This window comes from Typopeltis vanoorti, chromosome 14 (genome assembly GCF_054136105.1).
Source record: "Typopeltis vanoorti isolate ZY-2024b chromosome 14, IOZ_Tvanoo_1.0, whole genome shotgun sequence".
Lineage (NCBI taxonomy): Eukaryota > Metazoa > Arthropoda > Arachnida > Uropygi > Thelyphonidae > Typopeltis > Typopeltis vanoorti.
This window is the reverse complement of record NC_143562.1, coordinates 99,877,616-100,021,794: the sequence shown is the minus strand read 5'-3', so window position 1 is coordinate 100,021,794 and position 144,179 is coordinate 99,877,616.

Sequence of the window (144,179 nt, the reverse complement as noted above, 5' to 3'; positions counted from 1 at the left end):
ACGTGTCAAATCCCAACTAATTTGTCTCTCACCAGTTAAATTTCGTATACCCACAAATGTAAAATTTGAATAAAGTGAAGAATATCTCGATGCTCAGTACATGTACAATTTATGTAGTGAATTTTAATTCTTATTCCCCAGACTTCGCAACGAATTCAGTTAAAGGCATGAAACGAATTTCTGTCTTTTTTTCCCCTAATATGAGGCTGTGTTAGTTGGTCTCAGATGAATAAGATATCATGCTTTCTGTTAATGGATATTGTTGTTTTCCATCAGTAGTTGAACAAATAATGCACCTGTTTGCAGATGATGCAAAGTTGGGAAGAACTATGTTGAATTACTGGGTGAGTGGACAAATGAGAGGGGTACGTACGATGTTGTAATGTAAGGTTTTAAAATTCAAGAAGCAAAGATGGTATGCAGAGTGTACTGTATTGGTGGGAATATCTTAGAGGAGGTAGAATAGATAATATATCTTGTTGTAATGGTGGATAAGGACCTAAAATTTAGGCGACAGTGTTAAACGTTTGAGTACAGCAGAGCGAATTATGATAATGATGCAGAGGCACTGACGGGTATAAGTAAGAATATTATGGTTCCATTGTATAAGACTTTTGTATATGAATAAGGTATCATTCCGAGACCAACTAACACAGACTCGGTCATAAAAGACTTAGAAAACATTCATGCCCTTTATTGGATTCATTCGAAGTATAGGAAATAAGAATTAATAAGAAATAATCTATGTAGTGAATTACGAAATTCACTACATAAAACACACTTTATCAGTATGATTAGTGCGCAAAGATTTGATCACCTGGTTTTCAGAAAGATGAGGGAAATATTGCTAAGGATCCCGAGAGTATTGACTGAAGTGGCTTTCTCCTGAATGTTGAATATGTAGAAAAATCGAGGAAATTCAATTTGCAGAGTGTCTACTGAGTAAATGGTGAGAAGGAGAAGAGGTATATGACGGAAATATATGTTGGTAAGAATTTATTACCAGTTTAAAATGGGAAATAGGTTTTTCATATAATGGAGAACTAGAGACTATTCCTGGAGGGTGTATAAGATGAGTGGGAGTAGGAGGGTTAGGAGGTTTTGTGCATGGAGAGTGGTGGGTGATTGAAATGCTTGGTCCGAGAGTGTGTTGAGTGCGGAAATTATTAATGCATTTAAGGCATGGAATGATAAGCTATGTGTGTGGAACAGTGGGACCTTCCATGATGAATCTTACTGATCCCATGAAGGTCTGATGATGATGATGATTATAAATAAGTAAATAATTGGAAAAATATATTAACATCATTATTAATTCTTCACGGATTAGCTATCAATTTTACCCCATTCCAATAATTATTTGCCGACATAAACGTGTAGAGAAATATGTCGCTAAGTTAAATTCATAATAAGCATTAGCAGAATAGCATTGCTCTGAACACCGCTCGTGGCAATAACATATTTTCGTATTCATAATACTTAAAGCTGTTTATATAATACAAAATATAACTTTTTACAATAATATTTAACAATTGTGAAAGGGTCATAAATGAAAGGAAATGTTCCAAAGAACAGAATAATGAAAGAAGAGGATGACAAGGGAGCTAGATCAAAACAGTTGTCCCACACATTTTGTTTGATTGCCACTAATTTTATAAACAGCATTAAAATAAAGATACTGAATGAGACTAATTTTAATGAACGATGATAATTAAACTATCTGAAGAAAATGCATTCAGTATGAAACCAGGTATAATGGACTGAATTCACGAGAAAGAAAGGGATCGTGGATTTATGTTATTTTTCTTCTTCATGGAGTTAAGAATTTTGGAGAAGCTTTCACTAGAATTGTCTAACGCATGAGAAACCGTTCTATAACTTGGGATTAGAAGTTGTGGGTGATTGGAATAGCAAGGCATAGTTAAATAAAACGAATGCAGTATACGTACGTTATGTAAATCACTACTGTAGTCTTAATTTGTCTCCTTGGAGACAAACCCTGCTAGTTTTTCTCTTTGTAAGAGAAAACTGAGAACAACTCTCGCATTGACTGCAATAAGAAACAAGTTCCTCATAGTCTTTGATAGAACCAACCTCAACGAGGGTGGAGTCGGTCCTTCCAATGGCACTAAACAGTTTTTTTTTTGTGTGTGTGTGTGTGTGTGTGTGTGTGTGTGTGTGTGTGTGTGTGTGTGTGTGTGTGTGTGTGTGTGTGTGTGTGTGTTGATCTGGGAGTTCTAAAGCGCAAATTAATCGTTCAGTAATAAAATGATGTGCGGAAGTAATACAAAGAAGTTTTTGAAACCCTTTTGTAGTTTTGTTGAGGAAATTATAGAGAAGATATGTTTACGCCCAGAAAGATGGAATGGAAAAGGTTAGAAGTCGATGTTATTTCACAAATGGAAATTTTCAAGGAAAGATAAGAATGGAATCTTAGAAATTCTTTCGTATATAAAATGAGAAAGCATTTTACGCCAAAAAATTAATATAAAGTTATACTCCATTAAAAAACCTTTGAAAATCGGCATTTAACGGCTGTTTGTGCACGAACAAAACGAAATTTACAGAGAATTAGTGAGCAATAGGGAATACTGTTATTCACAAATTATAGCCTATATAATTATAGCTTTCGTAAAAAAAATGACATAAAGATAAAAACGAAAAAAATGATAATAAATAATTATCTTCAGTAATTCTTTATTATCCAAAAACAAGTAAAACAAGCTGCCCAATAGACCCACAAAAAATAAATATCACCTGGACGATTATTAAATGCTTTTCGCATTATTTCCTCTATATACTTGCCTTTATATGGATGATATCAATAAGAAACTTTCCTGGACATTGGCATAGTACGAAATTTGCTAATTTCTAGTACGAAATTCGTACTAGAAATTAGCAAATGAGTAGGAATTTTCAAGGTATCTTAGCTGCTGTTAGCTACTCTGAACTGATCTTGCATATGGCTGCGCAGATACATGATATCTCCGAAACAACATTCATTTGCACTTATTTTCTGTTATCATCAAACTACTTTCCCATTGTCACGACATTCAGTACAAAATTCACTAGTGATTTACCAAAACCCAACGATTCAGAAACCAAAGGTTATTAAGACCATTTCAAGAACTATATAGTAAACAAATAATTTAATTAAAACTAATGAAATTTACAACTAAACAATTTGTCATTAAACAGTGTGACAAAAAAAAGTTATTTATTTGAACATAGACCTGTACAATCATAAAGCCTTTCAAGGTAAAGAATACCGTTTAAAATAGGCTCTGGTCAATGTCCACTTTTATTTCTATATTTAATCTAAGGTACCAGGAAATCGACTACGTTTTCAGTAAAGGAGTTGGCACATCGCCCACGGTCATTAATCTCAAAGTATAGCGTTTATTCGGACCGACATTTCTACGCAGACAGAGAACAGAAAACTGTTGAATGTGTGGACATTGTTAAAGGGCAACGTCCGTGAGATTAGCCACTGTTACGAAACTGAAATATTCTTCCGAATTTCTTTCCACACAGATAAAATGTTTCGCCTAACACGCAAAAGCAATTAGGAGTAATAGACAAGCAAGGTATATTGCATTATTTTTATTTTTTTATTTTTGAAACATATTTGCAATATATTTGATTCAATTATTATACTTTAATAATTCCAGCCCCTTATCGCATAAAAATTGATTTCTGAAAGACTGTACTCTTTATAAGGCTCAGAGGGTTTTGCTAGTGGCACTGTGTTCATGGGGAGGGGATAGATCCATATTCCGTTCAGGAAAAGTTATATTCTATACTTTTTGAAGCAAGGGTGAATTATTCAATCTCAGATAGTACGCTACTGGATTTTTATTCTTACGAAAATCTGATATTTTAAAAATTTTTGTATATTTTAATTTGGTTCTTAGTGCAAAGCACATAAAAAGATAAAAATATTTGTGAGTGAGCAGTAACAAGTATAAATGTATTATAAATCAGAATTAAGAAATCTTATTTATCATAAAAATTTCCGTATCGCTTAACAAAATGAAAAGCATGAAGAGAATGAAATGCAATGTAAATCGTAGAAGCAAACGAGCGTTAGTACAAATCACTTAATTTTTGCTTTAGGACATAAAACATGATTTTCCACATCTGGGACATAAGAAAGGATTTTTGTCCAACAAATCCAAGTAATAAGAAGAATGAATTATTTTTGTGCTATAATAAATCGACATTTAAATAATACGCACACACAAAATTGAATCTATTGCCAGAAGATATTATATTAGAACACAATTTAATCAGAGCTTCCGTAGCTTAGTCGATTTCGATGATACTGTTTGGCGGGAGAGACATGGGTTCGAATCCCATCTATGAGTAGGACGTACCTTTATCACAGCTTTGCTACTGAAGGCGCATTCGCCACTTTCATAAGGGAGTGGAGGGTTCTTCCTCCCACAGCCACGCAAAGTAAGAAGGGAGAACCCAAAAATAGATATTTAAAAATATAACTAAACAACCTTATCCTAAACACCTATGAAAGCCAAGGATTCTTGGTAAATCACAGGAGCCTTCAAGTACTGTAATTTATGAGGATTATAATTGCATGCTTTTAAATAAAACGCAAATACTGATCTAAGGAATTCATTAAAGTAAAAAAAAAAAAAAGATAACAAAAATACAGGCGATTAACGAAAGTAATCAATGGGCAAAAGGAACAATTTCAAAGTAAGAAAAATTAAATAGATTAAGGCAAGTCGGTCGCCGAAGACTGGGAATTAAAGCGCTATCTCATAGTTTAGTTTAAGGCGATTTATTATCGTTTATATGACTTAAATCGCTTATTTTTATGTGTGTACCTGTGGGTTTGGTGGGTTTTGAAAATGTTAATGTAGTCAAGAGATTTATATAAGAAAATCTAAACTTCCACAGAAAGTAATATTTAAAACATGTTTATAAGCCATATTTTCATGAATGCAATAACTATATTAAAACCTTAAAGCAGCATACTCCTCAAAACCAAAATGCTAATTCGTATAGCTATAAAGATTTTAATTTGATAAAATCGCTGTGATAAAATCCTTTTTTGAACAGAAAATTGTAATTCTTAATTTGTTTTACAGTGGTCATAGTGACACAAGTTGCACCAGACGAAACGCTCTCGAATAATCGTAAGCATTAAGAGTGCTCATCCCTTGGGTCAACAATCGGATCTATACGATGAAAGAGGGAAATGAAGAAGAAAAAAAGATCGAAATGAAACAAAACAAAAAAAAGATGAGAAATTAAAATTATGCCCATTTTCGAAAAACAAAATCATTATTGACACATCACTGAAAATTAAATCTATAATAAAGTTTTCACTTTTCATAATAGCTTTCGTTTTCTTTTATCAGTATTTAAATTTAACATAAATCTCAAAGATTAATACAGAACATCGGTCCAATATAAAAGTTAATTTTCATTAACCAGGGGAAAAAAGGGGGAAGGGTAGTATTCAACCATTAACTGACTCATTTCGACTGTCTTGCAAACTTGGTAGGCAAAAAACAAACGTTTGTTAACTTTCTAAGAAAACATAATATAATTTTTATAATAAAATTCACCTTGAGCTTTCTTCTACTATCGTCTATATCACCGAGTTCTCGATGTATATCAGATGGTTTCTTCAGTTTAAAAACGAGGCCAACTGCTTTTGCTATAAATTTTGCAAGCGTTTTATATACTAGGCAATGAAAGAAGTCATTTAGCATGCTGTTGAACTTGCCTTTTATTATTCTCAAGAGATAGTTCAGAGTGGAAATATTGCCTAAAGCTCAAGAATCCGACAGATGCAACGGCTATGAATTACTTTTGCTCAACCCAACCACATTATATCACGTCTGTTTTATGAATTAACAATATAAATGTGCCAGCGAGTGTTGGGAATGGAGTGTTCTTAAGCCGAAGCCTAGAAGACAAACTGGAATCACCATAGAGACAACCACTACGATAAATAATTTGAAAATCACATCAATTTGATCGAATCGGAAGACAGTGAATTAAAATTTTATACAACTCAGGAAGAAGGCACCAAAGAAAACTGTCGAATTTCTAAATTCTATTAGAAAGATAGCAATAAAGCGAAAGGAGTGACAGAGAAAGAATTTTCGAGAACTGCAGTTACACGCGTCTTCTTTTGATCTTCTATTTGCTCTTGATCTCAGCGCGTGAGCGAGAGAAACTCCGAGGATTACAGAACCGTAAAGAAATCGATACTCTTAGTAAAACCAGTAAACAAAACTATGAAATCTTTTTAAATTCCTTTACAGACTTCGAGAAACAGAGGTCAATAAATGGACGCCACTGCCTTTTTTTTTTTGAATGAAAGATCATTTCTGGAACATTCTCGCAATTCGAGTAAATGCGACTAACTTCGAAAAAGTCTAGTAAAAGTACCCACTTTGACTTTCTAGCAAATGATATCCATTCTTCCATAGAAAGAACTGGCCAGTTTTAGCACTCTCTAGCGATTAGAAGTAGCAGACTTGTTGACTATGATTCTTGGCAAGTTTTCAAATTGCGGTAGTTCGATAAAAAAAAAAAAAGACAAATCAAAACAAATCAGGTGACATTACAGGCCACGGAAAGCTTTATCTAAATTAATTGTGATGAATTCTATTAAATTCAAACATCTTGAAACGCTGGTATTTCTGTTAATAAATAACAGAACTTCAAAGGGAAAAACTAATACACGAGTTTGATCTGTATATTTAAAATTCTACACGTGGAATACTAGAACAGAACTCACCTAAGTATTGTCGGTTTTACGACAGACGAAAGCGAGAAATTACAGTAACCAAAATATACGTCTTTTCTGGAAGTATCCTAGAGCACGAACAACAATCATTCCAGTTTATTTCTTATTTTTTTCTCTTTCTCTAAATTCAGTATCTACTTAGTCATGACGAGAAGTATAAATTTAGGATTTGCAGTGTTTTAAACTTTTCTAAACTATTTTCTTGTTATAAATCCTCTTCCTATTACACATTTGATCTTAGGATGGGATTCTGAATCTTTTTACTTGACTTTCTGGAATTATTCTTGAATACCAATACTTCTAGCGATCACTGCAAAGGATGGAGATATTCAGGAAACTATTCTGCCTCTGTCGTTCGTCGACACATTCTCCATTCCGCCATGTTGGCACGGTGCCCTACGTTTGGTGAGACGAAGCGTTAGAGAAGAAGATTCTGACGGGACTGCGAATGCACAGGTGGTTTTTAACTTTCGAAATGATCCAGAGAATCGCAGTTCGCTAAGAATGAAGAGCAAGCTTGTGAAGCATTACTTCACAGTCGATGTCTTTTCTCGACTTTAGATCTCTGAACGAACGGAGAAGCAAGATAACGATGCGCAGGTTCCGTCCTCCATTACATCGACCTCTGCCTTCCCTTTTCTCTGACACTATCGGAACGTCGCACTTGGAAAAACAGTTGTGAATCCGTAAATGGTGAACGGAGACGGGTAACTAGAAGGGAAAAAAGAGGAGTGCACGAGATTCGAAGAAATACTCGCACAGTTCACTACCACTGTTTAGGTGATCTCCTAGTCCAGTTCTTGGATCAATTTATAGAGAGCTCTGAAACGACCGCAACTCTGACCGTTCAATGGCAGTCAGGGGACAATAGAGAGAGAGAGAGAGGAGGGAAAAGTATCGATCCGGGCGGAACCCACTTCAAGTCCGCCTGCGCGGGGGAGGATGACCGCACTCAGAAAACAGCCAACTTTCCACTGCTGTTCGGATAGGGCAGCTTTTAGAGCTAGAATGTAGAATAATGCTGGTGTCCGATTTGTAACACTAAACAGCGACCAAGTTACAATATTCTCTCCTTGTTTCTATGGTAACGTCATATTACTAACATGTCTTCTGTTTTATACGTCATGGGATGTGACGTAACAGACGTGCGTGGAAGGAGGGAGATGTATAACAGGGAGGAGTTGGATGCAAAGAGTGCATTTTTTTATTCTTTAGAAACGAGTCTTCCATGCTATCTACTGTCTTGAGGGACGTATGGATCCAAACAGTTTTTCTTTTCTTTACGAACTTGCAGCATTAACCTGTTGAAATTTTAAGCGTGTCGATCAATACTGTACTTCAACAAGAAAAGCAAACGAAACCGAGATTCGTAGTATGCATGAAATTAAGGAGCGTAATTGATGCAGATGAATATAAACAAAACCTGAATATGAAAATTTCTTTATACCCCAAGCAAAAATAATTATTTCAGAGGTTTGATATTTGTCATAGTATTCATAAATAATAAATATAAAATAGTACCAAATAAATATAAAAATCTGACTCTAGCAAAGATCAGCTAGGTAACATATCGCTAATAAAACTATTTTATCTTCCTGTCTTCTCTCATAATGGCTAACGAATGCAGTTTAGCCAACACAATACCTAAATTAGGTTTTACTGCTTCTTTCACTGAACATATTTATATATTGGAAATCGCTAATTGTTCAAAATGTAATAACTGATAACAAAAGCATGTGAGGTTAATAAAGTACAAAAATACACTAGGCGATTCGATAAAGCACAAATAATAATAATATCCCTATTAGCTCTCTTAATTTTACGGTAATTAACTACTGCAGTTCTTGCAGTAGTTAATTACGTCTAAATTGTATTTAATTTTTTTTAATCTTTAAGTTCATAATATTTTTGTGACAATGAAATTCTCTTATTCCAATAAATTATGTCTAAAATTAATATCAACTGTACTCGCAGATTCATCAATAATCATAAAATAACCTTTCTTATTCTGTGTATAATAAAGTAACACGTGTTAAGGACAAGCTATAGTGTTCAGACTGCCACACCCAGTATAGATCAGCTATGTGTAATAGAGAAGTAATGAGCTCCAAACTTTCCCTCAATTTAATTATGTTCTAATCTTGTCTACTGCACTGCCGTAAATAGGATGCATTTGGAAGAGGCCAAAGAAGAAACAATACGAAATATTGCGAATTGAATCATTACAAGAGACATTATCTGTTATTCAGATATCATTACTTTCTCCATTTAGTTTCCTAAAAAATTAGTACAAAAAGACTATGATAACTGTATTGCTAATGAAAATGATATCACCAACAAGAGGCCTGCGCATGCTTGTGTGCATGTTCATGAAAACATGCCCTCAAGCTTTATTTGTGTTCTAGGTATGTTCTAGTGCGCTACTTATTCTAGATATATTCTAGTACTCTATTTGTGTTATGGGTATGTTCTAGTGCTCCGCCTATGACGAACGATTTTGATATGTTCCTTCTAGTATCATTAATCCAGCTGAAATACAGACGTAATCAAGGAGAGTATATTCTTAGGAACTCAATCTCTCGATATATCCAAATCACGTATCTAAATCTGACTCAACTATCATTTCCTCTTTGCTGGTTTTGTGCAAGTTAAATGTACAGCCAGAATTCCGTGAAAAACATTATCATTTTACAGTTTCTTAACTTTCAATTCTGATCACCGTGTCTCTTGTGATTCACTGCATTAATCAGCATTTTCATTTTAAACAAAGTAGTAGTCCGCGCAGTTAGCCTAGTGGCTTTGCGCTTCGCAACCATATGCCTGGGGAAGGAGTGTCCTAGGCTCGATTCTCGTCAGAGACATGAGGAGCTGAAGGATCTTCCTCAGCTATAGCCAAGTTGGCCGGTCTTGTGCGTGGACAGCAGGGTTTTTTCCGCCAGTTTATCTTGGGTTTTTCATCCCGCAAACCGGCCTGGTGAACTTCGAGGCATAGGAGTGACCTTTCTATCCTCGTATTTCGGATTAGGAAATCCAAACATGCTTGCAAGGTTGTGGGCCTTAAAGGCATTTGTTAAAGCCATTGGGATAGATAGTAGCTATATAGATGTATCATTAACTACGTACTAGTTTTTACGAATACTGTTATAAGTAAATCAAAATGGTTTTCTATATTATACAAAAACCGGTATTTTCTTTATCTGAAATCATCACTAATTAAAAACTCTTCTAATGTACTTTTATTTTCCAAATATGAAGTGGCTGGAATGTTTTAGTGCTAACTTTTGCAGATCGGTAGCCAGCCAGGATTCACCTTTCTTAATCTTGACAGCTATGTAAGTAATTTCTACCAGAGTTATATAGACAGACTATTACTCATCTAACTAGTACAGCGTATGTCTATCGTGTGTTACATTTGTCGATTTTTCTTAGTCGTAGAATTAAAATCTCAGTTTCTCCGAAAAACTCTTTATCTATATTAAAGATCAAAGAAAGGTAATATACCCATCCAAGCTTGCTTTTGTACATGATGTATGCTTCGTACATTTCTATTAACTGATTTTGATTTCTGTCCGGGTGGTAGTAGTAGTACAAGCAACATGTAGAAATCGTATCACACATTGTATTCCTACTTATAACCATATTTCCAGTCGTCCTGCACTGTTCGATTGATGGCGTAGTTGAATACAATGTCCATGTGATATGAGGAAATGGGCGGCGATGAAAATGCTCTCTTCATCTATTGAATCCACACCCATCAAATGATATATTTTCACATACAAAGCATCGTTAACTATTTTCTGAAAAACATGATGTCATGTCTCCGTCTGCTGTTTCACATTAATAAATAAACATACCAATTGCAGTTTTCGTACTATAATTATGACTACACCGTAAAATAATACACGGCCTTCAATCGTTTATTCCGAGAAGTTTTTTTAAGAGTACAGTAAACTCTGCTGCTCTGTTTACAGGGAGTAAGGTAGTTCCATAAGCAAGGAATATATTATTAACCAGCAGCCTTCCATGTGCTCAGTGTTTCCAACTTGGGCATTTAGTTCTTTTTGAAATATATAGTGCCATTCAGATAGAACAAAGTTTTGAATGGAAAGTATCTAGAAATGAACTCACTGCACAATTAAATTTGCATGATTGGAATTGCAGGACTAATAGTGATGTCCAGGGCGGGACCTGGTTCCTGTTAGGTGGAGATCAAATACTCTATTTACCAAGCTGACCAGACAGGACAAGGGTAGAAGATTTTTTCCAGAGATCATTCTACTTATGAACGTCTGCACATCATCTCCTTATCTTCTTTCAATTTCATGGAATTTCTATTTGATCTTCACTATTCTCTCTCTCTACATATACTCTATTAGTAATTCCAGAAAACATTTTAAATACCTGGTTTTCAAGTGTTCCTCGCTTTGGTAGAGCCGCACATTTAATCAAGTTCAAATAATCGTTATTTTATGTTCTTTTTAACTGTATCCTTAATATCCATGCTCCTGCTTTAGAAGGTATTGTTTATCTAATTAGTCAAGAACCTGCTTAATTCTCGTGAGTTTTCGCGTCATTATCAAACATCTTTGTCAAGCATTACTAAACAATGAGTCCACATAAACATTCATTATCAAGCAATATGATATTTTTGCGGTCCGATCTCTCGCTTTACACTAATGTTTTCACTTTTTGCATTTCTCTTTTTCATCTGTCCTTCAAATTTATGGTGCTTTCCACCATTCCAATATTCTTCTCTATTATTATTCTGCAGGCTTTCATGCATATTACATAATCACCATATAATTGATCACTGCATAATTTCCAGACTGTACCATAAGATGCACATATAATTTGTTTCGTCTTTTATTACTATGCAAATTATTATGAATAAAAATTCAACCGAAGATTTCTAGCATTCGCCAGTAGTTGGGTAGGTACATCTATGTATACTACTGACATCCTGATATATGAAATACTCCTTTAAGTGCAGGTTTTGCGATGTTATCTTTTCTGTAGTATCGTTCTCGCGATTGTGTTTTGGATGTGCTTGATAACATCGCAAAACCTGGAAATAAATATCACTAAGGTTGGAAATGTTTCACCAAAAGTGTACTCAGCTGTCATCCACCCTACAGCATGGAAGAAAGTCCACATACAACAAGTTTCCAAAAAAAGGTGATAAATATTTAGCATCAAGTTAACATGTTGCTCACAGTTTTGTGTAAATTAATAGACAAGGTTATAAACCGTCAATTTTAACACTTTCCATTCCATGGAAAGGTTTGGAGAAACTTGTGCCGTTGCTCTTGACATCTCCAAGAATTTTAATAGAGTCTGACATCGAGGTCTTTTCAACAAGTTACCATAATTTTGACTGCCTTCATCGTTATGTAAGTTGATGCCAGTTTTCTCGTATATCGATCCTTACTGTAATGGTGGATGTGTTCTCTCTTCAGGCTTAACTGTCAACGTCGGTATCCCTCATGGCTCTGTCATTTCACCCAACCTCTCCGAGATTTATATAAACGACCTGCTTTCATTGAGAACAAATCCTATTCATAGTTTTGTTGATGATAGGACACCCCACTCGTCCTACTCATGACAATGAGTAGGCGGCAGTGCTCAAAGTTCAAGATCATTTATAAAACGAACTCTGAATGCTGATCTCTACAGTATCCTTAATTGAGATGAAAACAACTCTTAGTCCACTTCAGTATTTCGAAATCAAAGTTTCGCTTATTTTCTAGCAAAAAAAGAAGATCTCAGACATTGTTCAAGTACTTTTAATAACGCTCAGCTCAACAGTCAATATCAAATCTCTCTTCTCGGACTTACTATTATTCCAAACCTTTCCTGGCATAATCATATCACTTCTATAGTATCACGAACTTGCAAAACACTTGGCATTATTTTCCGCTCAAGACGGTACTTCTCTGTTGAAAAACTACTTACTCTGTATAAATCCCAAATCCTACCAAACCTGGCATACTGCTCTCATATTTGTGTGTTGCAACTAAGAACGCCCTAAAAATTACTTATGCTGTTCAGCAAAGGGCAGTTCGGTTGATTAATGACATCTCTTAAAAACTCTCTTCAGCCATGTTCCCACAGAAGATCAGTTTCTGCACTGTGTATCTTCTGCAGATATTTCATTGGTCATTTCCAGATCTATAGGAACTCGAGCAACAGCTCCTCAATATCAATTTACATTCGAACTGCATTGCTCACCGAATCTGCTACTCCCATACACCTTTCATTCTATCCATCTCAATTATGTGGAATTGCCTCTTCCATGAAGTATTTCCAAAGGACAACAACCTTCAACAGGTCAAGAAAAATATCAACAGATTACTCTATTCCTGATCATTGCCTAAGCACGGCATTATTTGCAAATATACATAAATACATAATCATCATCAACAACCATGGGTCCATTGCCCGTACGTTTCTGATGCCATCTTGATAAGATTCTTCCACTGCATTCTATTTTGTGCAAGATGACTCAGTTTGTGTATAGTTTCTGCACCATTTGACAAGGTCATCGCCCCATTCGCTGTTTGGTCTTCCTTTTGTGTTCTTTCCTTCAATCATCCCAAACAGCAGCATTTTTATTTTCCTCTCATCGTTCATTCTACATATATGGCCAAAGAAACGTAGTTTCCTTTTGATTAAATTCTGGATCAGGTTTCCTTTTGTTTGTATTCGTCTGTAGATTTCCTCATTGTTCACTTTCTGGATCCAGCTTATTCTCAAGATTATAGCACTTCCTTTCAATGGCCAATATCCTCCTTTCAGATTCTCTCAGGGATTACCCAGGCCTCACATCCACAGAGCATGCTGCTGAAGATACAGGTTTCTACAATGCGCAGTTTAGTTGGCATCTTTATAGCTCGGCTGTTCCATATTTTGTCCATGGCTTTTAAAATACAGGGTGCCCATAAAATAACTTTCCCTCTTTGGAGGCATCTATAGTTAAAACCAATGAACGGAATGAGACCAAATTTAATATTGAGACTTTTGAAGGCATGGGGAGATGATTTCCGCGAAAAAAAAAAAAAGGTTTAGTACCAAAAGTTACCGATAGGGGAAATTTTGGCGCTGGCGGAGCCGAAAATAAGCGGATAATTACATTAAAGGCAGATTAAATGGAATAATAACGTTTCGACGGTGTAAGCGACAGTCGACTCACACCTTCCAGCTGGATATCTGACGCGTTACAATCATAATAAGAATAATAATAATTAAACTAAAACAACAACTTGCGAGAGAGACAGAAATTAATGTAGTGATGGAACTCATTGGAAATAATGTTTTTATTCATCAGAATCAAGGTCCCCTAGACCACATACACGATTTTCAATGTGCTGACCTTTCTTGTGTAAAACAAATTGCAGCCGGTGTGAGACATGCTCTACAGCTGAGCGTAAGGAGTCTGAATGAATGTTCATAAAAGCCTATTTTATGTTCTCTTTCAAGACATGCAAGTTGGGAACGTCACCAACATACACAACGGATTTCAAATACCCCGCAGCCAAAAGTCACATGGAGTGATGTCCGGAGATCGAGGTGGCCATGCGTCGGAAAGAACTAATTGATAACCCTCTCATTACTGAAATGCTGGCATAAAGCACAATTCGTCAGTCTTTTGAATAACTGCCTGAACGTTCCCAATCCCTTTTTAAGTGGAATTGGTGGCGCTGTAGATAAGTTATCTACCAAGATATGCAGGTGTTCCACATTTTCCAGTTGAAATCTGTCTATGGTAATTCTGTTCAGTAACTCCTGTTGTCCAAATATCAATTTTAGTTTTTTCAAAGTTGACATTAATCCATATCTTTTTCCTTCTGTATATAGTGTTGGCAATGTGTGTTCCAGACTTGCTGCGTCTTCTTCAATCAGGACAATGTCATCTTCATCTGCAAAGCAGAGGTAGTTTATTCTCATGCCATTTATTGAAATGCCTCCGCCTTCTTCTTTAATTCTGTCTAGTGTTCTTCCCAGATGTGTGATGAAGATGATTGGTGATATTGGATCGCCATGTCTTGTGCCTTTGACTAGTGGCAAACCAATCTCCAGTCGCACCTGCTATCCTGATTTTTGCTTGTGCTTGACTGTTTATATCTTTCAGCAGGCGGATCAATTTATTGTCTACACCATAGGATTCCAAGACATCCCATTTTATATTTTGGTCAATATTATGAAATGCGTTTTGGAAGTCCACGAAACAGCAGTATATCTTTTTGTTCTTTCTTCGAGCTTTCTCTGCTATTAGTCTTAGTGCGAGTATTTGTTGCACTGTACTTCGATCTTTTCGAAATCCGGCTTGCTCATCAGGAAGATGTGCCTCCATATGACCCTTCAGACGTTCTGTTAGTATTTTCATCAGCACTTTGTAAAAGATGACTCATTAATGCAATAGGTCTGTAACTGGTGCATTCTAAAGCACTGCCTTTCTTATGAAGAACAACCAAGACAGAATTTTTCCACTCTTCAGCGGCATACCCTGATCTCCATATTTCATTACAATATCCTATGCATTTTTTACAACTGATTCTCCCCCATATTTTAGCATCTAGTCTATTATGTTGTCATCTCCAGGACTATTGTTGTTCTTAAGATGTTTTATAGCCTTATTCACCTCCTCTTCCAAGATGTCATTTTCAAACATCTCTGCTGGTGGAGAGATTGTTTTTAGTTGTTTGATTACTTATGTTGCAGTATTATTTAGTTGATTTTTATATAGTTCGCTGCAACATCCGTACTTCAATTCATTTTTGACGGTATAACTTATCTGCTGCCTCTGAATTCTCTCTTATAAGTTTCGGTTATCTTTTCTCTTGTACCAATTTTAGGGTTTCCTGAGTTATCCATTTCTTGTTGATCTTTTCTCTTTCAGGAAGCTGTTAGCACTGTAGGCAGTCGTTCGGCTGTTGTATTTATATTTTGTTTTTCACTTGGGGTTTTAAGCTTAGTTTACAATATGTTCTGATATGCTGTTCTTAGCCTGTCTTCATTTAGTTTTGAGAAGTCTCTAGCTTTAAGAAACTTTCCTTTGTACTTCTGTTTCAGTTTTAGTCTTATATTCGCAACCAATAAGCTGTGGTCCGAATCAATATCAGCTCCTTGGAATGATCTGCACTGTTGTACTGAGGTTCTCCATTTCTGGACTATTAATATCAGGTCGATCATATTCCTGTGTTTGCCATCGAATATCCGTGGCAAATTCCAGAAGCATCTCTCCACATTTATTTATTTCTCCATATCCAAATTTTCCCATAACCTTTTCCCATCTTGTGTTATTTTTGCCAATCTTTGCATTCCAGTCTCCTCCAGATATCGTGCAGAAGCAAGATATACTCCAATGATGAGTATATCTTGCTTCGGCACCTCATCAATTTCTAGTTGTAGATCCTTATAAAATATCTCAATGTTTTCATCTGCACTCTCTGCAGTGGGCGCATATATTTGAATGGTCATGATATTAAATGGTTGGGCACTGAATCTTTCACTAACTGGTTTGCATCCTATCATTGCCTGACTGGCATTGTTACTTAGCAGGAAACCTACGCTTGATTCATGCTTACTTTTTTTAATTAAATGCATAATAAATACATAATAATACATAAAAGACAGGTGATACTGCATTTTATATATAGGAGTAATATAATAAAAATTCCGATTTGGAAGTTTAGCGGGTTTGCTGTTTTTTCGAATGGATGTTAATTTCGAAATATTTGCTTGAATTTTCCTGTTTAAGATTAAGTTAAAACTGGGAGCGACATATACATTATTTGCAAAAAAAGTAAACGGATATTCTCGTGGGAAAGGTGCATCGTACCATGAAGTGTTCGTAGCCGGTATACATTGAAGGAATATGATACTCCCAAGTCAGTGCAACTGTGTCCGGGTGAAAGGGCTGCTAGAAGCGAACTGATATAATTTTAAAGAGACATAGAATGCCATGTTCCATACCTATCTGTTCGACAAATTCGGACAACAGTGATACCATACTGAGATGGAAGCGCAGGTGAGTGAACTGCAAGTGCCACCCGCAGTGGACGCAGTGGCGCAGCTAGGGGGGGGGATGCGGAGGGGGAAGTCCGAGCCGGGCGGCACTTTCAACCTTTTTGAACTTTTGCAGTTAATTCTAAAATACAGTCTCCAGAACTCAGTTCTAAATATTATAATATTACTGCGAATTTTCCTCACAATTGCTGTAAGTGTTGCTAGTTGTAAAAGGAGTTTTTCTAAATAAAATCTGATTAAGAATTACCTACATTACTATGAAACTGACTTCGCCAATGTCATCGACGATTTTGCTAACAAGAAAGCAAGAAAAATAACATTTTAGAATGTTGAAATTAAAGCTTTTCTTCAAAACTAAACTTTGTGTTTTAATTAATTCCCCTATACGTCGTTCTGACTTTTTGTAGTATATTTGGTGTGTATTGAGAGGGACGGCAAACTCAGGGATCACCCCGGGCGGCAACAGCTCTAGCTACGCCACTGAGTGGACGACTCACCACACTCACTGAAAGTGAATGCAGGGTGCTACGAGGGATAATATGTAAAAACCGCCATTCGTCAGACGACGCACTGAAGGCAGAGTTATCGGCATCGATTGGAACACGAATCTGTACAAAAAATATTCAAAAACAGAGGTTTATGAGTTTCCACGGCAGGACCGTAAAATGCAAGTCCCACATTACTCGAAGCAACATGCAGTCGTCTTCAGTAATGCAAAGAGCGCGTACAGTGGGATGCGGAAACTTGGAAAAACTGTGTTATGGAGCGACGAATAACGCTACACCCTCTACCGAGTAGATGGACTGACGTGAATGTGGCGGATTACTCACTCTGGTAAGATACCTCGTACAGGTATCTTACCAGAGTGAGTAATCCCAACTATGAAATTCGAAGGTGACGGCGAGATGATTTTTCCGGGTTTGGCCTCGGACCTCTATGGTGTGCTAAGAACACTGAACTCTGAGAGGTATATGGACATTCTGGAAAATGCAACGTTTCCTACTTTATGGCATTTTTATGGAAATGACCACTGTCTTTTTTAGCAAGACAATGCACTGCGTCATAAGGTTGCTGCTGTAACTGCGTGGATTGAACGTCACCACACTTGACTAGCCTCCACAGAGCCTCGATCTGAACTCTACTGAACAGCTGTGAGATGAACTGGAGCGTCGGGAGAGGTGAAGGGACATCCGCTCCACAATAGTCCAGGTCCTTATTACATGCCTGCAAGAAGAATGTTAAAAAATTCCCATTGATCGCTATCGTACGTTTGTGAAAGTATGCCTCGTAGGATTGCTGTGGTCATCGCAGCGAAAGGAGATCCTACATCTTATTAAAGTGGACGCTATGGCTGTCTGTTCGTTCCTAACACTATGATGTCCGTTGACTTTTTTTTCCAAGCAGTGTACATTAATATACAGAACATGCATTACTGGATTCTTCCATGAGCCACAGAAATACCCACTTTCACTATTTATATGTAAATCATGAGAATATCTGTTCCTCACACTCAAGCCATACCATTCTCCGATTCACTCCAACACACTTAGAAGAGCGACAGTAACATCATTTGGTACTTAACCTGGAAGCCTTCTGAAGCGTCGTTATTAGGTTAAGTCCTGTATATTCTCTGGCGATCAGGGTACAGAATATAAGTTCTCTCAAAAAGGAATCTAAGTCTCTCCTTAACGCCCGAAATAACTATGAAAACCTGACTCATATGCCATGCTGTAAGAAATCAAGAAAAAATTAATACTCGACATTGCCCTGGAGCCCATATTTTTCCAGCCTCTGCAAACCTCCAATAAGAAACGTATTGATATTATACTGACAATGAAACATCTACCAACTACTAGTACCTAGACACAGAGGCCTGATCTGTCTTCTATGTTGATATCGTATTTTGATTCCTATATACGTAGCTGATCATTACATTATAGTTTTCTCCAGTACGATTGTTTAATTCTTTTTGCTGAAGGATACATCCAGGACTGCTAACGGGCCAGCAGAAGCACAGACTGGATGTAGTATCTGGTTATTGGCCACAGGACTTCGCCGAAGTTCAGCATACGCTAAAGATACCAGACACTAATTCATTAATAATTTATATTAATGAATAAATATGTATATTATTTAGGCACTGCATACTGCGCATAGTATCTTTGCTATTTCTAGAACACAACTGTCTACAGCCCATTTCAGATCTCTTTCATAAGAGCATTTCAGTTGAAGTAAGTTAGCCACTTATCGTAAAGGCAGAAAGATTTCTTCTCAAGAACTGAACTTTTAAGTTCAGTTCTTGAGAATTTTACTATGCAAAACAGACCAGCCGGTTGGAATTACCAATTAAACAGATATAATTACTAGCCTCAAAGCCTTAGTTCTCTCTCTCTCTCTAATGACCATCAAAGCAAAGAGTAATATATGATTGTTATCAAGCTTAGTATTTCTCTCTCTTTCCAAGCTGACAGGGTTGCACAGTCAGATTTCATCATATACCGCTGGAAACAGAAGTTAAGGATCTAATCTTTTTTCAAGTACTTTCTTTGTATCTATCTTAGAAATAAATGGTAAAAGTAGTTCATATTCCAGGGCCGAACCGAAAGTGAACATTATCCTTACTCATCATCTATCTCAGTTTATCTTTGCTTTCATGGTCCTTAATTGGAAAATGTACTAGAAGAACATTTCTGGCTACCACCAAAATTTTGTTGAACTCCTCTTCTTGCTTTTACTATGTGCCTTCATCATTTTATTCACTCATTTTTGAGAAATTTAAAATAATTAAAATATTTCAGTTCATATTACATATCTTTATTCCATGGACACATGTATGCTTACAAGGTATGCTGTAGAAACTTTAAGTGATAGGCAAACAAATAGTTTTTAAGACTACAAATTAATAAATAATTCTGTCATGTTATACCATCATTTGATATTTGAAAAAGAAAGAAAAAACTAAATTAGCTGTATACAAGACAGTGTTCAAACCAATTTTAACTTATGGATCTGAGAGCTGAGTCAGAAGTAACACACTTGACCAAATACTAGAGACCGCAGATATGAGAGTCCTGAGAAAGATTAGAGGCGTGAATAGATGGCAGCAATGGCAACATCATATTAAAAACGGGGATATTAGGAAAGAACTTGATGTTGTCAGCATCCAGGAATGCGTTAGCAGAGCTAATCTCAGGTGGTATGGTCACTTAAACAGAATGGGAGAGGAAAGATCAGCAAAACAAGTGTTCTCTGCCAGGTTGGCAGCAAAACGACCCAGAGGAAGACCAAGATATAGGTGGATTGATACAGTAAAAAGTGTCTTAGAAGACAGAAATATAAGATCTGATAATATTGGAGTCTTGACAGGTAACAGACTGATATGGCGGAAAATTGTAGATAGGAAGTAAGTAATAATGTAAATTTTTCATATAGTACTATCATATCCTGTACGCCCCCTTGAGGATATATACCAGGAATCTGATGATGATGAATAAATAAATAGAAAATTGTTAAACCATTTGGAGTCAAAAAAAAAAGTCCATTATATCAAAGTATCAAATAAAATGGTTAATTATAAAATATTTCTCTACAGTATGTCATTTCACACAAGGATACGTTTGATTCCTTTGTTTCTCAATAATTTAACACCTATTTTTATTCTTTCCATCTATTCTGGAAAACCTTTTACTTGAAAAGGTCATAACTACAATAGTTCTTGTCTACTTCCAGCTATATCTATTTTCATGTCTATGTTTCATGTTTATTTTTCATTTTTATTCCTTTTATGGATTTGGTAAGTTTTTTTTTTTTTTCCTGTCATTTAAAGTACGTTTCAACTTGCTATGTGATGGAAAAGCTTCAAGGATGTTCCTTCGGATCATCATAAAAGGATACATTAATAGAAAGCATGTCAATAGGTTGTAGATATATGAAGTCAATTTCTGGTGCGAAGTGAATGAAGTGTAGTAGCAAAACAAACGTTACATTTTATTGCCATATCATCATATCTACTCGTCCATCCTATCCTATGACGGGTTGAGTCTCCCCCACCCCCCACCCGCTACTGAGGAGGCTTACACCTAATTAATGTAACAGGGTCGCCACTCCTTGCTGCATCCCCTAAGGACAATATTTCTGACTGTAGTCCGTGTGTTCACGGGGAAGGCTTGCTTGTTCTGGGGGACGAAAAACCCTCCTATCCCCGTATGAGACCGGCTAACTCACCTTTCGTCGAAAGAGACCAGATAAAGGTTCCTCACATCACTGACGGGAATCGAACCCGGTCCTTCCGACCAAAGGGCTTGTCTATACTGACTGAGCTACGGAGGCTCTTTATTGCCATACTTAATCAGTAAATCACTCCTCGAACATACTTTAAACCGTTAATGGTTTATTTCTTACTAGTTCATGTCATTCTTACATTATACTTCCTTTGTTGCTTTAAAATATATTAAAAGTAGATTGATATTCAATTTATAATTGTCCTTTCAAATTTCTTTACAATAACCAAATGACCCGACTTTTAGAAATAGTTCATAATTTAAAAAAAAAAAAGATATGATAGTGAGCTATATTTTATAAACAAATACTTATTTTATAAAGAATAATGGAATTTTCTTTACAAATCACAATTTACATAATTCTCATTGAAAACGATTATTTCCCCTAAGGTTTAATGTAAAATTACAATATCACGAGTAGAAGATCTATGTAATGCGCAAAAATTATTCAAGTTCTGAATAATTTTTATAATTTAATTTACAGTTCATTTGATCGTTTATAAAATATTTGTTCAATTCATTGAAATAAAATATTGGATAATGGGAACTTCATTCAATAATCATCATACAGAACAAATTACTACCCTAGTCATAAGAAGCTCTTATTAATTTTATTTCTTTTGTAGAAAGTTTAGAATACAAATGAATCGATGATGAAAAAATCCGTAGAAGAATGCGTGTTATTTCTTTCTGGACTTTGTATGATATCAGTGGATTATCAACTTCTTTTGTTACTGGTTTAAAACTCGTTTCAAGAGGCAAAATACGCAAGCTAAAAGTAAATAACAAAAAACCGACTGATTCGCTGAACGCAAACAAAATCGATAGCTTAGTTCTGTTTTTTTTTTTTTAAGTGTTCAGTATACTGAGAGATTTAGCATTGATGAAATTCCACAATGCACATAAATTCCCAGTTTTTACATTTTTCACTTTTTTCAGGAACGCATCTAATCATCCGCTACTTTCTCCTCCTCTTCTCCCTGTGTGTATACGTGCGCGCGTGCACGTGTGTAGGGAGGGGGAGGGGGAGAGAGAGAGAGAGAGAGAGAAATCATTTAATATATTTCAAAAGTTATTTTACAATGTTATAGCAACTAGTCAAATTCCACTACATAATCCACCCGAAGAGCACACGTATGAATGGGGAAATAAAATTTCAAAATTACAAGTATACACACGAAGTGAGTCCATCTGCCTTTATTGTTTAGAACACGAACCATTAACAACTGCTTTCCATGCAGCGTTAAGTTAAAGGCCGCTGTCGTCACGAAGAACGTATTTCACATTTTAAGTCTGGCAAGGTAAGGAACGCCCGTCATATTGAACGCCCAATACCTAAAGGTCACAGGGTTATATCTTTGAAGCATACAGCCGAGATGCGCGAAGAAACAGCTTCCGATTCTAAGGGTAAAGGTCATACAGTCGTGTATGGAGGTTTCAAATTCGATTGGCCATTCGATCGTTTGTCAGACTGCTTTCATAAGCACCCAGATTAAGCATAAATAGGACTGAAGTGTTGGACTTCTTTCGTTTCTAGTATCTATGGTTTAGTGTTCGGTTCACATAATCTTGTTTCGATCTATTCAGCTATGCTATGAAGGGTTTTGGTGATTTTGATTTAGAAATACTGTCGTTTATTCTTAAAGCTATATTTGTTTGAATAATTTAAGGTAGTTACTATTATTCAAACATTCTCAAAACATGATTTTGTTTAATAACTTTCTTAAAATTCAGGTAAAGTTTACTATTGCATGCATTTAGAATCTATTCGTTTTCATTGTATGGTAACAAGAAATGCTAAAAATTGTAGGATCTAAAGTCTTCTAATAACTTAGGAAATGCAATTATGAAATGATTAAGAATTATATTTGGACATCTTGAAATTAAATTTTTATGAAATTCATATCAAATGATGTTTACCGAAGAAATTAATCAGATAAAACGAGACTAAAAAAATCAAAGTTATTTGCTGATTTGGAACTGAAGCATGACCTGCTGGTTGGCCAAGTGATTAGCGTATCCGTTCTCCAGCCGATATAAGCTGAAGTTCGTAATCCCACAAATAGGCATGGATGTTTATGATTATCTTTCGTTAATTTCACACACATGCATATACAGTATACACTCTCCCAAGGTGGACTGAGCAACCATGGGATTCTTAAGGCCAACCCTTTTTTGATTCAGCAGTGGGGATTCTACAAGCAGAATATCAATTGAGGATCAGAAAAAAAAATGCTGCAAAAATGTAAAAGAGATATGTGTCCAGACAAGTGGCAAGTTTAACTCATAACACTGCTGAATGGATTTGCAATCAAGGACAAAAAAGGGTATTCAATAAGCCAATGGCTTTTATGGTACTCAAACATTATTCTGAGGCTGCGACTACCATTATTATATGCAATGAGCTTAAGGATCTTGCTCAGACATAGCCAAGTTAGCCGGTCTTGGGCGTGGACTGCAGGTTCCCCCTCTCCCTAGTTTATCTGGGGTTTTTCATCACGCAAGCAGGCAAACCGGCCCCGTGAACACACACACACATCTACAGACATAGGACACACCGGGAGGCATGGTGCTAGTCACCTTATCCTCTGAACGGGTACGGCTTAGAAAGTCCAAGGATAGCCCCATAACAGGCCACTAGGCCTAATACGTGAAGGGAAGAAGAAACCTTGCCTAAAGTATTCAATCCTACAGAATTTCGTTTTCCCACTGTAAAAGCAATTAGTTGGCTAACAAAGATGAAAGAAGACTATCAGGACAACTGTTGCAGATGAAAAAAGCCAAAATTTGTATTATAAGTCAAATAGTTTTACGATAGTATTCAAATGATCTTTAATGAATTTTCCATTATTTTAGAATGAGATGAAGTAGGACAGCTGACTGACAAATGCTTTTCTTCTTTTCCAAGAATAAAAATGGCAGTGATGAAGTCCGGAGTTCCAAGATAAATTATAAAGTATAAAAGCATGGAAAAATAAAGAATTTTTGTGTAGGATCTCTTGACTATAGAAAGTTTATGATTTCACAGCAAATTTGATTACCTGAAATTTGGAGCTGAGCTTTATTGCAGCAGTTCTTGTTTTGCAAATCGCATATCACTAATTTCTAAATTTTGCATGTTGTGGCTATTTTGTCAGGGAAAGAAGTGTTCCGAAATTTGAAACCTCTACGATATTATCGTATCCCTAAAATTGAACATTATTTATTGTTCTTGTAAATGTAATTCTGCTGAACTGCTTTCCTGCAATCCAAGTTAAATTATTTTAAGTGACAAGCTAGTTTAGAACACATACTTTACTTGATATTCGTGCTTTGAGGAAAACGAGCAATGATGTTATCAACAACAGTTACAAGGAAAGACAATTAAAAATAAAAATAAAAAAAAACTTGATTTTGTATGATCCTATCATTTCCTGAAAGGATACTGTTATCCCCCTCCCGAAGTTCTTAAAGATCAAATTCACTTTTAATGAAGAACATTGATGATATAATGAATGATTTTCATTATATTTTATTAGTTAACATGCGTACATCATTTGGTAAAAATTATTTAATGCAATGCTACCAAGACAATAAGACAGCCGGATGTCGATTAGGAGTGGCTTATCAACGGCCAGGAAGTAAATCAAGTCTGGCTGACAATAATAGCTTTCATTAATTCTGATTCAAGAAAACTACTTCAACCTTTGGCTTTGCATATCGAACTGAATAACTGTGATCAGCTTTCTCTCAGTTACTACTAGTGCATATATTCTTTGATTTTTGAAATAAAAAAATAAACGGAAGGTTTCCGCGCGGTTAGCCTAGTGGCTATGAGCTTCGCAACTAAACTCCCGTCGACGACGTGAGGAGTTTAAGGATCTTCCTCAGCGATAGCCAAGTTAGCTGGTCTTGGGCGTGGACAGAAGGGTTTTTCATCCTGCAAGCAGGCAAACCGGCCCGTGAACACACACGGATACAGTCAGGAATACTTAAGACAATCCTTCCCACCACAGGTCTGAATTGTCAGCTATGCCGGTCCCGGATAAAAATAGGGGGGGGGGGATTGAGGTGGTGCCGTACCTCCCCGCAAAAGGGCTCAGGGCCGTTGAATCACCATACGAAATGAATGAACAGAAGGTTGTTAACGACCTATAGCAAATTAATTATCTGCCTATCTATAAACAATTAAACATTGGATTTGAAGACTTCAAGATTGTACTCTAAGGTTTACAAAGGAGGAATCATTGTTCCAAAGGACGTCATGAAGGAAAATGAAAGACTATTTATTTATTTATTTTATTTATGTTTTCTGCAAGTCTAAAGTAGAACAGAGAAGGAATTTTATATAGTAAGCAACTGCACGTTTTTTTTTTTTTTTCAGATTTAGAGAAGATTAGGGGCATTACCAAAACCAATTCTGATAAATAGTGACTATGGAAACAGGAAAATGAAAGCAGCAGAATCTAAATACAGCATATGTGAACGAGCGCGCACAGTTAATTGATGATAGACAGGTCATTAATCAACCTAACTGCTCACTTCTGTCCTGGTCAAGATTTTTATGGAGCATTTAGCAACACTGTCCCGAATGTGACAAGTATCCAATGGCTTGATAGATCTGTGATTTGTATAGAGGTAACGGTCATTCAAAGGTGAAGTATTTGTTGGTACAAAAATCTTAATTTCATGGATGTTTATTACCAAGGAATGCTTATGTCAAAAAGACATAAATTAAATTATCATAAAAAGAGGAATTTTGTGTTGTCAAAAAGTTCTTCTATTTGTAAGAAATAAAACAAAATTAGGTTGTGCTAACTATGAGGTTAATATGGTCATCTGAATCACATTGCAAAATGGTGTGCATATAACATTTACAGTTGTTGAGGTAGATATTATGCAAGCTTTCTTGATATGTGCAGTGTAGGATTTGTAAAATGAAAAAGCAGTACATGATACTATTAACAGAAAAAACATTGGATTGGATTTGGTGTTCAACGTAAACTATAATAACCCAGCACGTTTTGAAGTTTAAGAATAAAAGTTAATCCACCATCATTCATAATGTAACAAGAAGAAAGTTTGATACAATTGCAGAAATCATAAAACAGACTGATATCAATCTTATTTTGTTGAATTCAATTCAGTTCAACATTTAATTCCTTCATTTGATTTTCGCCAGAAAGAGATGATGGATTTTGTCAAAATCAAATACCAAAAAAAGTCTCCTAGGCAAAGGAGGAAATTGAATGTTGCGGTGCAGAATAGAAGACAGAACATGATCATCAACAATAATATGAAGAAACGTATGAATCCTGGAGATTGGCTTTTACCGTAGTAACAATGCAACGAACCGTGCGGGTGCAAAGAGATAGAAATACGGATAACGCAAACCATACCGTATGGATAACGTTATGCACTCCACATGTTTTGGCAAGGTACCAAAAAGTATGGCTGCCACCCGGACGAAATACAAGTTGTCTGCTTTTGGCCCTTTAAAATCAATTTCGGATGTTTGATAAAATTCTTACAACTATTTCGAATATCATAAAAAGAAAAGGAAGCTAAAGATTTCGATGTAAACTAGTTGCGATAATTTTGATTCTTCTCTTGGATACCTCATAACTAAGGCTTAGCTAATGTATGAAACATTAAACTGGAATGGGTAACGAATGTTCCCATACCTATAAAATTATTTAAGTGACGCGATCAGTTCAAAAATGTTGGAGGAAAACTAATCCAGCCAACTGTCTAATCATTCCCACCCGTTCTTCCAGGTAATTGTTTTTTACGGTAAGTACATGCTAGTCTATTGGATAATCGATTCAATGCATCTTTCTCTTACCTCAATTAAATAAGTAAAGTGAACATCCGCCATTTACTCAAGAACCTAATCATCATCATTTGCTCAACAGACCTATGGGAACTCCGGTTTTGTTTAGAAACTGTTGTGAATCGTCCTTGTTCATTCGTAAATTCTTCAAGTTTTTCATTCGCAATGCCTTAATATCTTGGATAACTCCATCGTTCTCTCACATTAAGTTACCAATTTTCCTTTTTCTTTATAGGCACTAACTGTTCTGTTATTATCTAAACCCAATCTAATTTGTTGATTTTATTGTATTTGATAATATCTGGCTGTACATAATCTATATTGTTCATGGTGATATCATTTCTCTACACAAATTCTTTTTGTACTTCTCCAAAAATGCATTTCAGAATTCCTTCTTTCAAATAATTCCAATTATTCCAATTTTTGAGATGTCTATTCGTTATTTAAAAATGGATTATTGTTACAGAATTTTTCAATTACGAAACCACAGTCGATCCCTTTCGAAGATATATTAAAATAAACTAGACACCTTGTGTTTTCGAAACTGCTAGGCGACAGAATTGAGGTAACTATACTATGGTTACAAGTGAGGTGGTAAGACCACGAAAACTACGTACTTTTGTGCAAAATGTACAGATACCATGAAGGTATACCATAAATAAATGTATTTTTAAAGCTATAAACTATATTTTAAACATAATGATTATAAAAACTGTTTTTAATATGGTCAGAAAATGACAATACAGTAAACCTCTAACTCAATTTGACACTCAAGAATACTGTAATACAAATGCAACACTAACTTCACATGTGCACTACTCGTCTCCATTTTTATGAAAATCCTACAGACGAAATGTTTTGACCAACAGCATATGAGTACCGTGGATCAGCTCTACGCACTCCGGGGCATGAGTTATTTATCACTTTACGACAACGGCATCCCAAAACGTTCACTCACACACACACAAATGATGTACATCACGTATACAATTTTTTGCAACATATCACAAATATTACACATACTAGGGAAACGTCCCTCCTTCAGTCGTCTTCGGAGAAATGGTATTATAGAATGAATGCGGCGAAATAATATTAAAACTTTAGGTATATAAATGTAGCTTAATACAGTATAGCATTTAAAACTTACCTGAGAAAAAGACATCAAATATTAATGAGTGCTATATTCAAATATGCAATTTTATGTTTACACATACATTAAAATACAGTATGTAATTTTACGTTTACCCATAAACACATGGGTCTTTAAATATTTTATCTTTAAGCGATTCACGCATTCCAGTCAGATTAGGAAAAATGTCCTCAGAACTTAACGTAGTTATGATATCGAAAGACTGACTATTTGCGTAACAGACAGATGTCTTGATACTTTTATTTTATAAAAAGGTTATTCATGTTAAGATAAGGTTATTTATATAAAATTTCGATAATTATATTGAGTAGCACTGATATTATCAGCTCAGTGCTTTTAACCAATATTGTACACTTTCCTTGTCCGTGTAGGGCATTCGCTATATCCAAATATTGCAATCTAAAAGATTTCCATCAGTGGTATGGATTTCAATATTAGAACAGTCATTCTCATTCTTTCTCTTTGGCTCTCTATCTGATTAGTTATCAATAAATGTAACAGGATTTAATTTACATGCCCTTTTACGGAGCGAATTTCGCATAGCATAATGAAAAGGCAATACTGAGAAACTCGAAAATACAATTATCACAAAAAACTACTGCGAAGTTTTTAAGATTTAAAAATTGCTGAAATATATCATTCTGTTAATCTATTTTAGTTTAAATAAAATTAACATTTTGTTAATTAATATAAAAAATCTCTAGCTATTATTGCTTAAAAAGTGGGTAACTGTTCGAAACGTCTGCTGAAGAAAAATAAAACTTCCTTTTTAGAAAGATACAGTATTAACATACTAACAATACAAATAATGGAAGCAATACTTGCATAGAACTAACAAACTTCACTAAACAATGGAATTTTAAGTTTTTTTTTTATTATTATGTAAACACAACCCATGAAAGGTTGCGTTGAAAATACATCATGCATTTAGTAACAAGGGGTTAGATAATCCAGCATCCCTGCTTGTAGAGACCAAATATCATACTTTTCAAGCCGTTTCATAACTCCAATAAGCGGGGAGAGAAAAGTGTCTACCACCTGAAGACATTCATAAACATCCATGACACAACGAGATTGGAACTTATAGGCGGGTAGAGCATAGAAGCTATAAACTTGGTCAATCAGGCTAGGGATTTCGAGGATATTTTACCAAATTACACTATATTCGCGTTTATTTAGTAAAAACACTTCATTTCTTTAAGTCAGTAAAATTTATTCAGCATACTTGTAATTTATGATATATTATACCATTAACTTGCTATTTACTTCTGCTTACTGCTCATTACTTTACACTCGATAAGTACAGGCGAGATTTTTCTTCAAATAAAAGTACTCGACTAATTAGTAGAAATGCAAGGATTTAATAATTATAGAGATTCCCTTTTAATATAAAAATATTTCTTTGATCATAAGGAGTGCGAAGGTCGGGAATTCAATGAACCAGCAAGTTTTCCAATATTTGTTACAAAAAAAGCCGCTTATTCGCTTCTGAATAATTGATTTCATTCTCCCTTCGCCATAATTCGCTTATTTATCAGTCAAATATTGAACATTTCATACATTCGTATATCAATCATCTTATCAATCAACTGCATTCTTATATTTGCATTACTGTATTCGGTTTCAACCTACACTCTTGCTCTTTCTTTCCTATAATACTTGTTACCTGTTCTATTTATAACGACGCTATAATCATTACGCGTCTCGCTATTCATATTTCCAAGAGATTTAATGTTTGTGACCTAATTTTCCCACACACAATCCACTTAATCGCTCATGTTTTGATATCAATTTCGCTTACTTTAATTCACGTGTAATATTTAGTTTCATTTCCCTGTAACCGTATAACGTAACCTCATTTACGATACCGGATACTGCACAGGATTATTCAAAGCAAACGAGCAGACAATTTATGGGACTGAAATCTAACCATCTTCGTAGGGCAACGTTTCTGACGATAACAACTAGTTTTATGTATCCAGTAGTTTTTATTCCGGAGGATTATCACAATTTCGCACCACGTGCGGCGTAACAAATCTTGTGTAATACAGGGGCAGATGAGATGATTAGGTCAATCAACTGGGCTTTTTCCTTCATTCTGCTATATGGGTATTTTGCACAACTCAGAAATGTCAAAACTTTTCTAAAGTTTAGCCACTCTATAATAATTATTAATCCAAAAAATTTCAGTATTTGTTTATCTGAAACTCATCCACGGAAGACTAACCCTATCATAAATGAGTGATGTGTACGGGCTGAAGGTTAAATAATCCGAAAACCTTAATCAGGAGATCAAACACAGAACTTTTTAAAAGCACTTTTGGCATCCAGTAAACAGACTAGGAGGAAATGGAGGGGGGGGGGATCGAAACCACGAGGAATGAAGTTCATATACCACTGAATGCCGCCAAAAATATAGATTTTCAAGAAATAGAAAAGGGAATACAATTCCTTTTTTATAATCTACACTGTATTTGATGAATCATTATTATCGTAAATCAACTGCTTTCTATTCTTAACAAAGTTTTCCACCATCTGAAGCTAGAATGGCTATTAGGATATCCTATATTACATCACCTATGCAAAGTTTGATCAACTCGTATTGTATATTTTGGTTCGTCGTACTAATTATGTACTTTCTTAATATTTCCAATTTTGTTCGCATCGTACAAACTATAGGCGGAAAAATAATTCTGAAGTAATGAATCACAGCAAACTGTAACCGTATACAGGATGATACAAATTCTTCGTGTTTTGAGAATCACACTGATAGTATAAATATTTTGTTGCTCTTTCTCTGTTTGGACAAGTGTAAGCAGAAGATTGTGAAGTTACTTGTTAAATAAATCTGAATTAGTTTAATTTTATTATTTTACAGGATATTTCCGTATATCATGTTCTCTTTTCTGACAAACTTACTGCACAGTTGTTTTTGTATATACTCTAATAATTTTGTATATACTATAATAGATCCTGGGAGGTATAGGGCTAACCACCTTATCTTCGAAGTACGGTTGCGAAGTCCAAGGATAGTTGGAAGATCGTGGGCGCTTAAGTGCCTATTAGGACTACTGATAATATACTCTAAGATTGTAAGAGAAATCCCTTAAAATTCTTCACTCAGGAAAAAAGTAATTTGGTTAACCCACTAAAATTTTTAATCGATTCCTTCTGTTCACTTCACACAGACATTCCATTTCTGTTGTATGAACTGTTTTCGGCAATTCCGTTGTTCATGTTTTTATGGCATCAATAATTCCTCTCATTTCCCCTAAGTTTGTTAAGATATGATAAGTAATGGTAGCTATTCCTTCACAGTTCATCTCCAAACGCAGAGATAAACTTTTTTTCTGTTCATTTATTTATTTTTGTTTTATTTTATTTTTAGTAATCTTTTGCATTAAGTTCTCTTTTGAATTTTCTAAAATGTAGAATCTGCAATCCTTGCATGAAACATTGGAACTATAACACATTCGTATATCATCGGAGACCAAAAATTATACTGGAAATCTTTATCTATTGGCCTGAATTGGTCTCATCCTACATGAGACCAATTCAGGCCTCATGTAGGATGTGGTCTCAGACCAGGAGATCAAACTTATACATCACAAAATATTCCAAACATGTCTGGTGCAATATTCGCGCACATAACAGGCCGAGACGCTCAGCAACCCAGAGCTTGTATTATATATTCTGAAAGATTACCGGAAGAGAAAGGGAAACGAAACAACAAATGAAGTCATTGGCATCTGATCCCGTGGAAGAGAATTATTACTATCAATCAGTGGAATGATATATTAAATGCTAGATGCCATGCCAAAGGTGCTAGAGTTAATGTTCCCCTGATGAACATTTTGAATGAAAGCAAAAATGCTGGCATTTGGTACCTATAAAATAAATATTTCAAGTTTCCTTTTACAAAACTAAAAACAAACTGAGTGACTATAGAAAAAATTCTGAAATGAAAGCAAAAATAAAGAGTCAATTTTTTGAATCATTACAAAAGAACAACCGTACAGTTACTGAGAATATGTGCTGTTTGGGGAGTTCAGCAGTGATAAAAAGATGACAAGCTTTATTATTATATTCTATCAATCGCATTTTGCTGGTCATAAAAGCCTTTGGTTGGTCATAAACCTCCAAGCGCAACATTTCGTTGGTCAACACAACTTCTAAGGGCTCAATTTTATTTTATTTTCGTCCAAGTTTCTATATTTCCATTCATATATCACAGTTACTTTCCCGGTGTTGCACAGAGGGGAGATAGTATAGAGCCATCGAAAGCTATCTTCTCGCACTGCAATCAAATCATTTTTATATAGCTTGTATCAAGAATCTGAAAGTGATAACTCCACCAAAATAAAACAATCTAATTAAACTTGTAGTATCAGTATTACAGTAGTTATCTTTGAACGGTACTCATAAGATTTATCTGGTTAACTAGAATCTTTGTGGAAAACACATACTAAATCTTATAATTTCTCCTTTAGTCTTGCGTACATCGCGATAACTTATTCCATATCGAAAAAACAGTTGTTTCTCTATGTAAAAAAATCCTTCTTTGAAGATGCGACATCCCCAAATAGTATACTTCTCTTATCCGGACTGAATCAGAACACAGATAAAAGAAAGTTCCAAGATGGATCGTTTATTACACTTCCAAGCGTAGAATATCATTACTTTTGTAGCATTACTTGCTCGGCTGCAAGATTCAGACTGAGCTGTTCGACTTCCGTAGTTTGATGTTTATTATTTCTTCTAATCTTACTATGCATTCTCGTTTATCGTAAAAATGCTATTAAACGACATCCATGATACTAACGCGTCCGGAAAGATGGGAGTAGGTAATAACAATAACGATTAGTTAAAGAGGATATATCTCTTCAGCACAGATAACAGAAAAAAAAAATAACGTAAGAAATGAACCGAGTGAAAATACTGCATATTTGATTCTGTAAATGTAATATAGCTTCGTGAAGTCTTTAAACTTTGTGATATCAGAATCTATCATCATTAGGCGATTTTCAGTTGGTTATGATTGCATATGTCTGAAAGTACATGAAAAAGAATGTTGATCACATTAGGCATCTTTAATGTCTAAAAAGTCTGTGCGCTCCAGAATTCCTGTGAAATATCTCTAGTAATATCTATAGGAACTAAGGAATGGTAAGAAAGTTCATGAAGTGAACTCATTGTGATCATTACTGATATTGAAATATTACAATCAATTAATTTAGATAAATATCACTGAAAACCATCAATGATTGTTCATATATTGTACGTTCAATGTGGTAACTATCGTAACTTCTATTCTAAATTTGTCTATTTTATTTTAAATCGAATATTTTTTTCTTGTTGAAACAAAACCCTGTTCTGAATCTATAAATTAGGCTTTTTTTTAATTAATTTAATAGAATGAGTTATACCGTTTGTGTTAAGCTTTATATTTTATTATAATATTATGAAATCCACTGTTTCTTGAGCAAAAGGCGTCTGTTAAAATGGTGAAAATAGTTATAAATATGTTCTAAATGAAAACCTCTGATATGGCAATTTTCTCATAGTTTGCCATAGAAGTACAGCAATTTATAGGGTAAAATGCAATCTATAAATGTTTTTGATATTTTTTGTTAATCCGAAGGCATGCACGCTTAATTTGTAAGCTACAATTCTATGTTTACAAAGAACAGTCTTTCTGCGTTTACTGTAACAATACATTTAAAAGTTACGCTAAAAGTAAACTTCGACTAATGCCAAATTAAAGACAGTCAAAGTTGATAATGGCAATTTATATTGCTTATGTTAGAGAGAAAGGCCATAGACTCGATAAGTTTTGGAAGTTATTCGGAAATACAGGGAGTTTCCATTCTGGAATTTTAACACTGATTATAGTATCCAGTCAAATGCATTTAGTACCTATCACAAAAGTAACTGTTGGCTATAAAAAGGCAGAGTCGATCAATCAGTCATCATTTAACTAACTAGCAAATGTGAAGCCTTTGCGTTTTAAAGGTATAGTCCAGGTTCAAATCTAATGTGTGGGATTGGAATGTATAGAATTAATGCATGAACAGTTAACGTTAGGGTATTATCTATGCCTCTCAATTGTATGCTTGTCACACCTAGCCCGTCTGACCGTTTTGTGGAAGCAGCAGCTGCAATTTCGTGAGAATAAGACCATAACAACTCCATCATCTGACATCGGTTAAATCAGATTGTTTCAGAAAGGCCCATAGCCTTTTAACTGAAACTGTACCTCGAGCTGACAAAGTTCAAGACTAATGATATAAAGATCTCGTATAAGTACTTTACTATCTTTATATTATATATAAATAGCATTTTCATGTCCTTTCAAAATAATTCATTCGATGTTGTTCTCGTACTGCAGTTTTGTTCTGATTCTTGATCATTTGTTCCAGAGTGCCTTTGCGTTTTACTCATTTAGGGTATAAGGTGAATATTCACATTTTCTAACAGAAATCTGGTTAATTTTCTGATAAGCAGTTATAATTATGTTTCTTTAAATTTCTTATTCAGTTTCATGAGCCTCCGTAGCTCAGTCAGTATAGACGAAACCCTTCGGTCGGAAAGACCTGGGTTCTATTCCCGTCCATGACGTGAGGAACCTTATTCTGGTTTCTTTCGACTAAAGGTGAGTTAGCCGGTCGCATACGCAGGTAACAGTTTTTTCCACCCGGAAACTCGGGTTTTTCGTCCCCTAGAACAGGCAAACTGGTCCCGTGAACACACACCGATTACAGTCATGAATATTGCCCTTAGGGGATGCAGAGAAGGAGTGACGAACCGGCTGCATTAATTCGTCGTAAGTTCCTCATTACGGGTGGGGGACTCAACCTGCCCCAAGGGACAGATGGGAAGGATAGCATTGGATGCAGTTTCATCCAATTCTCGTCTGTCCTTAGAAGGTAAAGGCTCCTAAATTATGGGTCGTAGGCAATTTAATGCAGCTGGTTTGTTATCCCGCTACTGCATCCTCTAGGTGTATGTTATATCTGTAGATAATGCAGTTATAGTTTGCCTATTTGGTGGGATGAAAAAAACCAGATTCCGGGAGAAAAACTTCCACCTCCGTATGAGAGAGGCTAACTAACCTTTAACTAAAAAGCAGCTGATAAAGGTTCCTCGCGTCATAGACAGGATAAACCCAGTTTTTTCAAACCAAACGGCTTCGTCGAAACCAACTGAGCTACCTAGGCTCTGATGCAGTTTATTGTTACAATATTGAAATTCTAGGTCTTTGCATATGAATAGAATACCTCATTGACGACACATTCTGATGAAAACATTTGGAATATTATTTGAAATAATATTTAGAATTTATTGAAGAAATGGACCTGGACTGCATGTGATAAGTGCACTCAGACGCTTCTCTGCCTTTCAACTGCTTTCTTTCACTACAGAATAAAGGAAGACGACGAAAACTTTGCATATACTCTCTAAATTATGGCAACATCTTCCTTTCGCGATCTAATACAGTTTCTGGTGATTCATGCTTTACATTGCCCTTATCTCACTAGAAATATTCTATGACAAAATAAGTATCAGGACACTTATTTTGGAGTTAAATTTGCTGATTATGTAGAATAGTGTCGCACGTGGCCTATACTGCTATATAAGACAAATCTACTCCACAATCTACTCGAGTCGAACGTACATCTGTATGCTCTCAAATGCATGTGGAAATAAGGATTTGGAAAGAGATGTTGTAATAGAAAGCCTTAATACTGGACTAATCGTGCATTATATTTGTAAATTACTACACCATCCAAAAATCTACTGCACGAAAAATTATCAATGAAAATTCACTGGTAACATCTGCGCTAAGAATCATAAAGGTAGATACCAAAAAGATAACATTAAGCGACTAAAGGATTCATAAGGGGTGATGAGAAAATCTTGCAGTCTTAAAAGGGATCAACCAGGAGTTCATAGACTCAATGGGACAAGTTGGTAGCGGGACACTACTTAAAAGAGTTGCACACTCAGTTTATACGAAAGGATAGTTGCACATAAGCTATGAAAACTAACAGCACAGACAATATTACTATTCAAACACTGAGAGTAGTCCGCAGAACCTAAAGCTCCGTGCTACAAAGTTACAAATCATGGTGTACCATTTTCCAGTAGACTCGGCGAGTGTAGCTTATGCCTAAATAATGCCTTATGTGCCCAGAGCGTCCCATCCCAACCCTAAAGCCGCGGAAATATGATGGTCAGCAGTTCTTTCTCCTGGTATGAGGCTCACACCTTAAGTTGCAGTGCCTAAAAGATGAACGAGTAATATGTAAAAGTTCTGGATAATGCAGTAATCCCTACATGTAGTAGCTTAACGAAACAAGCTCCATATCCTTAGTTTATACCATGGTTACTATTTTGGAAAATGATTTGAGACACACTGCGTCCTAAAATGACTTCAACAGAACACCAGGACGTACTGGAATGTCCGGCGAAGATCAAACAATTACGTCCAATAAAGGTACATGGACGCAAAAACTGTCTTTGACAGAATAATGGTTCAAAACAGCGATTATTATTATGACAAACTTGAGAAGCGTGTACCCAGAAGATTTAAAAATATAATCAGAAGGGCCCACAAGCTAGTGTGGAGAGCAATTCAGGTTTCTCTGGAATACATCATTATCCCAATACTTATTTAGCATAATATATATAGAAGAAAACATGTAAGAGAAAAACAAACAGTGGCAGTTAATGTTAAAAAAAATTAAAAAAAAAGAATCTTGATTCATTTCTTAAGGAAGATTTTCTTTATATTTGTTTCTTTCTTCATCGCAGTGAAAGAGTCGATGCTTTCAATATTCAGAAAATTTCGCTAAGAATCAATATTAATTTTTATTCTCTTATTAACTGAAGTACCTTACCTCAGGAGAGTCACTATAATTGTATTCTTAATAAACGAAAGTTCTCGTCACAGCCCAGGAGATTTACGCATATTGTCTTCTAGATGGTTCTGTAAATGATGATAGAAATCATAGTTTGAAGTAAAGATCTGCAATCAAGTTAATTTAAAAGTTTTAACAGACAGTTTTCCAGGGTAATCTAATCTCTTATAAATCTATTTATAACACTCCTAAACTCTTTAAAAGTCGGGACTCTCTCTTCCCCCCCCCTCCTGGAAGCTCGTAAGTGAAAATTTACTTGCTAGCCTCCATAGCTCACTCGGTTTCGATGACTCCGTTTGGTCAGAAGACACCAAAAAGATAACATATAGGGACTTAAGGACTCATTAAGCATGGTTAGAAATTCTTGCAATCTTAAAAGGGATCAACTTGAAGGACAATCGATCTTTAATTTTGTCTGCCTGAGTGGCCGATTGGTTAGCGTACCCGCTCTCCAACCAACAGACTGCTGGTTCAAATCCCGCTGTTGGCATGGATGTTTGTGATTGTCTTTAGATGGGATATGGATGTCATCGTCCGGTGTGAGACCTCTGCCCCGCTTATTGGAGGCCTGAAGTTGGTTAAGAACAGTTCCATAAAAATATATAAAATCGATAAAAACAGAAAATAAAATCCTTAGTCCAACCACGGTACAAAATTTACTATAGGTTGGCAAATAACCTTTCGTGGGTGAGGGCAATATATATTTATAAAATTAAAATTTAACTGACTAGAACCCGAGAAAATATAACAAAAACCTTTAATAAATCACTACTAGTTTCATTGGTGTTCAGACTTCTTCAGGTGAGTAAGAAATAACATGAGACTTATAAAAATAACAAGGTAAAAATTGGATATTCATCTCGTAACATCACTAAACGTTTGAGACCACGCCAACAACCTCAACAAGAAGATGAATCCAACCCTATCACTCATATACAGTTACCATTTATCAGCTCTATTACCCCAAAACTATCTAGGATTATGAAGAAATTCAACATAAAGACCGAACTATACTACTCTGACAAAACTTCGTTCTTTTCTGAGTCGACCAAAACCAAAACACAACAATCAACTGCATTTTCCTGGTGTTTATAAAGTTATGTGTGACTGTGGTCGACCTTATTTTGGCCAGACAGATAAATCTGTTTCACTTCATCTTGAGGAACATATATGTGATATCTCCTACAGTAGAACACGAGCGAGTGCCCTTTCCAGTCATGTTCTCTTCTCCGCAAACTCTAACCTCGAAGAACGGCCACACCAAGTTGATTGGGACAGTACAACCAATTTATATATATGCAAGAATGAATTTGAAAGACGAGTTATAGAATCAAAAGAAATAGTTCTGGACCATTCACACTTGAATAACAATCTAAGGTACAATTTGCCTGATTCCCATAGCGCAGTAATCCAATACTAGCGCTCTAAAATTAGCTGTCACACACATTCAACTCATGCCAACAGTAGCACGCGGTCACCTGTTGAAATATGACTGTTACTATTCTGCTTCTTTTTATTAAGCTGGAAAGTCCATGTTTTTTACCTTGTTATTTTTATAAGTCTTATGTTATTTCTTACTCACCTGAAGAAGTCGGAACACCAATGAAACTAGTCGTGATTTATTAAAGGTTTTTGTTATACTTTCTCGGGTTCTAGTCAGTTAAATTTTAATTTTATAAATGTATACATCCCGAGTCAATCCTAATTACAACAATATATATATATATATATATATATATATATATATATATATATAACAGCCGTCCTCATGCATTAGGAGGTGGTAGGGTTTTTTCCCGGAAGCCGGTCTGGTTGGCCGAGTGGTTACCCGTTCTCCAACCAACAGGTCGCGGGTTCGAATCCCATTGCGACCATGGATGTTTATGATTGCCTTACTTTGTATACTGCTATAACCTTTGATATAGCGCACTATAACTTCTGCTGTCCTTGCACCATTAAAACCATAAATCATCATTACCATCTTCAGAAATTTGGTTTTTCGTCCCACAAAATAAGCAAAGAATAGAAGCAATTGACAGCCATAATATACTATGTCGTGTATTATTGCCGTGACAAGTCACTGAGCCTAATATGCAATGGAAAACGAGAATGGAAAAATTTACTTCTAAACATGACGAGAAGAAAGTGATTCTCCCCGATGCATTCGAAGAATATTTGAAAGATGGGTAACTTTTCAAAAATTTGGATTTTTAAAATACTTATAATGGTTTAATGGGGGAAATCACAAGCAAAATCTAAAGTAAACATTGAATGATTCAGCCAAGCGGGCATGTGGTGAACCTCTCTGCAAAAATAGAAAAGTCCGAACTTCATGCAGACTGAAGAAGTTCGGACTTTGCCAGGAACTTTGAAATTATATTCAAAGTTCCTGGCAAGTAGTCAGCACAGAAATACAGAGTAAAAATCTAAAAAAGTTGAGAGTGAATGCAGAGGAAATTCTAAGAAAGTTAAGAATGAAATCAGAGAAATACCTCAAAGTTATGAGTAAAAGTAGCTAAACTAAAAGTCTTGGAAAGATTTTGGTAAGAGGATAAATGAAGTTAGCAAAACGTATTGAAATCGAAAAAAGCTTAGAAATGGAGCAATGAATAAATACTGTCAATGAAGTCAGAAATGGTAAACGTATTCTTATCGACACAGTTTGACATAGATAATTAAAGATAGTCTGAAAGCTTGCAGTAATGACTTTGGAAGATTGTTATATGAAATAATCAGTAAAAGAAAAGTAGTAGAAAATATTCAAGAGGATGCAATGAAGAGTGCATACTAATGCTTGAGATACTCCCTTGAAATATGGAAATACAGCTGGAGTACAAGATATTCAAGTAAACAAGCTCATGCTGTATATGAAGATATACAATTTTAAATTTCCTACACTGTATAATTCAGACATGGTTAGAAGGAAGAATTCCAGATAATCAGAATAGAACTCTGATACACATACCGGCCACTGAATTAGAAACTTATTTAATACCGTGTTGGACCTCCTTTACCCCGAATTACGAGCTATGATATGCGGTTTGACATAAATTCCACTAGGTATTTGATTGCATGTAAGTCTAGAACATACCAGGCGTTCACCATACAGTCCTTAAATGGCTCAGATTTGACGGAAGACGACGTATCTCTGTTTTTCTAATATGTCCCATACATTCTTCACAATCGGGTTCAAATCCGGGATTTGGGGTGTTCAGGAAAAATGGTGGAAGTCGGCGTCATGCTCGCTTAACCTTTTGAACAATTCTTGCGCGATAACAGTAGCATTGTCATATATAAAACAACCGCTCCATGCCGAATTAAAAGTCAACATCGCAGGTTGGACTAGATCGGCAACAGTGTTCAGATATTCCTTGAAGGACATCCGACTTTTCATCAATATCAGGGGACATGTTCTGTACCAATGCCCTACACCTTGACAACACCTCCAGAATCTCGAGGTGTGTTTACGATGCAAGGCGTGTACATTTCCTCATGGGGATCTACCTATCTTCGTTATAGAACCATGACGGTACAGAAAAGCGTACCATGACTCGTGAAACTACATGACTTTTTTTTACCAGTCCTATCATAACATCCTATCATGATGTTCCTGACACCACTGTAGACGACCTTTCGGGTTCTTCGCAGCAGATCAATGGTTTCCGCATAGCCATGTGACTGTCAATACCATCTTCTTCAATTCCCTGTGCATAGTTAGGCGGGGTATGGGTCGGGAATAGCCATCATTAAATGCTTCGGTCAACTGCTGCATACAGGAAATTATGTTTGTCTGTACAAGCCCTCTTAGAAGACGGCGATCTCGTTCCTGACAGACTGCCTTAGGACGACAGTTACGCATCTTAAACAATACGGATTATTGTGCCATTGATTAATACTCGGAATATCTCACCTTATGTGAAACCAGTCAGCTCTGCTGTTTTCAAAATCGTGGCTCCAGCAGACGGGTACCCACAATAAGCTCTTTATCATACTCCAAAAGATTATTTGTTTCGGCATATTCAATAATTGTTTCAGCAGCATTCTAAAATAGTTGCCTAGAACACGAAGTGACGCACGTGACCAATTATTCTGAATACATGCTGCGTACGTGACATTTACGTATATCTGCAAAATCATGTCGAATTCAGTGGCCTACTAGCCACTGCATGTGTACTACAAGATATGTGTAGTACACAATTATAAAAAAAGGGAAGTAAAATGAATAGGGCTGCTAGGATCACATTTTTACTTTAAAACAAGTAATTGAGAAATGCTGGATAACAAGGATTTGGCACATGAGACACTAAGAAAAAAGTAGTTCAACATGTTTCATTATATAAGGTAAATGGAACATTATATGAATTAATACAACCTATACTAAATTGATGTACAGTAAAATAATTGATGTAAAATCATTTGAAAGGCTACCTCCATTCTTACTAACTATCTATATGGACCACTTTCTGAAGGAAATGCATTAATCTGTTATTGATATGGGAAATATCGAAATCAGTACTTTATTCTCCGCAAATAATGTTATACTGCTAAATAAATCGAGTACAAGTCTTCAGAACTGAGTAAATTGAATATGTTGTAATAAGTTTGGTATGAAAGTTAGCGACAAAGAGACGAAAGTTATGAAAATAGGCAGAAACATCGAAAATAGTACTATATTAGAAATGGAGACCAAGTGATATTTCGGCTATTTAGGCACAATTTTCGTGATGATAGCAAATTAAATATTGCAATAGACAACAAAATTAGCAAAGCGTATGCGGTGGAATGAATAAATTTATATGGAATTAGAAAGAAATTATCTTCAAGGCCAAACTATCAATATATATGACTGTACAATCCAATTTTAAAAAGTGTAATCGATAGTTATGTTAGAAATAAAACAGTTCAAGATTAGAAACCACAGACATGACAGTTTTGAGAAAAATTAGGGGAGTGAACATATAATATCAGTTGTAGAATCATATTGAAAATGAAGATATTAGGAAAGAACTTGACATTCAGCACTCCAGAAGAAGTGAAATAATTATCCCATTCTTCCTTTTCCCATCCTCAAACAGAATGTGAGATTCAAAAAACACTTTGATCCTTAATATCTTTAAATTAACTTGTAAAGTGATATAAAATATACAATCATTATTGTGTATGTGTGTATTTTTACACATTTTATGCACATGTGTAAAATATACAGAACAATCAATTATGTATTATTTAGTATATCAGTGATTATATATTGGCAGTATAAAATTTACTGAACATAGAAAAAACGATATTAAAATCATACTCAAGGCCAAGGATCGTGGCCAAGTTTTAGTTAGATTAACTTGGCGTCATATACTGACAGAAACAAAAATCTGTCTCATGACCTAGATATTAGACAATTACAAGCCTATATATTTTCGTCTTCCTAGTTTCTTCTTAGTATTGTACGAAGACTGACAGGCTGACTCAAAAACACAAGTAAACAGATTTTTATATCAGCTGCATTTTGCATTCTCATGAAAAACAAATCAGTCCAGGAAAGTCAAATAATATTTTCTTTCACCACACTTTTGAATCTCGATTTTCTGTACACTATCTAATTTGTGATGATGTTTTTGATTATATTTATTCTTTCCATTCTTTTAAACACACAAATAACATTTATTTTATTATTATTGAAATCTCAGTTACAATTCATTGTTACTTTTCAGAAAGTCCAGCCTTCAAAATTCATATATTCTCAGTTTTCTAAAATTTTTCCCAGTGTGTGTTTCTTTACAGTAAATGTCTATCTTATTTGTTTTATCATGTATTTTTTTTCTTCTCGATTTAATACAGAACTTTACTGCTAAACATAATAAGAACAAAAACTTGCTTTTTTTCCCCACTACAAAACATGCTACTCCAGTTTTCTCACACTGATTACCTCAGTGTTGTTTCTTGTGAATTCGCAACTTTCACCTTATACTGAGTCTTATACCGATCTTTCGGACGGTATAAGACTTCAGCAATATCACTTGCTTATCCGTTATCATTATCTCTTTTTGTTTGTTTACCTAGCCAGCATCCCCATCTGTACTGCCATACAAATTCAACAGAGATTAACCACATTTACCTTACTAGTCGTTTGATCTCAACGCAGCCAATATTACAAACACATATTCGTATTTCTCAAATACAATATGTGGTAATTCAATTTCTTTGTACTAATTAATGATCTGGCTGTATTTTAACTTGTTCAAAGCATTTTGTAAAATAAGCTAAATATGTATAAATTTTAGTGTATGGTTTATTAATTTAGATTACTATCCTTGGGCAGTTAATATATTTTTCTTTCTTCTTTCACAATAAATATGCTGAATCTCGATTATCTCCGCACCATTTGATTAGTGAGGTTTTTGATTAAACGTTTTTTTCCATTTCTTGTGTTACTGCTCATCTAAACCGATGAAAACATACAGAACACCGGACAGGGTGGGGCAAATGAAAATACATAAAGGAGAAAATTAATGTGATATTTCCTTTACATAACTGATTATTTATGGATAAAATTTATTTCTTTGCATAGCAGTAGCAAGAACGAACGAAAAGGAACAGCAGTTAACATGGCAAACTTTAAGTTATCATGACTGTCAAATGACTGCTGCTGGAAAATGCAAGCCATCAGTAAAAAATCTGTTAAAAGTTTAAGGAGTTTAACTCAAATTTTAAATGAAAGTTAAATCAACAAGAGTCATGAAATATCGACAGACTCGGCGCATAAAAACGACGTTAACATACCAAGCAAATAGATTATAAAAAATAAGATCCATGATCAACTGATTGCTCTCTGTTAATGGCCAAACTCATTCGTCTGTAGCAGTAGTGTTTGGAAAGGATAAGAAAGAAAGACAGATTTTTTTTTAAATCCCGAGGCAAAATGAATATAGATATTTTACATTTAGGCAGGAAAGTATTAATTATTCCAAGACTGGATTCTCTTCTTGATTATAATACTAAATTTTCAAAAGTTTGATCAGGGGAAATCGAGCTTTTGTTTGTTAGAAATGAGACAGGAACGAATTTTGGAGATGCTAAAGTTGATTGTTTTTTTTTATACCCAGAGCTTCTATAGGTCAGTGGTTTCGACGATGTTCCTGTTGGAAATACAGGTTATTATCGCTTCTAGAACGCGAAGAACCATCTGAGTTCGATCTCACTTCTTCCAGAAATTCAGGTTTTTCTTACCTCAATCAAGGCAAACTCGCCAGGAGACCACACCCATAAAGTACACTTAGGATTAATCACTTTAATCTCGAATTATGGTTACGAAATCCAATGGTACTTAGAAGGTCCTGGGCGCTTAAGTACCTGCTAGTATCACAGATGTTGATGATTTTCTATCCGCAATGGGAGCCTCTGTAGCTCAATCTTTATTAATAATATCCTTTTGCTGGAAAGACCAAAGTTGAAATCCTGTCTAGGTCGAGAAGGATCTTTATTAATGGACTTAAGAGATTTTCACCTGAATATGAATTATTCGGTGTCATAAGGAAGTTTCAGAGATTACACAATCTTCTTCATACCTAAAACATGCAAACTGGCCGAACAATACAATTAATTCATAGTATACTGGAATCGTAGTCTTAGTTACTTCATCTATAATTTCAACTAAACCAAAACTAATCTAATCTTTCCTCAGCTGGAATGACAAGGAAATCAGCATTTTATGAGTATTAGATATTTCTGATATTTTCTTTGTATATTTCATACATACATGCAAGGATTTCTAGAAAGAAAAGGGATGAAGAGTACTAGCATAAGCAGATATATGAAACGTTGAAATTAGTGAAAAAAATATGCTTTTTTCGGATGTAATAAATGATCAATGAAGGCTCTACATACTCAACAGGAAATGGTTATATACCTAACTATTTCTTGTTATGGTTATATAAGTAATCATAATAGGAAAAAACTACAGAATGTCAGGTTTCGCAGGTGATCTTATGCACATCTTGATGAAATCGTTTTCACTCCCCTAACTTTTCCAAAATGAGTGACAAAACCTATGGAGGGGCTGACCTGTAATCCGTAATGGCAACAGTTGATTAGAAAGGCTAAAGGGCCTCACTATAATTCAAACTAGCAACTGCTGGATTTCCCCATTACTTTCGCAAGGAAAGGAACACTATTTAGTGTACGAAGCAGAGGCTTTTGTGAACAACTGGAGGTACATCCTCCAGATTAGAAAGCTTTTGTACAGATTGTGCAGGACACGACTTCTCTTATTCTCGCCTAGAAAATAATAACAGAGACAATGAGGGTGAAATATTTGGTATATAATGAAGAGTTATCGAGTGATCAATGCAGTGGGTGAACTGAAATATCATACTGGAGAATGCTTTCATCGTTTGGTAATGTCAGAGGAAAACAGGGCGGACAGAAAAGGAGATAAAGCAGAAATGGGAAGACTTTACAACAAATGCTTATGACAAAGAACCAAACCTCTGGCTGCCATTTGGAAATGACACACATTAGCTTTACACTTGTTCTCAATTTCAATACTAATTAAATGGCTTAAACCTCATCTCAAATGAAGTCATTATATTCTATAGTGATGGATTTGTAGAAAATCACATGTCCAAAGATGTCAGCTGTTGATTGTAAATTTCATACAATGATGCAAGTGTCTTAGCCGTAGTCAGATGTCAAGAAAATAATTGTTAACTTTCACTTGCTTTTCTGGTGACTCCTAAAATCGGTTGATGGCCAAATTACTTGACTCGATACTTAGACATAGCAGTCTTGCTGTTTCTAATTATCGACCACTTTCTAATCACCATACTCTTGTTGTTGGCATAACCGTTCATATGTTATCCTATAATTTTCTGGGTAAATAATAATAATAATAATATGATGATACACGGCTGTTAGTCCCCTTTACGTGGAGGTATGGCACCATCTCAGTCCCCTCAAATTTTATCCGGGCTCCGGAACCGGCATAGCTGACGAATCAGACCTATGGCTGGGTCAGTATTCCTGATTGTAATCCGTGTGTGTTCACTGGACCGGTTTGCCTGCTTGCGGGATGAAAACCCCCAGATAAACTGGTGGAAAAAACCCTGCTGTCCACGCCCAAGACCGGCTAACTTGGCTGAGGAAGATCCTTAAGCCCCTCGCGTCGACGACGGGAATCGAACCTAGGACACTCCTTCCCCAGGCATATGGTTGCGAAGCGCATAGCCACTAAGCTAACCGCGCGGACTTCTGGGTAAAAATTTTCACTAAACAAGATATGGATAATTTCACTGTCTCATTACAGAACAGACAGATCCTATACATTGATTAATAGAAGCACAGCATAGAATTGCTCTGTACTGTCGTAGTAACGAGTAAAGTTGACGTCAAAATAAAATATGCATTTGCTTTGGATATTTTTTGAATAGACTTAGCTGTGTGTGTAAAGTGTTTATGTGCATATAGCCATCATTCCATTTTAGTTCTTGCTTGCCACTATATAGTAACACCATGTATGCTCTTGTCCATTCCAGGTTTTTGTTATGTCTTATATCATCTTTTATTATGTCTAAATCATCTCTCGAAAGCAGTAATGTTTATTAATATTCTCATGATAAGCCAAATGTAAACAACGCCTATACCGATTTGGAAATGGCCAACAACAGTACATTCTATGAAATGCTGTTTTGTTATAATGCAAAATTTTCATTTGGCAAATATATAAGGACTGTTAATTATATTGCAGGATGCTTTATAGGAAATTTTCAAGCACGCTTACAGCTATTAACTTTGTGACAGATATGACTCTCAGTATAACTCTAAAGGAATATCTAAGACAGGCCAAAAATTCAGCAACGGAAGTATTCAAAAATCTCTGTGCGTAACTCAATCAACGAATATGAGGACTTAAAAACAGCACACAAAAATTGAAGCGGCAGCTCGAAAAATTAGGATGATGTTCAAAACAACCAAGTAGTACAATGCAATACAGTTCACGTATTACATGCGTTCATCCGATTCAAATCATATGAATCTCTGAACGACTTCGCAAAAGATTGTGGCATTCTAATTTCATATGGATCGAAAGAAACATATCTGTCGAAAAGCACAAGCCGCCAAACAGAGAAAGCCATCTGAATCCAATCCAAATAGAACTGTTGTCACCTCTTATTAGATGAGCGTAGCTTTCTCCCCTCCCTGAATGCAAGCGCCATTAAGAACAGTGTTATGTGCACAGTCACACAGAATCATAATTTTAAAAATGCACCTATTATTCAAAATAACATCGCGTACAGTGTACATGTTGCAATATGATATACACGCGTTTTATAGGAAGAAATCTACAGACAGTATAAACGTGTTATAACCGGCATAGCGTGAGTGCTTTTCTATTGCTGGGTGGGTGTGGTAAATTAGAAGAAGCGAAATGGAGCAATCAATATCCATCAGAAAGCATTTGTCACAGATGTTTGTGTGAATATATTTATTCCGTGGAATCATGGCTCTTTGCCATGCTCATTTTTGAGTACTTGCAAAAAATGAAAAAAGAAAAGGAGAATGCATTCTTTATATCGGTTTTTGGGAAATTTCGAAGTTCAAAATATTCTCTTGTTTCAGCGTGTATTCCTCGCTCATCTATGGTTCCGTCACCATGACTACAGGAGACCTTTAACGAGAACAGCTTACCAGACACTCACTTGGATGTTTACACGAATTGACGGTATGATTCGTGGAAGACCATGCTTACATTTAATGCTTCTTATTGATAACACACAAATGATTATAGATTAAATGTGAGTGTATACAGTTTGGAGAATTTGACAATCATTGAGATCGGGGTTGTATTATATCCATAAAGTAAACGTATTCAGAGGCTAATACTTATTAAAATATTTATTATTAATTACTGAACTTCATTATAACTTAGGATAAATAACTACTGCGAAAAATTATATCTAGAACTGAAAACTGACTAATTAGGTTTCGATACATGCTGATTACTTTGGTAATTTGCAGTCAATCACCCACAACATATCGTTTCGTTATTTTCACAATTATATCTGAAATTTTAGAATCAATTTTCCTTGCCTAGCATATCGGCTAAAGTGATAAACAAGAAGAAACTTACTGCTGATCCCGGACTTCTTACCTAATGATTTTAATGAAGTGAGAACCCACCCAAAGCAATTATAGTGTCAGAATCTGCAATAATTGCAATTTATTAAGAAAATAAATGAATATCTTATCAAAAAATATTCTGAAATATCTGAATAAGCAGTTAAGATCAATAATGGATAAATATTGTAATTCATGAGTTTTCGCAATGTAACAGTTTTGTTCTTTGTTATCTCTGAGTTTATTGCTTTGTTTTTTGCACATATCATTCGGTTCAACAAATATTTGCAGTCGTTTAGAATCCAACAGGTGCTTCTCATAAGGCCAACATCCCACTTTCATCTTGCAATAAAGTAACAGATAATTCAGCATTCGTACTTTCCTTCTGTGTACAGCGAAAGATGAAAAACAACCTCAAAGGAACTTTATATATACTAGAGAAAAGCATAAGAAGCTGAATTAAGTATGTACCGCATGTTTTGATGGCACAAGTTACTATCCTACTCGGGTAGCTTGGAATATTTATAGTGTTTACGTGATTCTTAAAAATTTGCTAAACGTCACGAATGCGATAGTTTACGACGATCGCGCAATTATTAAGCTACAGACACGCCCGCTTGGAATCATCATGCATATTGGCATAACGAAATATTAATGTCCACCATCTATCAGTGACTTAATATACGTGCTGCTGGAAAAGCCAGAAATACAAACGTGCTGTTACGCGAATTAATATGGTGTGTGTGTGTGTGCGCGCGCGCGTCAGTTGTCTCCTAGGTCATAGAAGCGTGGATGTCATGGTTTGAGAGCATATGTCCTACTGCACTAAGCTAGCAATTTGCTACTTGTCACAACTGTTACAAATGCAAACACAGAACGGGATTATTGATCGTTTATTATTGAGACTAAACGGCCACTCATGACCCGAGAAATTCTGCCATTGTTTATAACCAAAGGAAGGTAAAATTAAGGTTACAATATAACAATGCGCGTGTTTAAAAGTTCCCAGAGACATGAAATCAAGTTGTCAAGATCAATAATACATAGCTGGTCAAACGGGAAGAGATGATACTAGTTAGATAACATTAATGGATGATAATATTAAGAAACTAATGAATAATTAATGGATAAATTATTTTAAAATAACGAACATAGTTTTGTGTAGACAGAAGAAACAAAACATAACATGCTTAAAGAAGATAAAGGACTTCAAAATACATACTTTTATTCGTCACATTTACTATTTTTATGCCATTTCTTAGTACATAATTGCGTTTATGTTAATAACTATCAACTTTTTAAGAAATAAAATGTATCAGTCATTTCTGTTTCTACTGAACGCTGTTAACGGGGAAAAAAAAACAAGCAAATGATTATCCATAACCAGCTTTTAAAGAGCAAATCTAATGAATAGATTCTATGTATTCTATTAAGTCTGGATTCTTTCAGAATGGAATGGAGGGATGTAAGCTACCATAAAAATAATATTTCACTGAAGAAATTAGTGAATTTACCCGTAATGAAAGGTAGGTATGTAAACTCCAATTAGGAATCATCTTGTGAGAAAATATTTATCCATTAGGGAGTGATAAAATAACTGTCGTCTGTAATAGTGAATACACATTACACTACTCTACTCGAAAGAGAGAATCTTTCAACATGTTATTAGCATTTGAGCAATACAGCGTTTTCTACATTTTCAAATTTTAACTACATCAAAAGTGAGTGGCATTTAAATAAGACTGTACGAAATTAAAAAAAGACAGAGGTATTTAAAAATAAAGCACTTGGGCTCAATTGGCTTAAATGGTGGAGAGTGAAGCTTTAATTTAATTTCGGGAATAAAGTGTGCAATGGACGAAAAGGGGCCTTCATTTAACCAAACACCTTACACTGTTGTCCTTCGGACACATCTCTACTCAGAAATGAGGCCACTTTGCAAACTGAATTACCAAAACTCTACAAAAGAATGGACAAACTGCAATTAAATTGATCTCTTTCTCAATAGTGCTCTCGATAGTTACTCTTCCTTCTACCTCTCTCTCTTTCTAACCTTCTCTATCTACCGTGCGCTTTCTCTTGTGAAAATTATCCTTCGACCTGTCTTTTTCTTTTTTAAGTTTTCTCAGTTTCTTTCTACTTCCCTTTAGACGTTTCCTCTTACATTCGATCCCCATATCTGTCATTTTATTTCAGTCTACTTAGACTTGAATATATTACATGTCTTTATCTTACGTTACATGTAAGAAGTGTTTGTGTATACTAGGAGAATATCTTTACTAGTCTTTATCGGTATTGTATAACAAACAATGAAGGTTTTATTTTTATTTTTCCTATTTTTTTCTTACCTTTTAATATCCAATTTTTATTATTCCTTTGCTTCTATTTCGTAATTTGACCAGTGCTTCTTTCTGTTAATATGGTTTGCCAGAATCAGTTTGAAATTCTGCTTTGTTTATCAATCTCCAAACATATGTCCATGTTTGGGTTTTCGTATTATTTCTTCATAATACCATTTTAAATTATTCAACTAGGAAGTGCATAAAAAAACTAAAGTAATATATTACTGAGAACAAAGGAATATGCATACGACACACAATACAGGGTAGGAACGAAAGAGAGAGAAGATTATGATATGTGCAATTCAATTTGGATTTTTAGTGAGGTGCATACGATATAAAACCTTAATTTATTTCAGCAGCAGCAGCTAAATTTCATTAACCGACACTACTGTATTTTGGATATAATAATAATTATTATTATCAACATTCGACCTCCATGGAGTCAGAGACTACTCGTGGGAGGTACTCACATTTTAGAGTAGTGGGAGGTAATCACATTGTATTGCATACAATGCTCATCAAACCTCGTCTTAAACTGATTCAATGTGTCCACAACACACTCAGGCAATGCATTCCACTCACCAACCACCCTCCATGCAAAGAACCTGCTTCTCACTCCTCTGCTCACACCCTCCCTATACAGTTTCTAGCAATGGCCTCTTGTTCTACTTCCTTCTCCAATTCTATGAAAATTCTCTTCCATATCTACCTGATAACAACCGCTGACCAGTTTATATGTCTCAATCATATTCCCCACCCCCTTCCTCCTATTCACGAGGCTCTGCAACTTACAGTCCCCCAATTAGTCCACATTCCAAAGACTACCTTTGTGAATCTTCTCTGTACCCTTTTCAACATATCCTCGTCATCATGAAAACCCGGCGACCAAATCTGTGCACAAAAATCCATATGAAGCCTGATCAAGGACTAATACAATGGAATCATAACCTCTCTATTTCTGCATGTCAGGGTTCTCCGCATCATTGCCATTATTCGATGCGAAGTCTTCACAACTTGTGCCATGTGGCCCCTGAATTTCAGGTCCTTGTCCACCATCATCGATAAGTTTTGTAACAAATTCTGTTGGCATAAGGATTATACCTCATTCACAATATCTAAATAAACTCATGTTAATTATACACAAAAATACCGATTCTTAAAGATATTTCATTAACTACTGACATGTTATAACAACTGACTGCCTATTTCACGTGTAATGCATTGCGTAAAGTATTGGTTATTACTGAGTTATAACGGATATCTCATTCTTTGTTCCAGTTCAAAATTTTCATGGAATCACGCAAGTTTTGGAGGACTCTCGCAAAAAGAAAAGATATTTTTAAATGATAAGGTGGAGAATGTTGGTTCATTAATGACAGTATAATTTCGTACTTCGGTTTCATTTCCTCCGTTGTTATTAAAATCATTCGGGAATATATCTTCACCAATTTTCACTCCCTCAGTCTACTATATAATTTTATATAGTCGTGTTCTTATACTTAGATCGTATCAAGAAATGGCATTTAGTAACTGACTTTCTCATGTTCCACGAGAAATGCTGCATCAGTGTGTGTGTGTGTGCGCGCGCGCGCGCGAGATTCCACTATCAGTAGTGTGCATTAATTCGATTCCTTTAGATGTATGCATTATTTAGAATACTAGATTACTATATTTTAGAGTACTCAATTAGTGTCAAAGGCGTTGAATTATTGTGTGAATATTAAAGAATATGATATGGTTATATGTTTTGAATGTGAATGTAATTATCGGGATGAAGAGAAAGATACTTCTCAAAGTGGCTTTCAGCATCTATAGAGTACGCTGAAATACGTATTGGGACAATGTGATATCTTCTTTGAGATATACTCTAAATTAATCTAAAATGCAATGCACACACATACCGTAGTTATGTATGTGGAGGATATAGTCTCCATCACTTATTTTAACTTCAATACATACTCGCCACCAGTTTGGATATGAGCCAACTATTTTGCACCATTCTTCCTTCAACATACAACTAGATCGATCATCGCATATTAGAACACACCGGTCCAGTCTGAAAAGAGGTTCTAGTTCATTTTCTTCTATTAGCCATTGAATTTTTTGGAAAAAAAAACGAATTAAAAATGACTTTTCCGTAAGTCTTCCACAATATAGGAAGCATTGCATTATTCAAAAATGTTGCATAATCTTCTGCGAAGAACCAAGTCCATACTACAAAAAACAAAAACTTGACCGTTTCGATTATGTCTTCAGGTATAAGGCGATTCCCAGACATCACCATACTCACTCGCTGATTCGATCGAAAAACAATGCAGCCGAGTCGTCCCATATCAAAGTCTGCCAATGCTCTACTGACCAGTCACAATGTTCTTTAGTCTTTAATATAAGGGCATAATAGCAAAGCAAACAAGAATGGAAACATTAGTAATGATTTTTAGAAAATATTTACCGAAAATAGATGCAATTTTTATACCTACCAGAAGGTAAATATGTTGTCAATGAAGATGCTAATCTCTTCTCGTTCTCTGATAGAACTCGTGACCAAAAGTTGATTCTTTATTATTATCGATGTGGAAATTGTCTCTGTAAAGCAACCATTATTGTAAAAGTTTGGAAATTTTGTTTAAAACAAAAATTACTCTAGATAATAAACTTATTAAGGATATTATTAACTTAGTCATACGTCGTTCATCGTTAATGAACAAGAAAGAGAGAGGCTCGAATAAACAAGAGGCGAAAACTGATTTGTATATTTTTTTATGAAAATCGTTTCGCTAATATTTTTTCATTAAGCAATACTAGTTTTCCTCATACAAATATTCCGAAATATTCTACATACTATACTAGTAATGGAAAGCAGAGTTGAACCCCGCAATGCAATCTGAAAAATTCTAGTTTACCAAATTTTGTATTTCATTAATGTATAGTGCGGTTACTAATACGTATAGAATTTATGGTTGATTTTGTGATGGAAAAACTAATATACATATATACATTACTTGGAAAGAAGTCAAAGGACATCCCACGGGCAAGGTGTCCAGGTGAATTGGCTGCAAGAATAGGACTGACGGAGTTTGAAAGAGGAATTCTGATAGGATTCCATGTTGCAGGCCTATCTGTTTGGCAAATTGTTGACAAATGGGGTCATTACTCTAAGTGATACTATACAGAGATGGAAGCACAGGGAGTCAACTGCAATTCAAACCGCAATGTTTTCTCACCACACCCACCGAAGGATAATTGCAAAAACTGCCATTCGTCAGACGACACGTTGAATGCGGAGTTCCGGGCATCAACTGAAATGCGAATCTTCTCAAAACTTCAGAACTGATGCTTAGTCTACCATGGATTTCCATGGTAGGATCACAATATGTAAGTTCCACATTACTCGAACCAATATGCAACGTCATCTTCAGTGACGCAAATGGCGTGTACACTGGGACGCGGAAGCTTGAAAAGTTGTGGTATGGGGCGACGAATCACGCACCAGCCTCTACCGAGGAGGGACAGGTGTTGAGGATGCCAGATCTGTTACCAGAGTGCTTAACTCCAACTATGATATTCGGAGATGGCGGTGTGATGGTATGCCGGGGCCACGAACAATGAACTTCGAGAGGTATCTGAACATTCTGGACAACTTTTCTACTTTTCGGTGTTTCTACGGAACTGACCATTGTTTCTTTCAGCAAGACAATGCACCGTTTCATAAGGCTGCTGATGTAACTGCATGATTTATGGATATGAACGTCACTACATTTGACTGAAAAGTATTTGTGGAAAGTATGCCCCGTAGGATTGCTACAGTCATCGCAGCAAGAGGAAGTCCTTATTAAGGACCTCCTTTCACCCCATCTTATTAAGGTGGGCGCTATGGCTATTTGTTCCTCATACCATACTAGTAATAGAAAGCAGAGTTGAACTCCGTTCAACTCTGCTTTCTATTACTAGTATGGTATGAGGAACAAAATTTCACTATGCATCATACAAGGGGTAAACATTCTACGTTCCGGACCTCTTCCAAGTGTCTCAAGGTATCTTCTTCAGAGACACTTGGAAGTATCTAAGGCGAGTATATAAAGCGAGGTATCTGAGGAACCTATCGGCGTGACTCAAGCTTCTTTCTAACACAAGTTCATATTATATGGTCTCTAAATTCAAGCTTCTAAGTTTTATCATGGCATCAAGGCGGTTGTTGAACGGTTACAGATATGCGTTTCACTTAAATATAAGATCGATAATGCCCCTGAAGTACTTTTGTAAAACATAGTTTATATTTATTGTTTGGTGTTATACGCCATCCGGTTGTTCCTGGCCTTTGGTGATCTTGTGAACATACTGTAGGCTTTTCATTTCACTTGGATTCTTGTATTTTCTTTTCGAGCAGGCAGTTATAATTAATTTCATGTTGATTGATAAGTTTCTTTATGTTGTCTATCCTTTTCTTCCCATCTTCTTATACCTCAATCGTCCTAAACATAATTGCTTTTTTTTCACCCTTCATTTTCTAGTATAATAATATGTCTCAATTACGTTAACTTCTATTTAGCAATCAAATGTTTACAAGGAGCAGCTTTGCTTCTTTAAAGATGTTCTCTAAAACCTTCTACTGGTTATTCTCGCTATACACCGTATTCTCAACAGTCGTCTCCACAATGCAAATAAATCCATTTACTTTCTATCTCCAACTTTCACATCCACACATCACCACTGGAAAAACTGCTGCTTCAGCAATTCTAACTTTTGGCCTACTAACATGTCTAACTTCCATAATTTTGTCAACTTTAACATAGCTTTACCCCTATAGCTATCTTCTTTTAACACTTTCATTGCCAAGCTGAAAATTGGAATTTCGTGTGGTGGCCAAATTTTTTTTATTCAGTTAGCGACGTCCACGCGATAACGCGTGATCGGCCGTTTGGTGAGAACTCGCATCGCGCGATATCGCGTGTTTGGCAATGAACATGTTAATTTCATTCCCACATTGACACCCATTTCTTATTGTGGAATGCAGTAAATCACAATTTTATATCCCAAATTTCATCTCCCTAGATCATAAATCCATCCAACAATTTTGCTTTCCCACTTAACAGAATCAACGGCTTCCGATCATTCTTAGTCTGAATTAGGGTTATATCACTGCAGATCTCAAATTATTTATTTTTCTACCTCGGATATTAATTCCTGTTTGGTCTGTACCTAAATCACTCCTCTCATAATATTAATTACCTATAAAATATTTATAATTGCTTACAGTATAACATGATTTTTGTGTTTCCATATTACAGATATGTAAATGGTTATCGTAGTCCAGTAAAACAGTCATATTTTTGGAGCACCGGAAAATCATCATATTAAGTCTCTAGAGAAGGACTTGGAGATTCTGTAAACTTTAGCCTTCCTACACACAGTACTAATGTGCTTACCTAAGTAACTTTCGTAGGCTTTTCTCACAAAAGTTTTCATGAGTACAGAAACAGAGCACAAACTATCTAGCAATAAACTAAAAACCCATCATTACTAAGTAGGAAAATGTTCAGGTGCATTAATAACGAACTGATTTCGCTATGTCTATGTGAATTATAGTAGTGCATTCTCTGAGACAGTCCAGGTCACCTAACTGGAAATATAATGGCTCCCAGATACTTCATTATTCAGGAGAGCACTATTCTCTCCCTGTTTCTAGTAAAGCCCACAGATTCAGAGTTGGGTTGAGATTTGGGAAATGGTTAACCATGATGAAAGTAACTATCATTTTCAAAGTAGATATATATATAAGTAGACGCCAGCTAGGAGCTCAGTCTGTCTCCAAGCCATAAGAGTTTAACGCACATTACTTGTCTCTGTTTTTGATTTATTAAAGACACGAGACGAATAATATGTGAATGGGCAATGACTATTGAACCTCATTATCTATTTACATATTTTCCTGCGCTCAAGTTTCCAGTTTATATGGCTTGCCCTTAGACAAAACTCAGTCAACTACTAGAAAGTAGAACGGCAATTCAACCTAAAAGCTCTCTTCTAGATTGAATTTCCTTTGATCCCATGAGTTAGATGGAGCAGTGGCTTCCAGCAACTTTCCCATTCTTTTATAAGTCTCTTTATACACATTTATGATGGCGACTATTAAAAATACGTTAACTTCTACAGTTTCTGACATAGTTTCTTGTTGGTAGATAAGACACAAAGTATTACTAGAGAAGTCTCTTATACTGCATGCTTCATAAATATTTGCTGGAGTTTGTTTATTCAAGTATTAAAACTCCATTAAGGTGGCATGTAAATCTTAGCAGGTAGTTGCGCAATTTATATACATTTCTTCCGAAACAGTGAATAGAAGGATGTCTTTAACTTTCTACACAATGAAGTATAACTCATCACTTCGTTTAGGAAACACTAGAATTCTAAGACGTTTTTGGAAAAAAAAAAAACTTTTAAAACCTATTCAGTCAACAATGCTTGATCTTGTAATTATATCGGAACTTGCATCTCATTTAGATAATTCAGAGATTATTAGAAAACGCAGTGCGTGTGCATACGTACTGTGTGTGTGTGCATATATATATATACACTCGCACGCGCGCACACACACACACACACACACCTTTCAGCCCCACCGTGATGCGAGCTGTGAGTGTGTATGTTTGTATGTGTACACACATTAACATACACAAACTCACAACACACATATATACGAGGGGGGACTGAAATATTCTGATAAACATCTAGAACAAAAATGAAATCAACGCAACTAATATAACCGCAAGAAATAAAATGGACAAATTATTATAATTTGACTTCCTCTTTACTTCATAACGTGATCAATAAAGGAAATTAAACTACGAACTCACAACTTAAGTGGAGACTACATATTGCTCTGTATAATGAACTATGTATACTATCATAACTGATATTTCGAGCAGCTTTTCTCTTGACGCATATCACATATGTCTATTCTAGATCGAAAATATTTCTAGTTCTCCAGTGCCTACTGTAAAAATTTTGCAAGTACACATTTCAACATATGTGGCATAAAATTTCTTGAGATTTTTAATCAGGAGTGAAGTCAAGTTTAGCTTCTCCAGGTAAAATACCTTCAACTGAAAAGCAATTATAAAGATTCCTCGAGTCAACACTACATTATTCCCATCAAAGGGCAACAGCGCTGAGCACGTAGCTAAATCGCTGATTTTGCTATGCAGTCTTATTACATACAAAATTACATTTCAAATGCAAATAAATAAATATACAGCCATGAAAACTGATCGAATAAGTATGTAATAACATTTCGCTTTTAGATAATTTTTTTTTTATTTTCAATTTTTATAGAGTAAATAGAGATTGCTATCTTTATAATATTCACATCCTAAGCTACTGCAGATAAATGATGGAATATGAAAAACTGAGTTAATAGTTAAATAGGTGAATTATGAATAATTTAATTAAATAGCAAAATATCTTAATGAAGAAATAACTGAATTAAACAACAAAATATCTTAATGACGAAATAACTGAATTAAATATCATAAGCATCACATGATTCTCTCGTGAATTCCATATTTTCCGCTAACGATTCAATGGGATATATAGACGAAAATTACTTTCGCCGATATATTTAAGTCATTACAGGGTATGAAAATAAAACACCGCTAAATAAACGCAAAATATCAACTCAATAATCATTAGTGTGTGCTCTTAGGCAAAATATTCGATAGACAAAACACTCAGCAGACAAAAGAGGAAAAGGAGCATTTCCTGTCAGAAGACATCCATTGTTACTTTGAACATGAGGCGAACGCTCGTTAAGTTGTGGCAAGCACGTTCTAAGCACGCGATATCCACAGAATTAGAGGTAATGGCGAACTTCCATGTTTCTTAGTAAGTGAGAAAAGCGTGTCTGATTCTTACCAGACATTTGTTAACGTGATATTATCTTATATTGTTTTTCTTTTCATTTAGTAGAAAGGTAATTGCATGTCAGTGGTCAATGGATACGTAGAAGTACTAGTTAAAAGGTCCATTGTTATGAACCTCCTGTTCGTATAAGCGCCAATTCTACGTGAAGAGCATAGATTTATTCGTAAAACTGCTCATAGGAAGTTAGTGTGAAACCCCGTTTGATGCTCGCATTCAAATATCACACGGCGAAACAATAACAAGAAATCTTTTAAAGTCGTCTGAGTGGAAGAACATTAGGAATTTACGAAGATTAGAGGTCAGCAGAGCATGAGATAGCGACGTATGCAATTTTGATGACTTAGGGCACTTAGAACAGGATGTAATACCATGGCAAGATCTCACGAGGCTGGCAATGTGAATACGTTTTCGCACTTGACTGGACAATCGATTCAATAGTTAAACAATCAAACTATGCACGCCCCTTTTGGGAACAAATCTATGCATGGTTACCAGTGTTTTAGAATCCTATGTTGTAAAGCAGCTGACTATCTTTATACACAGTAAACGAAAAAATGAAATCTGGACCAAATATGATATAATATGAAAATACCACCGATATTTTATTATAATATTTACGACAATAGCGTTCACATTTTATGTAATGGCACCCAGGAAAGTCCTACATCTATCGTAGGTAGTATCATAAAAAATAATAAATAAATAAAAATAATAACGACCCGGAATCGCTTATAGACCATAGAAATGAAAAGTACTGAAAAACATGAACAGTAAGTTGGTAAAATAACAACACGCATTATTATAACTAAAAATATTATGGATCCATCCATGTTTTATAGCCAAATATAGAAAGAAACTCAAGTTTCGAAATTTATCTAACAGAGGATGAAAATATAACCTTCGGCATCTGATTTGCCTTGGTTTGCACTACTTAAACGACACGGCCTTTGCTTAGAAGTCACAATATGTTTAACTTTTATTGCTGCATTATAAAAAATATATATATATATATATATAATTCTATTCAATACAATAAAATGATCGTAAGTCAAAGTTAAATTCTCGGTAGGTAGGCATTAAACGGAGGGGTTTTGTTCTATACAGGCTTCTGCCTGGTTTCTGATGAGAACCAGAAGTTCGAAACAACTGTCCGATCAGTGCACTAATAAAAAGCGAACAGATAGGCTCCGTTCGGAGCCTATCTGTTCGCTTGTATCTTTTAAGCAATGTAAGAGCTTGTATCTTTTAAGCAATGTAACTAAGGCAACTTCGATGCTAAACATTATATTCTCATAAGTTGTCTAGTCAATTTCGGAACTTTAGTTTCTGTTATTTGGCTATAGAATATAAATGATCCATAATATCCTCAATTTTACTATTTACTTTATGCCAAATGATTTGCCTTAGGAAATATCGATAATCTTCATTTATACCGGAAGAAATTGAGAGTAATATCAATTTCAAACGGTGGCTGTTTAAGAACTTATATGCCATTTGATTGAAAATCTAAAAAAAGTAGCAAATGTTCTTCAATATATCTGGAAAATGTCTCGATATTTATGGTTGATTTGATCACCAGCTTAGTATTAAATTATACGGAACGAGAAACTAGCTAGTTAAAGTCCTCACTTGAACTGTAAACGAATTAAAAACAGTCAGCAACTCTTTTGCTTCTGCATGATATCAAAAAATAAATTGCGCAGTCACTGCAAATAAGAAAAAAAATAAACTTATATGCTTATATTTGCTGAAGAGCGAAACAAGGCGAAAGCTATCCCCCCTTCTTTCTACAGCCTAAAACGAGCACCTGTGGAGACGAGAAACGGTCACGCGAAAAGACTCTTAGCATCTTTCCCCATTATCTTTTAACAGCTAACAGTCTTAAGGTACAATGATGGCTATAGGAAAGGTTCAAAAATTTCAAGTAAACATCGGCTGCAGTTCTAAATGTCCATCAGCGCATGTGTTTACCGAGTAATCACATGTGGGGAATGACAATACCAGATACCATTCAATGGTGAATTACTGAAGCAGTGAAACGGATAACTGTTATAATATAGCATCTGAATAATGTTTGTTCCATTGGGATCACTCGTGGAGAGGCAATGATGACAAAATATTTAAACAATTTCTTTAGAACAAAAAGAAATTGTGCTAATTATCTGTTATATCATGTAGACATCTAATTAACCTCCGTTTGATGAAATAAAACTTCAGATTGTGTAGTACTAATAGTACTACACAATCTGAAGCAGGCCAATCCAAGTTAAGATTAAACCAAAAGATATCTTTGTGATGTTTTTAGCCCGTATTCTCTTGCTCTTAGTTTGGAGTCTTTGCAATTTATCATTCGAATCTTTCTTTTGTTGCGATCAGTTGGTTATTTTTGGATTTACTGCCGAAGCAACCCAGCCTATGAGTCCAGTGTATTATGGCCGGTTTGTCTGTTTTGCGGGATGAAAAACTCTGTAACCACCGTATGAAACCGACTAACTCGCCTTCAGTTGAAACAGCCCTGATAAAGGTTCTTCGCGTCCAAGACAGGATTCGAACTCTTTCCAAACAAAGGGTATAGTCGAAACCGACTTAGCTACAAAAGTTCTTGTCTTGGGAACACTACTACTACTGTACAGCTGTTTCTAAATTTAAAAGATTACTGGAGAACTAAATGGCTTGGAAAAAAACAAACAAACAAAAATATTTCCAGATTATCTAATCCTCAAACAATCAAATAATGTTGGTCATAGTACTGATATGCTATACGTTTCCAAACTTTCTTGGGTGGGATTATCATACTTTTAACCAATAAGAGGGATGAAAAAAATAATTTGAAAATATTTGCCATGTTGAAAATAACGCACACAGCACAAAAAAGGTGTCGAGGTGAATTGACTCAATAAGTAAATGTAGGCATAAACATAATAAATTAAGCTCAACTAATATCATGGACAATAATTCGTACTCTAATATGTTGCATTTATTTCTTATTCTAATTTTGATTTTGATTTTAGTTTGTCTTCTATGTGGTCATGATTAATTAATGTCTATGCTTAATAAATATAGTACGCGTCCAAGTATGCTGGAATAGTATTATTACTAAATAGGTTTATATAGGATTAAAAGATCTGATCAACTCAGATCTTTTAATCCTATACCCCTCCTATTTAAATCTTATTTAAAAATACTCCCTCCATTACAATTTAATTCTTCATTGAAAAAATATTTCACAATCAGTAATAAAAAAAAAAGTTCGCAATATGTTGGAAGAATTTCTCCTCAGAAATATTCGTAATGTCAAATACACATAACAAATAATATATAACTAAGCTAGAATAATGAAATATAGAAACAGTCCAACAAACGAACAAAGATAATTTTTAAAATGAGTAGGCTGTTTCTGATACAAAACTGTACTAATAATTAATGTTCCAAGGCAACTGGTGTAAAATGAGATAGTTTTTCAGTGTGTAATAATTGATAGATTATCTTGCTAATGGCTACAATACGCTAAACAATTCATCCATTTTTAACGTGTGCATGTTTAGAATGTCTTGCATTGTTAAAGAGCGATGTCCGTGCTGCAGACTGTTACCTAGCTCGTACGTATATCTATAAACAGTGCGCCATTGCTCAATTCTTTCATGTTGTTGCATACAGCGAAAGCTCATTATTTGCTTCATGGAACTAAAAACCCAGAGAACAACCTGTTAGAGCCTGGATTAATTGAAGTGATGCACTATGCATCCTGGAGCTAGCTGCGCAGACATCGGCAACCACACCTACGCCACTGCGGAGTTCCCTGACAAATGGAAAGCAGAAAAAAAATCGATTTCCTCTACTGCAGCGCCGCCGTTTGAAGCGGAGATGCAGAAAATGAAGATATAATCAAGAATGATTACGTTTACATGATTTCAGATTATCTATGTTAAAAGGCGATCATCGACACAAATTTTAGTTAAAAACATGAAGGCTGGAAATAACAAATTTTACAAGAAGTAGATGGTTCACTATTAAAATGACTGAAGTCTGAATCCATTATGTATATTTATAATTTCGTTACTTGAAACCACAACTGTATTTCGTTGTAAAATAGCTGTCTGAAGTTCTAAAATTATATTATAGGAGTGCTAATTTAATAGCAACCAAGTTTGGGATTAAATGCACTGCTTGTTTAAAAGAAAAGGTTCAAGTTTTGCTCAGCAACTGTTTTTTTTTTGTCAAGATTTCATTTGCTGTGAGAAAGTAAATTTTGAACGAGAGCGGAGAACCTACCTACCAACATTCCTAATACTGAATATTTTTATAACACATTTATTATGTATTTGCAATTTACAGTTTCGTACAATTATTGCTGATTTCAAAATGCAAATACTTATCAGTAATGCATAAAGGAATACAGTTATTACGCAAATAGGATATGGGTTTCTTACAAGCATACATAAGATGTTCCAAAGAAATCTTTAAGCGTCTACAAAATTCTTGAAGATTTATATATAAAGAATTGTAGTCTCCGAATTAATTATGTGTCATTCAAATATATTTTTCCTAATCCAAAGGATTTTATTTCATGGAAATATGGGAGAGGGATAAATTAGTAGTGTTTGGATATTTTGTAAACAATTCATACATTATTTGTAGGAAGTAAACTATAGGTTTCTGATTTATCTGTAGTTTTATTATGCTGCACAGCGTCTCCAAGATCTAGGCGATGACGATCATAATTCCGTCGAAATGGGGTTAGTATTATTTGGATATTTTGTAAATAATTCACACGTTATTTATAGTAAGAAAACTATAGGTTTCTGATTTTTAACTTCCTGATTATGTGATGAAACTATACCCAAAATACGATACAGTAACATGCTTCAGTAGTTAACAATATTATTATTATTTGTCACCTCCAGGGAGTCCAAAGGCTCATCGAGGGAGGGCATCTGCTCTACGACTCTGTCTCCACCACTCACAATCCACCAATTGACGGCAACTACACCAATGCCATCTATCGCCGACCATCACCAGTATTTCCACACGCAATATAATCACAAGGGTGAGGGAGAGAGAATTCTTTTACTTATGATAATAAAAGGCATTAGTTTCTGTGACTTAAGCGATGAAAGGCTAAGAATTCTTGGCGGAGATCTTCTCTCAGTGCAAGTGTCAAAAAGAGTAAAATTAGAATTTAGCTTTCGGGAATGCAAAAAGAGTAAAATTAGAATTTAGCTTTCGGGAATGCAAAAAGAGTAAAATTAGAATTTAGTAGGTCACTGAAAAATCATCGAACAGTAAGCATTATTTGAGATGCGAATTTACTGCCAGAAAACATACAGTGCATGCCGTATTAGTAACAGTCTGAAACCCTAAAGCTTCAATAATATTGGAATATATTTCACAGCTGAGAATGAGTCTCTAGGAAAAGGCGCACTCTTTCTCCAGTCACCCACCGCCGTTCATCAAAATCAACAGAAAGGTCAGACGCTTTCTGAGCTATTTTTTCATGTACTGTTTCAAAAGTTTTAAAAGGATTTCTGAACGAAGAAAATCGTTTTACAATAAATACCAACAAAATGCAACAGGCTCTCCAAGTGGTGTGGTGTCAGAAGTAGATTTTTATTTCTGCCTATATTAAAATACATCATCGGCAGAACTGAAAACGTGCAAATCGTATTTTAATAAAGAAGAATGTATATATATTATATTAATAGAGAAAGTTTAATTTAAGACAGAATTAAAGAAAAATTTGGCTGTAAATGAAGTATAATCAAAAGATATCCAACTATGTTTCTGAGGTAAATAACTTGTGGTTTCACGGTGCTTGCGGTGTAGTATATGGATAAGTTGCAACTACTGGGCACTGTCTTTAGCGACATCTCAAAATCAGGAATGGCGTGTGTGAATTATATTTTGAGAAAAAAATCGGAAACAATATGAATTAATCATAATATATTACTTAAGAGCGAAAGGTATTCTATGAATATGTATACATTTACGAAGTGTTTACTTACTATGAAAAGGTATCTTAAAAATGTTCATTTTTTTAGAGCTAAAGCTTGATGTTTGCATAGTTAATAATAATATATTATGCTCATTAGCATCTCTGAATTCAGAGTTTACTTTCAATATAAAAACGTTATACAACAAACGTAATGACTGTGCAACTGTATTGAGTCATTTTAAATCTAATGAATGATTAATATGGTGTTTGTTATATCCTGAATATGTTCTGCATACTAGGCAATAAAGAGGAGAAACCTGGGAAATGGAAACTTCAGCATAATAATAATCTTTGCATGTGGCTCAACCTTTGCCAGTTTGGAGCTTAACATAATATCTCACTGACTAATTTTTCTCAGCTTAACAGACAAAAAGATTTCTTGATAAAATTAAACAAAATGTGACTGTAGAACTTTGTTTTTTATTTTTATTTTTCGTGATACCGAAAAGTGCGTTTGAGTCATGTAAAAAGAATGAAATACACATCAGTAGTGTAATTTTTTTTATACAAAGTCAGCTGGGAAGACAATGAAGGGAATATATAATCTATTATTTGTATGAACTGAGTGTGCTCTCCAGTCGGTTTTCCGCTTTTTCAGGAGGAAAAAACCTCCCATTACCGTCTTAAATCTGTTTAACTGAATTTACGTCGGAACTGACTACAAAATGTCTTTCCACTTGAAGGACATATGTCGTTCTTTTGCCGAAGCATATGCAGAAAGGCAAAAGTATCTTTGAAGGTGTTCCAGTTAGAATATATGAAGTAGAGAGTTAGCCCTATCCATATGCACAATATTTTAGTTTTCAACAGCTTCTTTCTATTAAATTTATATTCGCATATCGCAGAATGTTCTTTTGAAACTTTATAACCTTATCGAAAGTGTTAATTGATTATATGTAATTCTCACATGTGCATGAGTACGACTAAGTGTATAACTATACTCTAGTAGATAGTAATTAGTCCGGATCCTTCACGCTTCTTTGTATTTAATAAACTTCTGGTAGTATTTTCAACACAAGTTATGATTACCGATCTAAGATCATTTTGTAAATATATGCCACGAGAGAGAAATGCGCATGTAGTTGAACAGAGATTGATTGAGTATAAATAGCATCCTTTTATATATTATTAGCCTCCTTTCTTCAACTCAGATGGAGACTAACGATATATATAAAAACAAATAGCTTATTCTGTGTTACATGAAAGACAACCGCAGTTTTAGCAACAGTCATTTCAACAAAATGTAGGGCGATGTTATCTGCAAAGAAAGAAATGATAAAATAATACGGACGCTTTAGAAAAAAGAAAGAAAGAATAAATTAATATAGATGCTTTAGAATAACAGCAAATCAAAGCGAAACATTATTATAGGAAAAATTACAGGCTCACATCCAACTTTTCACACTGCGGAGACTTCATCGCGAATCTTCATTAGGTGTATGGGCTCTTAGCGAGTTAATTTCCTGAAATTTCCAGATTAACAGTTAAATACTCTACATACAGCGAGAGAAACTTTTCTCGAAGAAATATCTGAAGTCAGTGATAATCAGCGATTGTTTGAATGGGTATGTTCGAATTTAATTATCAGAGTGAGAGGCAAAATTTAGCAATAGCTGATCCGTTGTAAGCAAATTTTATTATAATAATGTGTGTGATGATATCTGATCACGTGTCATGTTATATCCCTGTGCTATTTGAATGTGATAAAATCCAAAACTCCGCTATTTGAAATATTTTCTCATATTTCACGAAAGTGAAATTATAATATTTATCCATAAGTGTTCTGATAAATATGAATTCTAAATATGAGTCTAAGGATATTTAAACTGTGAGGTCTTAATTGACCCATAATCAAAGAATTATCATGAGTTTAAAATATATTGGAAATGATACACAGATAATAGTTCCATGGACTGAGAACTATTATTTATGTGGCAAGAAAAAAAGGATTTCTGACCCATTTCTGATTTCAACTTGTTTATTTTTTAATTCCCTTTTTATTTTATTTTAATTCGAAATAAAGCTTAGGTTGTTCGGAAGTGGAGAGGCAATCGGATGTTGCGCTGTAAATTTGAATGTTTCGCGCGATTCTTAAGTCATCATACACAAATGAAAAATAATATCAAGCCAAAGAAATAAGAGCTGACTGAATGAATCCTTTTTTTTTACGAAAAGAACAACAACAACAAAAAAAAAACTAATAGTAACTGCATGTACATATCTATAATCTCAGAACAGCAAAATCATTCAAGAAATGCACAAGAAAAGTCGCAATAAATGCAACATAGTCTATTAACAAATGCTTCGTAGATGAACTGTGGTCAACAGACCATGGGCGAAAGCGTTAATGTTTCTTAAATAAGGTTTCGGCAATTGTTTCAATGGCATTATGCCATAAACAGGGCACTGAATTAAGAAATGCCATTCACTTGCTCTTCGTTATTTTTATCAGATGGCAGATCTGAACACCGCGGACACCGTTGTACATTCCGACGTATGTCTCCAACCATGAATCATGGTGATTGGGTAATATGTTAGTGAGAAATATTTTTCGTCGTATGATGGTGAAATGCTGGAATTTGTCAAGTTACAATGAACCAAACCTCAGTATTGAATCTAGCGAAGAAGAATACATTTCAAGAAGATACTTCCTCCCTCCTCATTCTAACTTCTACAAAAACTGCTAACCTCCTATGAGATGGTTAAATGAAAAGGCTTTTCAGCTGAGAAGCCTTTTCTTCTGGAAAGGATGTGTGTGTGTGTGTGTGGGGGGGGAATGTCGAGTGCCCGACAGTGTATTTAAGTGTTGAATGTATGAAATAGCGATGGATGAAATGACATTCAGATATATTCGAAACAACTTTAGTAAAGTCCAATGTGTGTGCCCTAAACCATTCTGAATAAGTCAGCATGACTGGATCCAACTTCGTAGGTGGAAAATGTACTCAGACAATATTCCCTTAGAGCGAAGAAATACATACAAGAATCGTAGTGTGATATCTATGGCCCTCAGAAGAATTAAGCCTGCGCAGTGAAACCGTCTACCATCACGGTGTATCGGATGAATTTCACAGCACGCATCACTTTAGTTATTGGGTGCTTAAAGTAGACAATACATGATGCTTGGTAAGTTCATTACAGTTGTTCTTTCCAAATTTTTTGGATCCAGAATACTTTTTTTGTCCATATGACACAGTCAAGTGTTTCTACTCGCGAAAAGCATTATCTAATATCCCACTTATATTTCTAGGATGCAGCTTTAATCCACTTGGGTTTCACACAAGTATCGCAAGACAACATACTAGTCAGAACATAATGCAAGAACTTCTTCGTTATGGGAAGAATACTATACTCAATGTCAAAACGGTTTCGACATTGAGATCTCATTTGTAAGAGCTATATTCTAAAAGATATCAAGGTCAAATTAATGCAGAAGTTAAAACAAAAATATGTACCACCTTATTATTAAAGCATTCTGAATCAAATTTGTTGTAGAAAGTGTTTTCTTTTTCACTTGGTTACAAAGGCAACTGATCTGAAGTTAGCAGCCTCAATATACAAATAGCCTAGTCTTGAAGATATTCACACGCAAGCGTTGCTTACACTTGGGTAAAGGATTAAACAATAATATACATTTTTGGCAAGTATAATTTATTTAATAACCAAGTGAAAAAAACTTTCTACAACTGTTTCACATCTAGAATGATTTGTGATACAGCATTTTACTACCTGTACAGGGATGATATACACTTTCTGCAATAATTAAACTTTGGTATCTTTCTGGGACTAGCTCCAACTGATGAGGCTTAAAGGTTGAAACCTGCTTGAGTAGTGACGCTTCCCATAATGCGTAACAATATACGAGGCATGTTCCAAAAAAAGACAGAACTTTTTAAATAGCGCGCCAACCTGCACAGAGCGCACGCTTCGGCTACTGAATGCACCTAGCAGCAAGTTGTGACAACAAACCATTTGCCCATTCTGATATGAGTATTAGATATCGAATTACATCCGCTGAAGTGAGCACATGCACAAGCTGTTCGTTGGATCAGTGACGATGACAGAGCTTGAAGAACAATGTGTGTGTAAAATTTTGCTGGAAACTTGGTAAAAATTTTACAGTGTAATTTCAGTTGCTTAACCAAGCATACAGGAAGGAATGTATGAGCCAAACGCAGTACTATGAGTGGTTTAAGTGTCGATGGATGAGTCACTCAAAGATCATAGTGATGTTGGTTGTGTTTTTGATTGGAAAGACACTGTCATTTATGAATTTGTACCAGGTGGTCAGATGGTAAACAACGAGTTATACCAGGAAGTTTTAGTGCGTTTGAGGTATGCTGCGTACAGGAAGAGGCGTGAATTGTGGGAAAACCAGGCTTGGATGTTTCATCAGCTCACGCATTGCTCCTCATCCGCAGTTATATGGTAAAACATCCGACATCCGTTGTGCCCCATCCACCCTATTCTCCGGACTTAGTCCCAGCAGACTTTTTCCTGTTTCTCAAACTTAAAACTACGTTGAAAGGACGTCGTTTCCAAACCATAGAGAAGATTCAGGATTTTAAAATGAACAATAAAGTCTTTATAGCAAACGTTCTTTCTTTTTTGGAACACGCCTTGTACATATCCAAAAGAAAATGGTCTTTGCATTGTGGGATACCGAGATAAACAACTTCTATATTAAAGTGGCCTAATAGTAAAGATATCCTTCATGCGCAACCTTTGTTTGCTTACATTCAAGTAAAGAAAGAAATAATATAAATTCTGGGAAAGTAATGGTAAGATTCTTTAGGAGGCTTTCAGGTATGCAAATGAATATCTTCCATACGCTGCTTAACTACGAGTTCCTGAGAGATCAGTGTAGTAGTAATGGACAAGTGAAGGTGGGAAAACTGACGATTAATTCGTTTGAGGAGCTCGGTTTGAATTTTTTTCAATGTGTCCTGCGTACGAAAGAACTCATTACTTCATATGCCATAAACTTCCTGATTTCTACTTACCTCATATATTCAGGCCTAAACCAAATTAAGAAAATGAGATTAAATAGAGAGGAAGGAACAGCAAAACCTCTGAAATTTTTCCAAATCCAACAGATAAAGATATCAACCCCCATACAGAAAAGGTAGCAAAATACACTATCTACCAATAATTGTCCAGACATTTTAGCAATTTACAATTGATACTAGCAGGCGAATCATAATATTGGGTATATTCGCCTTTGTTCACCTCCTGAACCCTTTGAGGGACGCCTCCCAATGTGCGGCAGACGTCAGGTGGAATTTGTCTCCATTCCTCTATCAAAAACAGCAATGAGTTCAGCGACAGATTGAGAACGTGCTGCTCTGAACCTCAATCGCCGCTTCAATTTGTTCGACAGATGTTCGATGAGGTCAGGACTCTACACAGACCAAGGCAGTCGTTTAACATCAATCTCTTCGTACCATTCTATAACAGCTGTAGCTTTGTAGCATGGATCATTGTCATCTTGATAGTAACACGGGTCTATTCCATAAAAACTCCACAGTGTAGACAGAGTATCAAGTGGTTCCAGAATATCAAGGTACTGATATTCTGGAACCATGGACAACGACCAGTGGTCCCACTCCAAACCAGCTGAATGCACCCCATACCATTACTCCTTCATCAGCAAACTTTACTGTGGCTACAACACACTATGATAACAAGCGTTCACCAAGGCTGTCTCCACAACCTGACATCAGGCTGGAAACAGGTGAACCTTGATTCATCGATTCAAAGTACCGTTTTCCACTGGTCAATTGTACAGTTCACACGCACTTTGCACCAGGCCAGACAAGCCGCCCTGTTCGTTGTTGTGATGTTTGGCTTATGTGCCACTGTTCTTCCCTAGAAACCCAGTAAATGGAGTTCTTTACATACAATATTCGTGCTCACCATAGTGTGCTGGCGCTCGGGAACTCAGCGCGGATGGTCTGTGTCGATTGTAACCAGTTTTTGCGTGCCACCCGTTTTAACATTCTCCTGTCCCTGTCAGTCATTTTCAGCGGCCGCCCTAGGTGTTGTAGTGATGCCAGAACGTCTCCATTTGTTGATCACATCGCCAACCGTTGATTTTGGATGCTCCAGTTGGCGGCAATGGCACGTATAGACATGTCACCAATGTGACAGCCCACGATGACACCTCTCTCTCGAAGTCACCGAGTTCACGTCGTGTTGCCATACCACCTGTATTCAACTGCTACGATGATATATTGATCCTACTATCTGTACACCGTTTTTATGTTATTAACAAACCTGGAATGTTTCATAACTTTAAATACCAGGAATGTCCGGACAATTATTGGTAGTAGTGTATATAAGAGTAAGAGGAAGAATATTATGGAAATAAAATTCAAAACAAAAACGGTCTATATTAAATGAATGTTTCATTTTATCAAAAAAAAACCATGCCTTTTCAGCATGCAAAAAGATGTTTTATACTATTAAAATGCAATAGCCTTCTGTTAATTTCAGTAGTTTAACACATCTCCAAAAATAAAATGTTAATTACCAGTTTGCATGAAGTCCAATTACGCAAAATCTGCTGTGGCATAATTTCTTATGTTGATTCAGATCAAAGTGTTTAAAATTGTAGTTATTTGTAATGTTTAATTTATGAGTTATAATTATCTTTAATTAATAAGTAATTCCTGTTCTAATTAGCAATAATTTAAAACTCTTATGAAAGTATGAAGTTTAGATGCTAGTAAGGCATACTAATTACCACAAAATATAACCCTGAGACTTTTTTGTTCCACTTTTTTTCTCCTTTCAATTTAGGACTTCATTTGCTTGCGGTAAAACTATATTCTGAACTGCAAATACTAAAATGAATAAAATTAAGGCAACGCTAGTCATGCTGCTGTTCTAAAAGACGTACAAAATAACAAGCTTAGAATTTTCTCCACGTTCCGCTAAACAGCATTTATAAGTATTCATAATCGAATGTTTTCTGAAAGAAGCGTTCATATTTTGATTTCATGGCTATGGTGATTCTACTGATTACTTTGCCCAGTAATTATTTCTAGATGCCGCTCAACGGCGCCACCGCACAAAATGTATAATCGCCTTATCATGCGTCATTGAGTTTCATTTAGTTAGTCGTAACTTTCGGAGACATCATTTTTACGTTTCGAGAAATAAGCTTCAAATATTTAACATACGCTTTTAGACACAGTCTACTAACGCTAGCTAAGTTGATAATTAATTATGGTTTAGAACCCTTTTGCTAAACTGGAATATATATAACTAAACTCGGAATTTTTTAAATGAAAAACTACATTAAGAATTCCGTAAAATAAAAAATTACTTTTTCCAATTTAATGATTTCAATTTCATTTTAAAAAGTATCTCTTTAAAAAATGCAGTATACTTTCTTTTTTTAAAAAATTAAAATTAATCGAATTTGCGTCCAGGTGTGTATTTATTATCATAACATTATACAAACCAATAGACTTAATTATATTATTATTGTGATACCTCCAGGGAGTCCAAAGACTCATCGAGTCTTTGGACTCATATCTTCCTCTTTATAGCGCTTTTACCCGCTTAGTGCAGAGCCCCCTATAATTATGCGGACTGTGGGACACCCCAACGGCTTGTCGCAGAGTCCAGCGTTGTGGTGGGGGAGACAACTTTTATGACTGTAGAAGTATGTCTTCATGGGGCCGGTTTGCCTGTCCTGAGGGATGAAAAAGTCCGCGTTTCCAGGTGAAAAAACCCTCCTAGCTCCGTATGAGACCGGCTAACTCACCTTTAGTCGAAAGAGACCAGATAAAGGTTCCTCACTTCTTGGACGGGAATTGAACCTAGGTCTTTCCTACCATAGGTACTAAATATTTTGCATGTACCACAAGCTTTATGTTAAGAAGTGACTGGCTGTGGCACATGAATATGTGGATGGATGTTTCTCCCTGCAAAGTGAAATATTACGCGTATTGCTGTACTGTATTAAAACGCTACAGCAATACATTGCTATAACTGTTAGCATCGCAAGTCGTTGCAAACAATGCAACTGGTATTAAATATCTCTAGAAAGATGCTGTCATAGTGGTGTGTTACACCGGCTGTTCTTGTTAATAAAATGTGACTACAAGTGCAAGTAAAATAATAAATAGCGCATTGCTATCAATATAGAGACAAATATCTTTTGGTGATAATCACAGATTTCATGAATAACTTATGCTCTGGCTATCAGACATGTTAAACTCTAGGCACAGGGATTGGCACATGCAACTCATCTCATTGAAAATGTCTCGTCAGAAGTCTACAAATATCTCTGAAATAATGTAATTATAGGCAACTAATCACAGAGCTTTTATTCTGGCAGCCTCCGTAGCTCAGTCGGTTGTGACGATGTCTTTTAGATGAAAAGTTCTATGCTTGAATCAGGGGTGTTCAAGTGAATGCGAGTAAGCCAGTCTCGTATGGAGGTTGCAGGGTTTCTCTTCTTTCGGAAATTCGGATTTTGTTTATTCCCGCAAAACAGGTAAAAAAGTCATTATAACACATGCGTTTAACATACATAATATACCGGCCTCACAGCCCGAGTTGCTTCGGTCGTAAATCCAAAATAACAAATTTCATTCACGTTATGAAATAAATAAACCATAACTGTACAAAATGGGTTTCACACATTTTATCCACTTCATAGTACTCTCAAAGCAATAATGTTTAAATGTATCTCGAATCCCGGTGTTGTTCAAATGGAATTGCGATGATTAATTTTTGCTAAAAATATGAAATATGGCTAATATTTTCGTCTTGAAATGAGAGAGAGAAGCCAGATGAAAACTTGCAGCAGCTCAGCAGATGTCATTCCATGGTTCGTGGTACAGTACTGTGCAATTTAAGTCATGCTGCCAAGAGAACAAAATATGTTGTAACGGCACATCATGTGCATTTGCTTATTATAAGAATTGAACTATAGTCTCTTTCAATTACTAGTTATCGCATGAAGAAAAATAGGTTGATTAACCTCGCCTGCTTACTATTTAAGATAAAAATAATTAAATATTTAACCAGAATGAAAAATGTTCATAGCTAAAACCAGTGAAGTAATCGAATAAACACAACTTCATTAAAGAGACAAAAAACTGAACCCTTCATGAAAATGATTAAAAAAGCATGCCAAATAAAATAGAAATTTAGAAGACAAAAAATCACGAATCTTGTTTTACTCCAGTGACCTTTAACCTATAAAATCCGAGAAGCGATACAAGCCAAAATAACATAATAAAGTAAAAAGCAAATTCATGAAAAGAATTTAATTCCCCTTTGAAACTGAGGGTTTCACAGCAGATTATTAATAAATGACTCTCAATGCAGCAGTCAGTTCCAGATCCTATCCATCTTTAATTAACTGGTAATCGCCCTGACAGCAGCATGCTGATAATACCCAAGAGTCACGCTTGAAAAGACACAAAGTCATCAATTTAGGAATCAAAATAAAGCAGAGATCGGTCCATATAAATCATACCGCAGTCCTTGAACGAAAATGCTCAAAATGCATTGGAAGAAATATTTAATACCATTTGAAATGCTGCGCAATTAATGATAGTTCGTGAAATCATATTTTGACTACAATACGAGACGAAATTTTAATTTTTTTCTCTACTTATTAGTGATTTTTCTGTGTCAGATTATTCGTTCAAATGTTCAACAGAAAAAAAAAGTAAAATTACAATCACTGTCTCTACATTATATAGATCTGGAGAGAGACTGCTGAAAATAAGATTTTTTTTTTCATAAAATAATACTCTTACGCATATCATGAGTAGCGAGAAAATACCACTGAATTTATTGTTCTTCTACAACATTTCTCAACTTCGACCAAGACGACAATGCTGCAATCAATTACTTTGATTTACAGTGTATTGCACAACGATTACTGTGATTCAGAAAAATGCTTTGCCGAGATGATCTAGAAAAAAAATACAGCTGAAATATTCTAGCATTATTTATTTAAAAATGCTAGTGCACAACAACTCATGAAACATTTCACAAAACCATCTATTTAACCGTTTATTCGCCCCTGAAATGGATCATAATACCATCCTTTCGGTAGTAAAGGAATCAGAAACTTGTGTCTGTGATCGTCGATGATAGGTGAATGTAAGAATTTCTAATAAAAACAGAATGGTGGGGGTTATTAAAGCGACGGAATCAGCAGAGTTATCACGATAATCTAATAGAAGATACATACATCTCTGAGTAGGTTGAACACCCATAAACTTCCACGTGCAATGCTTTAGTTTCGGTTTAATATTCAAAAACTGAGATATCATTAAGTTTATTACAGTAGTTTGGTCTGAATACTGAGACTTTGGGTTAACAGCGCACGTAATAGAAGTACAGGAGTTTTACTGATATGTAACTGTTCTTCATACCTGAAGATAGAAAGAAGATTATGTTAAGTGTTTCTTCTCTGCAAAGAAAAAAAGAAATGTTATTGTATGGAGAGAGGGACGGGAGAGAGAGATCGATCAGTGGACATGCGCACCTAAACACCACCGCCAATTCCATAAAAGAGGTGACTGAAGGTTATTCTCCTCCAAAAATAGACGATCGTTAAAACGGACTGATATGATCTGATTTGAATATTTATTTGCTAAATCTTAGTAAACAATTCAAAAACAGACAAATAGAAAATAAATCAGCTATTAGGGAAAAAAACTGAATAATAATGAAATAAACAGGCTTCAACAATGTGTGTGTGTGTGAGAGAGAGAGAGAGAGAGAATTACAATGTTTCAGGAATAAACAAAAGTGTGATTTCCTGCAGTTCAATGTGACCTGAAAAAAACAACAACTATATTTTCTGGCAAAACAAGAACCTTGCAAATGCTTAGGATCGAGAATTCACTGTGGAGTGAGAAAAGGTCAAGGAAAAACCTAGACACATAGCGGCAAGTTTACAGACTAAACCGATCTAGTAGTGTAATCATCATTCACATAATGAAATGATTTTACTAAGCACTGCGAAATTGTTTGTTGCAGCTAATCATCACTAAAGAAGAGTGATAAGGTAAAAGAAAAAAAAAGTTAATGGAGGTCATAAGAGCAGAAAAACTCCTGCCAGTGAAGAACTTAATACTGGACTTTCCAATACTGCAGTCACTTAAAAAAATTAACCAAGCAAATTAGGAGGAAAATAATATTCCAAGCATGAGAATTGGATATATGCACTAAAACAATTCTGTTCAATGCATTACAGAATTTGTGTTGTGAATTCATCAAATCACTTGCTCAGATCTAGAAAAAATACGATTCCAGACAGAATTAATAGGAATCACTTTCATGTAACCTTTATAAACAAGTATTGCAATGGATAATCAAGTACTTGGGAAATGGATTTGAATTATGGACATAGAAAGCACATGGAAATATAATAAAAGCTATTAAAGAAAGCTAAAGAAGAGCTTGGAATTATGCCATTAATTACAATAGTTAAGGCCATAATGCATAATAGTATTTTTCAAAACAACAAATATAAATAATGTTATATTCAGGCAATAATGATCAGGACAAAGAAGGAGTAGCTACAGAATTACAGACAGAATATGAGGATAATCTCTTCAAATAGCAGGAAGTAGTGATGTAGGCAAATATAAAAATGGGAAACTGAACAACGAGGTATTTATGGCTATCGTCCCATACAAGTTTCTACTAAGGAAGAAGTGGAGGAATTTTTCTAGGAATTAGAAAAGGCAGATGACACAAGGAAAAATGAAAAGTTGATTCTTGTTGGATATTTATATAGCAAAGAAGGAAATGATTACCAGATATATATATATATATAGAAATGGCTTGGGAAATTTTGGAGACAAGAACAAAAATAATAGTAACTGTAAGCACCTACTGGATTTCGGTTGAGGATATGTACTAGTCGTTATCAACACCATGTTCCAAGATAAAGATGTGCACAAATTCACATGAAGAAGACAAGAAATAAGAAGTGTCTCGTGGACTATGTTATTGTTCACACGTGATATCTTCACACGGGTTCACGACACAAAAGTATACAGATGATTTGAAATTGGGGTTGATGAGCATTTAATTTTCAACATATCATGAATATCATGATGAAAAGAAAAGTAAGAAAGTATTAAAACGATTGAAGGGTAAACAGCTTTAGGCAAAGGACTACACTCAAATAACAAATATTATTAAAGAAAAAAAATGAAAGAGTTCGAAAACGAGAACCAAACTTTAAGACTCATAGCAGATACTGAAAATTCAAGCCAGGGAGGCATTTAGTAAGCTTGTTCAGAAGGGTAGAAAAATAATAAATGCATGTTGGACTCAGGATGCTAAATAGGCAGTCAACGAAAAGAAAAAAGGGCACTGACAGTTTCTGGTAACATAGGTCAACGTATATTACCAGAAAACTGGTAACACTGTCGTTTTGAGAGAATATACAGAAAAATTGGAAGAAAAAAAGCAATGCGAAAAACTAGCTCTAAAAAATTATAGGAAGGATTTCGTAAGAATACGGAAAATAAATATAAGGGAACAAAATATTCTGCAGTCTCTATTGAAAAAGGATGAACATGGAGGAAAGAGTATTATAAAATGAATCTGAGATGATAACAGCGACATGAAATTTGAAGATAAAAATATTCTAGACGTAAGATAGCAATCTTACTAAATGAAACCAGCAGTAATAACGTTGGCAGACTAGATTCATAGGGAATGCAAACAGGAGTACATATCAATACCCGAGATAGATAAAAAACCTGAAATGTGAAAATGTAGCTGAAGTAGATTATATTCAACCAGAAATGCTCAAATATGGATGTATTTTACAGAGCCCGCACTGCATAAGTCAGAAAACCTGGTAAGAGGGTCGAATTCCGGATGACTGGAGTATAGCTCTGATACTACATATTTATAAAAAGGAAAGTAAAACTGAATATGAGAATTACAAAGGAATTTTCATGTGAGTTTCCTGGATAAGAATAAATGCAAGCATGCTTGATGAAAAGGCTAAGGAAAAATTGTGTAAGAGAGACTTGGAGAAGAACAAGCTGACAACCGTTTATTTGGTTCGAACCAAATAGACGGTTGTCAGAATCACATTCGCACTTTCAGGCAGATAGTTGAGAATTCATGGAAATATAACAGATCTGGAAAAGGTATAAGCCAACTCAGCAAAGAGAAAAGCTGCTCGAAATACTACACTTAAACAAGTATGTTAAGGGGACATTACATCGGGCAAAAGTGTATATTTCAGTAAGCCAGCAGTTGGGACTAATGGTGTGAAACAAGTGTTCTCATTATCTGCACTATTACTATCCATACGAATCATAATATGAAAGAAAGCGGCATTAAACCTGATATTAGAATTGGAGATGTTAATGTCAGCTATTTACTGTATGCAGTTGGTATACTCCTAAATAAATCCGGGACGAGTCTGCAGGATTCTCTAACGAAATTGAATTACTGCTGTACTAAATTTGGTATGAAAATCAGCAATAAAAAAACAAAGCCTATAAAAATAGTCAAGAACATTAAAAATCTGAAGTGCATCATGAACGGCGAACCTATACAACAAGTAAAATATTTCAGCTGTTCAGGCACGGGTTTTAATTTAAATGGTAAAATTAAATATGGAAATAGACAAAGAATAATCAAAACTAATATGGTAGGATGGTGTATATGGAATAAGAGAAAAATTAGTCAAAACATTAAACTAGCTGTATACAATACAGTATCTAAACTAATTTTAACTGACGGATCTGAGAGCTGGGTTAGAAAGAATCCACTTGATCCGAGACTGGAAATCACATTATATGAGATTAGGGGAATGAATAGATAGCATACATAGTAGAATGATATTAAAAATCGAAATTATTAGTTAAACTTGACACTGTATGCACTCAGGAACGTGTGAGCAGAGCTTATCCCAGGTCTTATGATCACTTAAACAAAGCAGAAGAGGAAATGTTAGCAAAATATGTTTTTTTTTTTTTTTTGCCAGAATAGCGGGAAAAACACCTAGTGGAAGGTCAAAGTCTAGGTGGATAGATACAGTAAGAAATGCGTTACAGGACCGAAGTATAACATCTGACAATATTGGAATCCTTAACGGTTAATTTGGAGGAAAATTGTTGACAGAAAGTTATTAATGATACAAAAGTTTCATGTAGTGCTATCATAATATCATCTCCACAGTCTTTTCCGAGATTACATATCAGAAATTTGATGACTTAAGTCTATCTATCAGAAATGCTAAATATAAACTATATCTGAATAGTAAAATAAAAAAATATTCAAAATATTACACAGGATGATGAAATCGTCAAACTATTTAAACTCTTATTGGAAATAAAACTGGATTATCTAGTTCAATAAATAAAACTGCACTCTTTAGACTCGTTATTTATCTATTATTATTATTATACGGGCACCTTCATGGAGTCCGAAGACTCATCCTGGAAGACCCAATCTATCATACCTCTCCTTGAACCAATTAACAGACAAAGCACTCTCAAATGACTATGGCAACCCATTCCACTCACTCACCAGTCTCCAATCAAAAAATCTAGTCCTGGCATTCCTACTAACCACACCTTTATTTAACTTCCAGGGATGACCCCTTGTTCTGGTTCCTCGAGTCCAGTGCTGAAACATTTCCCCTGCATTTATCCTATAAAACCATTTAAACAACATGTTTCTCTCATATCCATTCTTTTTCTATTATCAACCAACTTCTACAATCCACACACCTTTAATCTATCCTCATTTGTGGAATTATCTCACACTATCCATGCTACAATTTCGCGATATATTCCTCTTATGTCATGAGCGATGTACTACCCACCACGATAATAAAGAAGCTTGAAATATTAGAATGATAAAATCAAAATGAAATGTTAGAAATCTTCTGGAGTGAATTCTCCAGAGATGCTACACAAAACTGAAAGCACCTTACGCTGAAAAAATAGTACTGAATTTGTTAGTTTCAGGAATTTGCAGAAAACTGGTCTGAAATTAGAAAATTGTTCTGTATTCAACTGTTACAGACAAGATGATTTTATGCAGTGAAAACGACTATCAGCAAACAAAAACAGGGCACACACTGCATGAAACCCAATTTTTCTACGCCTTCCTCTGAAAAAAAATTGTATGTTTAATAACGAACAAATAAATTCTAATATTGGATATCTGTATTACATGTTTTCTTTTTTTCCAAGATTCAATTAGTCAACTGCTGAAACCTTCTTTAGCTTATTTTGCGAAGTATTTAGATATGATTAAAGAATTACTTCCTATGAAACAAGTAAATTTTTCTTAAGAGTTGCATGACAATTACATTTGGGACTTATTCCCAAAGATGCAGTTCTGAATTATCCACATTACCTGACGACATTTTTCCCCCTTTATGCGGGTAAAGCACGTATCGAAGAATCCTTCACCAACAAAAACGCAGATGTTGAGCATCGTTCATTATTACATATATAGCTCAAAAATTGTGTGTGTGTGTGTGTGTGTGTGTGTGTCAGGCGCAAAAATATGAGTACACATTCGATATTTTTAATATCGAATGTCAACTGCTCATACCCAAAACAGTCATAAATATTCGACAAATCAAATTCTATGAAATTCATGATAGAGATATGCAACTCGTGGTGATATGATTACATATAAATCTGTATCTTTTGTCGAATCGGTTTCGAGATTTAATTTTCACAAACTGATCTAGGAAAAGATTTGTTCATAAAGAGTTGTTTTTCGCAAAAGTTTCTACAATATAAGCATTTTGTATAAGATAAAGGCTCTTCTTGGGAATATCTGAATTTTCTTATTTAAACTGATTCAGTATCCCAAATTTACGTACTGTTAATTAATTAACAGTACGTAATTAACCGTTCTAATTAATTAAATAAATTTGGCTAGATTTTGTTAGTTTATAAATATTATCTCAAACTGCTTCGAGCATCACATTGTTCCTCTGATCAGAAAATACTGTATGCCTTGAGACGAAACACAGCAGTGCTTTGTATGTACTTGATACTAAGCTGCACTAAGAATTTCTTTCAATTATTATTTTTTTATATATATATATATTCGAACTATGCTTTTCGATGCAAATACCTTCAATACGCATTTTATACGTATTCTATTATATGTAATTTTAAAACATTTGTTCATTATAAGTCATGGAGACCGATAACCTATTTGAAGGCATCTTAAATTATTTCACTGTAAAACTGTGTGCAACGAGCAAACCCCCCACCCCTGCAACAAACACCACACGATTCTACCAACAACTTTGAGCAGATCATTCTTTCACGTGAAAAGTCAATATATGACAATATCAGCAGTGAAGTCAGAAAACCATGTCGTCATTAATGATTTCGCATGCAGTGGCGATGATTTGAAGGTAACAGCTCGCACAGAAAATTTCGCACGGGCTCATTCTATTTCGCAGCCATATTATTAACATATTGAGAGGTTTTTTTCAATGTTCTTTTGTCCAATGCTTACATTTTGAACCTTTTTTCAAATCATTTATTTATGATAAATTTAGTTTAATCCTTTATCCAAGTGTAAGCAAACACGGTTTGCGCCTGAAATTATCTTCAGGACTGAGGTAAGGTGGTACATCCCTTGGCAACTCGTAGCAAAGGTGGACCAAGATCTCATCATTCCTTGTCTCAGTATCTCCCATAATGCAAAGCACATCTCCTTACGGACATGTATACTGCTATGCATTAAGGGAAGGGTCACTACCCAGACCGGTTTCGACCTTTATTGAGGTCTCGCCAGTGGGAGGCAGACCCAGAGTGGTGATACTAAGTCAGAAGAGTGGTGAGTGGTGATACTAAGCAATTGAGAGGTCATATTTACCTATACGCGTTGCCAACCGGTGTACTACCTTATTATTAAATTACTCTGGATTTAGAGAAAGATGTTGGAAGTTTATTTTGCACTTGGTTAGACTATAATAAATTTAGTTTAATGGGTAGTGACCCTTCTCTTAATGCATAGCAGTATACATGTCCGCAAGGAGATATGCTTTGCACTTTACTTCAGTCCTGAAGATATTTTCAGGCGCAAACTGTGTTTGTTTACACTTGGATAAAGGATTCAACTAAATTTATTATAGTCTAACCAAGTGCAAAATAAACTTCCAACATCTTTCTCTAAATCCAGAGTAATTTAATAATAAGGTGATACACCGGTTGGCAACTCATATAGGTAAATATGACCTCTCCATTGCTTCTGGTTAAGTATCACCACTCTGGGCCTGGCTCCCACTGACGAGACCTCAGTAAAGGTAGAAACCGGTGCGGCTCTGGCTCTGATTTGAGAGGCTCTGCTTGGGGGTAGGTTTTTGCCTGTCTCTGAGTGGGGCCACCGCTGAGATCATGGCTCTGCTTAGTGGTGAGGGGAGCCTGGCACCAGGTAGAGCCAATGCTGAGAAGTTCTTGTCGGTGATGGGGGTGAGCCCGTCACTGAGTGGAACAACGCTGAGTTGGGAGATCTTTCCGGGATCATCTTATTTTTAGAGCCCGCTTCACTTATACAAAGGTCAAAACCGATAGGTCTTCCTACTCACTAATGTGGGTTTGTTTTCCTGGATATATATGAGAGGCTCTGCTTGGGATAGGTTTTTGCCTGTCTCTGAGTAGGGCCACAGCTGAGATTATGGCTCTGGCTGGTGGTGGGGTGAGCATGCCACTGGGCAGAGCCAACGCTGCGAAGTTCTCCTCGGTAACGGGTTGAGCCTGTCACTGAGTGGAACAACGTTGAGTTGGACGGTCCTTCGGTAACTCGTAGGGTGTGGGTCTGGGGGATCGCCTAATTTTTAGAGATGTCTTTACTTTAAAATACCTCAGTATAGGTCGAAACCGTTTTGAGTAGTGACCCTTCCCTTAATGCATAGCAGTATACATGTCCGCAAGGAGATGTGTTTTGCATTATGGGAGATACTGAGACAAGGAGTGATGAGATCTTGGTCCACCTTTGCTACGATTTGCCAAGGGATGTACCACCTTACCTCAGTCCTGAAGATATTTTCAGGCGCAAACTGTGTTTGCTTACACTTCGATAAAGGATTAAACTAAATTTATTATAGTCTAACCAAGTGCAAAATAAACTTCCAATGATTTATTTATTCTGTTCGATAACGACATTTTTCTTAATCGATTAGCAGTGTTTAGAATAATGAAGCTTCATTATTTTGTTCTACTTCAATTCTTATCAACTGAGTAGCATTTATAAAAACGCAATACTATATCATATAATATCAGCTACAGTAAAACCCTTGTTAAGATTATTTAAACGTCTTGCGAATGATATTATATACGTTAATGACATTACTGACTTAAAGCAGTTGAATATTTTGGCCCTCTGGTTTCCCCTCGCAATTATAGCACTCTGTCAACTGTTCTAGTTTGCTTAGTTTATCCAGCTGAGAAATATCCTAAAATTAAGCTGATTCCAGTGAACTATTAATCAATGTTTCACATCCATTCAGTAATGCAGTTCAATTTATTCAACTATCATTCTGTGATCGGCATCTTCTTTTAGTAAAATTTTCTTAGTCACCATTATTGATTCGCCATAACACTACGACGTACGAGAATGCAAAAATTGAGCATGCATCTCTCCAGACATTTATAAAATCATGTCGACGGAGCATCAGCAGTTCATAATGTATTGAGAGATAAATATTACACCTTTGAATTTCGAATTAAAATTTCTTACTTTAACTCTACTTATAACCAAAAAAATTTATTTAAATAAAATATCATTTTATCTGATTTAATAAAAATAACCACATTTAATTGATAATAGACATAACTGCAAAACTATGGGTAGTTAGTGTATGCGAATCCTTACTAAAACTAATATAGAGAAAGTTAATTTTACTACACGGGACATAGAATTTTTGGGAGGAAAAATCAAATAAAGTTGCACCTTGAAAAACACTCTTTAAAATCAGGAGAGTTTTAAGCTGCCAGAATGTTTCTTATTTTATGACCCTAATTTGCTTGATTTCATAGTTGTAAACCAGCTGTCAAGAAAAATTAATTTACTATTGCTAACAAGACAAGACAAACAGTTCAACTCTGGCTACACGGTTTTCCTCCACTTCAATGTGGGTTATTCTAACGTTTCTCTGAGGATTTTTCTTGGTCTGTTTCTCCCACTGGAGTAGAATTTTAAGGTTTTATTTCGCAGAATAACAGATAAGAGTGAGAACGGCTTCATTCCATTTCTTTAAGAAGAAAGACGAAACCCGCTTCACTATTTGTGTAGTTCTGGTCTAGAAATAAAGTTTATTACCCCACTGGGTAAACTCCGCACGCCTTAAATTATTACAGTAAGAGTAAATAGAAATATCCTTCCCGAAATATGACGGCAAAAGCCTAAAATAGTTACAGAAAAAAGAACATGTTTCTTTATTTCTTTTTTGGATGTAGGTATATATTGTACGATAACTAAGATGCCCAAACAGAAAACTTCTTTAGGCACGTTGCCTATGCTATTATTCAAACTAAATTCAATAGAAAAATAAGCCATTTTTCCTTGTTACAAAATATTTGATTCTATGAAAGAACAGAGAAAAGTAGTCTAATATTAAATAATCTGGCTGCAAGCATAATGCAATAACCAACTGGTCAATTGTGAAGGCATTGACTTCGGGACTTAGAAATATGTGAAATAACACAACGTAAGATGCAAATATCTGAAATGGTTTAACATACTGAATGCTAAATAGTTTCATGTTATCGGCTTATGGATAGAAAAATTGTCTAGCAATAAAGAAAGTATATAATGAAAAGAAATTAAGAATATGTGAATTTACTAGATTTAAGAAATTAGTATCTAGCTCACTAATTAGAACGAGAAATTTCACTGACAATACGTTTCACATAATTTTTTATGGTAAAAAGTTTTTTATAATAGTACTAATAAAATATGTTTCATTTCAACTATCTTGATTTAATCCTTTTGGATGAAGAAACTCGCTCAATGAAATCCAAATAAAAAATCCCGGAAAGTAAATAGGACACGAGAAATAAACTGACATGGTTCATGGAACACCAAAGCCACATCATTAAGGCCAACTCGAGAAATATCACTAAACAAGCGAAAGGTTTTCCAGTGCTATGAGTTTCCTTCCTTCATGACTAGCGATAGAAACTGAACAGCAAAACTTTGTGAACGCATTAAATTGCACCAAGGAAGAAGTAAACTTCATTAGATCGATTTAAAACTGAATCAGTCTATATTCTTTATCTAAAGGTTTGGTGGAAAACATCATATATATTGAAAACCTTCCTGCAGAGTATTTAATGGCATTCATGAAACTTTAGCATTGAGATCAATCACTTATGAGCATTGTTTTTTGAGCAAGACCATATATATAAACTGTGAATACGTCAAATATTTTCTTTATGTTAGAGTAAGAAACAATGTTGAAACAGAAGTAGTCCACCTGTATTATATATCAGAATGCCACTACTCTTGTTTCAACATTGTTTCTTACTCTAACATAAAGAAAATATTTAACGTATTTACATAGGAGAAATAATTCATGGAGTTTGAAAAATAACGCTATTCTGCACTTGACAAGCATAATTATTATGATATGAATCTTGAAGGATCCAAATAAATTTTCTGAAACAAATGGAAAAATGATATACCAGAAACAATTTTTCAAGCGTTTGGTTCTATGGTATGGTAAATCATATATTATAATATATTAAAAACTAGAAGTTCTATACAAAGAGATGTAATGAGTAGTTTTCTTCGTATAAGTGGTACAATATCGTTGCAGAGTTACTATATACTGTGTGTATGTATGTATATATATATATATATATATATATATATGTCTATACACACACACACACAAGGCTACTTATCTGGCTGGCACTTATCAAGGGCATGCCAGAATGTGCGCTTAATTCATTTCCGGCATAAATTATAAGTAATATCTGTTATCTAATTGTCAATGTGAATTTTTATTTTAGCATATATATTTCTTATGTATTTAAAAAAAAAACGAGCGAAGAAAGCACACATTTCTACTCTACTCTCCTATTATCCAATAAATAGTGTAATGGTATACTATTACTGCACGTTTATATGTACACGTAGGCCCACATAGCACCATGCGGCTTTCGAAGCCATATCTCATGGAATAAGATGGCTAATTCTTAATCTTCTACACTAAATATATTATTACAAAAGACATCTAAGGACTAATTGATGCAGGACACATATCTCTTCTCTTGAATTTATTCATACTACACTCACAATCTCAAAAGACAAGCCATTTAAGTCAGGTACTGCTCTAGCAGAGAAAGATCTAGTTATCATCCCCCTCGTCTTCGGTGCATTCATTCTAAACTGCCACGGACGTCCCCTGTCCGCCATAAAATGAAAAATTCCATCTACTGGTATCCTGCATATCATCCTATAATATCACCCCCTTTCTCCTGTCTGCTACCATCACAAATTCTTTATCTCTACAAATAATCTACATTCCACAATCGTCTCGATATCATTTTTAACACACTCCTTTTCATTTTGCATCACCTCGGAAACCAAATCTGCGCACAGTAATCCAGATGAGCTCTTATCAAAGCCTTGTAAAGATGCAAAATAACTTCAATTTTTTTTTTCATGTCAGTGTTTCTTTCAGCATTGCACTTATCCTGTGAGGTGTATTTGCAAATTTTGCTATATGGCTCCTAACTTCAGCTGCTTATCTAATAACACTAAACGATTCCTATCAATCGCTATGAAAATTCTTGCTTCAGTATGGGAAACCTTTCCACCTCTATAACAAACCAGCTAACTCTTTAGCTGGTTTGTTATTTTTATTTCATCTTTAGATGAAAAGAGAAGATACTTCCATAAAAGGTTCTTCATGTCCTATACGCGATTCGAATGTAGGTATTTCCAACCAAAAGGTATCATCAATAGCAAATAATCTACTGAGGCTCATAAGCAATCAATAAGCAACAAAAGCAAAAGAAATTTTGCCCGCCTGGGGATGAAATCACTAAATTTTCTTTTTTTACTTTAATAATTTCGAAATTTAATCTCGCACAAAATTATAAAAAAAATATAATTTCCCAATATGAAAATTTAACAATTATATATAGCAAAAATCACCTGGGAGAAATGGTTCCTCTATCTTTTTTATGTGAATCGCACCCACAAAAGACAGTAATCCCATCGTACATTAGTACAGTTGGTGAGGTATCATTTTAGGGTTAAGGCCAAAGCAATTATGAGGTCAATTATGTTTGCTTGTTTGTTTTTAAATATAATGCCTTTAATTGCGTGTATTCTTCTGACCGGTTTTTGGATGAAAAACTGGAGTTTCTGGGATAAAATTTAGTGAGGCTCTGGATTATATCTTTGTACATATTAAATGATAATTATCCAGGCTGCAACTTCATCTTACACTACAGTAAAATTCTAAACTTCAATCTCCTACTGGTATTCGATTTGCATAAACATCTACGGTATTTCTACGCTGAAAAATATTATAGACTTTGTACAAGAAACCAAATTATATACCAAAGCAGTTCAACTGGCCAAAATTTCCTGTATTAAACTTAATGTCTAAATTTTTCAGTATGTTAGGCATTGCGTGATATAACAGACGTCAGTGTTTACAAGTGGAATCTACAGCAGAAGCAAAATCCCAGTGGAGGTAAATGGTTTCCTTGCATTAGATACGGGCATCTTAATCCGGTTACAAAATCAGCTGATGCTCCATTAAACACTAAGCACGCATCTCCCAAACATGGTTCGTAAATAAAAACCGTCTACGCTTACTAATGTTTCGAAAATTCGATTTGAGACTGAAGGTAAAGGAAGCTAATGATCAGAAACAAATAGATGGATAGAACTACATTATCAGGATTTTTCCATACTGAATATAATTTTTAATGAGCCTTCTCACTGTCTTTCACAAAGCAAGATAAATTATGCTGACATGCTCTTCCCATTCCAAATGCATCAGCAGCTTCAGTCTGCATTCAGGATTAAATTCTAACAGAGTTTTGTAATAACGTTTATAATGATTCTAATCGATATTTACCTGTTCATTATTTAGTTACTTCAGGTGGCTTTAAAGTACTTCTTCGACGGCCTTGATGATTCATATTTAAAAACTAATATTCTTAAATGCTGTTTTATTTCTTTTACGGTGTGATTTTTTTTTGTTTCGAATGATCAGCGAAAACCATGCAGTTGGTTTCAAACGAAATCTAACCTTTCAGCCAAGCTGAATCTTCATTCAGTTTAGATCAATACTAATGTTCAGTTTATTGATCTAAAATTCAGTTATTGATCTAAAATTCAGTTTAGATCAATATCATCAAGCAACCAATGGCTCATTTATTACACAGTAGTCATCAAGATGACAATTATTAGCACAGCCATGAAATATTCGTTTAAGTATAAATAAAGAGATGTCCTCTTATTAAGTGCAACTTTTGCTGCTAAAACTAGTCTCCGCGGAATAAGACTGCGTAGACTTCATTATATCTAAGTGTTTGTTTTTCTTAATTTCTAAGATTTCTTTACACACTTTTACTTAATTTCCGACCACATATTGAGGATTACTGTACACCAACATCATCCGTAGTAATACAGATGCTCTCTCTCATTTCTGAATTATTTAGGCTAAATATCTTGTTACGGTGCCTTTCTGTCATCTGTGTCTTGATATGGTTATCGTCCATAGGTTGTATTATTCAAAAGTTTCTGTAAACAACTCAATCATTCGGTTTGTGTTCTATTCAATTTAACGTAGTTATCTACAGTGGTTCACTGATTTAACATTTTATAGCCTGCCTACCTATCAACATCTTAGTTTTGTGGTCGTATAAGATAATCTAAGCAATTAAAATATGGTGCTTATTTTAATATGTTGACTATTTTTTAACGTTTGTTTGTTTGAATATGTTCACTTCTTCCATTGTTTTATGACTGCTTATTGTTTTCTATTTTAGTTCTGCTACCGTTCAGTACCAATTTATCTGTTGATATTCGAGGGGGAGTCTGGAAAGTTCTGATAAACATCTAGAACAAAAATTAAGTTTACGTCTTCTTTATGTGTGTGTACGTGTGTGCGTGCGTGCAGCTGACAGCGGAAATGCAATGAAAAATGTGCACTGAAGTAGTTGCAAGAAGAGAGTATCTATTGTCATAGATGCATAACGTATCAACTGTCTTAGTCAAACAAAATTATTTTGTTATATACTTTCATTATATATATATTTTACTGGATCAAATAACGAAACGAAAGGATATGATAAGAAATCAGCATGAAGATTGAATTTGTCATTTGATGTAGGATCAATTGCATGCTATACCTAGTTAATAGTTATCTAGTTAACCATCTAGATAACTATTCCCACTTAGTTCTTCTAATTTAGGCTTACTATATTATTAGAAGAAAAACGGATTATCGATGGTGATGTACGTTATGAACCTGAAGCCAGAGAGATGAAACATGTATGATCACTATTGTGTTGCATTTCGAATATAAGAGAAGAAAAATTTATTATTCGTAGAACAAATTGAAGAATCACTGCAATTTCTTCCCCTACAAGCAATTAAACATATTAATGGGTAATATTAAATTAATGAAAACTCTTCTGTATGATATAGTCTATAAAATTCAATGAAGAGAGTGAAATAACTGTCAATACAAAACTACTTTTGTAACTTATACATTAATATTCATTCTTTTGTATATCAGAAGAAAGAGATGATCATTAACACAATCTTCAAAATATATCTGTAATCAAACAACTGCATGTTAATTTTTTTATAGGCTAAAGCCTGCAAAAATTTTAACATGAAATAAAACTGTAATGCAGAAATACAAAATATGCAAAGGCACATCATAATAAGAAAACAAGAATGACGCAATCGTGCCTATCTCTATTCGACAGTCAAACGATTTCATACAATGGAACATTCATTGTTAAATGAATGACAAATTCATTAGCTCACACATACGGAAAGATTTTAAAGATGTTAAGGAAAAAGGAAAAAAAAACTCAAATGGAAGTTAAATGATGACAAGGTAATTCCCGCTTGAAACGATAAACGCATAGATTACTTCTTTAACAAATAGATTAGCAGTTTATCAGATCTGCCACGATGAGTGATGGAGCTCAAGAGGAAGTGACAATGCTTATTATACACCACATAAGTGCTTCCATCCCTGAGGCTGATAGCTTAATCATCCTTGTGAATTTAAGCGAAAATAACACTACTGACTGCAGTCATTTCTGAGATAGTAAAGGTGGACATGCTGTCGAGAACAATAATTTACTGATATGCAACGAGCAAGCGCGCGTGCACACACACACAGAATTCACCATATACATTTAAGCCTAAGCCCATTTAAGCTGTGAGTTTATATCAAATACATAAAACATTTCTCCGAATAAAATAAATGTGAATAAATAAATAAACATTTGTAAGAAGTATTAATTATTAGTATTCTAAGCGAAATTCTTCTAACATAAAACTAATCCTATCCAAAAACACAAATTTCTTTGCGAAACTTTGCAAATATAAGACTCCAATGAACTTCTCCTGTCATATCCTTCTTAATATCATGAATGTACAGATTGAACTGAACATCAATAATCCAAGGACCGATCCTTGAGGTACACACCGCTGGTCGCGTTTAAACAGTCAGATTCACTGTATACTAATTTCTGATACTCGCCCATCAACCATCCAATTATCCAAGACAAGAATTTATATTCCAATCCCATATTTTCTATTTTATAGAACAACCTTTCATATAATATCCTATCAAATGCAAAAGACTAAAAGCATCAGCGTATCGATTTCCTTTATCCATTCAACCGTAACATTGTTATAAAATATGAGCAAATTGCTAAAACATGACTCCCTTTAGTAAACCCAGAGTACAGACTGCCTGTCATGAGTTGGTCATAATTTACAAATTTGTACTTCAGCATGTAACCTGTCCTAATTGGAACATCCATATAGTGTTCTACTTCAAAGGAACGTACGGCATGATAATTCTTACCACTGGCGGTAAAAAAAGTCACATTTTTAATTGAAACCACGTCTGGCTATATGATTTAACACCGCTTGACCTCGAGTTAATCTTTTACATGCTGCTTGAGGAAATAATCCTGCAACAACTTAGTAAATTATCCATTCTTATCATAAGATTTCTATGCTACTTAATCAATGTTTGGATAATTTAAGTCATTCCTAATAATTACTCGTTTAGTATACCCATCAGGGTAATTTGGCGATGCATTTCATCGTCTCCAGCAGTTGAACAACACCCTATAATGTATTTCATCCTGTTAGTCTCAAACTCACTGCCACATGGGACATTATTGCTTTCATGACTTCCTACTCCCTAACTAGACTCGAGTCATCTAATAGCGTTAGTAGTATCCCCAAGTCTCCTCTCCTATCTCTCCTGTCGTTGCTAAAAACACAATTCCCTTTATATTCGATAACAATAGTTATGTTATAACTATTGTTTGATCTGAAGTTATTTCAGATTAGCAATATATAATTATCCATAAGTTATTCTATAATAAGGAGAAGAGTTCCTTTATGAAAACCTTCAAAGCGATACCATTCTGTTTATATAAAGGACTGCAGCAAATCAAAATCTGCATCGACTATTCATGTATAATGCCGTATTGTGCTTTTTTTGACAAACAGGAATATGAACAGTGTGATTCTAAGCGATGTATGCTGTTTATAAGAAATGATATACTGTCGTGATAGAAAAACACAGATTGCAGTGCAGTCCCATTTCCAATTTTTTGTGCGTGTGAAAAGAAAAGAAAGCTCCTTAGAGTGCTTTATTGAAACCAAAGTGATAGAGAAGATAAGAAGAAATTACTTGGTCGTCTCTGTGCCTTCGGCAAAAAAAGTTTCCGTTTCTGATAACAACGGTATGGAAATAAATAAAGACCATCTTCTGCCAGGAAACAGCGAAGAACCTCTCATAAGCTGGGTTATAAAACCGTGCGCAAAGCATCCTGAAGAAAGCAAAATAAGAATAAAATTTGTTTTCCAACGTTCATATCCAATCTCTTGACTGCATTTTTGTACAAGGTTTAAAAGCAAGAGCGTGCCCATCAATAACGTATTGATTTCTGGGTTAGTAAGGCATGTATGAATTTTACTGGAGATAAAAGTACACTAAAACGTTAATAAATTAATAATGATGCGCAATGTGTACATTCTATAAGGGAACTACTATTCCTTCAAACTTTTCAAAGCAATGAATTCTTAAAATTCTTACAGGATTGGGATGAAATTCTTGCTGACATCGATAATCAAAATATATTTCTAATATGACAAGGTCGACAATGGGAACGTTTTACAAGCCAAAAGAAAGGTTCTTATGCTGACCACTCACGCATCACTTATATCGTCGCGCCGTCAATAAATGGCGCAGTATGACTGCTGCTGTTCTTGCGCCAATAAACTATAAACCATCCTTCAATAAAAGATTCTGTGATATATGCTTTCGATTATCTTGAATGACCAAATTGCGGAAGGCATCTTCTTTCTAAACGCTTTCGACTGTTATTAACTAGTCATCGAAAATGACGACAGTATTTCATCCACATTCATGAAAGGAATTCGGATTTTTCGCAAAAGATAAAGCTAATAGACAAAACATGTTTGGCAGACTTAATTATACATTATACTTTTTTATACGACTCTCCCCACGAAAGGTTGTAAACCAATAGTATGATAGTACTGTGGTCGAGATAAGGATTTCTAACGTTTGTTTATTAATTACATATTTATTTTTTTTTTACATAATCGGGAAATCCTGCTCAAGAGACCAAACATAGAACTTTTTCACGCCTTCTTCAGGCCTGCAATAAGCGGGGCAGTAGTCTCACAGCGGGTGATTAAATTTATCTCCCACCTAAAGACAATAACAAATATCCATGCTCACAATGAGATTCGAGCCAGCGGCCTACTGGTTTGAGAACGAATATGCTAATCACTCGGCCAACCAAAACGGAAAATTATTAATCACATCAGTGCTAAGTGTAAGCAACCCTATTCTCATAACTTATTCCGTATCGACGTAAATGACGAAACTATCATATACCGTATGCATTTCTGATAAATATTATTAGGTGACGCCTCAAAAGACTAATCGCGGGAGGGCACTCTACTCCACCAAACACCATGACCACAGAGCATGGTGATTTTCCAATACTCCCCAAGACCACCGGAGAGAAGACCTTCACATAGACAGTCCTTGGGAAGATAAAGAGAATAGCTACGACGGACACCCCCCCCCTGTAGCTACTTCTATCGCAACAACATCAGCGACCACGACTACACCGGCAACTAACAACCAGCCGGATAAACCAACATCTGAAGGCGAGCCGGAAACAACAGCTAAACCGGAAAATCCTACAGAAGCCATCGTATTACTGTCAGCAACAGCAGCCGGCAAAACCGAGGCCAGGACTCTTTCATCTGAAGTCAGTGACCCCTCCCCTGAAGAAGAAGACATGCAACTGGAAGAGGGGGAAATACCATACATGTCACCCCTGCCGCCATCAGCAGAAACGTCAAAGGCGGCGAAACGCAAAGGGGAATCGGCTCAAAAAAAAAAGAAAAGAAACAGAAATCCAGGACCAGAAAAACTACAGAAACACCAGAACTCGTGTACAAACTTGAAGCAAGCTTGCGGGGGGGGGATGGATATTCGACTATTCCCCAACGATAGAATCTTTGCTTAGATTTGCTAAAGACCTTAAAATCAAAGACCTAGATCGGATATAAACAACTAATGATGACACCAGTCTTTTGCATCGCCTCGCTCAACAAAAGAGGCCTCCCATCATCATTTAAACAGGAGGCGATGTGGAAACTGATGCTGGCATACAACATCAGGCTACTGTTCCTGCAAGAAACAAACTTTTACCACTACAGAGAAATGCAGGAAGTTAGCGAAAAGTATCCATTAACATCACAATAGAACTTCGGCCCAACACCATTCATTGCCGGAGTTGGGGAACTTATGCTAGCCCCCACCTCCTCCTAGGAGCCTTCCACAACATCCAAAGGATGCAGAAGGAAGAATTCTTTGTCATAGACTGGAAGTACCGTTGGTGTATCAGCAGGTTCCTTAACATCTATGCCCCGGTTAAAGCACCCACAAGACCAGCGTTCTTCCAGAGTCTCAACAACTATCTATATGGCGCACATCACGTCATCATGAAGGGTGACTTGTGTGGCGAACGCGATCTTAGACAAAGTAGGAAGGAACCCAAAATCAGGAACATCCGGCTACAAACACTTGGAAAGTCACATTAGAAATGCTCAGCTCACCGATGTTTGGCAACATCGTAATCCCCACACCCGTAAGTACACAAGGTTCGGCTGGGGAGTTGGCACTCGGCTAGACCGTTTCTACCTAACATCATCGCTCCTTTCTAGAGTCGAGACGGTAAGGCACGTCAACATCAGCAACAACATTTCGGACCATAAAATGATTGCACTCAAGTACCATCATCTTGAAAAAGTAGAAATTGGTCCGATCCCCTAGAAGTTGCCATCAGACTTCGCTTCCCTTTTCTCAATGAAGCTTCACCATCTTCATTCAACGTGGACCAACGCTGGCTTGGATTGGGACACTTGGGGGCAATTCAAACTTGCCATAAAGAAGAGAATGATAGAATGAGGAAAAGAACGTGCCTACCTCTACACATCTCGGCTCCGAGACCTCTACAAAGAAAAGAGCTGGTTCATAACTACCCGACGTCAAGGAATACCATGTGATAACATCATCCGAGAAATCAACATTGAAATAGATACAGGAAAAAAAAAAACGGAAAGCAGAGGAAAGAAATTTCAAGATCAGAACACACTTGCACTCGGAAGACAGGCTGTCGGCCGCCTTGTACAACAGGCGCTTTACAAGGTTCAGAAAAACCATACTTAACATCACAGAAGGCGGTAACATCATCAACACCACTTCTGACATCCTGCAAGCAGGATATCACTACAGAGGCAATACAATGACTTTATATTGATGACGGTGCTTCTCCGAACTACTCCTCTTGGAACATCATGCTCCTCCCTGAGCACATCCAAGCAGGGTTGGATCGTTTTTAACGCTAGCCGAAATAACAACAGCCTTTAAGCAACCCGAGCTAAGAAAGCGCCTGGTCCAGACGGAATGGGGAGCAGAGTTCTATTGTGAGGCACGGGACTTTATACTCCCAACTCTCCTGGCATTTTACATCTTCCTTACCACCAGAAAAGTGCCAGGCGAGTTCGCGGAGTGACATACCGTTTTCATACCCAAGGCCAACAGACATCCCTTCCTCATCAAGAACTGGCAGCCGATTAGTTTTTAACATCGACTACAAGATCCTTGCCCGAGTCATTAACAACAGACTCAAAGGGGGATGAAATACGTCATCAAAAGTACCCAAGTATATGGCATCCCAGGCCGATCGACAGAATTTAATCAGTACTTCATCAGAGATCTGCGCCGTCTGGTATCCACCAAGAAACACCCAATGGCATTGCTCTCAATCGATCTTAACCGAGCGTTTGACAGTGTCCGACATTCATATTTGTTCTATATTCTTCAAGAAGACGGGGACAGCAGGGGCCTCCTTTCAACAACAACAACAGCTCCACTCGACTCCAAATCAACAGATACCTATCTGACCCCATTACCATCCAAAAATGGATCAAACAATGATGTCCTCTCATCTCCCTTATTTTTGGTCTTGTTCTTGAGCCTTTTCTACAGGCAGTCAACAACTCTCGTGCCGTTAAAGGAATACCACTTCCGCTCACCACGGAGGAGTCCAAAATAGCAGCCTATGCGGATGACGTGGTGGGAACCCTTGGGGGAAAAACAACTCCATAAATTTCTTTAACATCCTGGAAAGATTCAAAGTGTCAGGACTACAAGCAAAGCCCGAGAAAACTCAGCTCATGACATCGGTACCCAGTCAACATCCCAGTGGGTTTAGTTCCTAAGAAAGACCCCATTATCATCCTAGGGATACCGTTTACTACGCCGCCTAAAATCGATGAAGATCATCTCATCGCCAAGACCGTCGACAGCCCCAAAGACTGGAAAATATCAGAATGCTGTCTCTTTCCTCACAGGCCACAGTAATAAAGACCATTGTGTGCTCAGCTTACCAATATGTCAACATAACAGACATCTCAGAACATCTACAGAACCAGTTGCACAGGAAACCCTTTTGTTTTTCTGGGACAACTTACGTCGCGAAGTTGATACAAGATCTTGCAACTTCCAGGGAATCGGGTGGGGGCTTTGGCCTCACAGTCCTTATAATACGTTACGTGAGTAATACCGCATTTCATCTGAATAGCATACTGCAATCCAACCATCTGATCAGTTATTAGTATTACGTGGGTTTCAAGTTTCCTCTCTTTAGAATTCCAGCTCACCAAGGATCCAAGCTGGAAACTGTCCCAGAATACTACAACCAGCTTTGCCAGATTTTACAGCATCTTCGCTATTCGGGTATAGACATCAACAACATCCGGAACAGCATTAAATAGTAAATCATCATCTTTGACCATCTTCGTACATCCTATTTGGTCACCTAGCAAGACATCGTGGCTACCCGACGACAAAGGACCTGGCATGAAGGATAGCATACAACAGAAGAGGTTCCACAACACCCTGAATCCCTTCTGTGCGAGTGTGGATAATGTGGAGAACGCCTTCTATCAGTGCCCAGTCTCCCAGAACACCTGGAGGAGGCTAAGTGACGTGCTCCGCAATCCACTCTTCACTCAGGATCAAGTCATCTTCCTGCAATTCACACCCGCAACTAACAACAGGCAGAGGTTACCAATCTTTGTGATAAACCAGATCAAATATCACATCTGAAAGGGGAGGAAAAAACATGCAAATATCAATCCTCCGAGTTGGACAGACATCTCTCGGATCGTGCTATACTGTTTCCACACGACGTTTCCTGATGATCAAGAAAGAGATTCTGGGTGAGCAGAAATTCAAGATCATCTCTCTTCCCATCCTATGCACCTTATGGGAAGGGGGTCTTCAAGTTTACGCTCCTTCTGCTATAACATCAGCAATGGCACCCATAACATCTGTTGTCCATCTATTCCAGATTCTAGTTCTAGGTTTTCCACGGGGGAATAACTTGGATGCGAACCCGGTCAGCGAAGGTCAACTCTAGGTGGTCGACCCGGATCGGGTTGATCACCCGGGCGCCGGTTACACCCTTGGTCGTCCAGCAGACCTGTGGGCCAGAGGGTGAATGAGTTAAACATCTGATAGCACAGAGCTAGATAGATGAGAATTATTCGCTGAGGCCTTTTCCCCCTTCCTCATCTCGATATCCCCCCCCCTTGACTTTCCTATTTTTCTGGTTCCTTATTATTCCTGTTTCCCCCTTACCTTTCCTCTTCCCATACTCTCTCTCTCTCTTCCTCTAATTTCTGGAGGCTCTCTTGCCTCTTTTATTTAATAGGACGATGAGATGCCTTTACTCTTTCCACCTCACCTTACCTTGTCACAATGTGCTGTGCTCGTGAAGCTGCACTATCTAAAATCTGCAAATTTCGTTTCCTGAACAAATGTCGACGAGGTTCACTATCTCCATGTGTTCTGCGACGAATGATTAGTCGTTTTGAAAAAACAGGATCATTGGGATTAGACCTGACAGAGGTCACATACCAATCAATTCACAACAAGTGAATGAAGTTCTACTGCTGTTGTGGAGCAGGCTATGAATAACAGCGTCGGTTCCTGCAGTGCACGTACTGTATCAAGACATGAATATGTGTCTTGACACTATAAACAACTGTCTGGAAAATTCTACGGAAAATTCTGTATTTCTACCACTGCAAGATAATCCTGACAGAGGAGTTGCACCTGCAAGACTTTGAAAGTCGACTGACGTTCGCTTTATCATTTCTTGCTCAAGTGGAGTCGGATAATGTGTGGCCGTGGATGGTTTTGTGATGAGGCTCACTTTCAACTGAACAGAGCTGTGAGTATCCACAATTGTCGAGTATGTGCTATTCAAAACTATCATGCAACCCAACATTTTCCTTTGCATTTGCCCATATCCCTCCTACCCATATCTTACTGTCTGGTGCGCGTTTACAGCTTCGTTTATCATTGGACCTTTCTTCTTTGAGCATATCGGTCGCCACTCGGGTCTTGTGACCTGCTCAGTTACTGCCAAGAGATATCGCAATATGATAAACAATTTTCTTCTGCCTCAGTTACAGCATAGCCTGTGAATGGATTCAGTCATTTTCATGCAGGTAGGGCTCCCTCTACAGATAGGTCGATCCGTACAGGAGGTTTTTCGAGAACATTTTACGGAAGCAAGCATGATCAGCTGTACGTTTCCCATTGCATGGTTACCTCGTTCATTCGATCTGAGACTTCTTGCTCTGAGGACTTCTAAACGACAGGGTTTATCGGGATCATCCTGATAACTTGACTGATGTTACATACTGAAAGACAACATGTGTGTGTAACATCAGTCCCGACTAGCTGCGATCTGCCGTTTAACACTGTGCAAAGGATGCAGTTTGTGGCATACCGGAAAAGGCAGCATATTGAACAGCACAGCCGTTAATGTATAATAGAAAAAAGTGTGTTATTTATGCTTGTGTCGCTTTTCTCCTTCTTGCATACACACACAGAAAAATTATTACACCTACATTCTACATTCGGTAGATCATATAGCGCTTTCTGACGGTGAATTTTGGAACTATCCCCCCCCCCCTCCGATATCGCTTCCGCATTATGTACAATGTATTCCTGCAAAGTTTCGCAGCATTTGGATCACTGGATGGCGCTCCACAAAGCTTTAAACAGCGATACTTACTTTTGATCACCCTGTAGGTTTTTATATTTCCATGAATTTTAACAATGTTACTGAGAAATAAGAAACATTTCATCGGCATAAACAAAACTGACAAAACTGTATTACAGCTATTTATGGAAACGAGAAACTGGGCGACGGCCACTTCTCTTTATGTGGCTACCACCAAACGAAAGGTTTATTTAAACCTACAGTATATTCGTAGCGCAGGTAGGTTGTTTAGGATGCGACACAAATAAACTTGCACAAATATCTACCAACAGTTGCTCTATGTGTTTTAATGACAATTAAAAAAAAACCTCATATTCATTTCACATTAATCCATTTAATTGATTTAAAATATTCGACTATATCTCACGAATAATCCGACTTGCTGCTTTTGATGAAAGCATTTCAGTTTGTTGTAATAGGTTTCACGGTATGATAAGAACACAGATGGTTAAGAAAATAACTAGCTTTTAAGTTAATATATAGTTATTTTCTTAACCATCTGTGTTCTTATCATATCGTGAAACCTATTACAACATGTCTGACGAACACATAAGCCTATCCACACGCATTTCAGTTTGTATACCACTTCAATTTACTCTGATAATTTCTTTGCCAGTGAGACTTAAAGGAGTCATGTAGTTTGAAGACGTTCCACCATTGGTCTTTACAACTAGTTTTCTTCTTCCTTCTCAGTCATTTTCGATGGAGGCCTTCCCCATGATCCTCCAATTTTCCCGGTCTTCTACTTCCGCCATCCATCTTTTCCCAGCCAGTTATACAAGCTTTGTATTTCATCTGCCTATCTTGTTTTTGGGCGTCATTATCGTCTCTTTCCAACCGGAAAGAGAGGACAAGGAACTAAAGAATAGCTAGTATACAACCCGTGGATGGGATTTACATAAAAATTAATCAAACACTTCGAATGGTATTCACGTTATTAAAAAAATAAATAAATAAAAAATCTTTTGAATATGTTCTTTAAATATTTAAATATTTTCAAGTGTTTATATAAAAATTTCAGTTTCATTCTTAATTCATAAAATATTGGGAAAGGAAAAAAAATAAAAATAGTAGCTTTGTATACTTACAGTATATGGGTCTAGGTCGGTAAATTAGGACAAATCCAAGATATTTCACCAAGTTCAGGTTGCCCACGTTATGCAGTGCCTAAAACAAAAGAGAAAAATGGCCAAAGATCAAACTAATCCCAAAGAATCGATTATTTTCTTCTCAGTTAATATTAACAGAAAAACCACTTTAGAGGATTCACATGTCTTAGAACGATAACACGAAACCTCGCCACAAGTTCAGTAAACCTAAACAGCAGATTAAATGTACTATGGAATGAAAATTAAACTTTTTTTTTGAATTCCTCAAAAGATAGATTCGTCTTGAATACGACGTGTTCAGTGTAACATCAGCACCTAGAGACTGGACATCTCCAAACCGGAAGAGATGTCTGCAATGATCCATTTGAGTTAATTCTTTCATCTCCGTCCATAATACAATTTCTTCCTGCTCTTTCTGTATAATATTAACTGTCCTAAAGGAATTAAAGGAGTCTGCAAATTACACGTGGAATATTTAGTTTCCTTGATTATTATGATAAAAGATTTTTCATATAGCATCCGGAAGTTTACTTTGTGCAAATCAGCAAGGGCGCTTGAAGACTTGAATATAGATAACACACAGGGATGTCCTGCGGCAATCAGAGTTAAATTTTGTGATTATCTAGCAATCTATCAAGACTGAATACGATGTAATGGGACTCATTAAGAAGACCACGTTTCAGAAGCGCTAGATCATTAGTCTGCTTTGAATAAGATATTACTGAAGATTACTTGGTGCTTAGCCATGGTCTTCTGAATTTATGATATTCCTGGTGATAATTGGCGCACTTTGTGTCATCATTAGGACAAGAGACTAAAATGTATAAGGACACATCAGAAGCAAAGTACAGAGAGAGGAAGAGAGCAGACTGATGCTTACATGCTTTCAAATTGAAAGTAACAGCGTCAAAATTGCACGAAATGTGTCATAGTTCATATTAAAAGCTATAAATCACAATCATAAGATTTCCTTGTTAACTTTGTTATAGTATAAAACACTTCTGTAAATGAAAAGTATGTTAAGTATACATGCAAAGAATGGAATTGTAAAGGTATATAACTGGCTCTGAATTACACGGAGTGACCCCCAGCATTTCTCTCGTTATATATATATATATATATATATATATATATATATATATATATATATATATATATATATATATATATATATATATATAATAGGTGAACTATGAGTTAATTTGGCCACCATGAATTGTTGGTGCGTGCGTGAGAGAGAGAAATTACATTTTCTCAAGTTAAAGGCAATGGCGTCATATGTTCCTATATCCGAATAAATTAGTGTAGACTCCAATGTTTGACGAAAAAACGTATAGATGATAACGTAGTATCCCCCACATTTAAATGAACCGTATACAGCAATCACTCGATTAATGCGCCTAATGCGTTCTTTAAAGCAGGCGCATTAATCTAAAACGCACTAATCGAATATAATAACCTATGGGAAAATGTATATTCATTTCTCAGATTTCTTTTTTGACCCTTAAGTTTTTTTATAAAAGAATTACGGTATGTCTTAGGGCCTAATTAAATGAAAACCAAAGCTGAAAGACAATGAAACATATTCAGAATATACATATATTATTCTGCTTCTTAACAGAGAATTGAGCTAACGTAGTTTGGGGGGCATTCTGTTTCTTTTTTTCATACAACTGACGGTATGGCCCTATTTCCTCGTCTGCAAATTTTACTGGTTTTCTCTTTACCAGAGTCAGTCTCTAAGCATTGTTGCTTAAAAACTTCGATTGTACGAAAACTATTTTCATATTTTTCTGTGAAACCTCTTTGGGCTTGTCAGTGATTAAATTTTCTCCATATTCTTCAGGATCTTTCCGCTGTGCATCTAAATTTAGCAGGTCGAAATCACTCAACTTCTCAGAATGAGATTTAATTAACTTGGATTTATTTGAAAAGCCTCTAAAATCATTTGCACAATATGGAAGAATGTGCTTTCAAACGGCTCGCATATTGCTAGCAGTAATTTTATTCGTCTTTGTGACTTTATAACCAGGCTGAGATTTCTCTGATTTGGTTAGAAAAGTCTTGGAAGGCATTCGCTTCCAAAAAAAAAAAAGGCCGGTTTCATCGACATTAAATATTTGTTGATCACAACAGTCCCCTTCTTACACAATTTTCTTCAAAATCTCTGGATATCTCCTTATCTACAATTGCAGTTTCGCTTGTGATTAGAACATTATTTAGGCTATTTCACTTTTCGAAACGTTCAAATCATTCAGCACTAACGTGGAATTTTTCTTCTATTCCATCACTGATAGCCCTTTATTTCCAAGTTACAAAGAGACAATGCTTTTGATTTATTAAGGCCAGTGTTTAGCGGGATCCGTTTTTGGTTACAATCTTCAATCCATGTAAAAAGAAGTCTCTCTAATTCAATCATTATAATACTTTGATTTCGAGTGCATGCATGATGAATTTGAAGCAGCCTTACCTTTCTTTTGTATTCAGCAGTTGATTCACCCATTTTTGTGTTCTTGTCTTATCTTTGCTCTGGACTAGCCTTGTTCATTTTTCTTTATTATTTCAAGTTTTTCTTCCAATCAGATTACTTTTCGAATCATTTTCACACTATTATTTTTTGCTCACTAATTAGTTTACTCGTGATTAAAGGTTAGGGAAATAATTTAAAATAAAAAAGTAAGGAAAACAACTGCACGAGATATGATCAGCAAAATGCTATGCAAAGCAGACGACATAAATTTTGGCGGTAAATTGGAACATAGTGTACATGGAAATAGTGTAGTATGCCATTAAAAATAACTTTGTAAAATATTTCAAATCGGTAACTAAATTATTTCATCCTGGTGAGTGATTTTTTAAAATAGTTAGCATAAAAATGTATAGATCGAAAATTTTCAAAATCTGTAACATTTATTTTTAAGATGTATATAGGCGCACTAATAGAAATTTAGAGGCGCACTAATTGGGGGCGCATTAATCGAGGGATTGCTGTATATCTTTCGCCATAGGATCTTGTCTTGTATATCCAGATTCACTTTTTTGTCTTGTGTATCTCGTAGATCTCTCATTTTAACTTATTGACATTTGTGACATAATTTAGCTTGATTCGTTTTGCTTCTAAAATGGACAGATTGGAATCAATATTAAGATGCCGAGGAAAATTTCATTAGATATCCAAGATACCAAATTTTATTGAATTTTGTTAATCCAGAATACCTCTCTCTATTAGCTTGGAAGTAAATTAGTGTTCTTCATGTCGGGTTACTAGCCTGGCGATGGATAGTCCAGTGGTAAGGCTGCTACATTAATGCTTCTGAACTTGCCTCCTTCCACATTTAAACCCGTAGTAGGAATAGGGTATATTGAAGGGGACATAACTATAGGCCAGAAATGGAAAGACCCTGCTAGTCCTCGAGTATTCTAATAGCATGAGGGTCATAAAATAAGAAGAGTTGGCTGATCTTATAGGAAAGATGACAATGAGTGGATCTTCCTCATAGTAAAGGAAGATAGATCCAGCTAGGGGACCATGGGATTGCTACTTCGCTTACAATCAAGATAATTGCCCGATGAACCTGTTAGTCCACAAGTCCTTATTCAATATATTCTAACCACCCCACCATATCTGGTGGGCTCCCCTATCCACTCTCTAGAGGTTACAGGGTTCCCCCCGAAAGGACGTCCTATAATGAGATTCAACGATGACTTCTAAGGCCGGAACAGGCCACTCTGGCCTAAATCCTTGAAAATCGTGATAATGATGTTAATACAGAGTGTAGTCGTCGTAGGTTACACGTGTACTACAGACGGAAACGAATTTAACATTTACACCGGAAATTGTTATTTGATTATGAAGTATTTTCGCCAATAAATCAAGCCGTTGAAACTCAGAGACAGCACACAAGCATTAGTCAGATAGGAGAATCACAGCAAAGCACGTGCAAAATTCAACGCGGCCACGCACATTCAGTGTTTCTAATATAACAGATGGGAGAAGTGTAGAGCAAAAGACATTAAAGCAGAGCTATTCTGTACAAACTGTTCACTGATCTCAAATTCCTAGTAAATCTTTGAAAATCAGATACACGGTTTATCTGTTATACTGGTATAGATTACAAGAACAGTTTTTTTTTTTTTCAAGATACAGTTAAGCCCTTTTTTGCGGATGCTGTGGTACCATAGCTTATGAAGGTAGCCATGTGCAGGTTTCCAAGTAGTAGAAAATCGCTGTACGTTTTGCAAGTCAAAATACTATGCTAGTCAACGATGCAGCCAGTTTGCCGTATCCTGTTTGAGTGTTACACCATTATTAAATAAATAACTGTGAACATGCTATTTACAGTTTCTAGTGAACATTACCGTTTTTATTGGGAATCCATGAAACATTATAGACCTATTAAATGGAAACTAAAGCGACTAAACATTAAAAAACAAAAAGAGTGTCTATCACCTACAAGGTGTGCCACCTGAAACATGTTTACAACATGTTTCTCTTGTTGCAACATGCAAACGCTTCTCTTGAATAACTGAGTGTTGGGCAGTACCGTCGACAGGGTATAGCATAGAGGCAGCCTGACTCACGGCGCGACTTAATAATGGCGCTCGTTCAGCCATATTGCGGTAGGCGCAGTCGCTACGCTAAAATTCCTGTTAGCGTAGCAAGAGTGAAGAAGTTTTTCCGAGCTTATAAACTGATTAAAAATTATTTAGGAACAGCAATGACCCAAGAAAGATTGGTTGGTCTAGCAGCTATCTCGATAGAGGCGGACATAGCTGATAATTTAAATTTAAAAGAGCTTATAACCAGTTTTATTGTGCGATATCCACATAGAGCAAACATTTAATTAATATTATTACGTAATCGTTTTGCATTAATGTTTCTCTTGTAATAAAAACAAAATAGCAATTGGAGATTTTCTTATATTTTTGTCTTATAATCTATCAGAGATGATATTTATCAGGGCGCGATCTAATCTGGCGACGGCCCTGATTTTGGATTGTTAGCATAACTGATATGTTGCTCTGAATAGTTTCTCTGGGGGTTGTTCTTGCTGGCAGTGTGTCCATGAGAATATCACTTGTTTATACTCTTTATGAAAATCAAGTCATTCTAAACTCTTTGAATAAAGAAGATATTCATTATCTTTATTAAACTTTTTTGAATGAAGAATGGAATAGGTGGACATTCCACCTGTTTCATGGATAATGAGAAAGGATATAATTAAGCAGTCTGACACTGTCTGATTCTTACGTTCGTTAATCAATTATGAATCTAAGTTTCTGCACTCTTATCCTTGTGAGTAAAGTTTATATTCCTTGTTCTTACTTCTGTCAATCAATGATCATCATTAGTGACACATCACTGATTAATCTCTCGAGATTAATCAGTGATATAGATTCACAGCCACCTGCTATCCAGAAGGTAATATGGGCAAGGAAATGGAATGCCAGAGTGACACCGGATACCATATCATCACTGCAGTAATCGTGAATTCCTTGAAGTAACTAGCATTTATTATGCTAGTTAATTTACAATTAACTATCATAGGATTTGTATTTCGGTAGCCTTTTTAGAAGTTAGCTTGCATTTCTATTTCAAGAGAAGGATTATAATCTCCATATAGTGCTTTACATATTTCATAAATCTAAAAGATATTTTGGTTAGAACAAACGCGTACATGTATACACTGCCGTATCAAAATTCATTATATCACTCTGATTGCAAGAAAATCAACGAAGGAAAACAAACTGATTATTTGGGAAAGAAACTCAAGCCTTTCTATGAAATCATTTATCTAGATGATTTATACTAATATAAAAACTCAAAATAGGCAATGCTGTTGGAATATTTTTGTAATGTCACGTTGAACACCGTAATAATTCTCACGTCCACTAAACCCAAAGGACTTTTTTTTGCAAGAAAGTTGAAAAGCCTGTTTTAATGCGACTCGTAGGCGCAATTTTGACATTTTATCGCGTTATCCCATTTGTGCTTGTCTCTTTCAGTGCTACAAAGACATGGACATATCAGGGTTAGCAGAGACAAAGAGATATAAATAGTAACAAGACACAAAATATTGATTGGTGCAATAGAACTCAGGTAAACTGCGCAGGAAATACGCGCATCGAGGTGATGCGAGAAGTCTCTAGTCTTCTTTCTAGCGAGCATCACTGACTTACAACCAGGGACTGCGTTATGTGACAGGTATAACGGGAATCTCGTCCTGCAGGCTTATTATCTCTAGTGCAACACAGTGGCGTTGAACAAAAAGAAGTACTGTATATTATGTGGCAAATTAAGCCCATTCTCTGCTTCTTTTATGAACTGCAGAAAACCCACTGAAAGAGCATGTTTTAAGGGCAAAATACCAGTTTTTTGTATCTATGTTAAATATGTCATGCGTTTATAGCACAGTATGGCTTCTATTTTTCTAGAGTTAACGCGAAAGCTGTTTTAAGTATTAAAAGCCGAACGTAGGAAGCTTCAAAAGGACTGACTAGTAACTTCCAAATAACCCTTTTTCTTTCTTGATATAGCTGATTGGTATCGATGCACATGTTTCAAAAATGTACATATATATTTAGTTGAAACAAAACTTATTCATACATTTATAATAAATTAGGTAACATTTCTTGAATAAATCACCTTCAGAAGAATGAGTCGATTTTGAAAATTTATTAATAACATAACAAAATAATGCTATCGAAAGTTAATACGGAACTGATTACAGAGGTAAACAGACTGATTACACTAAAATGCAATAAAATTAATTTATAATATGTAATTCCTATGTTTTGTAATGTGATGTGGTCAACAATCAAGAATCTTGCGAGTGACATACGTATGGTGGCTAATCTAACGAGATTAGCCACCATACGTATTCGTTATGCGAATATCTCAGAACGGCATCAACGCATTGCAAATATACTGCAAACTGTCTTTTTACGTTAACCTAAGATCGACAATGGGCTGACTAGTTGGATACACGTGAATTAGCAATGGGTCGCAATAATCAGACTAAGTAACTTCTCTCCAATATTCAAATAACTAGTTTTTGGTATCCTCTCCACCACTAAAGGTGCGATTTTCTGTCATGTGTTGAGATAAGCGGTGTATCGTAGTTGTACAGACTATATCTGGGTCACTACGACACGTCTCTTGGCGGTTACCATATTCTTTTCTCTCCTTATCAACTGATATTTTGCTGTCAGATGCATTTGCTACCCATGGCCATTCAATATAAATCTTTGACAATATTGTTCGTGAACACCGAACTAGAGGAGCTGTTTATAATATTAGGACATAACTCTTCTGGCATCCCCATTCAAAATCAATAAAACATACAAAATTTACGTTTTGTAAGACAATGTTATACTTATGCTTTGTAAAGTAGTATATGAAAGTCTAGGTTACTGCCTTTTATACAAGGATAAATTGAAAGACTTGGCGACATTTTTGAAACGACATATTGTAGTGCCATTTCGGAATATACAAATGAACTATGAATTCTGCCTGTATTTTTAGATTCCTTGACGGCAGAAAAGAATATGAACAATATGCACTGACTGTACTTGCATTGTTCAGCCTCAAGGAAAACGAATGTCCAATCTGTGTGATCTCAGATTACACAAAACATATTGACAGATTGCCCTGTATATGGAAATGAATTATTTTCACGTCAGATGATAAAACTAGTGATGTATGTAGTTGAAGACGATACAAATAACGAGGAACATTCTGGTCACCTGAAAGCTTCATCAACTTCGGAAAACAGTGCCATAAAAATTACCGTTAAAACAGCAAGCTGTAAACAATGAAGGCTAATGCCATTTCTGATTATTATCATATTTCGTTCACAACCCTTTACGATTCACGGCTGCTTGCATTACACAAGTGACACCGTGATCATCTTCGTTGATAATTAAACTATTATTCATGCTGCATTTAGCCTGACATATTTTTATGTGAATCCTACATATGGGTTGTAAATCGTAATGCATCAGTATTAGTATTATGGATGGACTAGGGGTTAGATAGCACTGGACAACAAAATTTACAAAAGTCATGTCCCCCAGATTAATTTAGTAATTTCTTATAGATTTCCAGGTGCTGAACACGAATATGACAATGAAAATTGGCTACGGTTTGTGAGAGATCTACAATAGTTTCTTATATAAATATAGTATTACATATAGTATACTGGTAAATTTCCGCTTCTACGTCCGACGTCGCTTTGCCTGTTGCTTGTATAGCTGCTCAGGATCATCTCTAGCGAGCGTCGAATAGTAGTCAGCTAACATGGAAGTGGACCACTTTCTTGGTATCGTTTCTCCATCGTTGTAATTTCCTGATGGAAACGTCCACCGTGCTCAACACTAACCATGCCGCAGTTGTCAGAGAAGAAATTTAAGTGGGAATGGGGCAAGTGTATTTTAAGAACATATTGCAGCCAAGTTTGGGATACAGAGCCAAGTCTTCAACCAGTTCTTTGTAGCTGTCTGCCTTGACATTTCCGAGGAAGCCAGTTGACAGACGAAACGCGTCCAAACCTTATTTTTTTCTCATCAGCTCTTCATTGACGAGATGTTCGACAACCTGCTGCAGGTTGTCGAACATCTCGTCAATGAAGCGCTCTCGAACCTGAGGATACCCACAAAAACTCCTTTAATTTTTGCTTTGCTGAGTCGAGGGAATTCGGCAGCCAAGCACTTGAAAGCTGATCCATTCCGGTACGCGGCTTTTACGAAGTTTTTTTTTTACCATACCGAGTTTCATGTGTAGGGGCGGTAGCAGAATTTTGTGCGCTTCTGCCAGTGATGGGCGTTGCACATTATTTTCTCCGATCTTCATAGATTTCCTCGTAGGCCAGTCTATCTTCACATACTACAACGTTCTTGTACCATTCACACAAAAAAGCAGTACTTCGTATATCCCAGCTGCAGATCTATCAACACAGTCACTACCTTCCAACAGCTGCTTTAGGTTGTCGTAGGTTTTCTTTCATGCAGACAGCAGTGTCCGACTGGAACGGATGAAAGCTAGTTTCCATTATGGAGCAATACCGCCTTGGGACTCAATTTCGACGAGTCTATAAATAGTTGACATCTGATTCGAAGGGTATTCAATCATGCCATCTACATCGTAGCAGAATAATGCAAGATAATCTTCCTTTCGGAAGTAAGGCGCAAACTGCTCATGAGGAGTGCGAAACGAAGTCACTCGGACATTTTCCTTGAGAAGATTCTATTGTAGAAGTCTTGATCGCAGTAACTCCGCCTTTGGCCTTGGAGAGCTCCAGATCGTGATAAAGATCGTTCATTTCTTCTTGTGTGAGTGTGTGGAGCAGATAACGCACCGTGGCCGACATAAGGATCATCATGAGATGTCGAAGGCTCAGAAGAACCCGACATCGGCTTGCCTCGTGATGCCTCCCGAAACAGGTGGTACCATGTAGAATTAGCAGTAATTTGTATAATTGCTTGGGCTCTCTCCAAACCATAGAAACAGCAAACGGCATCCACATTTTACCACCGTTCAGCTACCTTCGGAAGATTTCTAGCACAAGCAGCTTTTGTGTGGGACCCAGGCCTTGTCCTAATCCCCGAACCAACATCCGAAATAAGGCTGATACGCATTTTTCACTAACGGAGTAATGGCCTTTTACTGGCTTGCAAATGTCACTTCTCCGCAAATGTAACAAAAGTTATTTGTATTATTAACACAAGTACGAGTCTGCAATTTACTACTGCGTCAAATACTTATGACGCAGTAGTAAATTGCAGTGTGGCCCAGGAAGTCGCACAAACACTTACTCATCCCACAAGACTTCGCTTTATACTAATGATTGCATGAGTTTACGACACCGATGTCATGACTAAACTGCATTGCATCACCCAAATGCAATAGCTCCTCGGGGGTGTTGTGCATGATTGACTGATGTTATAATCAGGAGATTGAAATACAACGTCGCCAAACGATATATATGTAGGCAATGCGGACTGAGTCTCTCCTAAACAAGTGCCAGTTGACAGATTTTATTGTCATTTTCGTGTTCAGCACATCGAAATTTGTAAAGAATCGCTATTTTAATTTCAGAGGCAAATTGTGTGTTGGCCAGTGTAAACTAGAAACCCAAGGCTACAGATCAAATATGGAACTCTTTCTAGTGACTTCAGCCACTTCAGTAGGTAAGATGGAAGTCTCACAAGGGCAGAGAAAATTCATTCACTATCTACAGATATTCACAATTACGGTGGTGTTCGAACCTGAATAGGATTAAATCTATCCTAGCCAGCCGAACAGGAATCTGCAGCACTACCAGAATAAAAAATGGAAAATTTTCGATTGCATGGAAATAAATGTTGAAACCAAAATATAACCATATACAGAGCATGAAGTGGGTAACCGGTTGCTCTACTGCAGAAACATTAAAGAAGGTAGAACGATGATTGACATGTCTAAATGGGTATGAGAGTATTCTGAAGAATATTTATTAAGGAATCATATTTCATTTTTCTATAATGAGATGTTCATAACAGTACGATATGTAAATTAAAATTTCTTAAAGCCTACTCATTTATTCTCCTGTATTGTGGATACCATGGCTACGTAAAATCACTGGGAATTTAGCAGATGCTCACATTATGGTGTATTTGCAATGCTATTCCCTTTGGTTTGTTGTGAATAGATTCACAAATGGCCTCTTGAAATCGGGCTGCTCAGTCCGTGCTGCAGTTGGCAAACGTTCGAATAACCGCTCCTCTCGAATTCATTGGAGAGAAGCGGTCCCTTGCAAAGTAAATATCCATTGTTTTGTTTAGTGGATAAAAGCACATCATATTAAATCTTCTGAGTATTGTTGAGTCGTGCGTCAACATTTGCAGCTCGAGTAATATCACGTCTTCGCTAAAGTGATCCTCGAACTTGCTGTTTCGCTATTGATGTCAGTAACGATCTATCAATCGGATCTAATTCTTCTTCATTAATGATTCAGTACTCGTGAATAAAGCCATATGGCATTTAATCTTTTACGTGTTACTGAGATGTACATATAGGTTTTATGGTTTTAGTATGATGTTTTAACTTCTTACGTCCCTGATGGATGCCAGTAATAGTTTTTGACTAGACAGTCAAAGCATTTTTCTCATATTGCTTTAGAGACATTTTTCAAATCAATCATTAGTGAACGGTTGCCATATGAAGATTGCAGGGCAGTATCCTTTGGAGTACGATAATGGGCTAATTGTTGGCGCCCTTCTGTTGTCCTGATTTTGAAAACAGTAGACCTGACTGGTTTCTCAAAAGGTGAGATATCATTGGTTTTTAATCAGTGGAAAAATAACCCAAAAGCTTGGCTAAGAGGCGTAACTGTGGTCCTACGACAGTCTGTTAGTAATGAGATCGCTGTGGTCTGAGAAGGCTTGTTCGGACAAACAGAACTTGTGTGCAGCAATTGACTGAAGCATTTAATGAAGGCTGTTCCAGACCCACATCTCACCGAACTATGCGCAGGGAATTGAAGAGGATCGGTATAAGATCTACAGCGATGTCAGGAACACCGGGAGTCTGAAAAACGTCATGCGGTCCGAAGTCAAGGTACATCTTGTTACTAACAGTTGATAGTTTCGCAGGAACCACATGAAGCAATGAACCCAGCTTACCTTGTAAACAACAAGGTTCTGGAGGTAGTTTCATGGTATGGGAAAGGTTCTGTTGGCACGGAATGGGTTCGGTGATATTGCTGAAAGGGCGAGTGTCCTTTAGGAATATCAGAATATTGTTGTCGATCCTTAAATGTTGACTTTTTATCCAGAAAGTGACAGCTGTGTAATGGACGGCACCACTACTACTACTGCGCAAGAATTGTTCAGCAAGCATGTGGCGGCTTTTTTTTTATTGAGAATGTATGGAACATGTTAGAAAAACAGATCCGGGAGCAAAGTCCTTTTTAGTCAAATCTGAGCAAGTTAAAGGAATGCCTGATATATTGTAGACGGAGATGCAATTCAACACCGTGTGGAATCTTTACCAAACCGTATATGTGTTGTAACTAGAGATAAAGGAGGTCTATAACATGGTATTGAATAAGTTTCTAATTCAGCGGTCGGTGTGTGGGGGGGGGGGATCTAGAAATTTCTGATAAAAAAGAAAGAAAAAACAAATTTTTACAATTTGATGAAACATGGAGGTTAAAGGATTTTAAAATATGTTCTTTCTCATGGTTATATATGTTGTTTTAATATAAGTTTTTTGTTCTAGGTGTTTATCAGAACTTTCCAGACCCTCCCCCTCGTATATAACGTAAAATAAACGATTTCCTTTCACGTTGGATGCTACTGTATGCTATAATTTAGAATTTCCTTTTCATATTTTTCTGCAAAAACCAGCAGGAAAAGAGAAAGTCCTTAGAGAAAGACCCACCAATTATTAGTGCACAGCGGAAGCTTGGGAAGTTGCATTACGGAGCGACGAATCACGCTACACTCTTTGCAAGTGGACCGGTGAGGCGGATGCACGGTAACGTCTCTTACTAGAGTGCGTAACCCCAACTCTGAAATTCGGAGGCGGCAGTTTAATGATATGGTCCTGATTTTCGTGGTTTGTCTTTGGACTTCTGTTTGTGGTGCCACGAATAATTAACTACGAGAGGTATCTGAACATTCTGGACAATGCAATGTTTCCTACTTTGTGGCGTTTTTACAGAATTGACTTATCTCTTTCAGCTAAATGATGCACCGCCCATAAGGCTGCTGCTACAACTGAGCGGTTTGTGGACATGAACTTCAACTGCACTTGAATGACCTCCACCGATTTTGTGGACAGTATGCCCCGTAGGTTCGCTGCAGTCATCGCAGGGAAAGGAAGCGGTCCTACATTCTTCTTAAGGTGAGCGCACTGGATGTTTGTTCTGCACAATATGGTGTGCATTGATTTGTTTCCAAGCACAGTATTCTCACACTGGTTGGGTTGGCTTGTTTTCTGGGGAAAAAAAAAAAAACGATGGGGGAGCTTTGTGTAATCAGAAAGGTCGCAATAAGTCACAAAAGATTGAAATCACCAATATATAAATGATGTAGTTTGTAAGTACGTCATTTATTGGTTATATTTATTTATACAGGGTGTTTTAAAAGGGATATACAACTTTGAATGACAATAGAAGGTAAATAACGATAGATAAACAATTTTTATTACCGTGCAAATGTAGTGTTACTCTTGAAGTTTCAACACAGACGGTTAAAGTTCGATATGACTGTCTCCAGTAATTCTGCAGACGTCCTATCTATAATCCATTTCCTTCTACACGCGGCTAAGTATATCCATCGCAACTTCAGCAATGGCGGCACTAATTCTGGAACGCAGCTCATCCAAATTAGCTGGTAGTGGTGGTACAAACACTTGATCTTAAGCAATACCCCACAAGAAAATCTGTGCAAGATCGAGGGGAACATTTCCTACATTCTATCCTACTGATAACTTCACTACAGATATTCTGTCGTATCATCTTATCGTCTTTCTTCAAATGTTGTACGAGGGTAAATTTGAAGAGCCTTAAATGTAGACGCTGTCGTAAAACATGCCACAGTCACATGTGGAATACCAATTTGACGAGACGTCCGTCTGGTGGACTTTCCAGGGCTTCTCTGGAAATTTTCCCGATCCACACCATCGGCAGCTGGCGGCCTTCCCGTTGACCTTGGATGATGCACAGAACAGCCTGTTTCCACAAAATTCTTGCACCTTTGGCAGCTGGCGGCCTTCCCATTGACCTTGGATGATGCACAGAACAGCCTGTTTCCACAAAATTCTTGCACCTATTAAGAGGTTCTTTGCCATATTGCGTGCGGAAATTTCACCATCGAAAGTCGCTATTTTCAAATGGTGTGACGTATCACGCCATCTAGTGTTATCATTTGGTAATAAAGTTACGTGACCAAAAATTGTTGTATTTCACTACCTTATGACACACACCCACACACACTCAGCTTTTGTACGTCTTCCGAGTTATTCTGTGTTCTCCTGAAAAGTCGTATACACCCTTTTGAAACACTCTGTATACTGCTTATAGTAATCCGAAGGGTTATCACCAATATATGAGACCCGGTTACATTGAAATTATGGATTCCAAGGACACATCGCGGGAGGTCACTGAACACCATACAACCCACTATCAACACTTCAGCCCACTTTAATCTTGTATCTACATACCCCATGCCGTTTTCCACCATCCATACACAATGTCATCTACAGCCCATTAATACAATTTTGTCTGAAAATTGCGTAGACCATGGATTGGTGATTGCGCACTATGCAGCCTCTACCGGTCAAGTCAACTCTGTCTTCTCATAGTATGGGATGTTTCTGGCGACAGCAAGTATTGCCGCTGTAAAGGGATACCTTCCCAGTTGGAGTAAATGCCAACTAGTCCTAGATGGTACTAGACTTTCATCGCCCGGTGAAATACCACCACCTTGTTTGTTGGGAACCTGAAGTAGTTACCATCATGTCTGGTTCCTATAGCAAGATATCCGGTCCCCCCAATCTTTGATATGCAGTGTGAGGGATACCCTTCGAGTGCATGTCAAACACACTGCAGGGATCCAGTCCCTCCTCTATCTTCGTAGGGTACAGCAGTAAAGCATTTCCGCAGGCTGGCCGCCAGTCAGTGTACGGGACCGAACGAGAAGGTAACTGAGCGTCTTTTGGGAGGCTCCCTGGTCAAATTGTGCATAATCTCGTTGTCAAATACACTACCAAGTGGTGGTTGGAGGGAGTACGTGTAATTGTATGCGGGGGAGAGCACTTTCGAGGCAATTTCCTGTGCGCGGATTGAGAAATCTGATTTCCTAAAGAAAACCATGCAACCTTCATTAGAATCAACTGAACAACTTCAGATGAATAAGTTTACACTAGTCATGACGAGAATCGAACTAATTTCTTTTTCAATTCAAGAGACATTGTGCCCTCATTCTTCCAACTGCACTATATAAGCACTTAAAGTTGTTGAATATCCAATACTATTCCTAATTTTCTTTTGTTAAAGACTCAAAAGAATTCTCAACTTACTTATATATAAACGAGAGAGAATAAAAGTTAAATGAGTATTAATCCTCTTGAGATGAATTAATTTAGTGATTTGGATAAATATTGCATTGAATACTCTATAATCAAGCTATATTCACCTTTGCCTTAGAGTCTGTTAAATGTTCATTTTCTGAACTTTCGAAATCATCTATTAGGTCAAAAACTCGAAAGTGTAATAAACCAGCATGATCTCTTCAACGTGCGAAGAATAAACAGATTTAGCAACAAGCGTGAAACACTATCTTAAGAATGCATTGTTTCAAGAACATGCATTTTGTGTGTTAATTAAATGATGAACGCAGACATCGTTCACGTCTGTGCGTTTAAAAGAGCAAAATACTTAAAGAAATTTATTTTTAGAAAATTACGGAAGCGAATCACGCTGTTTAATGACTACGCACTAAAGTATAACGCAATACAAGAATGGACGTAATTAATTGCTCAAGTCAAGAATTACCTCTATTCAAGGCAAAATAACTGACACTATACAGAAGAAAGACTGACAGCAAAGTTGATAAGAGAATTAACTCTCTTGTGTAGATGAAAGCGAAAGAAAATAAACAGATTGTGCCGTTTTTAACAAAAATGCAGTGCTTTTATGTTTAAAATACATGCAATATTGACATGATGGACAATAAATTTACGTCCTCTACTACCGAATTAAATTTGCGGATTCACTACCATTATTAGAATCAAAGTTCGACGTCACATTTTCAAATAAATAAATGAAAATAATGTTCAGATTATCAGGAGAACGGTTAACAGTAAGTAACCTTCTTAACACATAATTTATCTTCATTAACACTCTCCTCATAAGAATTCTTTAAAATGAAAAATTGGAAAGCTAACATGATAGGCTCTAAGTTACTAAATACAGCCATTCGTTGTATACAAATAAACAATGTATTTATCGAAATTGCTAAAAAATCGAAATATTACCTGCACAGGTATAGTTTCGAAAACTGAACAAATATCACTGAATCACTCTCATCTCATTTTCTTTTACCCTCTTTTACATTGCGGTGTCGAGGGTTTATTAATCATCGGACCTCAAACCGTTCACAGATATAAGGTGGTCAGCCCTACGCCCCGGTATATCTTATGTCCGTAGTGTTGAGCTCTTAAGGCCGGTTTGCCTGCTTTCGGGATGAAAAACCCCAGGATAAACTGGGGGAAAAAAAACCCACTGTCCACGCCCAAGACCGGCTAACTTGGCTATGGCTGATCCTTCAGCTCCACAAGTCACCGACGGGAATCGAACCTAGGACACTCCTTCCCCAGGCATATGGTTGCGAAGCGCCCAGCCACTAGCTAACCGAGAGGACATATCACTCAATTACTGAATTAATTCTAAATCTTAATTTCCTCCATGACTTTTTTTCCCTCCACAAATTATGCGAAATCGAGACCTCTTAAAATCGGATGCAATTATGTTTTGACCTTATATGTATATAATTTTGTTATTCGATTACTATGATACAGTTCTTGGAGTAATACGGGAATAAACGCCACTGTACTAAGTAGGTAGTAACCTAGCCATTTAGACTTTTAAATCATTTTAATCAATGTCATTTTAATCAAATTTCAGTAAACTCAAAGCTTATCGTTAGTTCATAACGCCAAATGAAGTATTCATTATATAATAACAGCAATTTTCAGAAACTAACAATTCAAATAAATTTTATCGGAATTCATAAAATAAAATAAACATTTAAATTCTGTTAAATTTAAAAATTCTGTTGTAAACAATATTTTTTTAATAAAAAAATGTTATTGTTTACAACACGAAACAACACGTTCAATGTTTCGAAATAAAAATGTGTTATGCATCAATTGTGCCCAAAGTATTAAAATTATGCTATTTAGCTAGGACAATAAAAATGTCGACGACAATTATAAGCTGGAACAGTTACAGTAAAATCCTCACGGCACAACAAGCGTGGCCCGTCAAATCAGAGACGCAGTTGTTCAACTTTCTGCGTACGTACAAAGCGGCATTTTATGGGCCATCGTGGTCTTATTTTTCGTCTTGTACAGTGGCTATGGCTGCAGGCAGTGAGCATTTGTGCATTGCTTGGAAACAGAATAGTATACAGCACTGTGTTGTGAAATCACAGTCAAATCAAGAGCTCAGCACTGTAATCTGATTTTTATGTCTCCTCATGCCACCAAGGGAGCCCGTTATCTTTATTGTTACCTTCTAGCTACAGATTATTTGTCATCCTTACTATCATATATACTTCTCGCTTCGAAGTTCCTGGAGCACTAGTTTGTTACAGGTGCACTATCTTTAAACGTTGCAACAGCCCAATGAAGTGAAGTTTTGCTCTTTGCGCAGACTTCTCGTTTTCGTGTTTACTTTCACTTCAATTAAATGTTATTTGCACTAGATTAGGACCCGATATATCGTGTTGCTACACTTATAGAAAATATTCACAGCATTTCTCACGTGGTCGGAACCCAAGTAATATTTATGGGGCATTTTGTTATATGGAACTTACAGTTCCATATAACAAAACAAACAAAAATGAAACAGACAAAAAACAAGTCGAGAAATAGGAAGTTGTTTTTTTTTACTCATCCCACTAGTTCCTTTAAGTGCACAACATATTTACGAAAGAATGAAAACAAAAAGCATTGGAACATGCTTAGATATGTCTAAAGTAAAAGTCCTGTCTTTGTCAAGCCAAGAAAAGAGAAGTTTGCGAAGTCAGAAAAATAAGTGCAGTACACTCGGAAAAGCTTTTTGCTGTTTTGCGAGTATGTCTAATATCCCACGTTTGTTTTTATTTTGTTGAATATTAAAAATTTCTAACAAAGCTATCTGATTGAAGAAAACAGACGGATGGTCTACGTCTATGATTATAGCGAAGATAACCCTTTTGATCCCCATGTTGAAATGAAGGCAACAAAAGAAAGCAAAAAATAAAGCAACATTTAAGAATGATTTCGAAAACAAAGAACGGCTATTCAGTTACTGCGAAAAGTGTATGTCATAAAAATCGTATACATTATGAGCATTTAAAGCCTACATAAATATTTATTAGGTGTTACATCATTTTACAGCTTAATCATAAGTAACTTAATAAAATTCATTGAAGTATATGCCCTAAGGACATTCCAATCTGTAGTTGCTTACTGTTATTAACTCTTTACCTTTCTGTCTCAAGTCGGAAATTAATTTTCAAACTCTCATTTTTAAACTTAGAGTCTTAGACTTAGGAATGTGCAGACATTTTATTCATTTGTCTCAGTTTAAAACAGAGGGCGACGGAATTAGTTTAATATGGTTCAACGTTGAATTATTAATATGAACTTTAATAAGTTTAATATAAGTCAACGAACGTATGGAATTGAATATAGTGACCAGCTATTTCAGAAAAAAAGTCAAGAAATAGGATGTTTTTTTACCCATCCCACTTTTTTTTGCTTATAATTTTGTTTAAAAATATTCAAAATTAATTCTCCTGAATTGCTATAATAAACTTTCTAATTGTATGGTAAAAATTCAATGGATAATTGATAATACGAAAGATAATTTTTAAGATGCTTTATTAAGAATATCAGCGGTTCTTTCTTTTAAGAAAATGAATCACTAATGAAAATTAAAATATCTTCTGTATTCCATTCAGTAGTCATTTTATATTCTGTTATGAGCTTTTAGTTACTTTTAACATATTTATAAATAATGCACATTTCAAAATGCTCCACAATTTAAAATTTCCAAACTCAGAGAAATATGCATGTAGTACAGTACAATTTTCTTATTAGAGCAACATGCGCACTATTTGCACGATATAGAGTGCAATATTCGTCCAATTACTTTCAATCTGATGATGCCAATCCATTTTCTAGAAAATCCTAATGTAGGACGAGCAAATAAAATTTTAATTTCTAAACTGCAACTCCTAGTCTTAAAAGAAGTTTATTAACTACCTGGTCAGTAACCCTAAATGTTTCGAGTCATTTACTATCGTCATGCATTATAATCACCATAAACGCTCAGAAAATGAAGCTATTTCTCGCAATCAATGCAAGTTAATGAAATTTCAACAGGCAGATAAAAAATTAACCACTATAATTAAACTTCCAATAACAAACGGTGTTTTAGCTTATTACTGATATCAGCAGATAAATTTCAAAAAAAAAAAACATAATAAATATAGTAACAAAACAATCGGGAGAACCTAAAAAGTTACGGTTTCTCTGTAACATTAACATTGTTATGTAGTGAGGTATATACTGCAGCAACCGAACGTACAGTCACATTTGGTATGTGCACCGTAAACTTTGTTCGTTTGTTACCTATAATTTTCTTTTTTACTGACAAGTTTTTACCTATTTTTTTTCATTAAAACGATTCGAGTCAAACAAAATTGAGACATGTCAAATTTCAGTACAGGTCACAAATATGAACTTTTATAAAATCCCTCCACTCAGAGCCAAATGGCTGTTTACGTACTGAACCAGATCATTAGCACATGAATGCATGGTTCCGAATACCAGTTAGAATGATTTTATTAATTATTTTAAAATCTATATTGATATAATAATTTATATCGTAAATTTTCATTTTCAATGATTAATTTTTATTAATAAATTAACACTAAATTGCTAATTAATGAATGATGTGCCAATATCCAATCCAACGTTTATGAGCCGAAATATTCGGATGATATGGAAAGTTGTTACTAGGATATTTGTGCACAGCTTGTTCATTGTAAAACGTGGACAAAAATGCGCATCTTATCATGTTTTATCAACAGTTCCCCATTTTTTACATTTCATAGAGAAAACTATTCCATTAGATGGAATAATACTGGACACTTCGCGAAAAGAAATTCAAAGCTCAGAATGAATGTAGTAGTGAGGAATGCGTGCAGGTATTCAGTCTGATACATGACAACGCAGACAACGGGATATTTTTCAGCCTCGAGATGTATGGCCAGTGCACTTGCTTCTTTCACAATAGAGGATGACTGTGACATCCACAAAACACAAATTGAAATTTCTGGTGAGTCTACACATGTGTGTCCCAGTGTAACTTCAAGAACGAATATTTGAGAATATACATTAATTGAATTTCGAAATGAATTCACCAAAGAAAGGATTAATCTAGTATTAAGAAAAAAAGAAATGACGCATTAAGAGGTTTACAACATGCAGTAACGTTGCCAGTTCACCGATATTCAAATAAAAAAAACTTGATTACGGAAAATTAGAAAGAAACTAATCTTCGCAGCATAATATCGTAAATAATTTAGCACTCAAAGCTTTACTGATTATCCATAATATAAGTCAAGCATTTCCAGTCTCTTTTCCTTATTAAAATAGCAATATTTTCACCGTGGCGGCTATACTCAACTGATCCGTAGAGAAAGAAAGTCCCATTGAACGATTTCTGGGGCATTTCGTGTCATCCCCCTCCCTCTTACTTATCATTCCGATTTATATCGCAAACCAGCACAATTTATTCTTATATTATCCTATATTAATAAAATCAACAGTTGTTCTGGTGTATTTTTCTTTAAATATTTGTACATAAATATAAATACAGTTTGTAGTACGGAATACCGTTTCATTTTCGCAAGATAAAATTTTAAAAAAATATTAAAAGGAAAACTAATCTTTCTACGTTAAAATATAACTCGGAATGTTTTATCTCAATTGCTGAAATACTGTTTACGAATTTACATTTCTTTCTTTATTCAAAACACATTTTCTGGGGGGGGGGGGATGAGTAACAGAAATACTATGGAATACTTTTCCATCCAAAACAAACGAGCCATATGCATTTTTATGAAGTAAAATTAGTAATAAACTAAGCCGACAACAAATAACTAAAGCCTACTTACAAAAGTTACATACACAAACATTTTTTCGACATACACACTAAACTCACTCCAGTTATCCATAATACCCGACATCCCCACTTTAAAATTGCGCGAACTCGAACTGAGAACCCAAGGAAATGTGAGAATTGAGTTGAAATGAAATTCAGTCTTTGTTCTATGTACAACCAAGAGCCATTATGGATATACGGAATACAGTCATAGATATGAAAATTTGAAAACTTACCTGTAAAAGTTTCTAAATACGGAAAAGGAGAAAAAATGTCTACTCATGACAGAAGCTCCAACAAGACAAATTCTTCGCAAGCATGGAGGGGAGGAGATGAAGGAGTTAATAGTTCCACTATATTCCGGTAGGCTGCAACACTTTATAGGTGAGAAACCATGGTGTTCTTTATTACTCCATCCTATAGTGTGTAAATGCATTATTTCTTTTTTTTTTCCCATCGAAGAGAGAAGGGGGAGGGTGAGAGGCAAAGAAATTGCTCTATTTATTTCGTTTAAGTTTACCACGTTATTAGAATGTATTTCGCTAGACGTTTGATCTTGTTTTTGCTAGCAACACAATTTTATATTAATCAAACGATAATTGTCAGCCTTTTTTCTGCAACATCACATTTTAAATCTATAGTGCATTTTCGACTGCATGACTATATTAACATTTGTACGTGTGTGTGTGTGTGTGAAATTATCTATCGTACAACATTACGTAGGATAGTAGATAGGATGGAATCATTTATTAGAAATCATTGCAACTAATTCTTTCCTTCACACTATGTCTAAAAAAAGTTTTTTTTTTGTCTACTATTTATTAAGAAAAGGCACCAACTAGGGTTTTTGTTATATTGACCTGGAGCATGTAGTTCTTTGAATTACTCTAACAAATTAAAACCATTAACTATTGGATAAAATACAGAACGCATTTTTGACGAGAGTCATCCAATGAGTGGAAGAACATCGCACTGAACTGTGTAAGTAAACAGAAAGCAAGTTGTAGCCTTATCCACCACTGCTTTCGGATCGATTAACCTTTCAGCAAGTGTGACCAGCAGCTCTGCTGTACCAATGAGCCATGCTCCGTGCTAGGATATTTTTCATTACAGTGATCAAGAAAGTCTGTTCAGTATCACAGAAAAAGTGTATTTTCTAAAATTACCTGAAGTAGATAATTTTAGAATTGATTTGGTCAAGTCTCGAAATTTTTGTAGGAATTACTTTGTTTTATTATCCAATTTCTTTTATTTCGTTCCCACGAAATTTCTCATTTTCTAGTACATGCCGCTGTGTAAGCCTAGTTTATAAGCGGATTTGGATTTGTTGAAATTACTTAAGTAGCTCGCAGCGAAGTCCTGAGGCTAGTACATTATGTGTTCTCCGGTCGGTTTGTTTGCTTTGGAAGATAAAATTTCGTCACATACTGCACGACATTCGAATCCAGTTTTTTTTTTTTTTTTTTTTTTTTTCCCCGAAAGGCAAACGCTGCGTCGAAGCTCTTATGCGCTACAGAGGTGACGTATAATTTACGAGAAACGCTTTCAGGGGGAGCTTACAATCTCCGTCATCATATTATGGGAACACCCAGATATGCTCGATCGTGCAAGAAAAGAATCACTGTTTCAATAACAAATCTCAAAAGCTTCATCTTGGTGATTAATCTATTTATTAAGATAAACTGTTCATCCATTGTTATCGTAAAGTGAGAAAACTAATTATTGAGCCAAAAAGGAAACTTCTAAAAGAGACAGTTTACGGAGTCCATTTTTCGAAATCATTTTAATTTTTCATCACCAAGGTTGAATGCCAAATTGCAATATTTCGCATTTTTACTTGGCCTCTGAAGATAACTAAAGAGTTAAACATTTGCTGTTACTTCCGTGAAGCTCTACTAAAAATGCACCAATAAAAACACAAAGACGGAATTTTGGGTTGTTTTTTGAAAGTAGTGCATTATTAAAGCGATTCTTAACAAAGGTGGCACATTTCAGCATTCTCATATTATAACGCCAAGTTCATAAACTCCAGTTTCCTGGCGAAAATGTAAGTTTTTATTATACGAGAAAGGAAAAAAAAGGTGAATTTCCTAAAGAAAAATCTCGCGATTAAAAAAAAAACAACGGCAGTAATTATATATTTGACATCCAAAATGCTTTCAAATAGTTCCGTGGATTACAAATATTGGTATCTTGCTTAATTTCCAACTGGGAATCATTAGTCGAATGGATTATAATCCTCATAAAATTCAACTTGCAAGAAAATTTAAGTCACTCACAGTATTTGGTACTTGATTCATTGTCAGTATTGCATTTATCCATAATCCGTTCTCCAGAAATATTGCACACATCGCCTATATTACGCCCACTGAAACCACAAAAGCGATAAAGACAAGACCGTAGCAATGAGGTGGGAGAAGCAACGATGACCAGAGCCGTTGCCAATGGCAACACAGACGTGGAAAACAGGCGATAATGGTTGCTGCCTGAAAATAAAGAAGTGCACATAGGTGATACTTTCATCAAATCAACACTAGATGAAGGTAAACTCATATTAATGGGAGGTTTGGTAAGCGAATTTCTGTGTTATTTTTGTTAACAATTATTACCACAATATATAAGTACACGCCATTTAAGAGAGGAGTCCTATCAGGCTCAAATTTCAGCTATGAATTAGGAACGATAATCCGAAACACTAAACCACGGTGCTACTTTTAGGTATTTTGCTGGTGATTAAAACTGAGAAATAACAATTAATAGGAAGCGTAATTCCTTTACGAACCAGAAGATGCCAGCGAAGCTGTAAAATCACTTTCTTTATTATAGCAGTAGAGAATATAGTGTATGTATAAATAACAATATTATCGCTATTACTGATTTAAATATAAGCATTACTTTCACAGCAGGAATTATATCACAAATTAACAAATTGTTTTGTAGCAATATTATTTTTGCAATATGATTAATATTGTGGCAATATTAATCTCTTAGTGCAACTTAACAATGTTTAATCAATTTGAGCTTTTCCTACAGATGGACAAACATCGCATTTAGTAAATGATTTACTAAATTCTTCAAGCGTAGTATAATATTATAGCAATATATAGACTGCAGCCTCAGTAGGAGTTTATCAAGATTCAAGTTGTTTCCTTCAGTGGCTTCAAGGGGAATAAATTATATCAACACGAACCCAGTTTCTTACAATATGGCGATGCGTCAACTATATGTAAAATGAACATATGTAAGAAAAATCTAAAATGCTAGTAAATATTCATGCATTTTAGAACTCAAAGTTAACATGTTTTAGTGTCATCATTTAAGAAATTAACAACAAAAAAGCTCTTATGATAGTTAACACCCTCTGCTGAGCACATACACCAGTGTGGGTGTGGCAGATGCCCGGTGAATGTCTTTCACCAGAGTGCGTAACCCCAACTATGAAATTCGGAGGTGGCGATGTGATGGTATGGTTCTGTTCTTCTCTAGTTTGGCCTTGGACCTCTATTTCTGATGCCATGAACATTGAACTACGAGAGGTATCTTAACATTCTGGACAATGCAATACTCCCTACTTTGTGGCGTTTCTACGGAACTAACCATTGTCTCTTTCAGCAAGACAATGAACCGTGTCATAAGGTCGCTGCTGTAAATTTGTAGTTTGTGGACATACACATCACCAGACTTGACTGATTTCAACCCTACTGAACATATGTAAAATGAAGTGGAACGTCTGGTGATGTCAAGGGACCTCCGCCCAACAACAGTCCATGACCTAATTACATGCCTAAGGAAGAATGGTCCAAAATTCCCATTTATCGCTATCGTATACTTGTGAAAAGTATGCCCCATATGATTGCTGCGGTCATCGCAGCGAAAGGAGGGTCTACTTGTTATTAAGGTAGGCGCCATGGCTCTTTTTCCTCACACTATCGTGTCCGTTGACGTCTTTCCAAGCAGTGTATATATTAATAAAAACTGAAATTGGCAATTTATATCGACTGCTTCAAAGCAGGAATGCAGTTACCAGTAATATGAAACAGCTAAATCTTTCCAGCGTTCTGAAAACATACCTATGTTGATCTAAACCGCCTTCTATTTTGCTTAAAATCAGTTATTCAATCAATTAATCCCTGAAGTTATTAGAGATCGAGGAAAAGCTGAATAAATTATTCATAGACTTCAGTTAGTATATTGGTTTGAGCTGTGGGTATGGATATTTGTAAATGGGAGACCAATTTTATTACATGGTGTGTGAACAATAATCTGCTTTATTGGAGGCTTAAAGTAGCTTGAGCAAGTTTCATATTTGGTCAGTAGAGCAGGTTTCTAACCCACCCTAGCTCACCCACAATACCAATGCATATACGTTTTCTACCTTTCGTGGGTGAGATTCAGATTAAAAATATCAATACTTTTCTTAAGCACATCTCTACCTTGATATTTTCTCCCTTTGCCACTTTTAAAGCAGTCCTAGCTGCTTTAATCCATCTAGATCTCGGTTTTGCGTCGACACGTATTCCGCTGACGTTTTATTTTCTATTCTGTTTAACTGATCATATTACTTTACATTAGGTCTACTCAATCCATGCTTTAATAATATAATATCAAATTCTTTTCTAAGTATCTTCATTTTTTTATTTATCAACAACTTCAACAGAAGCCATTATATCAGACGCATGAGAGTTCCTTATTGCTTTCTACCATCACATATTTGTTCTTCATCAACAGTGTTCTATAGCTCAAGTTTTCATTTTGCCAAATCTTATCTTATCGTCTCCCCACCTTTTGATTTTTTTACCTCAGTTTTCATTTTATACGTTATTCTTGGTATTACTGGTAAATTCATTCTTATTACATGCCCAAACCGCTTCAAGTGAGAATTCTCAAGCATTTCTTTAACACTTTCTATTCACAAATCATTCCTGATATCCACATATCTTATTCTAACTTTCCTAGTTTTTCTCAACAGTTCCTTATAGCTACCATTCCCATTAACTGTATTGTGGTCTAGTGAAATCCTCCTCAATATTTCCAGATCTAAACATACATCATTAGAAAGCACATTTTCCAAATATTTCAAGACTCACTGCTCTTCAGGACTTACCATTAGCTCTAAAAAGTCAACGTGTAAGTTTTCTCTACAATTACATTTCAAACCATGTTTTTACTCTTGCTATCACGCGTCTATATACTGTATGCAATTCACACTTCTATGTTCTAATTTTCCAGTTTCCTTCTGTAGTTTTTCTTCTGAATATGCACAAATTATCACATCATCTGAAAACAAAGCTGTTTCTCCATGCTGTTCATTACCCACATTTAGAACACTATTCATCACAAGAATAAACATCAATGGAAGTAAGGGACCATTTCGCATCTATTATCAAGAGTTAACTACTCCGAATTACAAAAGTTAGTATTCCATACAGTCTTATATTTAACATAAGTATTCTTCATTATAACTATTTCTTCTTTTCCTATGCCTATTTTTGGAACTTTCCCAGATTTCGAATACTACTCTCACATTTGGGCTGGAATACCCAGGATCTCTCTAAAAATTCTTGATGCAGTTCAGAGAAGAATAGCTGGGCTGATTGATGACTGTGACTGTAGGGAATCCTAGATTCACATATACACATAAATGTAATTAAAATCCATCCAGCAAGAGTTGAGGAATGGAATACTTGTGCGTTATTCCTAAACCCAGAATTCGCTTTCAAACTGAGGATAACTGATCTGATAAGAATCAGATCAGTTATCCTCAGTTATCCTCAGGAATGCTCAGTTTACTTCGGAAACTGAGCATTCCATATAAATATGAAATACAGATTATTAGTATAAATCTTTTTATTTTTGAGCGGTGCCACAATAAGCGTAGCTGAGATCTACAAAGCTTTAAGTAAATAAATAAAAGTGAAACACTTTTTCAAGAAAATGGGCACAGAAAACTTACATAAGTTCGAAATTAAATTATTTGGTAATAAAATGAGATACAGTATTAAAAATAAAACATGCCCCTTGATGATTCTCATAATTTCACTGTATTCTCTGAGTATACTGAAATGTATATTTCATTGTTGACATTAAATACAATCTATAAAAAAGAGAGTAGAAGAAAAAGATTTATCTAGAATGTTTCACTGTTTGATGAGCGAGCGAATAATTTCTCAAGAAGAGATAGAAAATCTGGAAAAATTCAATATTTTGTGCAGGAAAAACACTTTAACTAAGACACGCAGTGAGCGCTGGGACTGTAAGTTTGTAGTCGATGTACAGCAATTCACACACGTAATACTCTAGAACATTGTATGCGTCAAACCTAATTGCAGCATTTGTTTAAACATCATCCACTAACAAACGCTGAATCTCGAATCAGTGGAGGAAGAAACAAATTTCATTAAAACTTTCTTCGCTCTCTTCTCAGATTGGCAAAACAAACGGATTTCCGGAAAGGAAAAAATGCATTCGTATCTCTGACGACATAGTTTCCGAGGAATTTAATATCAGTTGGTGGGATGATGTATGACTTTGATACGCACTCTGATGACGTCATAAAACAGACTCGATAGGGAAGTGTAATTTGTTGGAACACGCTGTAGTTGTGATTCAGATTGCTTGGAGATGGTAAGGGAATATTAAAGCTGTTATAAGTTATTCAATTTCTACAGCTCGTCGTACTAAGCTCTTGTAATAAAGAAAAGTTTAGAAATGAGAAAGTGAAATAATGAAAGCGTCTTGTCAGGTGTCGGGCTGCAAACCACTGAGTTATAAGGATAGATGTAACTTACAAAACTCTGTCGTCAACATATTCCTATTTTATAAAGTAACAACGTAAAGCTGGGCGTAGAAGATATAAATGATATCTTTGGTGGACATCTACGTAGCGTTAACATGATAATATCAAGAGAACGATGTCATACATTCCATTACATACGTTATAAGAGAAATTAACTCCGCTTACTGGAGATCAGAAGTATATATATATATATATATATATATATATATATATATATATATATATATATATATATATATATATATATATATATATATATATATATATATATATATATATATAATTAATAAAAAGTAGAAAACTCCTTAAATCACCCATGACACTAACCTACTATACGTTGAATATAAAAATATATTAAAAAAAACATAGGAAGCTTCAACAGGAGATTTTTAAGTGAAAATCTCAAACATTCCCCTTAAATCAAGAGAATTCTTACATGTAGTTGTATGTGTAATTACTTCCCTCTCTGCAGTGCTCTATGGCTGTGCAAAGTTGAATGGTTACCAATTAGAACTTTGGCATTTCTAGAATGTTTAAATGGTTTCCGGTTGCTTATGACAATGAAGAGGCAATCAAATAAGGATACCATGTATATAGGACAAGCAACACGATTTGCTGACATTTCCGAGAAAACACACACTTTCCTTTCCTTTTCTTTCCTGTGTTGTTGTATACTGGATAAACTTTGATATTTTTTCTGTAATGACATCAGAGGAGTACTGAACTGTATTTTGCAATTTTATATAGTTATTTCCCAGCACTGTCCTGTCCCCTGCAGGATGAATATGAATCCCATAAAGAAAGGGTTTATAGTCTATAGTACATAAATATTAGTACATATGAGCTAAGGGTTATATAATCCGGAAAAACACCCTGCTCTGGAGCCCAAATATTGAATATTTTCAAACGACTTCATTCTTCAAGGTGAATTAGCCGATCTCATACTGAGATTGCAGTTTTAGAGGAGACTCGACTTTTTCATCCCACAAAACAGGCAAACTGGCTGGCCAGAAGAACACTCGCAATTTACAGACATGATGTAACCTAATAGCCTCAGCTGCTTCTAAAACTACCATCATGCTTCCAGTAAAGGAGGTAGTGGCAGTTTCGAACGGCGAAGAAACTCATTTGGCACCCAAACATCCATGTTAAAGGTATCTTTATTCAAGGTGGGATTCGAACCCGCAGCCTACTGGTTTCAACTAAACTCGGCCATTCTGAAACGCATTCCGTACTATCAGTTTCAAGAAGCATCTTGGCAGTTTTGGACTTAAAAACAGATTTTTCAGTTCAATGAGATGTTCAAAAAATCGCTTAGAGTATAAAGCCTGGAATTTTACGCCGCGACAAGCTCTCGATTTGTCAAGCTGCGATAAATCCCAGACTTGATAGAGTTTACACGAGAGTTTGAAACTACAGCAAATTAATGCCTTGTGTATATAAGGTCAGTAGAGAAGAAACCCATTTGACCAAAGGCACTAAGACTATTTAGGACAGTGTATTATGTCTAATTGCGCTTGTTTTTCTGGCCTGTTAGCCCGTTTTGTTTTGCGTGTGAAAAAGAAGTATTCTGAGAGGCAAACTTCTGTCACCGCAGAAATCAGAGACTGGCTAACTCACCTTCAATTGAAAAGCCTTTATTAATATTCTTCGCATCATAGACGAGATTAGAATCCAGATCTGTTCAACCAAAGAGCATCATCGATAACAAATGACCTATGAAGCCCTTAGATGCGAAATATTTGATTAAAAACCATGGACTTCGTATATAACAGCAATGACAACTTCCCTCTCTTTCTTCTCTCTTCCGGGAAATTTTTTAATCTTTAAACTAAAACCTGAATATTAATTTTATTTATCTTTTATCCTATTTTTCACATATTACTTACTCCAGTTGTTTTGATGTTTCCAAAGCATTTTTAGAAATTGTCTCTGTATTGACATTAAGCTTATGATTTTCATTCGGAATGCAACAGAGTTAACCACATAAAGCGAAATATAGCGCATTAAATTTTTGATCCTGATCTTTTAATAATTCATAATGTTTATGATTTATAATCTACACAAGAAAGAATATACCCCAGAAAACTCTCCATCAGTTCCATATCGTCCATTTTTTGAGAAGTGTATCAATCTTATTTAATATACTCTTTCCATTACAGAATAATAACTGAATAATATATCTCTCACAATTTTGACTATTCTTTACGGAATCATTGTAGCAAAGGAAATGGATGAAATGCTCATGATATGGCATCCTATATAGCGTAATTCTTTTAGGTGGTGTAAGGGCAACAAATAACAAATAACCCTCATAACAAATAACTAGCTCTTGTCTACAACAACAGTTTTTACGTGAATATTTGATTGCCACCTCCAGAATACCCAGAATGATTCATTTGCCTTGATACGTCATTTTATTTCGCTATGCAAAATTCATTTCATGCAATGGAATAAACATGAGAAAAGAAACGCGATTTTCTGATGTGAGAACCTCCGTAGAACGTAGAACAGTCCGTATCAACGATTCTCTTTATAATAATAATAATAATAATAATAATAATAATAATAATAATAATAATAAATAAATAAAGACCAGAGTTCAAAACCTGTCTGGAACTCGAAGAACCTTTATAAGATATTTTCATTCATGGGTGAGTCTGTCGATCTCATATAGAAGTGGAAGAATTTTTCCTCCCGAAAGCTCTGTTTCGTTTTCTTTTTTTTTATCCATCTTGCAAACCGGGCAGGTGAACATACAGACAATTTACAAGGATAATGCATTGTCCTCAACCAACTCAACCAACTCAACTCAACCAACTTACATCGGATCGTCCTTCACGATATAAACAGACACTTACGTTGCTATTTACAAAACAAATGGACAAAGTTAGAAACCTCAATTACCGCTGTTAAAATGATCAAATAGATTAATTCATTTTTTTTACCTTATTGGAGGATTTTCGATTAGAATCTCGAACTAAGTCCACTATGGACACAATTCAATTAAAATGAACGGTATTAGTATGTACTTTTGCCTAAAGTCAAAGTGGAAAATAAGCTTCTGACATACTAAAAGCATTAAGATTATCAGCTGATAGTTGATCCCGACTTTCATAAAGATATTTCAACCCTAAGCTACTAATGGACCTTTTAGCAGATTTTGGAATTGAACATATTTAGCAAGTTCTTAAATCTGTCACTTTTTATCCTGCTCAGTAAAATTTCTTAGTTAAAATTCCACCAGTGATTTTTTTTCTATCTGGCAACGCATCATCTTAGCTGTAACGGTATCTAGGATTGAAATTCTCACATTGTTAGTCTAGAAATAGCGCATGCTGGGTACCTCTCCAACTGTTGCTGTTTCTGAGGTTCTCGAACGATATCTCGATCTTATCAGCTACACTGTAGTATGCTTGTGTTTAATTCAGAGAGAAAACGGCTCACCGAAATTCTATTGATATAATAACGATTTTACAGCAAAGTTTTCGTAGTATGCTTTGAAATGAAATACATCAAGGAGCTTCCTCTTTCGTCAGCATATTTTCGTTCGCATATAAATCCTTGGAAGGAACAGGTTCCATTTTATTTAGGCATCCTAATAACAGCTAAAAATTTTACTAAGAGGTCTCATCCTTAGCTAGCAATTCAGAGTGATTATAGTCGACGAATAGAAATCCTTTGAATTAAAAAAAAAGTAACCTTTTACTTTCTAGAAGATTCATATTTGTGAATTCAGAAATCACCAAAACTCAGATATGCTGTTCAAAGGTATTTCAAAAAAGATTTAATGAATAATAAGTCAAGATTCCAATTTTCCCTTTAAATACAATATAATTATCAGGATTTCTGAAAACAAACATTCTACCCCCAATGACAGTAATGCTCGCGCTACACAGGCAAAATACTACTTTCGATAACCTGAGGATCTGAACAGACCTGTAAAGGCAAGAATAAGTTACATTTATTAATTCCTAAATGTAAGAAAAACCAGAATGCAACTTCGTCTATGAAAATCATGAGACTAAACACATACAAAATCCCTAACTTTTTTATCTATAGTAAGGAATGTATATTCCTTTGCATATTCCAGAGTTTGGGATATATATTCAGATATTGCTTTTTGCTTCCTACACACTGATAAATAAAATGGCTGGAGCACACTAATTAACAAAATCCCAGTTAGGATAGAAGCGATTTCGAGAGGTTTAAACTCTCTTAAAATGATGATGATGATAATAATAATAATAATAATAATAATAAATTTTTAATAGTAATAGTTTAAACTCTCTTAAAATGATGATGATGATGATGATGATGATGATAATAAATTTTTAATAGTAATAGTAATTTATTGATTGCTAAAATATTTACACATACAATAGGCATCTTGAGTGGCATTGCAACTTATAATTTTACAGAATTCATCTCTAAGTGCTGCATTTTCTACATTGATTTTAACTAAAATTTTTAATAGTATTTTTGCCTCTATATTATGTATGAATACGTCTTGCAGTCCTTTAAAGCAATGAGACATTTTTTTCAATTTGTAGCACACTAAAGGAGATTCTTATGATTCTCATTACATTAGTCATACGAGGATAGGATTAAATTCAGCTCATATTCATAAATATTACGTGATAATCAACGAACTGATTTCTATTGTGACCTTTGTTATGTAAAAGTCACATAATCCCTAAATCACAAAGTCACCTAGGGGAAAATGTTTTCAGCAATGGTTTTCCTAATATGTTTAAAAATGGAAAATTTAAAACTAATATGCAAATCCAGAATTTATAAAGTGAAGCTGCTTGATATGAGGTAATTTTATCCACGCTGACATATAATGCGCAACAACACACGATTGAAACCTTCTTTGCTCGCTGGCATTTCGTACCTTGCTTATCCAGCGGACTGTCCTTTAACATTAGAATTTCTTGTTGACATGTTATCTAGAGACATCCCTCCGTATGGCGGTGTAAGAACTAATTTCTAAACATCCCATTGTGATGCATAGCAAAGCATAATGCGTCTTGTTTGTAAATCCGTTGAATATTTTAGAGACTAACTGAGATAAAGTTACACGAGTCGCTTTAATAACGTTGCTAATTCTCCTTTCCTATCATTCGTGTAGTCATTATCCTTACGAGATGCTACAGTGCTCAGTACTTTTCTTTCAATTTGAATACGTGTTTTGAGAACACAGTAATAAATTTAATCCGAACTTAATCAGAGCATCCGAATTTTATAGAATGGGAGTAGACTTATAGAGAAAAACTCGGTGAAGTTTGAAAACAATACTGATAATAATTTATCATCATCAATATCAAATTTTTATTTCATTAAGTTTTCTAATTATCATTCGGCTATCAAAATTCGATTTATTAATGAAGTCCTTCAAAAAAAAGTTTTAACATTCTCCCTCTACCAAAACTAATAATAACATTGCTTAACTGACAGGTAGGGAAGAAATTTTATAAAGGTCCGAGAATGGAAATTTTCTAAGAAAATCACTTAAAAAATGTGAGTTTTTTTGCTCTGATCCTGATAGCTAATTTCGGTTGCTCCTCGCAGTCTGCTAATTTTACCACCCATTGGTTAACTGGCCTTCTCCTCCCGCCCTCCACCAAGATAGCGGTCACTATCCTTTCAAATATCCTTGTCATATTACATTAGAATTTAAATTAGCTCTTCAGCTCAAGTCTGCTGAGTAGGCGACCAGATACTGTTGCTTTTAACAAAACGAAAAATTATTTTGTTTCACTAGGAAGTGAAATATAGAAATGAATGAGTTGAATGTTTACAGTCAAGATATTTATCAACCATCGATCACAATGTAAACAAAGAAATAATTTTTATGCTAACCGTGTATCCAAAATCCTTGTAATTTTTCTTTAAATAATAAATAAATTTCATTCCATGTTCTGATTTAGCAGATCTCATCTTAAGTACATTAACGATGTATAATCATATAGCAATTCTTTCAATATCACGGTGTTTATCCATATATAATTTTGAATTTATATAAATTGTTTTACTATGTCTTACATTACTTAAACTTTATATTGAATGTAGAATATTATGAAGAGCGGAATGTTTGAGTACCTCAAGGTTTGTTAAATGCTGTCAAATGTAGGAGAAAGTAATGCCTCCAATAAGCAGGTGGCTCTCACTATCACTTCCAAAAATGTCCATGTCACAAAGGAATTTTAATCGGCTCTTCAGCTCAAAACATGCTGAATCGGAGATCAAATACTGTTACTGACTATAATGCGAAGTACAGAACTCTATACTGATGTATAAAGAGGAAAAGCTGTTTGCCAGAGAAAGGTAGATCAAAGATCAGAGAGGAAACTTTCCATTCAGTAATATCAAGTGTCATGAAATATGAAGTGCAACTACAGAAGTATCTCCGAACCTTGCCAAGCTTCTCTTCATGGTGATGAGTTACGTTCTGAATCGAGAGCGATGAAATATCTTAACAACAAATGGAATATATTAACAGCTTAAATAACTTGAATGTTTCTGTCCTTCTTTGTTACTTTTCACTGAACTTGGGTAAAGAATATGAGACAATCATATAAAGCAGATATTTCTCTTTCTCTGTCTCTTGAATGGGAATAACTGTAGGGTGCTTAAATGCTTCAGAGCAGATGCCAGGTGATGGGATAGGACAGACTACTGAAGCAATATGTGTTAGATATTAATTAATTAGCGTATGATGATACAACGGCCGTGAGTCCCATATGGGCAAGTAGGGCATCATTTTATAAAACCAATATGAAGTTATTGGTTTACAATGCATTTTTTGTCTGACAACTGAGTGTGTTCTTCTGGCCTGTTTGCTTGATTGCTGGACCAAAAAGCCAGAGTATCCGGGAGAAAAATCCACGCCACCTTTGCATGAAACCGGCTAGCTCACCATCAACTGCAAAGTCTTGATAAAGGTTCTTCGCGCCCTAGAGGGATTCGAATCAATATCTTTCCAATTTATATAAATCGAAAACTGGCATACATAAATAACATACATTGAATACTATTTCAAAACAGCCACCTCCGATCCGACATTTATACGCTTTTCATTAGAGTGCTGATATGAAAGAAAGATTTCGAAGTCGCCTTGTGAAACCTTGATTTAATGTGTTCAGCCAACTTATCACAGAATTTGAGATCATATTGTTTTCTAAAAACTCGCTCCTCAATTTTAGACGAATGTACATGATTTAGCAAAAAAACTAACACAAAATAAAATTAACTAGTAATCGTGACTAAAAGCTCTTACAGTTATCAAAACGCCAGAATGAGCATTATTATGTTGTCGAAGTAAATAACAAAAATGAGATTGTGAATGCTTAAGGCACATCTAAAATTTAAAACTCAAAGAATTTCTCAGCACTTTCTACAAAACAATGCAATATTCTGAATCTTGGTGTAGTTGTAATACAATTTTTATTAGAAGTTGTCGTTTATTTTTAATTTTTTTTTCGAAAAACATAATCAAATTTTCCGCTGAAATTCAAAGTAGATTCGGAGAGAAAATTTGAATAAACTGTCATCACAGTTAGAATTATAATTTACTTCCACTATTGTTATAAAAGAGAATCGTCCCAGTAATGTAACTGATTACCCACGTGTCATTATTAGATCTCTGTGGTCTGAAGTATGCATTTCCGGGAGTACTTAGTAACACTCTATTTACTCTTAAAGATTGTTTTCATGATTTAATGTTTCCCTATTTAAATTAATGAATCGTGTTCTTTTATTTCAGTGGAAAGGAAATTTATTTATAAGGCAATGCGATTTAGTATTTGGAGTGAATGTTTTATTGTTGAGATTTTTTATGAATAACAAATTGTTGATTAGAGTTCTCATGAAGAGGAAACACGCATATTGAGTTGCTGAATGACAGGCACCAACCAGTATGACTTGTCTGAGAACATTTTTTCGATGGAGTCATAAATAAATTTTGGTAACAAATGACTAATTCAGAAAGTCGATATAGAAGAGATGCGAGGGAGTAAGCCACAGGATTATCTTACGAATATAAATATATCTGATTCAAAAAGCCAGAATGAAATATAGTTCACCTATCAGGGATTGTTATGAGATACGACGGCGGTTCCATATGAGTTTCCGGCCTGATTAACTTTTAGAGGTGATAGAAAGAAAACAACTGTGCCACTTTCCAACATAATCTCCCTTTACTTCAACACACTTTTCACATCTTTGAATAAACATTTCTGTGCTCTTGAAAAAATAGTCTGTACGTTTATCTGCGAAATGTCCTAAAACTGCATCTTTCACGTCATTGTCATCTGTAAATTTTCCTCCTCGAAGGTCTTTCTTCAGTTTTGAGAAGAGGTAGTAGTCACTGGGCGCTAGATCTGGGTTGCAGGGTGGGTGTTCAATCTCCTGGAAGCCACAGTCCTCCGCAACAATAGCCGTAAGAACTGGAACCTTGTCGTGAAGCAAGCGAACACCATGACTCAGCATTCCTCGTCTCTTCTCCTTAATGGCGTCGCGCATTTGTGCAGGAGTGAAGTATAATATTCTGAATTCAGGTATTCCTTTCCTTGAAGTCAATCAAGAGAATTCACCGGCAATCCCGAAAGATTTTTGCTATGATCTTCTTGATGGACTGAGTGACTTTTCTCCGCGGTGCTTCGCCTGGTTTGCGCCACTCCATGGATTCCCTTTTGGAAAGAGGATCATAATAAAGGACCACGGTTTCATCCCCAGTGACAATGGATTCCAGCACTTCTATCTGATTCCCTTGGCAAAGCTCTAAAAACTTGCAGGAACAGGTCACACGATGATCCTTCTGAAATGAAGAGAGAAGTCAGGGCACCCACCTTGCACTGACCTTCGTCATGTGAAACTTCTCGTAAATGATGCGAAATACGGTTGTTATAGAAAGCCCAAATCTTGCTGAGATTTCTTTGAGCTTCATTGAGTAGTTCCTCCTCAACAAGAGAGACATTTTCCACAGTCATCACTTCCACAGGCCGACCATCACGAGGATCATTTTCGATGCTCTCTATTCCTAGGCGAAACTGTTTAGCCCATTCCACCGTGAAGGAATAGGCTAAACAGTTTACCTTGTATATCACGCAGTTTTGCAATACTGAGTTTCAAAGAAAATGTGTTTTGCATACTCCACAGAAGCTGACAAAATTGTACTTTGCTTATGCAAGCAGAAACTGCAATATCTGCTTTGTTTTTTTCATGCGGGCTATATCCTATTACATCTCATATTTAAAATTTAAATTAACATATAAAATAAAAACGTAAAAGCGAAATATGTGCCGTGGTCCAGGGAGTGACAATTTCATTATACCATTTTCATTGTAAATATTTTGAGATCGTTCTTATAAAAAGACAGTCTCTCACAGGAATTGGAGGCACGGATGAGCCATGCCTCCAACTTAGGTGTCTGTACCATACATACACTGAGGAACATGGACCCTACCTCGATTAAATCCATGTATTTTTTCTGCAGGTTTTATTTTTCATAAGACATATACCCTGTGCTGCTAAGCACACTGAAACACATCGATAAAGGCACAAATGATGTAATGGAGCACACGCGTCATGTGTGTTCCTTTTGCATCATGTGCTAATACGAGAACACGCAGGATATATAGATGATGTAGATGGTTCGAAGAGCTTACCTATATAAAGGTGAGGTCGGTATGAACAAACAAAATGGCAAGAGAATTAGAGTTTATAGACGTCAAACATGATAACAACAGCTAATGACAGAAGCAGCAACGGTGTTTAAAACAACTGGGAATTTGGCGATTGGAAATGGATACTATAGAGCAAAGAACTTCGCTACAATCTGTTTTCATCGGTCTAGCGGAAGCTCTGATTATGCTACTAGTAAGACTGTATTGATCAAACTGGAAAGTATGGCAGTGGAAGTGTGATGGTGCAAATGTATTTCTTAATACTGAATTGGTCCAATGATTTTCATCCGTATTTCCACGAACGTTCTCACTTGTATAACGCTCTCACTTTCGAAACATGGAGTTCTGTGGAAGGGCCTGTTTCCGAAGGACAATGCTTCCTGCGCGCGGACGTACACACATACACACACAAAAAAATTATGATGGCCTGGCTTGATAATAACAACGCGTTCTAATCGAGTGCCAGTTTAGTGCTCTTACTTAAACCCGATCGACAGCTTGTAATATGAAACAGAACGAAATATAAAGAATTGTCCCAGCAGGCTAATATCACGGGAAGAACTCAAGACAGTCTAAATGATTAAATGCAGGCAACTTTTCATTGAAACTTATCGGGAGTACATGCAAAAATGTATAGAATAATACTTCTATGTTTGTATTCTCTGGTATTCCAGTATTTCTGGCAACAAAGTAATTTTATATGAAACATTGGAATATTTTATATCCAGAATTAGATATAAGGTTCAGCGGTCACGAATAACTATAATAATGAAATGGATCATAAGGCAGGTAATTTATTAAGAACGGATACACATGACTTAACCGACTTCTATCTGTATACTTTCTATATCCCTTCATATTAAGAACATGCAAATAAATGTTGCAAATTTAAAATAGAGGTGATTTTCAAGAATATATGTTACAAAAATATTTTTATGCTTATATTAAATTCTAATATTCTATGTATTATCTTTTATTCGATTTCTTCACCTGTTACATTTTAGATATTAACAGATTGAGGCAATTGATTAGTTTCCTTTAGTGAGAACAACACTAACGCTGAAAGTGTATAGTTTGAAAAAAAAAATACTGCCGTAATAATTCAATGCACAAACATAAAGAGAAATTTTAAACACTTAATCTATCGATTCTCTACATACGTTAATAATTTTATATCAATGTAATGTACTAATCCAAATTGACAGATTAGAACTCTATTCAGATTCTAAAGCATTCATCAAGTTAATATTTAGTAGGATTTATTTTATACAGAACTCTATAGAATCCTATCTGTATCTCGATATACCGCTTGTCTTTCATTTCAAATATAAAACAGGCGTATCTTCTTTATAGCATTCATGGTGATATGCTTCTAATTTTTTTCTAGAACACAAGCCTGTTGCTATAGCTACAACATGAAATTGTCAGATAACAAAAATAACTCACACTAAATACACTATAATTAAGTTACTCTACAAATTTCCCTGGAGAGTAAATTCCCTTTCGCTACAAACGAAAATCCCACTTTTCCATATATTTAATGCAAATGAAAGTAATTTAGATGACCAAACTAATTTCCATTAAATTAAATTGCAGTAACACAAAAATGTATAACAAACATCATATAATTTTCGTTTATCATCATATTACGTCTATAAACTATAAACTAACCAATCAAGCAATATATTAGTCTACAAGATGTTTATTGCATTTAAGTTGCATATTTACATGTTTTAGCAATGCTCATTGCATTACTTAAGTAAGAAAAAGCAGCTGCTGCTGCTGCTGCACAAATATTAGAAAAGATACGCTGTAATGGCGTGAAGAATGGCACCGACCGTTCATTCGATGCTTGCTCTGTGATGCGTGCTTCTTGGAACTGTGTATTATTGATGAACTGGGTATATGTGCATGTGCGTGCGTGCGCAGGCAGAGAGAATAATGGCTGTTCGCTACAAAAACTCATTAAAGATTCAAATAAATACCCCTGCGAATAAGCCCACGCCTTATCATAAACGCAAATACACAATCTCTTAAATGTACTCGAGTCGCAAAACGAAACAAAAACGATCACCTTTTTATTTTATTTATTTTTTTTTGTGATTATTTTAGCTATCTATTCGCGAGTGACATTGATGGGATGAATGGACAATATGAAACCAAATGTTTGAATGATTAAATGCTGATACCAGTGATGCAATGTATGTAATTCTATGGAACCTTAGTTTTTAAACGTGAAAAAATAAGTAAAAATTGTGGTGATGAGAGAAAATTATATAGCATTATAATGCTATAATTTAAATGCTGAAACTAGTATTACTAGTAGCTAGTAATTCAAAAGAAAGAAGCAAATAGTATGTAAGAGATGTGAGAACAAAGTAGTAGTAGTAGTGGTAGCGCTCATGCAGCACCCTGTTTTTACTTTTTTAAACATACCTGTGTCTATGTTTTCAGTGTGTTCATTCTATTATTATTATTATTTCAACCTTCCATCAGGAGGCCTAAGTCCATCAAGAGGTACTATGGTATTAATTCTCAATTACTTAAAAGTGTTCTAGGTAACATTCACTGGAGCACCCAGAGAAAAACCAACCCCATATAACAACAACTCATCTCATCATATATCCCTTTACAGTACAACTACAAACTCATCGAACTTGCTTCTCCTCTTCCTCATTTATTCACTCTACCTCTGTCTCTGGAACAGCATTTCTCATAATGTGTTTCTCCAGTAATTTCAACCAACAGCTCTTTAAGAAGAATATCAATAGATTTCTTCTTTCTAACCCTCATTTGCACCTCACACACTGCACTGATGTGCTGTAGGTTCCTATACCTCTTGTGTGTGTGTGTGTGTGTGTGTGTGTGTGTGTGTGTGTGTGTGTGTGTGTGTGTGTGTGTGTGTGTGTGTGTGTGTGTGTGTGTGTGTGTGTGTGTGTGTGTGTGTGTGTGTGTGTGTGTGTGTGTGTGTGTGTGTGTGTGTGTGTGTGTATATATATAAATCCTTTATTAGTTTTATACATTATTGTATAGCAAAAATATTTAATTACGTCTAGGAAAGTAAAAAAAAAGAAACGTTGCTATCTTTAAGTGTCGTTAAATACTGCTGATGTCTTCTCCATGTATTTATTACCGTACAGTAAATGCTGAGCGGTATCTTTTATATATATAATTCTCAAGCTGTAGTAAATATGGCCACTTGTAATATTTACCATTCTGAACTGATGATTCGATGTTTTCATGGTGCATTTTTATAATTCCTTTACAAGTAGAAAGTGTCTGTCACAATAATGTGTGGACACAGGTCTAGCTTAATAATTCTTCATGTGATGAACTATACGTTATGTAACTAGCTCACTTACTTACATCTGACTAGCATGTACTTCAGATTTTATAGTTGTAAAATTCTTTCAAGTAAGCAACAAAGTGATGCGCACAGTAAACATATTGTTAATTATCTATTTATCAGGATGATACTAATACATTAGGAATGAAGATACCTCAAATAAAAACACATTCAGTGCTAAAAACTTTTTATTTAGTTTACGGGTGGTAAATCCTATATGAGTAAATATCAAAAATAAAGTATACTATATAGTTTCTTTTTTTTTGTTATTAATACTACGAAGTAATTTACTTCCATAACCTCATGAAATGAAATACGGTCACGAAATGTTCAGACTTATTAACTTTCTCATCAAGTTCCATAACACAGAATTTCTAATACTGAAAATATCAAAAGTTTTCAATGAAAGAAAGCAAAGTGTTTACTTCAGGAACTAGGATGAGTTTAAATGCAAAATTATTTGCGAAGCATTTATTTAAAGTAAGAGACCATTGCAATTATTTTAAATAATTGTTAGATTAACCTTATAGTTGGAAGTTGAAATCAAAGGAGAACAATATTTAACAGACATATTTTTGTATTTTTAACGATAAGAAAACCGTGTGTGTAATAGTTTGCGTAGCACTTTATTCTGTATTTCATTACAAAATATAGGAAAAAGTGAAATAATCCATTAATTGCATAATTTGTGCAATTCACAAACTAAATTAAACTACATAATTTAACTTGAATAATTTTAATTGTAATTTAATCATTCAAGTTTAATTTAATATATATTAAATTTAATATTCATTAAGGCGATCTTAAAAATAACAAAAATTATGACCCTTCGAGATCAGTTTCCAAATGAGCCTGCAACGGCCAAAACTACCTGCTCGGTCATGATGAGAAAAAGGATATTAACAAACATATTAGGAAGAGATATTTAATTCTCACTTTTTATCATTTCCAATATACCATACCCAAATACTCAGAACAGTTTTCAGTGCAATGCAAACTGAATCCAGTCGCAAGAGTTCAGTTTGGATTGAATGGAAGTAGAGCCGGAGCATCTAATTCTTTAAAACATATTTATGTCCGCTAATTGCCTTCTCAATCAAATTTGCCTGTTTTGCAAAATGAAAAATATTAATATTATTTAGGAAAAGACATGCTAGAACTACTTATGAAATCAAATGGTTCATCTTCAACTGAAAAACTCTCATACACGTTTTCTCTTCTCTTCCTAGAGAGATTCTAACCCAGTTTTGTAAAACGAATATCAAATATCGCGACACACTCTCATCACTGCATTACGTAGGTACTGGATTCATATTACAGCCGAAGTAAATAAGGTGATAGCTAATATTGTGTGTGTGTGTGTGTGTGTGTGTGTGTGTGTGTGTGTGTGTGTGTGTGTGTGTGTGTGTGTGTGTGTGTGTGTGTGTGTGTGTGTGTGTGTGTGTTCTTCGATAGGCTTACAGCTGGATCAAAAACACATTTGTAGGGAAAAAATCTTGTTATCTGTGCATATTAATATAGTTATATAATACTACACACTAATCTGAAGTATTTGGGCATCTTATGTGCCATGCAAATTTCGGTCCTACCGTATGCAAATATTCAGAGAATCTTTGCATTCAGCTGAGCTGACAGATTTCCAACGTGTGATGGTAGATGAATGTCACATTAGTGGTATTTCTATCCGTAACATTGCTACCCGTCTCAGTATACCGAAATCCACACTTGCTTATATCATTCGTAGATGCAAATTTGATGGTGGAAAATGCCCTGAGAGTCCATCAACACTCACTGACCGAGATCGACGAGCTCTGTCTCGGAATGTTCGAGCAAAATCGCATGTCAACAGCGGCGGACCTCGCAGTCAACCAGGAAAATGCTGTAAGGAATCTGTCGGCACTAGAACTGTCCATGGAGAGTTGCATGCCTTAGGTTACCACGACAGAGCTGCTGCTACAAACAAGTCACGCATCACGCCCCTCCCCCTGAACGCCAAACAACGTTTCGACTGGTATCTTTCACACCGTTTCTGTACCATAGATGATTGGGAAAAGGGTTCTGTGGAGTGATGTATTATCACGAATTCGAATGTTTCACTCTCATGGTCGTGTTTGAATCTGGAGATTACCAGAAGAACGGTTCCGGCAGGACTACATCATTCATGTCAAGTTTAGTGGGGGTTCGTTAATGGTATGGCATCGTTTCCGTTGGATGTGGGCTTGGTTCATTGGTGGAACAGACGTCTGATGCTTGCCTGCCTGGACATCCCGAACAACTTTCATGCTTCGAACGGCTGTGAAAGTGCTTCGGTAGTGATCCTTGCATGTTTCAGCATGACAATTCTCCATGCTACACTGCACTGCGTGTCAGAGCCTGGTTTCCACAAAACAGCGTTGAATGTTGGACTGGCCAGTAAGAGTCCAGTCCTTAACCCCAATTAGAACGCTGAATTGGCTCCAAGGCTGTGATCAGCATCAGCAAATGGGGATAACTCTGCGCGATGAATGGAAGAATATTCCTGTTGCGATATATCAGAAATTGGTTGCAAGCATGGCCCGAAGGGTAGTTGCTGTCATTCATGCCAATGGTGGTTCCATTCGGTACTAGAAAGGTAATTAGAACGCATTTTTGACCTCAACTAGGTGTCCAAATAATTTTTTCAACATAGTGTATACACTAGCATTATTGGTCATCATCAAACAATCAACGGTGATGACACACTGAGAATGCATTTTTCAAAGAGCAAATTTAACTTTAGTAATTCGATTATCCCAACAGATTCAAATTTATAAATCTGCAAAAGACAGTATGTTCACATTTTCAGTAGTTTTCGCTGTATTAAAATGTGAGTGCAAATGTTAAGTTGAATGATAAGAGCAATTTCTATTAAATAAATAGCTATTCTAAATAAACATTGTAAAGTAGATCAGAATAATCAAAACAGTGATCGCGAAATTTAAAAAAAAATTAGAAATAAAAGTTTTGAATATATAGCACTGAATATAGAAATAAAGTTTGCTTAGAGTTAACGTAGACACAGTCACGTTCGCAGAAATGTGTTTACTGTCCACTATTCTATTTGTTTTGTGGAGGGAAAAAATCTGGGTTTGAATTCATAGTGAAGTGACAATAAGAAAAGTACCCAATTTTGAATTATAACCAATACTAGTATTTGTTAAAACACTACGTAATGTAGTTAGTTACGATTTTTATACTACAGACAACGTGTGTACAGCTAATGCAGATAACCATATTAGAAACTTTCCAGATTCAGCTGGTGAATTATTCCCTTTTAAACAGATTTAATTCCGTAAACTAATTACCAGTTACTTTTAAACAGAATAATTCAATTACTGCTAATTAAAAAAAAATATTCGGAAACCCAAGACAAAATCTTTAATTTATGTCTTCATTTTTTGAGTGTATTTCATTTCAAGTATATGGTTATAAACTTGAATTGCATTCGAGAGAATTCATGCTGGATTTGCAGGCATGAATTCTCCTTATGTTCTCATACAAACGTCACCAAGTAACTGACTCTTCCTAATCAGCATGTTTTCATCGACTATCTGGATGACATAAAAATAACGTATTCGGAAACTTGCAAAGCGCTAATAAACGGTGTAAGGGTGATTAGTCGGATTACAGAATGTACTCGTAAATTTAATGACCACAATGTTTTAATAAACACTTGCAAGGCAATGAAGAACAAGGCCTTTTAAAAGAACAAGGTCGCGGCTGATCTGACAGATACAAACAAATTGTTTACAATATAAATATTCTTACACATATCCAGTGTATAGACGGGAGGTCATGACTAGCTGCACATGCATATATTACGAGTGATATTCCACACTGTTTATGCGGTCTGTTTTGGTTTAACACGTATTATGTAAAGGTGCGTGATATTTGATAGTAAATTGTATCTGAGAGATACCGCGAACTCCGATGTCAGTATAATATTGGTTTACTTTTTTTTTTTTTTAGTTGAAAATGGCTGGAAAAATATATCGATTGGATAATCTATCAGATGTTGAAGAGAATCAGCAAATGTCA